Below are 121,880 nucleotides of genomic sequence, written 5' to 3'. Positions count from 1 at the left end.
TTGCTTAAGTTCATTATAGTTTGGGGGTAAAGAAAACCACACTTTTGGCCTCCAGCATAGTAGCCATGAGTGCAAGTTATGTCTGAGGGGCTCAGTCAACTCGCATCAGACAGCACACGGAAACTAGTCTGTGTGCCGCCTGATTTAGGCCTCTTTCACACAGCGCTACAAAATCGCAGCAATATCACAGATGTGTTCCCGCAATTTTGTAGCGTCAGTGATGCATTTTTCTTGTGAGAAGTTGCGTATTTCATCACTGCTGCGCGCGATAAAAGAGCTAGTGCTCGATGAACCAATCACAGCCATTCAATGTTTCATCATCGTCACAGCGCTCAGCCAATCAGAGGCAGTGCTTCCAGGAGGTAGGGATTTTTCAATTCCCGACCAGAAGAGATGATGAAGAACAGTCCCGGGGAATGGTAAGAAGATGTAGCGGATGTGACAGCGCTGAACAGCTAGGGCTTAGTTTAGAGCTTTCACAGTTGGATTTCCTACTGTCAAAGTTGCATCGCATCGCATGAAAATCAAGGTTTTTTTGTGTGATGTGATGCAACAGAGAGGAAGGCCCCATGGGGAAACATGGGCTACAAAACCTCATGAGCTGTGTGCATATTGCGAAACCCACAAGGTTTTTGACTCGCAATGTAGCATGCTACATAACATCGCAAATGTGAAGGAAAGCATGGGCTTCACATACATGCGATTTGTAGCATGGTTGCATTGCGAGGAATTTGCACGATTTTGTCACCCGTGTGAAAGACGCCTTAGATGACATGTTTCTGTTTCGCTGAATGCATTGAGGGCATTTGCTCCGAAATTGAATATTCATGTGTGAGTATCTGGGGTTGGTAATGTCTTTTCATTCCTGGAACTCAGTTAAAGCATGTATTTGAATACCAGGTATTTGAATAGAGATTACCACCCCTAGATGTTGGCACGTGCATGTGCTGAAAAAAAGGACACGTGTCTCTTTACTCGGAATGTATTCAGTGAAACAGAAACCTGCCTTGTAAGGTGTGGTTTTCGCTACCTCATTCAGGAAAAACTCTAATGAAATAAGGCCTCTTTCACACAGGCGATAGCGATATCGCCTCTTGAAAATCACGGCGATTTTGCACCAGCGTTCCTGTGATATTTGTGTGATATAGCTGCATTTTCTTGTGAAAATATTGTGGTCTTTCGCAATTTTCTTGCGCGATTTTGCCGCCATGCTTTTGCGAGACAGAGAATAGGATTGTTTAATGTTAAAGTCGCATTGCATGAAAACTGTGATTTCGAGTGACGCAATGCAACAAAAATGAAGGCTCCATAAGGAAACAAGGGCTACAAAGCATTGCAGCAATATAAAGCATGCCGCAATTTATTTTCTTGTAAGACAGCAGCAGACAAAATAGCTAGTGTGAAGGAACCCATAGGAAAGCATGGGCTTCACATACATGCGTTTTGTAGCACTGTCGCATCGTGAGAAAATCACACGATTTTGTCACCCGTGTGAAAGTGGCCTAAAACAGACACCTTTCTTATAGATCAAGAAGAAAAACAGACACATATACTTGCAGACGGATGTCGGTCTGTAGCCAGAAGGGGTGTTACATGCTTTCACCTACTATGTTTAGTAACAGCAACAGCAAATAGACCTGGTTGGATTTTTCTGGCTTCCATAAGGACCCTTTCACACGGATGGAATTTTCCACGTTCTGCACTGTAAAGGCTCCTGCACACTGGTGAGAGTGATATCAGGATGTGATTGACGCCCCAATATCGCTCTCGCAATCCTTCTTGAAGCCCTGGATGCGATGCGTTTCCGCAGGGAAACAGCCTCCCATTCCTGCAGGGCTGAAGGAATCTCCTGCTGTGGCTGTCAGCCAGGTCCCGGCACTCCTACTTTTGCTCTTCATCTGGCCGGGGATTGAAAATCCACGCCTCCTGAAGCGCTGCCTCTGATTGGCTGAGAGTTGTGACCAATCAGAGGCAGCGTTGAGTTGTCAATCAATGACGGCTGGGCACAGCACTCAGCCAATCAGAGTCAGCACTTCAGGAGACGAGGATTTTCAATCCACAGCCAGAAGAAGAGCAGAAAGAGAGTGGCGGGACCTGCAAGCAGACAGCGCTACTAAGGTGATGTATTCTACTTTTTTATTTTTATTTTTTTACAGTCATTGAATTTTTTGAAAATTTCAGACTTATATTTCAAGCCCCCTTCCCCCCTTCCTGTCGCGGAGGGTCCCTTCCACAGGCTGGCGCTGCTGCTGCCGGCCCCATTGGAAACGATGGGCGAGATCGCAAAAAGAATGTACATGCCGCGATTTTGTTTCAACGCTGCATCGCAAGCGTTAAAACATCGCAAATATGCATGGAGCCATTGGAAGCCATTGGCTTCATAATTTCGCAACCTTGCACCGCTGGGAAATCGTGCGATTCCAGTGTGAAGCCACCCTAAGGGCTCAGTCAGATAAGAGTGGTTTACACGCTGCTACAAATTTTCTAAATTTCCCTAATATTCCCACTTATTGCCAGTATTCCAAAGATCCATCGGAATCAACAAACTGCTCTCCAGTACATTTTTTTAGCTGATCTGTGCCACCGCTTTTTTCCAGCAAGCTTTCGATTTCCACTTAGAAGTACAGAAACTACATTTCCCACAATGCCCCACTGCTAGTTAATGACAGGTGCACATTCACAACTGTACAAACTGTGTAGTCATTACAAAATCTGAAGGCACTGCATATGCCTGACCAGTAAAATAGCGTAACTTACAGGTTATAACCATTGGATACCAACGGAGAAGTAAGCGTGGGCAGGCGGTGCACCAGTAAAGCAACATCTCTAATATTATATTGCAACATTACATATTATCGTCTAATGAAGCTTATAACTTTCACTTTCAATCACCGGAATACTCTTTTACATACCAGGAGTCCACATGATTATATCTAAAAAATGATTTGCTGTATATTAATATCTATTAAGCTGGTATTGCACAAGTGCTAAGAGCGGCCGCTAACACGTTTTCCTGAAAATTGGCAGGCGGCACGTGCAAGCACAGGTGCATCTCGGCAATTAGTGCTTTTTCCTTTTCCCTGAGACTGTATTTTTAACTCTGCTGTGCCGATGCCTTGCTGGTCCGGGACTTTTGATTGTGTTGCAGCATGACTGTTTTCTTTGATAATTCTAGGGATGCCGCCTCCTAGACTGATAAACATGAACAATACTTATATAACAGCAATAAGTGCTTTTTATTAGTGGATAATTGGTAGAGTATTTGACTACTTGAAATGAGGTTATCTGTTAGATCGGTGGGAGGTTCCTGGGTGCTCCTTAGTAATCCTAATGTGATATTATTTTTTTGACAATTATCTCTACGCCTAAGTGATTAGAGCCCATGGGTAAATGAGTATATGTGTATACGGTTGGTGTGGCGAGGTGTGTGTTTTTTCTCTTTTGCTTATTGTTTTTCCTTCTCCTCTCACTCCGTCTACTCCTCTACCATGCAGGGCATGAATAATGAATTTAATTTACCATGGTTCAAAAGGTTACTATAATTTTATGGAATGTGCAGGGTATGGAGGATAAAACTAAAAGATGTGCTGTTTTTCATCTATTCAACAATTTCAACCAGCTATTGTTTGTCTATATTAGAAGCACACTTAACATGAGATATTATACATTTGCTTCACCATTCTGTATGGGCGCATTCTTTTAATTCTGTGTACATGAGTTATATGCGTGGAGTAAATATACTGATTCATAAAAATATTTCTTTGAAATGTGAGTCATCTTTTATAGATTCTATGGGGAGATTTATTTGTCTTAATTGTATTATTGAGTAAAAGCAATATTTTTAGTCGCAATATATACCCCCCCCCCCCCCTCCATATTCCAGTGAATGGATTATGAAGATGCTGTTCCTATGGTAATTGTGAGCAGTTTTTATAATTGTCTGGACCCCTGTTTGGATAGGTTTAATAAAGGCATTATAGTGGCTTCTCATTCTTCAATTACTTTTGCATGATTAATAATGGAATTAGCTTTATGTGATTTGTGGAGGTTGGGAAATCCAGAAGTTTGACAATAGTCTTGTTATTTCAGTATAACATAATATACTTTTTAGAATAGATCTTTAGATAGGTAGATCTCCTGATAAGTACTACATCTATGTTTCCTTAGGATGGTAGAGTGAACTGTATGCAGTTACAATAGATTTTTTCAAATGAACTGGCATTTCGGAGGAAAATATTTAGTTTTTTGAGCCAAATCCAGAAGTGGATCCAGTAGGAAGGAAAAGTAGAAGTCATTCCTTTTATATTTCTCACATCATCTGAGATCACTTCTGGCTTTGGCTAAAAAAAACTGCATGAAAAACTACTTTTTCTCCTAAAAGACCATTTGTAAAACCACCCTAAGCCAGTTTCACACAAGGATATGTGGGTATTAGTGTATCTTGACGCCACCAGGAAGAACTGGTGGAGTCAAGATTGACAGGGGGGGTGATCCTCCCTGTAGTTGATTGGCTGCAGAGCTCAATGGGCTGCAGGTCCTGGCGGCCCACTAAGCTCACGCAGTAGCTGTAGTGATTTGTGACAGGGACGACGGGTTAGGGTGAGGGGTAGGTGTAACAGTTAGCCTCATTATTATAATATACCCCTCACCACACTCCTTACACTTACCCCTCACCCTAATCCTCCATCCCTGCTAAAAAATGCTGAATGCTGCTTTATCTATGGCTCAGCACTGTCAGTCAGTCAGTCCGTCAGTCCGTCCACCCCCCCCCCCCCCCCGCCCTTCCTCCCTCCCTGGCACTGTCTAATCCAGCTGGGAGCTCTGTGAGCGGCGTCCCCGCTGCTGTGCCGTGCTCCCGCTCACCCAGTAGTGTTCAGCTACCACTCCCAGGTCCCACTCCTAAAATAACAGAGGTGAGTTAAACAACAAAGACATTATTCATGGAAAAAGCCAAAAATGCAATACCTGATGATCTACAAAGCAGGCACAGTCGCCATAGGCACGATTGCCATAAGGCAGGCACAATCGCCACTGGCACAATTGCCATAGGGCAGGCGCAACCGCCATAAACCCTAAAGGTATGCAGTCAGCCAGACTATGGTGTGGAGGAGCAACATGTTCAATGCAGACTAATATGCAGTCACCCACTCAACCCAGCCCAGATTGGGGAGGAGCGACTGCATATAATCATAGCCTGCTAATGTGAACGATACCAAAGACGTCAGCCCATGATGGATGGTGACCCACCATACAGGATATCAACTCTCACTGATGTAACAACAGGTTGCCCTGTATCTCGAAAGTGGGCCACACTGTCTGACATCTTGGGCTCCCCCAACAACTCTAGCAAACTACATACAAAAATACTAATGCATACTAATAAATGCGGGTGTTACACATTGATAGCACACGGATGTCATACTGAGCGGTTGAAAAAAAATTTTTTATTAATCCAACCAGGGGCGTAGCTAAAGGCTCATGGGCCTGGGTGCAAAAGTTTATCTTGGGGGGCCCGCCAACTTCTCTTAACCACTTAATGCATAGGTATAACTTGAAGCTTCTGGACCCCAATGCAAAACCTCTAACAGAGCCCCCAACTATAATGCTTTATTCATAGCACTGGGCTCCCTATATGGAGAAGAGAGGTCCTATGAGCCCACGCCAGTGGATCCAACATGGATAAGTCTTTATACACTAGTGAACCTTTGAACTTTGGCTCTGACTTACACTACAGTGCTATTGATTGTTTATATGGATATAGGAATGTCTCAATAAAAGTTGTTATATTTTAGAAGTGCTGGAGCACATATGCTGTAAATTTTTCTTGCATTTTCTCACAGACAATGCCTGTAGCTAATAGTAATTAATTATTTACTGTGTTACAGCTACTGACATCACATAGAGGGCTAAGGAGCAGAATCTGATCAGATTTCCGCTGTGTGCAATATTTGTGGTGGCCGAGTGCAGACCATCGCAGGGATACAGTGGGGAATCAGATGGTTCCTGGAATATCAAAACGCGGCCTGATACAGCTGCGCACAGTGGTGATACAATAATGGTGGCAACGAATGCTGTAATTTTAATGATCACGTGATGCCAATACTTTTTCAGCAAAGTGTTTTGGTAGCGATGTAATAAAGAGTCCAAACCAGATTTGATAAAGTAAACCAAAGGTACACAGTTTACTTAACACTTGATTAACAACAGTTCATACTTTGCAGAACTTCCAATCAGCATTGATTTAAAGAGATTTGCTGTGATCAGAAAACACAAGTCCTAACTCTTGCACAGTTCCACGGTTCAGGAAGATGAGCCTGCTAGTCCAAGTTATCTGAGGGTTGTTCTGAAAGGGTATTTGTAAAGTAATGGAGGGCTTAAGCAGAGTTTGATTGTACTCCCACTGACTCCTAGTTACACGAGGCATGTACACTCACTGTTGAGAAGTATTCTTTCCTGTTCTCACTAAGACTTGTTTCTGACCACTTTCTCTATTCCCCGGTCTCCTTTCCTCACGGTCCTCGGAGGAGTCGCACACCATATACAAGGGAGCAGACTTGAGCTTAGCCTGGATGGTATCGTTGCAGCCTAAGCCCCCTCTGCACTTCCTACTGCTCTGACTACAATTCTCTCTCTTTTCTCCCTCTCTGACCATGCCCCCTAACTGAACCCAGACAGGACACACGTCATACACACAACACAAAGCAGGTTAGGGTGACAGGGATACGGATACACTAAAGTTTAGTAGCACAGGCACACACATAGACGGTCCAAATGAGGTAGCAAAACAAGTGCTGTGGTGGCCCTAACTTTGGGCCACTACAGATATAGAAGATATCATGACAAGAGGCACCTCCCACCGGGTTATAGACATCAGATAATCAGATATGCAGCCTGCAGAGGGCGGAAATAGGGAAAACTGCAGGATACAAGTTATTTAATCACCATCATGTTATTTCCTATCCACACACGCAGCAGCTTATTCCGAAAAGTCAGGTACGCTTTAAGCATTAAAGGAATTGTCCCGCTAATAAAATCATATCTACATTAGTAGAATATGTTGTGCCAATTTTTTTATTTAAATTATTTTTCAAAAATTGTGCACTGAGCTATTAAACTTAACTGCAATGGTGTCCTTATCTTTTCGAAGGAATCCCCATGTGTATCTTTACCTGCCGTATTTTCACTGTCTGGTCATGCAATTCCTCTATTTTAGCAGTAATGACAGATGAGTCCCTGTGCATGTGAAAGTACTTTCAGCATCAATTTCTTCTCTGCTTGTATAAGAAATGCTGTACAAACACAGTAGGGCGTTCCTTAATACTACAGAGCCAGTCTGTTATATGGACATGTTATACGCAAACTAAATAGTAATATAGCTGGCTTACTAAGAGGGGCGCACATTCTAAAGCAATGGAGGGGCATGGGAAGAATGATCAATTTCTACGGAAGCTTTATGGATAACGCAGTCTGTACTAGCAAACCAAAGATCACATGCTCCAATGCTGCTACCCACCTGAAAGACTGCCGTGGAATTGTGATGCTGATGGCTACACAATCAGTTACAAAAAGCAGAGAAATGTGTATTTTTGTATTTTGCATAAATACATATATAATGCAGTCTACTTTAATCTTTATTTCACAAAGACTCATAGTAGAAGGGTAATAAAGATTTAAACTATTTACACATCGAGTGCAGAATACAAGTTTCTTTTGGATTATTTACTGCTTGTCTCTGCACCGCAGAATGTATTACAACTGAAGGAATGGGCCAGCTTCTCTTTCTTTATTGCTTGTAGGCAAACTATCAGGCCTGCATGCATCATAACACTCAACAAGGATCAAGTAACAGAGATTAAATCAGATCATAAAGGAAGAGGGCGAGCCAGATTTATGTACCATGAATAAAACCTGCAGCATTATTATGGAGGATCAAAATGTGATTGTTCTCAGCAATGTAGACCAATTAATCTGGTAGATATGATACCTTTTAATAGCTAATAAGACATGATGTTATAGTGAGCTTTCGAACTTACTTAGGGTTCTTCCTCAGGCTTAATGGAATAGATCCGAAGATGCATACATATATATGTGTGATTAATTTGTGCTTAAAACAATACCAGAATAGGATGAGTAGAGGAATAAATACTTAATTAGTCCACTGATAAGGGATGTGAAGGTTTTATGGTCTCTGAATTGGTGTTAGGGGGTCACCAGGCCAGAGTGTTATCTGTGCTATAGATTTCTCATATTCTCTAAGGCCTTAGTCACATGGGCGTTTTTTCGCGCGATTTGCGGATCGCATGATGGATGCGCATCCGCAAATCGCGTGACCGATGCCCAAAAATCGCCTGAAAATCTGCTCCTAGCCGCGTTTCATTAGAAACGGGCCAGAGCTGTCCAGCGCATTGCATTCAATGGAGCCGGCAATACAGCCGGCTCCATTGAAAGCAATGCGCTGCGGGCGAGTGTGGGATGAATTGTCAGGAAGGGCTTAAATATATAAGCCCTTCCCTGCAATTCATCCAGAAAAGTGTTAAAATAAAAAAAATATATATACTCACCTGCTCCCGGCAGCCGGAGTACAGCGCGGCCGTCCTGCAGTGGGTGTGAAGGGGGTGTGAGTCAGACCTGCCCCCTGATTGGCTCAGTGCTGAGCCAATCAGAGGCAGGTCTCACTCACACCCATTCATGAATTCATGAATGGGTTTGAGTGGGACCTGCCTCTGATTGGCTCAGGCTGAGCCAATTAGGGGCAAGTCTGAGTCACACCCCCTTCACACCCACTGCAGGACGGCCGCGCTGTACTCCGGCTGCCGGGAGCAGGTGAGTATATATATATTTTTTATTTTAACACATTTCTGGATGAATTGCAGGGAAGGGCTTATATATTTAAGCCCTTCCCGACAATTCATCCAGCGCTGTCCGGCAGCCCATTGCTTTCAATGGAGCCGGCTGTATTGCCGGCTCCATTGAATTCAATAGGCAAACATCCTTCTTCTCTGCCACAGCTGTTACAGCTGTGGCAGAGAAGAATGATTTGATTTGTCTTCTATATGTTCTCAATGGGGTTGGCGCTGCTGCCGCCGGCCCCATTGAGCGCATATAGAGAAGAGAACAGGAATCGCAGATCGCAGATAGGTGCGATCTGCGATTTCTGTTCTATAATTTATCGGACGAGCGCATAAAAAGCGCTCATGTGTCCGATACCATTGCAAAGCAATGGTTTTTAAAAATCGCCGGACGCATGCGCATGCGCAAATCGCGCGAAAAACGCCCGTCTAACTAAGGCCTAATGATGCATGAAGCCACTTCCAAATGTTGCTTCCGGTCTTGAGTGTCAAAGATGGTTATAAACTTGTACTCCCAAATTCTTCTATGAAGTTGAGATATGAAGTTCCCTTTTAATATAGTAACTAAACTAATCAAGGATCAGACATGGTTAATATAGCAGCGATTGAATTATGTACCATGTGATTGAAATGTAACATGGCTGTATATACTTGTATATTTGGTGTCAGTAGGGGACACTTGGTTTTATCCTGTAAGCTCTTTGAACTGGACACAGCCATATTAACATAGAATCTAGAGCAAACTTCCCTCTGACTCCATTATAGAGTAATTGATATCATTTAAATAGCGAAAATGAGGGAGTCCTATTTATTCAAACCTAACCAGTTTGGGCTGTTCAATGTTCACAGTATCCAAGTAAAAAAAATATATGTATACTGGTGCCTGTTAGTTGTGAGCTCTGCCATATTGACATAGTTCACCTATAAAGAGTCCAGTCCAAAAAAATCAGGCACCTAAAAAAGTTGTTGTTTTGCTGCAAAACTCGGCATGCAGTTAATTCTCAGGCACAGATGCAAATTATTAGAGTTGTGGTGTGATTAGATGAACAGTCTTACCACCGGTCGCCCTAAAAGTGGTCCACTCTTGGCCTATAAAAAGGCTCCCAGAAGTTACTTGTGTGTAGTGGATCTCTTTTTCAGCTTATATAGAGATTGTTGTCCACTAGACACCTCTACAATGCAATGAAAGATATTTTGCCCAGTTAACAGAGGGTGAGAGGGGGTGCATTATTGGAAAGTAAGAAGCTGGATGGTCATATTGATGAATTGCCCACCACTTAGGCCATTCTAACCATACTGTTACTAGACTGGGATCAGTGGATGCGTAAGAGCACACAAACAAGACAACCGGACTCAGAACACCCTCTAGAGACCACCAGTACAGAGAATCGTCTGATCGTCCAACAAGCACATCCAGAGACAGATGGCACAATTAATACATGCTCCTGTGTCTGTCAGAACCATTCCCAGGCTAAAGGGCACTTGGTCTTAAGGCATCCATTATGTGTACTGTCTTTGACACCCACAGTCACTTCAGTTTGCAGTGGTTTCATGAACAACTAATTTGGACTGCTACAAAGTGCAATTGGATTCTCTTCAGTAACAAATTCAGCTTTAATTTAGGCACAGACGTGTTTGTGCCTGGAAACCTAGGGGTGAGTGCTTCAATCCTGCCTTTACTGTGGAGCAGCACACTGCCCCCACTGCTGGTGTGGTGGTCTAGGGGCCATTGCATATGACAGTTGATCATCCCTAGTATTGGTACGAGGGACAATAACTGCTGAATGATATGGTCAGGACATTCTGCAACCACACATGTCACCTCTTATGGATGCCAACTTGCGATATGCTGCAGGATTCCTTATAGAACCTGTATACCTCCATGCCAGCCCATATCCCATGACCACTCGTATCTCATCTTGTATCCAAGCTAGAGGCGGTACAACAGAATACTAGAGCCTCTATGTCCCCCCATATCACATCTTGTATCCAAGCTAGAGACAGTACAACAGGGTACTAGAGCCTCCATGCCAGCCAGTATCACATCATGTATCCAAGCTAGAGGCGGTACAGCAGAATACTAGAGCCTCCACGCCCGCCCGTATCACATCTTGTATCCAAGCTAGAAGCAGCCCAACAGGGTATTAGAGCCTCCATGCCCACCCGTATCACATCTTGTATCAAAGGTAGAGGCGATACAACAGGGTACTACAGCCTTCATGCCAGCCAGTATCACATATTGTATCTAAGCTAGAGGCGGTACATGCCCACCCGTATCACATCTTGTATCCATGCTAGAGGCCCAACAGAATACTAGAGCCTCCATGTCCCCCCTGTATCAAATCTTGCATCAAAGCTAGAGACAGCCTAACTGGGTAATAGAGCCTCCATGCCCACCCGTATCGCATCTTGTATCCAAGCTAGAGGCAGTACAACAGAATACTAGATCCTCCATGCCCCGCCCCCCTGCATCACATCTTGCATCCAAGCTAGAGGCAATACAACAGGGTACTAGAGCCTCCATGCCAACCTGTATCACATCTTGTATCCAAGTTAGAGGTGGTACAAGAGAATACTAGAGCCTCCATGCCCCCCTGTATCACATCTTGTATCCAAGCTACAGGCGATATAACAGTGTACTACAGCCTCCATGCCTGCCCGTATCACATCTTGCATCCAAGCTACAGGCGGTATAACAGGGTACTAGAGCCTCCATTTCTGTCTCTATCACATCTTGCATACAAGCTAGAGTGACCCAACAGGGTACTAGAGCCTCCATGTCCCCTGATATCACATCTTGTATCCAAGCTAGAGACAGTACAACAGGGTACTAGAGCCTCCATGCCAGCCAGTATCACATCTTGTATCCAAGCTAGAGGCGGTACAGCAGAATACTAGAGCCTCCACGCCCGCCCGTATCACATCTTGTATCCAAACTAGAAGCAGCCCAACAGGGTATTAGAGCCTCCATGCCCACCCGTATCACATCTTGTATCAAAGGTAGAGGCGATACAACAGGGTACTACAGCCTTCATGCCAGCCAGTATCACATATTGTATCTAAGCTAGAGGCGGTACATGCCCACCCGTATCACATCTTGTATCCATGCTAGAGGCCCAACAGAATACTAGAGCCTCCATGTCCCCCCTGTATCAAATCTTGCATCAAAGCTAGAGACAGCCTAACTGGGTAATAGAGCCTCCATGCCCACCCGTATCGCATCTTGTATCCAAGCTAGAGGCAGTACAACAGAATACTAGATCCTCCATGCCCCCCCCCCCTGCATCACATCTTGCATCCAAGCTAGAGGCAATACAACAGGGTACTAGAGCCTCCATGCCAACCTGTATCACATCTTGTATCCAAGTTAGAGGTGGTACAAGAGAATACTAGAGCCTCCATGCCCCCCTGTATCACATCTTGTATCCAAGCTACAGGCGATATAACAGTGTACTACAGCCTCCATGCCTGCCCATATCACATCTTGCATCCAAGCTACAGGCGGTATAACAGGGTACTAGAGCCTCCATTTCTGTCTCTATCACATCTTGCATACAAGCTAGAGTGACCCAACAGGGTACTAGAGCCTCCATGCCCACCCATATCACATCTTGTATCCAAGCTAGAGGCGGTATAACAGGGTACTAGAGCCTCCCCTTAAGGGTTCAGTTTTCTGCTATAAATTCTCCTTTTGCTCTGATATTTTAATCATTTTCTTATATCAGCGTTGCAAAGTTTCATTAGATTTCGACAAGTCTTTCTAGCGGATAGATTTTTTTTTCTATGAATGTACATGCAAAAAGGACAGACTCATCTAATACTCTGCTGTAGTACACATATCGATACTTTGTGAAGATTAACCTACCCTATTGGAGACAGTAGATTCATATACCGTATATACCGGCGTATAAGGCGACGGGGCGTATAAGACGACCCCCCAACTGTCACCTTATACGCCGGTATACAGTGGAGAAAAAAAAAAAATTCATTACTCACCTCCCACGGCGTTCTGTCGCGCTCCGGCAGGATGTCGCTCGCTCCGGCAGGCTGTCGCTCGCTCCTCGTCCCCGGCGCAGCATAGCTTTCTGAATGCGGGGCTTGAAATCCCCGCTTCCAGAAAGCTAATACACACGCCGGCAGCCATGACATCATTGAATGGCTGTGATTGGCTAAAGCACACGTGGCTTCAGCCAATCACACTATTCAATGACATCATTGAATGGGTGTGATTGCTAACACGTGCGCCTTCAGCCAATCACAGCCATTCAATGCTGTCATGGCTGCCGGCGTGTGTATTAGCTTTCTGGAAGCGGGGATTTCAAGCCCCGCATTCAGAAAGCTATGCTGCGCCGGGGACGAGGAGCGAGCGACAGCCTGCCGGAGCGCGACAGAACGCCGTGGGAGGTGAGTAATAATTTTTTTTTTTTTTACACTTTTTTTTTTTTTGTATTACCGGCGCATAAGACGACCCCCGACTGCAGAGCAGATTTTTCGGGGTTCAAAAGTCGTCTTATACGCCGGTATATACGGTAACTCTGCCCTTCAGCTTCCATTAATAAATGTGTCTTTTGTTTTCTGGAATATAACTTGCAGCACTGGGGAAAAGGAAACTCAGGGCTTAGTCACACGGGCGCCGATGCGCCCGTATGACTGAGCCCTTACTGCAGGAAGAAGACGGCCGCACTTCAGGACGGACGACTCCCCGCAGCGCCGAAGAAAGAACACATGACAGGCAATGAAGCCAGTCACATGTTCTTTCTTTCGGCGCTGCAGAGAGACGTCCATCCTGAAGTGCGGCCGTCTTCTTCCTGCAGTAACACGGGCGCCAATGCACCCGTGTGACTAAGCTCTTAGGCTGGGTTCACACTGGGCTGATATCTCTCAGTTTGGCCACAGTGAAAAACCATGAGATTTCCGCCGGGAATCCTCTGCTTCAAAACCCGAGGTACTTAGCCGCGGGTTTTGAAGCGGCCTGGCTGCACACTCTTCTGCTGTGGCCGGTGCTTCCATAGAGGAGAGCGGGGCCACAGCAGAAGAAGAAAAAAAATGAACATGCTGCTGCCGGCAAATCCGCGCCACATCACCAGCTTCTGCCAGCTTTGCCGCGGCGGATTCGCCGTCCCGTGTAGACGAGATTTCTGAGAAATCTCGTCGACATGGCTGGCTAATCCCGGAATTAGTGTCCGCAAGCGGATTTGCCATGGCGAAATTCCGGACGGAATTTCCGTGGCAAATCCGCCCAGTGTGAACCCAGCCTTATCTGTCACTATGCTTCTTTTTGTTTATTAAATATACTGATCCTGTACAAAAGTTCTGCTGTTGAGGAAAAGATAGATCAACTAATCCTATATGCCAGCTTACCAAATGTTGATGTTATAAGTGTGTTATATACATATTATGTGAAAGTCCATTAATTGGAGTTAACTATTTCCATTAAAAAAAGGGGTATACCTTTTATTATATTGACATATCTGGTGTTATTAGAGGGAGAAAGGCTTTGGTTAAGGAAATATATTCTTCATCTCTTCATGTCAAAAGTCTTGTATTTTCCATTATTTTACTCTATTCTCTTACAGGGCTACAAATTATGTCAGATAAGTAGAGCCCACCAGATCTAATAGTATGTCTGGACCATCTCTCGCTATGGTGGAGGGAGAAGTCAGAGGGTCACAGATTCAGCAAAGGCCGCCACTGGCAGTCTGGAGATGCAGGGTTGGGCAAGTGAAATGCTTGTCAGGGTTGCTACCCCATTAATGGATGCTAAAAAATAATTACCAGCTGGGTGGCAAACACCACCCTTCTGAGTTCACCTCATGATAGTAGTGCCCCTACTTAGCTTGAGCATCAACTTTTATGGGAGTTAAGCAGTTTACTTGTATTTTCTTTGTTTAAGAGCAATTTTTAGGGTAATTGCATAAATAGAAGGTATTGAAATCGCATGAGATTTTTACCCCAAGATAAAAATATTTGAGGTCTCTCACTGAAATCCAAACTTTAATGTAATGAGATTTTTCACTTTAGATGATAGGTGAATTTTCATGGCAACTAATTGGGAAGGATTCACCACCAAACCAGATAGGAAGCCAAATGTGAAAATGGTCTACCTAAGATAAGGCAAAGTGGCGAGTGCTCTAGAGAAAAACAATAACATTATCAGTTATATATATTAAATTTCGATTCATGATCATCTATTTTGAAACAATGATTGCTTTTATTTAGGCCGCCTGCAGACGAGTGGGTCGGATCCGGCAGCGAGAATTCTCGCTGCGGGACCCGACCCGAGAGCCTGCAGGGACGAGCGCGTACTCACCCGCGCCTGGCAGCCCCGGCTCTTTCATGTGCCGGCTGCGGCGCAGCCGGCGCATGCGCAGACCGGAGCCGGTGGCCGGGTGAGTGCGTGCCCCGCACAAAAATAGGACATGCCGCGGTTTGTTTGCCGTGCGAGATTTTGCGCGGCCAAACCGCGGCCGTCTGCATAGGAGTGCGTATTGTAATGCACTCCTATGCAAACTTTCAGTGGCGGAAATCCCGCGGGAAATACCGCCGCGGGATTTCCGCCCGTGTGCAGGCGGCCTTAGGCATAACTGTTGCGCAAGAGACTCTATGGTGAGAGAAAAAAGAAGAGGATAAAGCGGGTACCCCTGACGTTTAGATCTTTTAATATGGAATAGGGAGAATGTGTAAGGACTGTGGATATGGAACCACTGTGTCAACCTACCAGGTAGATGAAGATCCGATCCAGCACGGCTGACAGCCAACCCCAGCGTGGGAGGTAAGATACCAGATGAACAGCCCCATATATGGATTGAAACTAGGGAAGGAATCTTGCCCTGAACTAATAACCAGGAGAGGAAGACCCCTGCCTATAAGCGGAGCACTCGTCCTGATAAGGACGACCTCACGATCTTCCTCGAGGCGCTGACTTACCCTGGTGGGCCAGAACACCTATAGAACGAAGATAGAACAACACCGGAGAGTACAGAAACAAAAGAGGAACAAGCTGACAAGGATAAATAAAGAAGCGGACAACAAGAATAACAGACCACAGAGTACATGAACGAAGAACACAAGCAGAATGCGAAGTAGCAAGGTAACTGCCAAAGCAATGGCTGGACATGAAATGAAGGGAACAAACTCTCATCAACACTGCAGCAAAGTCTGAAAGGCCCAGGGCAGCTATATAGGGTGGAGATTGGAAAAGGTGCATCAGCTGAACAGGAGACCTGAAGCTATTAACCCTAGGAGACCTGGAAGAGAGTGAAGATAAGCGCAGGGAACAGATAGAATGAGACGACACCCATGTTTGCCAGACACAGAAGATTGTGTCTGAACTGTGCACCTAACAGAATAATTCCCATAAGAACATAATTTTGGCTTGTGGGACTCAGTATAAAGCTTCTACCTCTGTAAGAACAGCTTCCCAGAATCTTATTTGTTGAAGGACTAGGTTTAAATACTCCCTGCAAACTGAATCCAATGCTTTTGGAATATCTAAACTTAAAAACATTAATTATTGCTGCCATGCAGTGGAATGACTGATAATATTGATGACCAGCTGGATATTATCTGTTCTTTGTCATGAAAGGATTAATCCTGGAGATTTTAAAGCAGGGAGAGAAGTGGCTAGTCTGGTTGTGAGGATTTTAGTAAATATTTTATGGTCAATGCTTAATAGAGTTTACAAGATGGACTAGAATTAAAACTTAACCTTTGTTATAACCTTAAACTAGTCAGTTCTGTAGTGTATAATCCTATAATAGGAGAGGGAGGTATATGGATGAGAAAGTGAAACAAGCTAAAGTTACCCCTATTCTCACCCTACCAAAAACAGACTTCCCTATCAATTTTGGGAAGATTGATCCCAACAGGAGCCTCCTGTATATGTCCTGTAGCACCCTATATTTAGGGAATAAAGTAATATCTCTTATTACCAGTTCAGCATCCAAAAGTATAGCAGTCTGATTTCTGGAAGGACGCTTCAAAGTATCAAGGCAAGAAATGTAATAGTTCGTGGGTTTCCACTAGAGATGAGCGAACGTACTCGTCCGAGCTTGATATTCGTGCGAATATTAGGGTGTTCGGGATGCTCGTTACTCGTAACGAGTACCACGCGGTGTTCCGGTTACTTTCAGTTTCCTCTCTGAGACGTTAGCGCGCTTTTCTGGCCAATTGAAAGACAGGGAAGGCATTACAACTTCCCCCTGTGACGTTCAAGCCCTATACCACCCCCCTGCTGTGAGTGGCTGGGGAGATCTGATGTCACCGGAGTATAAAAATCGGCCACTCCCGCGGCTCGCCTCAGATGCCTTGTGAGTTAGCTGAGGGACAGTGGTATCGTGCTGGAGCTGCTGTAGGGAGAGCGTTAGGAGTTAGTGTAGGCTTCAAGAACCCCAACGGTCCTTCTTAGGGCCACATCTAATAGTGTGCAGTACTGTGTTAGCACTGTATTTTTAATTTTTTTTTTTCAAAATTGGATCTGCAGAGCATTGCGCCCTGCAATAGGGACAGAAGTGGTGGTTAGGCAGGGAGAGTGTTAGCAGTGAGTGTAGGCTTCAAGAACCCCAACGGTCCTTTCTAGGGCCACATCTATCCGTGTGCAGTACTGTCCAGGCTGCTGTTAGCAGTGTTGCATTTTTTTTTTTTTTCTCAAAACCGGCTGTGCAGACCATGGCACCCGGCATTAATACTACAGGGATAGAATTGTGTAGGCAGGGCCAGAAGACATACATTATTCATTGAATAGACGCAGTGTGGCTTGTCCTTTGAAAAACAAGGGAAAAAATTCTATTTCGCCTGCCTCTGACAGTCCTCAGGGCTCTGGGTACGTGTGTGCTGCGTGCAGAACGTTAAAAAAAATCAGACGCAGCCAGCTACGTTTTACTGCAGGCTTGCGCCAATTTTTTTCCTGCATGGGAAATCCCTGATCTGCTGTAGCGAATAACTTTGCATCACTGCAGTTGTCTGACACATTTGCAGGGCCACAACACAGTTATTAAACTTAGTAGTATTCATTGAATACACGCAGTGTGGCTTGTCCTTTGAAAAACAAGGGAAAAAATTCTATTTTGGCTGCAGGCTTGCGCCAATTTCTTTCCTGCATAGGAAATCCCTGATCTGCTGGAGCGAATAACTTTGCATCACTGCAGTTCTCTGACACATTTGCAGGGCCACAACACAGTTATTAAACTTAGTAGTATTCATTGAATACACGCAGTGTGGCTTGTCCTTTGAAAAACAAGGGAAAAAATTCTATTTTGGCTGCAGGCTTGCGCCAATTTCTTTCCTGCATGGGAAATCCCTGATCTGCTGTAGCGAATAACTTTGCATCACTGCAGTTCTCTGACACATTTGCAGGGCCACAACACAGTTATTAAACTTAGTAGTATTCATTGAATACACGCAGTGTGGCTTGTCCTTTGAAAAACAAGGGAAAAAATTCTATTTTGGCTGCAGGCTTGCGCCACTTTCTTTCCTGCCTGGGAAATCAAATCACTGGTAATGCACCATGCTGAGGGGTAGGGGTAGGCCTATAGGACGTGGACGCGGGCGAGGACGCGGAGGCCCAAGTCAGGGTGTGGGCACAGGCCGAGCCAGTGCGGTGGCCAGGGGTAGAGGCAGGGCCAGACCGAATAATCCACCAACTGTTTCCCAAAGCGCCCCCTCGCGCCATGCCACCCTGCACAGGTCAAGGTGCTCTACGGTGTGGCAGTTTTTCACAGAGACGCCTGACGACCGACGAACAGTGGTGTGCAACCTTTGTCGCGCCAAGATCAGCTGGGGAGGCACCACCAACAGCATGCGCAGGCATATGATGGCCAAGCACCCCACAAGGTGGGACGATGCCCGTTCACCGCCTCCGGTTTGCACCACTGCCTCTCCCCCTGTGCCCCAACCTGCCACTGAGATCCAACCCCCCTCTGAGGACACAGGCACTACCGTCTCATGGCCTGCACCCACACCCTCACCTCCGCTGTCCTCGGCCCCATCCAGCAATGTCTCTCAGCGTAGCGTCCAGACATCGCTAGCGCCACAGTTTGAGCGCAAGCGCAAGTACGACGCCACACACCCGCACGCTCAAGCGTTAAACGTGCACATTGCAAAATTGATCAGCCTAGAGATGCTGCCGTATAGGCTTGTGGAAACGGAGGCTTTCAAAAGCATGATGGCGGCGGCTGCCCCGCGCTACTCGGTTCCCAGTCGCCACTACTTTTCCCGATGTGCCGTCCCAGCCCTGCACGACCACGTCTCCCGCAACATTGTACGCGCCCTCACCAACGCGGTTACTGCCAAGGTCCACTTAACAACAGACACGTGGAGAAGCACAGGCGGGCAGGGCCACTATATCTCCCTGACGGCACATTGGGTGAATTTAGTGGAGGCTGGGACAGAGTCACAGCCTGGGACCGCTCACGTCCTACCCACCCCCAGAATTGCGGGCCACAGCTCGGTGGTGGTATCTGCGGCGGTGTATGCTTCCTCCACTAAAGCACCTTCCTCCTCCTCCTCCTCCTCCAACGCAACCTCTGTCTCGCAATCAAGATGTGTCAGCAGCAGCACGTCGCCAGCAGTCGGTGTCACGCGGCGTGGCAGCACAGCGGTGGGCAAGCATCAGCAGGCCGTGCTGAAACTACTCAGCTTAGGAGAGAAGAGGCACACGGCCCACGAACTGCTGCAGGGTCTGACAGAGCAGACCGACCGCTGGCTTGCGCCGCTGAGCCTCCAACCGGGCATGGTCGTGTGTGACAACGGCCGTAAGCTTGTGGCGGCTCTGCAGCTCGGCAGCCTCACGCACGTGCCATGCCTGGCCCATGTCTTTAATTTGGTGGTTCAGCGCTTTCTGAAAAGCTACCCCACTTGTCATACCTGCTCGGAAAGGTGAGCCAGCTCTGCGCACATTTCCGCAAATCCCACACGCACGCTGCCACCCTGCGGACACTGCAACATCGGTTTAATCTGCCAGTGCACCGACTGCTGTGCGACGTGCCCACACAGTGGAACTCTACGCTCCACATGTTGGCCAGACTCTATGAGCAGCGTAGAGCTATAGTGGAATACCAACTCCAACTTGCGCGGCGCAGTGTGAGTCAGCCTCCTCAATTATTTACAGAAGAGTGGCCCTGGTTGGCAGCCATCTGCCAGGTCCTTGGAAAATTTGAGGAGTCTACCCAGGTGGTGAGCGGCGATGCTGCAATCATTAGCGTCACCATTCCTCTGCTATGCATCTTGAGAAGTTCCCTGCAAAGCATAAAGGCAGACGCTTTGCGCTCGGAAACAGAGCCGGGGGAAGACAGTATGTCGCTGGATAGTCAGAGCACCCTCCTGTCTATATCTCAGCGCGTTCAGGAGGAGGAGGAGGAGGAGCATGAGGAGGATGAGGAGGAGGGGGAAGAGACAGCTTGGCCCACTGCTGACGGTACCCATGCTGCTTGCCTGTCATCCTTTCAGCGTGTATGGCCTGAGGAGGAGGAAGAGGAGGAGGAGGAGGATCCTGAAAGTGATCTTCCTAGTGAAGACAGCCATGTGTTGCGTACAGGTACCCTGGCACACATGGCTGACTTCATGTTAGGATGCCTTTCTCGTGACCCTCGCGTTACACGCATTCTGGCCACTACGGATTACTGGGTGTACACACTGCTCGACCCACGGTATAAGGAGAGCCTTTGCACTCTCATTCCCGAAGAGGAAAGGGGTTCGAGAATGATGCTATACCACAGGGCGCTGGTGGACAAACTGATGGTAAACTTCCCATCCGACAGCGCTAGTGGCAGAAGGCGCAGTTCCGAGGGCCAGGTAGCAGGGGAGGCAGGGGAACATTCTCCAAGGCCTTTGCCAGCTTTATGGCTCCCCAGCAAGACTGTGTCACCGCTCCCCAGTCAAGGCTGAGTCTGCGGGAGCACTGTAAAAGGATGGTGAGGGAGTACGTAGCCGATCACACAACCGTCCTCCGTGACGCCTCTGCCACCTACAACTACTGGGTGTCGAAGCTGGACACGTGGCCTGAACTCGCACTGTATGCCCTGGAGGTGCTTGCTTGTCCTGCGGCTAGCGTCTTGTCAGAGAGTGTGTTTAGTGTGGCTGGGGGAATCATCACGGATAAGCGTACCCACCTGTCAACTGACAGTGCCGACAGGCTTACACTCATCAAGATGAACAAAGCCTGGATTTCCCCAGACTTCTCTTCTGCACCAGCGGACAGCAGCGATACCTAAGCAATACGTATTATGCACCCGCGGATGGAAGCTATGTTCTCTCTCACCATCCAAAACGGGGACATTTCTGCTTCATCAATCTGTGTCTAATATTCCTCCTCTTCCTCCTGCTCCTCCTCCTGAAACCTCACGTAATCACGCTGAACGGGCAATTTTTCTTAGGGCCACCAGGCTCACTCATCTAATTTTTCTAAACAATTTTTATATGTGTCAATGCTCTTAAAAGCGTTGAAACTTTAACTTGAACCAATTTTTAGTTAAACTGGGCTGCCTCCAGGCCTAGTTGCCACTTAAGCCACATTAACCAAAGCGATTAATGGGTTTCACCTGCCATCTTGGTTGGGCATGGCCAATTTTTACTGAGGTACATTAGTACTGTTGGTACACCAATGTTTTGGGGCCCTCACCTACAGTGTAATCATAGCAATTTGTATGTTCTTCGCCTGCACTCATGGTACAGAAGTGTGTGTGGGGTTGGCCTACACTTTAGCTACATAAATGTAACTTGGGCCTTGGCTATACTGCAGCTACTGAAATGGAACTAAGACTGCGCTCCCACTATACTGCTGCTTCGGAATTGTTCCTGGGGCCTGTGTAGGCTGCTACAATGATTTAAATGGAACTAAGGCTATGCTCCTCCCATACTGCTGCTTCAGAATTGTTCCTGGGGCCTGTGTAGGCTGCTACTATTACTGAAATGGAACTAAGACTGTGCTCCCCCTATAATGCTGCTAGTGATATGTTAGTGGGGCCTGTCGCTAATGCTACGGCTGAAATGTTACTAATTCTGGGCTCTGCCTATACCGCTGCTAATGGTATGTCTCTGGGGTGTGGAAACAGAGGCTTCCCAAAGACATGATGGCGGCGAGGCCATTTCCCACCAACGCTGTTACTGTTAAGGTGCATATAACCACGGACACATGGAGAGGACACGTAGTGCCTCCAAAACATCCCCCGCCACGGCCCACTTAATCCTGGCCACATTCCGAAAACCAACAAAATAAAACCGTGCTACTGGGTCCGCAGTCACCACCACATTACCACCAACGCGGTTACTGTTAAGGTACATATTACCAGTCTGACTGGGGCATGCAGTGTTGGCCGGAGCCCACCTGCATTAAGCATGACATTACTACCTCAGCTGTGTTGGGCAATGCAATGGGATATTTCTATGTACCGCCGGTGGCTTCTTGGCACCCACCCATGCTGTGGGTCCACAGGGAATTATAAATGCATCTGTTTCCACTTGTAAATAACCCCAGTCTGACTGGGGCATGCAGTGTGGGCCGAAGCCCACCTGCATTAAGCACGACATTACTACCTCAGCTGTGTTGGGCAATGCAATGGGATATATTTATGTACCGCCGGTGGGTTCCAGGGAGCCACCCATGCTGTGGTTGCATAGGGAGTTGTAACTACATGTGTCCACTTCTAAAGAACCCCAGTCTGACTGGGGCATGCAGTGTGGGCCGAAGCCCACCTGCATTAAGCACGACATTACTACCTCAGCTGTGTTGGGCAATGCAATGGGATATATTTATGTACCGCCGGTGGGTTCCAGGGAGCCACCCATGCTGTGGTTGCATAGGGAGTTGTAACTACATGTGTCCACTTCTAAAGAACCCCAGTCTGACTGGGGCATGCAGTGTGGGCCGAAGCCCACCTGCATTAAGCACGACATTACTACCTCAGCTGTGTTGGGCAATGCAATGGGATATTTTTGTGTATCGCCGGTGGGTTCCAGGGAGTCACCCATGCTGTCGGTCGACAGGGACTTCACAATAGGGAGTAGTACCTGCCTGTGTCTATGAATTAAAAAGCCTGGTCTGACTGGGGCATGCAGAGACACCTTGACAGAATGAATAGTGTGTGGCACATAGGTTCCCCATTGCTATGCCCACGTGTGCAGCTCCTGATGGCGGTGGCACAGGATTCTATTTCTCATTGCTTCTGTACAGCATTGTGGGCTATCGCCCGGCCACTTTTAAAGAGGGTCGCTGTGCCAACCCTCTGCAGTGTGTGCCTGCGGTTCCTCCTCATGGCAGACGCACTTCTAAATAGACATGAGGGTGGTGTGGCATGAGGGCAGCTGAAGGCTGCGCAGGGACACTTTGGTGTGCGCTGTGGGGGGGGAGGGGGGTGGTTGGGCAGCATGTAACCCAGGAGAAGTGGCAGTGGAGTGTCATGCAGGCAGTGATTGTGCTTTGTTGGAGGTAGTGTGGTGCTTAGCTAAGGTATGCCATGCTAATGAGGGCTTTTCAGAAGTAAAAGTTTTTGGGAGGGGGGGGCCCCACTCTTGCCGCTATTGTGGCTTAATAGTGGGACCTGTGAACTTGAGATGCAGCCCAACATGTAGCCCCTCGCCTGCCCTATCCGTTGCTGTGTCGTTGCCATCCCTTTCTTGAATTGCCCAGATTTTCACACAAGGAAACCTTAGCGAGCATCGGCGAAATACAAAAATGCTCGGGTCGCCCATTGACTTAAATGGGGTTCGTTACTCGAAACGACCCTTGAGCATCGCGAAAAGTTCGTCCCGAGTAACGAGCACCCGAGCATTTTGGTGCTCGCTCATCTCTAGTTTCCACCATATGACTCCACTACATGTTTTCAGACAGGTTTGTTCAGTTTATTCATAATGCCGTCAATGTGATCCAAAATACAGATACATTGTCCACAGTCACATAAACATACATATACTACTGGCATGTATTACAGTTTGCAAACTAAAACGTTTTGAGAACCTGGTCATCATGATATTCCGATCCCACTTTCACACACAGACATGCTTTACACTGACCGCATCTATAAGTGCCTCCCATTCTCCTGGTTAACCAAGTTCCAACTGGAGTAGGGGGCTTAAAATGACTATGAGTAATGAGGTGTCCGATACTTCTACCCTTCCTTTATGCAATAAAGGGTTTGATCTGTTACGTCCAATAAATCTGTATTGCAATGTGAAGTCATCATGGTTTTCTATGTATATTGTAACAATAATTGTTGCAGCTGTGCACTTATTTGAGGTCCTGAATGTATTTTTACAGATCGTTAGGATGCCTTTCTGTGCCACAGTTTATTTGCCCTTTAAATAAATAAATAGGCTGAACTGGATGGACATTTTTCAACCTTGCATACTAAATAGCTTTTCAATGAGGTTAGATATGATAACTTGTTGCAGAAAGTTATCACGCTGAAGTTAAACTTTACTACATGTATATGTAAACAGTACTTACATTTGAAGCATGTGACTATCTTTTCAACAGTAAGGAAATAGAAAGTATACTTGTATGTTACATAACCTTTTAATATACAATGTTGAAACTTTATTTACATGAGACAGTCTATTCACATTCACACAACTACCACACTCCAGGTTCCAATAGTGAAAAAAACAGACACATGCCATAAGAATAAATCTTGAAAGAAAAGCCATGATGACAGCCATTGGCAATAAGATTTCCTTAAAGGTGCCAAAACATTTTGGCTTTTCTGTTTGCATAGTGTGTGTTTCAGTTGAGGTAACTAGATGTCCTTATTGATTGCAAAAATTGATCTTTTCTGCACTTCTTGCGCATTTTTGTTTTCCGTTATTTTCATTCTAAACTTTCTCATCATATTGAAATGCAAGATTTACGTATTCTTTGGTATCTCCATTGGCCTCCTCGCTATTTGCATAAACTGTCGTTGCGATGGGTGGCCATGTTTTGTCCTCTTCTAAAATCACTCTTAATTTTTTGTAATTGCTTCCAGGTTTTAATTTAAGACATCTCTTCAAAGCTAACCAGAGAGCTCTGTTGTCCAGAATGAATTCCTGAAGAAAACAAGGCAATATAAAACAATAATAATAATTTACTATTTTATAGGAACAGCTTGTTTGAAAAGGTAAGTAAATGACAAAAGTGCAATTATGCCAGAGAACCAATTTTTCTTTGTAACTGGTACTATTAATTGAAAATTAATTGCAATAGCACATTATTAGGACTTTGTATAGCTTTTCTTTTAGCACAGTTGTTTATTACTTGCAGAATCCATACTTAGTAACAACAACATACTGAAGAGTGAAAACTAAGCAGATTTATTGTCTTCAAATCCATTTTCTCTCTTTCACCCTGCCCCCTTTATTCTTGACCATTTTTTTACCCTTGTATACATACATGGAATCATAGTCAAGTATAATTGTTTAAATTCATTATGTTTGCTAAGGTATGAGTTGAGATTTCCCTATAACCTCAGTATTATTTGTATTGTTATCACTAGGGTAACTTTAGGGGATGCGGTTGCACCCGGGCCAGGGAGCCTAAGGGGGCCCATAAGGCCTCTCTTCTCCATATCGGGAGCCCAGTACTATGAATAAAGCTTTATAGTTGGGGGCCCTGCTACAGGTTTTGCATAGGGGCCCAGAAGCTTCAAGTTACGCCTCTGCGTTAAGGGGTTAAGAGAAGTTGGGGGGGCCCAAGATAAACTTTTGCACCCAAGCCTTTAGCTACGCCCCTAGTTGTTATATTTCTGTACTTCATAGGCCAATGCATTCCACAATAATTTTCCAGATGTTAATGTTGATAGATTTTTTATGTTGGCAAACTCATCTAAATTATAGAATATAGAATATACGTTTGTAAACTATTTGTATTGTTACCAATTACCGCAATTGTATGATCATAAATGTAAAAACATCAGATTGATATATCATAAATCTTTAGAATGACACTCACCTCTACTATAAATGACACAACAAGGCATATAATGAGCATCACTAACATGTGGATCCTCCAGCTTCTGGGTGTACAGACAAGCTGCAAAGCAAAATCATACCAACATCAATAGCATACCACCAATAAGAGCTTTGTAAAATTATAAACAATCATCTTATTACAAATGTGCTTACCTCCAAAATAAGATACATGTTCTTGATATCAGCAAATATAAAGAACAAAGTAAGTGCAAACTCTACTATTAATGTTGCCACAAAGATATCTAGAAAAAAAAGAGGACATTTGACTTAGTCACTTTGGGCCAAAACTAAAGTGAATAATCTAATTAGATATATTAACAGAGTCAAATAATAATAAACCAAAAGCTCTACAAGCAACTTGTATTACTGCCTGTATTTTCACTCACAGTTAGTATATAGTGGTTTTCGGAAGGGTTTCCCTTTAGAAAAGACAAAGGCCAAGATCACAAAGTGTACAGCAGTGAGTAGCCACAGTGTTGAGTTCTCAAAACTTTCATAGTTCTTCTTATGTCTTTTTCCGATTAGTTCTTGGGTAAGATTCTGGTTCAAGCTGGAGTTTCCTGGATCGCAGGCGCTGAGAACAATGTGAGTAAAAGTCACTACTTTATCACAGTGATATCCATTACAATAGATTTTCCCTCACTAAGTTTTTGTTATTGCACTAGTCATGCATAATTAAGAAAAAAAGGTTATATGGTACATGGCATAATGGAAAATATGAAAAATATCATATAAAGTATATGATAAAGTTCTGACTGCAATCTTCACATTTTTTTTATCAGCCATAAAAATGTTTCCTTAGTTGAGTTATCTAAAAAGTACAATATATTTTTTTCCCTAAACATAGATACAGTGCCACAAACTTTAGTGCTCATGTGGGCGCACAGCGTGGAAGGTACTGCAAAGTAACTATTTAATTCCTTAGTATGGAACCACATGGTCTTTATTAGAGATGAGCGAACGTACTCGTTTCGAGTAATTACTCGATCGAGCACCGCGATTTTCGAGTACTTTAGTACTCAGGTGAAAAGATTCGGGGGGCGCCAGGGGGCGGGGGTAGGCGCGGCGGCGCGGGGGGTAGCAGCGGGGAACAGGGGGGAGCCCTCTCTCTCTCCCTCTCTCCCCCACTCCTCGCTCCAACCCCCCACTCACTCACGGCGCCTCCCGAATCTTTTCGCCCGAGTACGGAAGTACTCGAAAATCGTGGTACTCGGGTGGAAAAGGGGCGTGGCCGAGTACGCTCGCTCATCTCTAGTCTTTATATAGATGACACTTAATGAAGCATGTTTGACAGTTTGTAGAGTAGTGATTCCCAACTAAGGCATTGTGGCACCATGGTGTGCCATGAGAACTCATAGGGGTACTGCAAGAAAGAGATATATTTTGTTTCTTTTTTTTTTGCAGGGGTGATTTTTAATGAGGTGTGCTACAAGCGGAAAAAGGTTAGGAAACACTGATTTGGAGATATTCTCCGCAAGAATGAATGCCTCTGTACCTATGCAGTATACTATGAAGCATGCCACTAGGTATACACAGATTGAGTTCACTACTATATCTTTATGGCTCTGTACAAAACAGAAGCTAATATAGATAGCCATGTGCATTAGCCCTTACGTAGGAAAGTTGAAAGATTAAAGGGGTTTTGTCATTAGAAAAAAAAAATCAATATTTACCTATTCTTACCCGTCAGTCTTCTTACCACATCTTCTCCCCGCCGATCTCCTCCTGGCTCCTCCAGTCCCCTGGGTCACCTCACCTCCAGCCGGCCGGATCCTCTTCTTCCTGCTATGTTGTGTCCATTCTCGGCATTCCACTTCCTGCAGGTCAGTGTACGCTACGTCACTAGTGACGTAGCGTACGTTGACCTGCAGGAAGGAGGCTTCCGAGAATATGTGTAACATCACAGGAAGAAGAGGATCCAGCCGGCTAGAGGTGAGGTGACCCAGGGGACTGGAGGAGCCAGGAGGAGATCGGCGGGGAGAAGATGTGATAAGAAAACTGACGGGGAAGGAATAAGTAAGTATTGATATTTTGTTTTCTAATGACAAAACCCCTTTAAACAAAGTACTATATTGGCAGACAGTGGGTTAAAGAGCAAAAGTATCATATAATTATATCATAAATGACTAGCAGTTCTTAATATTGTAATAACTATGCAATTCCTGTGTATCTATTTTCAATGAACAACATCCTGAAACAAGATATTAACACATAAAGCCCCAGTACCTAAATACAAACAGCATTGGGAGGAGTTCAAAGACCTCTAATATTGAAGATATCAAACCTACCACAGTATCTATTAGCTCAACATCGAAAAGGTAACTTGTTTGGCAGGACTGAATGTTCTGTATACAGAGGTGGACCCCTCCACAGAGGATGAAAAAGGTATTTAATATCGGTCCAAGAAAATATATTCATCAGGGAAGTAAGAATAGGCAATCAATGTCAAAATAGAGCCATTCCTTGACGCCATTGAACATTTTACATAGATGTTTACACATTTTGTCTTTTGATTAACTTCTTTTTGCACACTCCGATGCTGAACAATCAATGCTGACAGCATCACACTGTTTCAGTAAATGCCCCATTGACAAGTTGAATGAAAACACCCAGTTTTCAATTTATTCACACATTTTCAGGAGGAGTGACAGAGGGACAACTCAATGCAGTGTTCTGAGAAACCATATTGCAACATGGCTATTTCAGGTGAATATGAGTAATTGCTATAAGAAAAATGTCAGGGGAGCTAATCGGTCTTTTTTTAATCAATATAATGATTAATTTAAAAGTAGAGATGAGCGAACGTACTCGGTAAGGGCGATTTCGCAATCGAGCACCGCAATTTTCGAGTACTTCACTACTCGGGTGAAAAGTACTCGGGTGCGCTGTGGGGCCGGGGGTTGCAGAGGGGAGTGGGGGGTAGCAGCGGGGAACAGGGGGGAGCCCTCTCTCTCTCCCTCTCCCCCCCCCCCCCCCACTCCCCACTGCAACCCCCCGCTCACCCACAGCGCACCCGAGTACTTTTTACCCGAGTAGTGAAGTACTCGAAAATCGCGGTGCTAGATTGCAAAATCGCCCTTACCGAGTACGTTCGCTCATCTCTATTTAAAAGCTTCATTTTATTGTAGTTTCCATAGTCAAAAACCTTTCAGTAAGACACATGATCTAAAAGAGAATATTTATTGTATTTCTATCTTATATTTACCTGAAAATATCCGTAGTGCTGTACCACGGCTGCTGCTGGATTATGAGAAATGCATATGTCTGCATAGCTATTGTGAACAGAACATTGTACACCACAGAAAACAGCATAGATGGAGAAATCAGTTGTCCCGGGGGTCTATATGGTGCAAGTTTATGATATGCAGGTGTCGAACTCACTGCAGAAAATGTAATAGATGACATTTAGAAGTTGGAAGTCTATTATAAACTAATCATTAAGAAAACAGAGATGCTAACTACTACTTGTTAGCATACTGTAACATTATTTCCTAGCAGCAAAATGTTTTAATACCTAATAGGTCCAGAAGATCAAGTCAAAGCTGACACAAAAAGACACATGAAATATCTACTACTAATCAGTTATTGCCACTGACATATTTACAGAGAACCTATATCAAACTTGACTTTCAGTGGAATAAAAAAGGGTGCAAATATATTCCCTTGTACTAACTAGAATAAACCAGCAATGATCCACTAAAGTCTAAATGTGGCACATGAAGAGGGAACTGTTGTATCTTGTCTCCACTGGAAGAATGGGTAGAGACATGGGTTTGGAGCAGAGGCATAACTTGAAGCTCCTGGGCCCCAATGCAAAACCAATAACAGGGCCCCCAAATATAATGCTTTATTAATAGTACTGGCTCCCTATATGGAGAAGAGAGGCCTTATGGGCCCTCTAAGGCTCCTTGGCCCAGGTGCAGCCGCATCCCCTGCATCCTCTATAGTTACGCCCCTCGTTGGGAGTCCTCAGCTGCAGGGAATGCCTAGGTGATGGCCAGAGTTGGGGACTGGCTTGTGCACACACACCTCCCCACATGCACCGCCCATTTCCTTTGCCCAGGTAACACATCTGGCAGCTGGACTCCCCGCTCTCAGTGTTCATGTCCCCCCTGACAGTCAAAGGGGAGAATATAGTATTCAGCCGCTGCCGAGAGCCACACACACACAGGGAAGTGGACTCCCCTTTAGCTGCCGCATCCCCCTGTGACATGGCCCTGGCAGCTGACACCTCTTGCCTCTCTTTCCCAGCCAGCGGGGAGAAACTGTGGTGAATGGCGCTACAGCGGGAAGAACAGTGCCATAGGCGGGGGCACCATGAAGGGACAGAGCGTGTCAGGCTGGAGAATTAAAGAGGGAAAGCAAAGTGTCATCAGTAGGGGAGCAGAGCTCTGAGCAGGGCACCACAGCAGGGAGGAGAGTGAAAGCCTTGGTGGCTGCAGGAAGAAGGAGAGCACAGAAGAGGATGGAAAGTGGGGGGGGGGGGGCACTGGAGCGGGGAAAAGAGTCACAGCCTGGCCAGCTGCAGTGGCCGCAGGAACAACCAGAGCGAAGAAAAGATTGCAAGCTATCAGGGCAGTAACAGGGCGTTACCTGTCACTGGTCAGGTCTCCACCCATATTTGTGGTTGAGACGAGATACAACAGTACCCGTGAGAAGCCTATGACTCTATACTGCATCCCTACGCAGTACCATTTTATGGAGATACATTCCCCTAGATACAATGCTTTGAGAGGAGAACATCTGTGTAATATAACATCTGTCATACTTGGTATAAAAATTTATTTGTATGAAGATAAAAGCATAGAGAGGAACAGTAGGCCCTCATAGACATCTATAGGTGAAAAGTTACAGCTCTGTACAACTGTTGGCTTCTATAAAGATGTAATACGGCTGTGTGCATGAGGTCTAAAAGTAATAGTGGTCCCAAGATCTTAAACAGATGACTGTGATTTTGTTCTGTTTTGCGGGTGTGAAAATCATACCCACAAAACAGGACAAAGCAGAACCATTAATTTCAATAGTTTCATTTTCACGAGCAGGATTCTCGCACATTAATACTACGTGTGAGAAAGAATAGGGCAGCACCTATCTTCTGGCTCTTTTTTTTTAATAGCGCAAAATTTGAATGGTAAAAAAAAAGAATTTTACCTGGTTCATGCACTAATACACTCCATAGCGGCGAACGTATTTGCGTATGTGCGAGTCTCAAACCGCCCTAAGAGTGAACTCTTGTTATATTAGGCAGTAATCACATATTAAGTATATGTATTGAAATTCTAAATTTGAAGGGGGATTAAAATTTGTGATTGATAAGTGTAAATATAAAAAACACTTTTACCTATAAAAAAAACCTAAAGAATTGTCTGAAAGTCAACATTTTGTCGCAAAAATGTTGTTTTAATAGACTTGTGCTATTTATTTATTAATATAAAAGCATTGAAATGTTTACTTACTTGTTAAGAAAATTACAAACATGATTGCAAAGTCATGAACAAGAAACTGATTATTCCCAAAAATGTTTCTTTGCTGGAAGACACAAAAACACAACATATTGACTGGATGTTTGGATATTTTTGGATGTTTAATTAGTTATAGCTTTCAGCTCCTTTTATGTCTACTGCATTCCTAATAATATTATAATAAATAAATAATATAATAAATATTTTCTTTATTGCTTTATTTGGTTACCAATAAAATGTTATTCCTTATATTACATACATAGTAATTAATGCAAAATGTTCAATTCAGAGGTTTTTTAATTATAACTAATTACCCAGTAGAGAAGTAAAGTGTTGATGTATTCAATTAATCCAAACATAGACATGTATTTAAACATGCAGAATGATGTGACAAGGGCTGCCCGTCCTTCCCTGGAAAACAAAAATAATAATGTTAGGTTCACACTATGTTTTGTAGGAAAATGTAGAATTCCAGCCCATCTCTTTACAGTAAGGGCTCAGTCACACTGGCACCAGTACATCGGCGCCGATGCGCCCGTGTGACTGAGCCATTACTGCAGAAAGAAGACGGCCGTACCTGAAGACGGCCGTCTCTCTGCAGCGCTGATGAAAGAACACATGATCGGCAATGAAGCCGGTCACATGTTCTTCCTCCAGAGCTGCAGAGAGACGTCCGTTTTCAGGTACGGCCGTCTGCTACCTGCAGTAACACGGGCGCCGATGCGCCTGTGTGACTGAGCCCTAAGAGTATGTTCACACTAGGAGTAAATACTGTTGATTTTAATTTCCACATGGAAAATCCCCAGCATTTACGAGCCATGTGGATGAGATCTTAACAAATTTATTTACATGGTATGGAAAAAAATTCACACGAATCCCACAGTGAAATTAACATACACTGTGGATTTTAAATTTGCACCATGTCAATTGTTTGTTGTGGATTTTTCCCTTTGCAATACCCAAGGCAAAATCCATGGAAAATTTGCACCATATTTCTAGACAAAGTCTACACCAGTAGGTGTGGAATTTGCTGCTGTGGAAAATCCGTAGCAGATCAAACCCCTCTGACCTCACTATAATAGAGCTCGTGAAATAACGCATTTTGTACCCCTTACAGTGAATACTATAAGGAAAAATACACAATATCAGAATTGTGTTTTATAGTCAAACCCCCACACCACCCCCCTCATAAAAAAATTGAAAAAAGTGATCAAAAAGCCATATGTAATCCATAATAGTACCAATAAAAATTTAAACTTAGCCCACATAAAAACAAATCCTCCAATATTCCTATCAAAATTTTAAAGTCATGGATCTCAGAATATGATTACAAAAAAAAAGATTTTTTTTAAATTATGCGGTAAAACTAGACAAAAAACTTTGAAACAGCAAGGGGTTAATCATGTTTCTTATTGAAAAATGTTTTGATTAGAATAGTAAAATAAGAAATAAGATTCTTGCCTACAAATCGGTTTGCTTACTTGAGTAATTCTGGAACACATTGAATATTGGTTATGTGAGAGTTAAAAGGAGCAGCGACTGAGGCCTCTTGTACGGATAATGAAATTCCAGCATTGGCCATTTTCAGAGCCTAAAGTAACAAATTATTGATTATGGTTCACATAAGGGTCCATTGTTAATATTTAAGACCATGTTTACAAAAAAAAAGATGAAGAAATCATTTTTTAGGCCGGGAGCACATGGGTTGATCCCAATTATGGAATCTGCGATCGGAATCTGCACGGATGATCCGCAGCAAAACGCAGGCATTGTAAAGCATGTAAAATCGGTCATACAAGCAGATACAAAATTGCATATTCTGCAAGCGGAGGGAAAATGGCAGCATGCTCTGTTTTGCTGCGGACTCAGTGCGGACGGCCTCCATTGAAAACAATGCGTCATCACTTAGCTACGGCGCGGGAAATACAGTCAAGAAAAAAAAACTGTACTGTGCATTACTGACGGGGAGCCACCGCGGCCATATGCAATACAGAAAATTCAGGTACGCGGGGTCACTGGCCAGGCTGTAATGTCATGACGGTGCTGTGCACTCTCATCAATCAGATGCCCCATCTCACTGCTCCAGCCGTCTCATCTCACAGCCTCACAGTCTCACATGGAACTTGAGAGCTTGTAATATAAAATATGGGACATATTAAAATCAATGACAATACATTGTGGATTACTTGTAAAAAGAAATAATAATACCTAGAAAGTGTAAAAGTATGGGTTATATAAATTGCCACATTTTTGTACTTACCGCACAGTCATTAGCTCCATCTCCACACATCCCCACGTAGTAGCTGGAAAACGCAAAAACACGGAAGATTGTACTTTTTATTTTTACAGTCAAACATACAGAAATAACAAGCAAGGAGGAATTAGCCAAATGCCTTCATTACTAGTGATTAGAGATGAGCGAGCATACTCGCTAAGGCAAAGTACTCGAGCGAGTAGTGCCTTATGCGAGTACCTGACTGCTCGTCTCTAAAGATTCGGGTGCTGGCAGGGAAGAGCGGTGAGTTGCGGCAGTGAGCAGGGAGGAGCGGGGGGAAGAGAGAGAGAGAGAAATCTCCCCCGCCCCCCGCTCCTCCCCGCCAGCACCCGCTAGTGTTTGGCCTAGATTTGGAGAATCCGTGCTTCTCAAATGGACAACTGTATGTGGCCAACTCTCACGTTGTAAAACCTTATGATTTAGGCCGCCTGCAGATGGCCGGGTCAGATCACGCTGCAAGAATTCTCGCAGCGGGACCCGACCCAAGCCCCTGCAGGGACCAGTGCGGCACTCACCTCTCCCGCGGCTCCGGCTCTTTGATGTGCCGGCTGCCCAGGAGTGACATTTCTGTGCGGGCCTCTGCGAGACTGGCACAGAAATAGAACATGCCGCGATTTGTTTTCACTAGCCTGGTCTGCAATAATCTTGCCATACATAGCAATACTTACTCAAGTTTTCGGAATTCATCTATAATTGCTGATTTCTGCCCAGGAGACATTCTTGCAAAAACTGTGCCATTCATTAATAACTGTGGAAAGGACGGCAATTTTGTTACTGGTTTTTAAAATTCACAAAGATACATGTCTGCAATCTCTGAGGTACTTGTTGTATCCCATTACTCTGTAATATGTCAATCTTTATCTTAAGAAGTACTCTCAATATAGATTGTGTATTACTTTAACCTAAAATATAAAAACTTAATTGGAGCAACACATTTACATAATTATGACCTTACCTAATAATTCAGCAATTTTCCTAAATGGCTGTTGTGTTCTGACTGTCAATGGACTGGTTTAGCCAAAACTGTTGCATAGATAGGCATAGGGCCAATTCAATGATCTCAAAAGTACAATAGCTATAATGATTACATATCTTCGGTGCATACCTCCTTGTATAGTAAATGATGCTGTGATCATGTGCAAATAACATTTTTATGATCTCTTATGATTAAAGTAGCTTTCCTGGACATAGAAAAAGGTCCCACAGCCTTAAAATAATGAAAAATTGAATGCTTACCTATCCCGGCAACTCCCCGTCCAGCGCAGCAGCACCGATGCCCCCTGCACTTAACTTGAAAGAAGTGGAGGACGGTCACGTGCTGTTCATTGTGCCACTGAAGCCTTTGAGTGACTGAGTGGTTTTGTGCACAAAGAAGGGCATGTGACTGCCCTCCACTTCTTCTGAGCTTCGTGCGGTAGGCATCAGGGCTGCAGCTCTGGACGGGGGGCTGCCAGGATAGGGGAGTATTGAATTTTTCTTCATTTCAAGGCCATAAACTCTTTTTTTTTAATGTTCCGGAAAATCCCTTTAACCCCTTCCCTCCCCATGATGTAAGGGTGCTTCATGGGAGCCGAGTATTTCTCACAAAATGACGTACCCTTATGTCATAGGGATAGTGTGAGATCATGACAGATCTCGCGCTATCCCGCAGCGGGAGCCAGCTGTCAGTCATAGCCGGCCTCCCGCTGCAGCAGCGGGGGTGCATCAGAGATGCACCACCGCTGTTAGCCCCTTTCCTGCCACGATCCATGTAGATCGCGGCATAGGAAGGGTTCACAGAGGGAGCAATAAAGTGATCAAAAAAGCCGTATATTCCCCAAAATGGCACCAATAAAAACTACAGCTCATCTTGCAAAACATAAGTACTCACAGAGCTCCGTACATAGAAAAATAAAAAAAGTTACAGGACTTTGAATGCAGCAATTTAGAAAAAAAAAAGATTTCCAAAAAAGGGTTTTTGTTGCAGAAAAAATATAAGAATTTTGGTATCGTTGTAATCGTACCAACACGGAGAAAAAATTTATTGTGTAATTTATGCTGCATGATTAACGCTGTAAAAAAAAAATCTATGGCAGAATTGATGCGTTTTCTCTCCCTGTTATCCTAAAAAATAATAAAAGTTTTACTATATATTCTATGTACCCAAAAATGGCACCATCAAAAACTACAGTTCGCCACGCAAAAAACAAGCCCTTATACCGCTGTGTCGAGGGAAAAGTAAAAAAGTAATGGCTTTTGAAAAATGGAGATGAAAATCCGCCAAAAATCGTTGCGTCCTTAACCCAAAATAGGCCGTGTCCTTAAAGGGGTTGTCCCGCGCCGAAACGTTTTTGTTTTTTTTTCAACCCCCCCTCCCCCGTTCGGCGCGAGACAACCCCGATGCAGGGGTTAAAAAAGAACACCGCACAGCGCTTACCTGAATCCCCGCGCTCCGGTGACTTCTTACTTACCTGCTGAAGATGGCCGCCGGGATCTTCTCCCTCGGTGGACCGCAGAGCTTCTGTGCGGTCCATTGCCGATTCCAGCCTCCTGATTGGCTGGAATCGGCACGTGACAGGGCGAAGCTACACGGAGCTACACGGAGCCCCATTGAGAAAAGAAGAAGACCCGGACTGCGCAAGCGCGTCTAATTTGGCGATTAGACGCTGAAAATTAGACGGCTCCATGGAAACGAGTACGCTAGCAACGGAACAGGTAAGTGAAAAACTTCTGATAACTTCTGTATGGCTCATAATTAATGCACAATGTACATTACAAAGTGCATTAATATGGCCATACAGAAGTGTATACCCCCACTTGCTTTCGCGGGACAACCCCTTTAAGGGGTTAAACTATTGAATATGTTAGTAAACATCAGCAGACATTTGTAAAGTGAGCGTGCCAGGCGAGAACCTGTGTACAATAATATTAGTGAGATTTGAGAAGGTCCATAAACACTAGTACATATAAAACCAATCTTTGTTAAACAGTGTATGTACATTTAAAGGCTGCTATTTTATGCAGTTACAACTTACTTTTGGTAACAAATCACTAAAGTATTTCTCCACGTTTTCATAAGTCTTCCCACTCATTGAAAAATGATAATCACCACTTCGGAATTTGCCATCCAAACCGTCTTCAAAATTAATGGATATTTCCTGATAACACATTTAATAATCTTAGTTATAATATAATTACATAAATGACTTTACAAAGCTAAAGGATCAGAGCAAAAAAAGCTGAAATAAAAGAATACTGCATGTCAGACGCAGGATACGTAGACTTTATCTAACACTTTATAAAATATTATAACTGCATTATAGAACCAATACATCTCTAATAGAGATGAGCGAACGCGTTCGTCCGAGCTTGATATTCGTGCGAATATTAGGGTGTTCGGGATGTTCGTTATTCGTAACGAACACCATGCGGTGTTCTGGTTACTTTCACTTCCTTCCCTGAGACGTTTGCGCGCTTTTCTGGCCAATTGAAAGACAGGGAAGGCATTACAACTTCCCCCTGCGTCGTTTAAGCCCTATACCACCCCCCCTGCTGTGAGTGGCTGGCGAGATCAGGTGTCCGCCTAATATAAAAGTCGGCCCTTCCCGCGGCTCGCCTCAGATGCCTGGTGAGTTAGATGAGGGACAGTGCTGTTTGTACCAGAGCTGCTGTAGGGAAAGAATTGGTAGTTAGTGTAGGCTTCAAGACCCCCAAAGGTCCTTATTAGGGCCACTGATAGCTGTGTGTTGGCTGCTGTTAGCAGTGGCAATTTTTTTTTTTCTCAAAATCGCCTCTGCAGAGCGTTGCACCCAGCATTAGGGACAGAAGTGTTGCATAGGCAGGGAGAGTGTTAGGAGTGAGTGTAGCCTTCAAGAACCTCAACGGTCCTTTCTAGGGCCATATTTAACCGTGTGCAGTACTGTGCTGGCTGCTGTTAGCTGTGCTGCATATTTTTTTTCTTCTCAAAATCGCCTCTGCAGAGCATTGCACCCTCCATTGATACTGCAGGGAAAGATTTGTATAGGCAGGGCCACAACACAGTTATTATTCATAGAATATACGCAGTGCTGCCTTTTGGTGGAAAAAAAACTGAAAACAAATCTATTTGTCCAGCCTCTGTCCGTCCTAAGGGCGGTGGACACGTGTGAGCTGCGTGTACAACGTTAAAAAATCAGACGCACCCAGCTACGCTTTACTGCTGGCTTCGCCATTTGCTTTCCTTAATTGGGAAAAAAATACCTGCTCTGCCAGAGTTATAATAACTCTGCTACCCTCACGTTCTGTGACACATTAGCAGGGACACAGCACAGTTATTAAACTTCTCATGTTCATTGAATATACGCAGTGCTGCCTTTTGGTTGAAAAAAACTGAAAACAAATCTATTTGTCCAGCCTCTGTCCGTCCTAAGGGCTGTGGACACGTGTGAGCTGCGTGAACAACGTTAAAAAATCAGACGCACCCAGCTACGCTTTACTGCTGGCTTCGCCATTTGCTTTCCTTAATTGGGAAAAAAATACCTGCTCTGCCAGAGTTATAATAACTCTGCTACCCTCACGTTCTGTGACACATTAGCAGGGACACAGCACAGTTATTAAACTTCTCATGTTCATTGAATATACGCAGTGCTGCCTTTTGGTTGAAAAAAACTGAAAACAAATCTATTTGTCCAGCCTTTGTCCGTCCTAAGGGCTGTGGACACGTGTGAGCTGCGTGTACAACGTTAAAAAATCAAACGCACCCAGCTACGCTTTACTGCTGGCTTCGCCATTTGCTTTCCTTAATTGGGAAAAAAATACCTGCTCTGCCAGAGTTATAATAACTCTGCTACCCTCACGTTCTGTGACACATTAGCAGGGACACAGCACAGTTATTAAACTTAGATTATTCATTCACTAGAGGCAGTGGGGCCTTTCGTTTTCCAAAAAGGGAAAAAATTATATTTGGCCTGCAGTCTTGCGCCAATCTATTTCCTGCCTGTGAAATCAAATCACTGGTAATACAGCATGCTGAGGGGTAGGGGTAGGCCTAGAGGACGTGGACGCGGCCGAGGATGCGGACGCCCAAGTCAGGGTGTGGGCACAGGCCGAGCTCCTGATCCAGGTGTGTCGCAGCCGACTGCTGCGCGATTAGGAGAGAGGCACGTTTCTGGCGTCCCCACATTCATCGCCCAATTAATGGGTCCACGCGGGAGACGGTTATTAGAAAATGAGCAGTGTGAGCAGGTCCTGTCCTGGATGGCAGAAAGTGCTTCGAGCAACCTATCGTCAACACGCAGTTCTGCGCCGTCCACTGCTGCAAATCAGAATCCTCTGTCTGCTGCTCCTCCTTCCTCCCAGCCTCCTCACTCCACTACAATGACACCTGCTCAGGAGCGGGAACACTCCCAGGAACTGTTCTCGGGCCCCTGCTTAGATTGGGCAGCAGCGGTTCCTCTCCCACCAGAGGAGTTTATCGTCACTGATGCCCAACCATTCGAAAGTTCCCGGGGTCCGGGGGATGAGGCTGGGGACTTCCGCCAACTGTCTCAACAACTTTCTGTGGGTGAGGAGGACGATGACGATCAGACACAGTTGTCTTGCAGTGAGGTAGTAGTAAGGGCAGTAAGTCCGAGGGAGCAGCGCACAGAGGATTCGGAGGAAGAGCAGCAGGACGATGAGGTGACTGACCCCACCTGGTGTGCAACGCTTACTCAGGAGGACAGGTCTTCAGAGGGGGAGTCAAGGGCATCAGCAGGGCAGGTTGCAAGAGGCAGTGCGGTGGCCAGGGGTAGAGGCAGGGCCAGACCGAATAATCCACCAAGTGTTTCCCAAAGCGCCCCCTCGCGCCATGCCACCCTGCAGAGGCCGAGGTGCTCTAAGGTCTGGCAGTTTTTCACAGAGACGCCTGACGACCGACGAACAGTGGTGTGCAACCTTTGTTGCGCAAAGCTCAGCCGGGGAGCCAACACCAACAGCCTCACCACCACCACCATGCGCAGACATATGATGGCCAAGCACCCCACAAGGTGGGACGAAGGCCGTTCAGCGCCTCCGGTTTGCACCCCTGCCTCTCCCCCTGTGCCCCAACCTGCCACTGAGATGCAACCCCCCTCTCAGGACACAGGCACTACCGCCTCATGGCCTGCACCCACACCCTCATCTCCGCTGTCCTCGGCCCCATCCAGCAGTGTAGTTCAGCGCACCGTCCAGCCGTCGCTTGCGCAAGTGTTCGAGCGCAAGCGTAAGTACGCCGCCACGCACCCGCACGCTCAAACGTTAACCGTCCGCATAGCAAAATTCATCAGCCTTGAGATGCTGCCGTATAGGGTTGTGGAAACTGAGTCCTTCAAAAGTATCATGGAGGCGGCGGCCCCGCGCTACTCAGTTCCCAGTCGCCACTACTTTTCCCGATGTGCCGTCCCAGCCCTGCACGACCACGTCTCCCGCAACATTGTACGCGCCCTCACCAACGCGGTTACTGCCACGGTCCACTTAACAACGGACACGTGGACAAGCACAGGCGGGCAGGGCCACTACATCTCCCTGACGGCACATTGGGTGAATTTAGTGGAGGCTGGGACAGAGTCAGAGCCTGGGACCGCTCACGTCCTACCAACCCCCAGAATTGCGGGCCCCAGCTCGGTGCTGGTATCTGCGGAGGTGTATGCTTCCTCCACTAAAGCACCCTCCTCCTCCTCCTCCTCCTCTGTCTCGCAATCAAGATGTGTTAGCAGCAGCATGTCGCCAGCAGTCGGTGTCGCGCGGTGTGGCAGCACAGCGGTGGGCAAGCGTCAGCAGGCCGTGCTGAAACTACTCAGCTTAGGCGATAAGAGGCACACGGCCCACGAACTGCTGCAGGGTCTGACACAGCAGACCGACCGCTGGCTTGCGCCGCTGAGCCTCCAACCGGGCATGGTCGTGTGTGACAACGGCCGTAACCTGGTGGCGGCTCTGCAGCTCGGCAGCCTCACGCACGTGCCATGCCTGGCCCACGTCTTTAATTTGGTGGTTCAGCGCTTTCTGAAAAGCTACCCACGCTTGTCAGACCTGCTCGTAAAGGCGCGCCGGCTCTGCGCACATTTCCGCAAGTCCCACACGGACGCTGCCACCCTGCGCACCCAGCAACATCACTTTAAGCTGCCAGTGCACCGACTGCTGTGCGACGTGCCCACACGGTGGAACTCTACGCTCCACATGTTGGCCAGGCTCTATGAACAACGTAGAGCTATAGTCGAATACCAACTCCAACATGGGCGGCGCAGTGGGAGTCAGCCTCCTCAATTCCTTTCAGAAGAGTGGGCCTGGTTGGCAGACATCTGCCATGTCCTTGGTAATTTTGAGGAGTCTACCCAGGTGGTGAGCGGCGATGCTACAATCATTAGCGTCACCATTCCTCTGCTATGCATCTTGAGAAATTCCCTGCAAACCATAAAGGCAGCTGCTTTGCGCTCGGAAACGGGGGCGGGGGAAGACAGTATGCCGCTGGATAGTCAGGGCACCCTCCTGTCTATTTCTCAGCGCGTACAGGAGGAGGAGGAGGAGCATGAGGAGGATGAGGAGGAGGGGGAAGAGACAGCTTGGCCCGCTGCTGACGGTACACCGGCTGATTGCCTGTCATCCTTTCAGCGTGTATGGCCTGAGGAGGAGGAGGAGGAGGATCCTGAAAGTGATCTTCCTAGTGAAGACAGCCATGTGTTGCGTACTGGTACCCTGGCACACATGGCTGACTTCATGTTAGGATGCCTTTCTCGTGACCCTCGCGTTGCACGCATTCTGGCCACAACGGATTACTGGGTGTACACACTGCTCGACCCACGCTATAAGGAGAACCTGCCCACTCTCATTCCCGAAGAGGAAAGGGGTTCGAGAGTGTTGCTATACCACAGGACCCTTGCGGACAAGCTGATGGTAAAATTCCCATCCGACAGCGCTAGTGGCAGAAGGCGCAGTACCGAGGGCAAGGTAGCAGGGGAGGTGCGGAGATCGAGCAGCATGTACATCCCAGGCAGTGCAACAGTCTTTAAGGGCCTGGCCAGCTTTATGGCTCCCCAGCAAGACTGTGTCACCGCTCCCCAGTCAAGGCTGAGTCGGCGGGAGCACTGTAAAAGGATGGTGAGGGAGTACGTAGCCGATCGCACGACCATCCTCGGTGACGCCTCTGCCCCCTACAACTACTGGGTGTCGAAGCTGGACACGTGGCCTGAACTAGCGCTGTATGCCCTGGAGGTGCTTGCTTGTCCTGCAGCTAGCGTCTTGTCGGAGAGGGTGTTTAGTGCGGCTGGGGGAATCATCACAGATAAGCGTAGCCGCTTGTCAACCGACAGTGCCGACAGGCTAACACTCATCAAGATGAACAAAGGCTGGATTTCCCCAGACTTCTGTTCTCCACCAGCGGACAGCAGCGATACGTAAGCAATACGTAGGCTGCACCCGCGGATGGAAGCTACGTTCTCTCTCACCATCCAAAATGGGGACATTTCTGCTTCATCAATCTGTGTCTAATATTCCTCCTCCTCCTCCTGCTCCTCCTCCTGAAACCTCACGTAATCACGCTGAACGGGCAATTTTTCTTAGGGCCACAAGGCTCACTCAAATAATTTTTCTGAACAATTTTTATAAGTTTCAATGCGCTTAAAAGCGTTGGAACTTTAACTTGAACCAATTTTTCGTTACACTGGGCTGCCTCCAGGCCTAGTTACCACTTCAGCCACATTAACCAAAGCGATTCACCTGCCATCTTGGTTGGGCATGGCCAATTTTTACTGAGGTACATTAGTACTGTTGGTACACCAATTTTTTGGGGCCCTCACCTACAGTGTAATCATAGTAATTTCTATGTTCTTCGCCTGCACTCATGGTACAGAAAGGTGTGTGGGGTTGGCCTACACTTTAGCTACATAAATGTAACTTGTGCCTTGGCTATACTAAGGCTACTGAAATGGAACTAAGACTGCGCTCCCACTATACTGCTGCTTCAGAATTGTTACTGGGGCCTGTCTTGAGTGCTACTATTGCTGACATGGAACGAAGACTGCGCTCCTCCTATAATGCTGCTACTGATATGTTAGTGGGGCCTGTCCTAATGCTACGGCTGAAATGTTACGAATTCTGGGCTCTGCCTATACCGCTGCTAATGGTATGTCTCTGGGGTGTGGAAACAGAGGCTTCCCAAAGACATGATGGCGGCGAGGCCATTTCCCACCAACGCGGTTACTGTTAAGGTGCATATAACCACGGACACGTGGAGAGGACACGTAGTGCCTCAAAAACATCCCCCTCCTCCTCCAACAGGGAAAACATTCTTGGCAAATGCCTTTGCATTGGTTCGTCTGGTGGCAGTCCAAGAATTTCACCTTTACCGACACAACAAGAGAGCCCCCCCACCATCCCCCCGCCACGGCCCACTTAATCCTGGCCGCATTCCGAAAACCAACAAAATACAACCGTGCTACTAGGTCCGCAGTCACCACCACATTACCACCAACGCGGTTACTGTTAAGGTGCATATTACCAGTCTGACTGGGGCATGCAGACACCTTGACAGAATGAATAGTGTGTGGCACATAGGTTCCCCATTGCTATGCCCACGTGTGCAGCTCCTGATGGCGGTGGCACAGGATTATATTTCTCATTGCTTCTGTACAGCATTGTGGGCTATCGCCCCGCCCCTTTTAAAGAGGGTCGCTGCCTAGCCGTGCCAACCCTCTGCAGTGTGTGCCTGCGGTTCCTCCTCATGGCAGACGCACTTCTAAATAGACATGAGTGTGGCGTGGCATGAGGGCAGCTGAAGGCTGCGCAGGGACACTTTGGTGTGCGCTGTGGGGGGGAGGGGGGGCGGTTGGGCAGCATGTAACCCAGGAGACGTTGCAGCGGAGTGTCATCCAGGCAGTGATTGTGCTTTGTTGTAGCTAGTGTGGTGCTTAGCAAAGGTATGCCATGCTAATGAGGGCTTTTCAGAAGTAAAAGTTGTTGGGAGGGGGGGGGCCACTCTTGCCGCTATTGTGGCTTAATAGTGGGACCTGTGAACTTGAGATGCAGCCCAACATGTAGCCCCTCGCCTGCCCTATCCGTTGCTGTGTTGTTCCCATCACTTTCATGAATTGCCCAGATTTTAACACATGAAAACCTTAGCGAGCATCGGCGAAATACAAAAATGTTCTGGTCGCCCATTGACTTCAATGGGGTTCGTTGTTCGAAACGAACCCTCGAACATTGCGGGAAGTTCGTTCCGAATAACGAACACCCGAACATTTTGGTGTTCGCTCATCTCTAATCTCTAACTATTTGAAACGATAGGCAGCATCAAAGTGTTTCAACTAAGTCATAATTTTTGAAACATAGCAAAAACATAAATTGACGATACCTGTAATAACTTGTCATCGTTTACACTTTGCGGGTAATTCAGAACTTTCCAGGTAATTGAAGCTGGGGAGCAGTTGTCAGGACCTTGAGCTTCCACCAAAATCACTTTGCTGTCCTCAGGAATCATTCCACAGTTTTTTGCAACTGTAGTTGCTGTTTGTATGTTGTCACCTGTATAAAAATGTTCAACATTTAGGCTGGATTCACACGGGCGTATTTGCATGCGTAATACACAGAAAATAGAACCCATTAATTTCAATGGGTTTATTCACATGTGCAATTCGGTCACACAAAACATATGCAGCGGGCTATACTTTGCAACCAACATTTGTGCAGGAAAAGAGAACATTTTGAGCTCATGAAATTATTGCCCATTTCAATGGCTGAGAGCATCAGTGTGTGCTTTTTTGAATGCGCAACTTTGCACAACTTGCACATGCAAAAATTATAGGAAAATATGCTGATGTGATTGAAAATACACAATTCCCATTCCGAAAAAACGCACCACAAAACGCACGCAAATACACTTATGGTCATGTGAATCTGGTCCTAAGGACATTACAGATTATTGAATACCATTTTAACTTTTTAATCTAAAACTGCAAGCTGAGCCTTTGTGCTCATATGGACCAGCTCCTGTTCACTTCAATACCTGTAATACCAAGCCTAGCCACTGCAGAGGAAATGGAGCTGTGTGGTTCCTGCAGAAATCAGCTCAATACATGAGTACAAAGGCCCAGTTTACAGCTGATGGGCAGGGGCCCCAGACAGCAGACCCTTGCTGATCTACTATTAATGACCTATCCTTAGAATAGAGCATCAATAGTTTACAACTGGGCAACCCCTTTAATATACCTTTCTGTTGAATAGAGCACCATTTTTCTGATATTAAAATCCCCTGTATACACATAAAAATAAATGATAATATTATTGGTGCCTGCAACCACTGCTAAATGGAACTTAGAAGTATACTGCATCCTGCTCAAACAATACAATAATTCAAGAAATTAATTAGGACTAAATATTGGAGGTAACAATGCCATGTTAAAAAGTGGAATTTACTTTAAAGGGGTTGCCCTCTGAAAAATATTGTTTATTGTTAAATCCAGCCTATAAGTATAAACATTTTTGTGTTTATACTTTTTTTTAAGCATTTGGTTTTTTTTATTACATTAAGGCCTCCTTCCCACGAACGGATTTCCGCCGCGTAATTCGCGGCGAAAATCCGCTGCGTTGCACGCAGCTATTAGGTTCTATTGAACCTAATAGCTCCATGCTCACGATGCGTAATTCCACCGCGGAATTACGCACCGCGATTTCTCCCGTCCTCACCCGCAGCATGCTCTATTTTCTGCGGGTGAGGACGGGCTGTACGCACTGACGGCTTCCATTGCAGTCAATGGAAGCCGTCCATTCACGCTATCTCCCGCTGTAACCAGCGGGAGATAGCGTGAAAAAACGCTTTCCCGCCCACCGCCGAGCGTCATATGACGCCAAATGACGCGGTCCGGCCGCATCACGTGACACGGCCGGCCGTGCACGTGACAAGGCTGGTGACGCGAGAGCGGTGGGCGGTGACGAGCGGTGACGCGGCGGTGGTGGGCGGGGAAGCGATTTCACGCTATCTCCCGCAGGTAAGTATAGGGGCTCTGGGGGGCGCCGTGACGGGCTTCACAGCGTAATATTACGCTGCGGAGCCCGTCACGCATATACGAAGTCTGCAAAATTGTACACAAATGTATACAAAATAAATATTTCTACTTATTTACATGAAGACTGCATATGACACAATAGACACAATATAGCTGTAGACAAGTCCTTAGCTACAATTGACTTGTTTCTTATATAATACATTAAATTGTATATTGTTTGCTCTTGTGTAATAAAACAGTTATTAATGAATACTTACTAACATTTTGAAAAAGGCATAAAACCTTTAAACAAAGTATTGCAGTGAAGCAAACGTCTGATTTCTTTGCACAATATACAGTACACCATAATCAAAAACTTATTCAGTACTGCCTATAAGTAGCAATGGTTCCTACATATTACATAGCTATAAACACTTTAGATCACTACTGACTGTGCCAAATCCTGGTAATCAAAAAACTGTTTGCGTCATTTTAAATAGGTGAAGTTTTCTAGGTGAAACGTATTGTATACTAATAGTTATACATTATATTGTGAAAAACAATGTTAGTGGAAATCTAGGCAGGCATGTACACAATAGCATGCTAAGTAGAGATGAGCGAGTATACTCGCTAAGGCACATTACTTGAGCGAGTAGTGCCTGAGCCGAGTATCTCCCCGCTCGTCTCTAAAGTTTCGGGGGTCGACGGGGGCGGGGAGCGGCGGGGGAGAGAGGGGAGGAACGGAGGGGAGATCTCTCTCTCCCTCTCTCCCCCCCACCCCCGCTTCCGCCTGCTCCCTGTCGCAACTCACCTGTCACCCGCGCCGGCCCCCGAATCTTTAGAGACGAGCGGGGAGATACTCGGCTAAGGCACTACTCGCTCGAGTAATGTGCCTTAGCGAGTATACTCGCTCATCTCTAATGCTAAGTCCTTCCCCTATGTTCTTACACAATTCTATGTGGGTTTCATTTAAATGTGCTGTTTCATCATTGTGCATTTCTAATGTATCTTATCAATTTCATTAATCCCCACCTGTAATCATAACAGTCCTGATATTGGCAGTATTCAGTTCTTCCAGTACAGGCTTAGTCTCTGGTTTGAGACGGTTTTCCAGTATCAGCAAACCAAGGAATTCCATGTCACTTTCAATTTGTTCCCTTAAAAGAGATAGAGAAAGTAACAGAATTTCCAGTGTTAGAGTTACATATACGTTGGATTGACAAATGTATTCAATAAAAAGGTAACTTTAAAAACTAAAGGGGTTGTCCAGAGAGGTAAAATCCTTATCCAGACCCGCAGCATTGGAATCACCACTTTTGGACTGATTCCAACACCGGGTCACCTGATGTGGATTCTCTTTGGGCCTGTTACTTAAACATTCCAGCGGCCAACAATCCCCCCATAGATTTGTGCTTGAGAAAGGAGCTAGTTTTTGCTCCGAAACGAGTTGCACATATTCTTATTGCTCGCTTGTATGCTGGGACGTCCCACCAATGTGTATGGAGTAAAGTTTCATAGTAAATCATCTATCCTGAGAGGAAGTGTATTTCTTCCTTAACACACACTTTGGGATCCCAGGGAGGAAAATTACCCCCTACCCTAGTTTAGGGGAATTTCTTACAATCCAAGTAACCAACACACTCCCAGTCTTGACCACCATTTGAGCGCACACACTTGGTTCTAATTTGTGCATGTCACATCATTGCTGGGGCTGACTTTTCTTCTCATTATAATATCTAACCAGCCCTTTCTCAGTCACTGCCATAACAAAACTTGCTCTGGTGAGTTGCAGTCTGAAAACTGTAGTCTTTTCACATCTGCATTTTGGCTTTTGTTTATAGTGAAAACCACAAACTTCTTCTAGATCATGTCATGCTCGACACCAGCAGCACCCAACTGCTCTCACTGACTTTTATAATGGTGTCTGTCGTTTTTAATGGAAAATTTGCGCTGCATAAGAATCTATGATGGATCCTAACAGAGCCCATTATAAGACGCTGTTAGTGTCTGTCGCACAATGAAACAGGCAGAGCATTGTGATTTCCACTATTAGTTTTGCCTTATACTGAATTCTGATATGCATCCTATTAAGATATGCACAGGCACAGTCTTAGAAGGTAATAATCTCATGGTAGCCTGGGGGCCTTCAGAAGGCTCCAGGCTGCCATAACGCCTCATCGGCACCTTGCAATGTCATTGCGAGAGCAGGCATTCGGCACATCATAATCCTTATCGTTATATTTAAATGCCACTGTCAGAATCAACAGAATTACCCTAACATGTATGGAGCAGGCTCCACTCTCAAGTCCACTGCATTCAATGACACCTGACAACCTGACATGTGCCATATATGTACGATGCATGTTAGGTAGGGTTTAAAAATATATTTGCATATATATATATATTCTTAAAATTTAGGTTGCTGAAGAGCAAGTTTCTATTAGTTACTCTGTTCCTTACCTTTCAATGCTTTCTAAATCATCTCGATTTGCATTTTTAAGAATTTTGTATGCCACTCCAATCACACGTAAGCCTTGGAAGGTATAGTTTTCCAGTACAGCTGAAAATTCTTCAGGGACTAGATAATTAAAAAAAACGAATAAATATATAAAAGAATCACTTAACACAAATAAAAATCAGATTCTACATCTCTTTCTAGTAGAGCAATAAAGTCTGATCTGTTATTGAAATGCACCTAATCACAAAAGGAGCAATGTCAATGATAAATGTATGAGGGGTGTTCAAAAAGTATCCAACCTTTAGTCAGAAAAACAAAATGTATTCAGATACAACAATCTTACACTAATCTCCTTCAAAGTAGTCCCCCATGGCAGCCACACTTCTCCCAACGCTCTTTTGAGATGGCACGTGGTTGGTCCGTCGCATTCTGCATGATGTCTTCTCTGGACTTAAAACTGGTTCCTTTCAGGAGCATTTTAAGAAGTCACATGGAGCCATGTGGGGAGAGTAGGAAGCCTGACTCTCCACTGATGTGCTCCCATCTTTGAAGCGGTTGTACCACTCTTCTATCTGTGTGGTGCCCATTGCTTCATCCCCGAAGGTCTTTTGAAGCCAGAGGATCGTTTTTACTTAGGAATCACCAAGCTTTACACAAAAAGTTTAATGCAGTAGAGTTGTTCAAGTTTTTCTGTCCTTTTGTCAGAAAAGAAAATGAGACGGCACTCACACTTCCACACTCATCAGCTGTCTGATGGCGACTGACAGCTCCTGCAGGTAGGAAAAAAATGTAAGCATGCCATTAGGGTCGCCTAAATACGTGCACCAAACCACGGCTTCATTTGTTTACGCACAAAAAATGAAGGTTGGATACTTTTTGAACACACCTCGTGTACTGGTTCTGTAAATGTGCACCTCTAGTTTGAGGTACAAGATTCAGTTCATGGTCTTATTAACTTACCTGTTTCTTGCCTGCAAAAACTGGCCACCATCTCTGGAGCTCCTTTCATGTACACAGTCAGCTCGTCCCCTCCAATAACCTCAGTGATGACAGACATACGTTGCATGGCAGAAGAGAAAGGGTACTGGAACAAAACATTTATACCCCCCACTGTATTCTGTGAGGCAAAAGGGGAAAATCTTTAAAATCTTTTTAACATGTCCAGAATCTTGGCTTTATTCCAGTTGTCCTGTACCCAAAGGGACAGTAGATTATCTAGAAGGTCACTAATTCTGCAACAATATGAGAACTTACAATCCATGCCCCCGGCCCAGGATGGACAACCATGCTCCCTGAGGAATTTTCTTTACAACAATCTTCATCAGTAGTTTTTAACACCTGAAATAAGAAACCAATCAAAGCTCACAAAACTGTATAACCTTTAAAATCTAGGCAACTAAAACATCTAGATGCCATTATATTACCCAGCCTGTTGCTTCAAACATTTTGAGGTCCAAAGGATCACCCTGTAGATTCCCATCAACCATGATGACTGAGTGGCAGCTTGCCATAGCACCAAACAAAGGTCCCCAGGTAAGTTCCTGCAACTGAGTATGTTCAAGCATTTCCTGAAAGCTGAATACAAAATATTAAAGTTTTTAGATACCTAAAACATTATATTGTACTAAGTATACATCAGTGGTTCCCAACCCTATTGCCACAGGGGATTTTCTAAATATGAGTTCAGTCAGGGGGAAATCCCTACTCCATCAAAGAGGCTCAATGTAAAGGAAGATATGTCATTCAATAGATATATCCTTCAGAGGTGGTATGTTTACTGCTTGCCTGTACATGTAGCAAATATCTATGAACAGGCTACATTTGTAGAGTGATTTTGCCAACTATGTTGTAAAGACACTTTCAAACACATCATTTTGACACATTATCAGTGGCTTTCTTTATTTATTTTTTGCTCAAAAGCCTTGCACCCAGATGTTATTTTAAAGTCTTTAGTAAAATTTTGTGACATCTGCATATGCAGGGTTTTGAGTTTTGTCATTTTTGTAGTAGTTTCAGAATCAGTTGCCCTTTCATCCAAATTCAGCATGTTATAGGTATTGTACTTTTACTTTGAAGACAACTGTGTAGCACTTAAAAAATAAATATCTACCCAAAACGTAACAAAATTTTGACCTCTTGACACTAGAGGATGTACATATGCTTCCTATGTGCGCAGCGATAGTGTGGCACTGGCTCGGAAACTCAGGCCGGCTCAATAGGCAACTAGCCTTTGACAGCTGGCATCCTACCATAACAGCCACAATCTAAGTTCATACTGATCACGACTATTAAACCTTTTAATGCCACTGTCAATTCTGACAGCAGCATTTAAATGGCCCAATCAGCAATAATAGGTCCCAAATGTCTCCAGCGATAGGGTGCTGTCTGGGTGTCATGGCAGATGGGGAATCTCTGGAGGCCCTAAAGGTTGCCATGTATTTCTGCCTATTAAAACCTCCCTTTGTTACATTTAGTAAAAAAAAAAAGCATCATAACAAAAAAAAACATTAGATTTTGCCACATCCATCTTTTCTACAAATACACTGTATTATTTATCCAACATTGTTAATGTTGTTAGACAAAAAATACACAATGACCAAATTGCACTTTTTTTCCACTTCATCTACAAGAAAAAGTAAAAAAAACTACCAAAAAATCATATGTACCAGATGGTACCAATAGAAACCACAGGTCATCTGGCAGAAAAATGAGTCCTCACACAGCTATATCAACAGAAAAATAAAAAAGTTATTGTGGTCAGAAGATAGCAGTAAAAACATTTTTTTAAAAGATGTTTTATTTTTTTTAAGAGAAAGGGCTCAGTCAGACGAGCATTTTTTTTGCACACCTATGTGCGCCAAAAAAATGCACTGCACAGATGTGCAAAATGTGCTTGACCGTAGCTCCATGCCCATTGAAAACATATGGAGAAGAACGCGATCCTCTGCCACAGCTGCAGCCGCCCCATTGAAAGCAATGGGATGCAGTGATTTTTTGGGGGAAAGGCTTGAAATATAAGCCCTTCTCTCAAAATTATCCATAGCTGCTGGCTCCCCGGCATTATTCTGACGTACTTTCTCCTGGCCAGGAATTTAAAAATCCCCACCTCCAGAAAGTACTTGGCCTGATTGGCTGAGTGCTCAGCCAATCACAGGCAGGGCTCAGCTATTCATTAAATGACAGCTGAACGATGCCTGTGATTGGTCACAGTGCTCAGCCAATCAAAGGCAACGCTCAGCCATTTAATGAATTTAATCATGTAATTTTTGTTGCAGTGTGTATAGAGTAAAGCCTAGCAAAAAGCAGCGCTGCAAGGATGTGCAAAAAAATGCATGAACAAAGCTCCATGCCCATTGCTTTCAATGTGGCCGCTGCTGCTGCTGGCAGCCCCATTGCAAGCAATGGGCTGCAGGCACCAACTGCAGTGATTTTCGGGGAAGGGCTTGAAATATAGCCCTTCCCTGAAAATCATGCCTAGCTTGTGTAAAAATAAAAAATATATATATACTCACCTTTCCGCTGCTGTCAGGGCTCGGCGTGTGTAGTCGCTTGGTGCCCGGCACTGCTCTGAAGCTCTTTCAGTGGGCGGGGATTTAAAATCCCCACCTGCTGAAAGAGCTTCAGTATAGTGCCAGGCACACAAGCGGCTAGACGCGCCGAGCCCCAACAGCGGCGGAGAGGTGAGTATATATATTTTTTTATTTTTACACAAACTAGGCATGATTTTCAGGAAAGGGCTGAAATTTCAAACCCTTCCCCGAAAATCACTGCAAAAATCATCCCGCAAAAAACTGACCTGCAGACAGCCATGTCAACAGAAAAATAAGAGTTATGATTTTTTGAAAATAAGGAGAAAAAACAAAAAACTGCCCCATCAATAAGGAGTTGAACATCCCCAAAATGCCTGTAAAAACACCATTTTCTAGGGTACTCTGGGGAATCATTTATATTCATGTCCTGACATGTTTAGTCTGAAGCATTCTACGTGACATAGTGTATGAAAGCTAATAACTCAAAAAAGTACCATGTTCCTCCTGACGGTATTACGCCCATTAAGTCCAGTCCATCTTCTGTTAAAGTGCCAGTCTGAATACAGAATAATGAAAACTGTGATATTATATAATTCACAAACATAAATACCTTGTGTACAATAGAATATGAAATGAACACATTTTCAGCATCAATCTACTTTATTTTAAATCGTATTAATCAATGCATACCTTAGTATTTTCATCCCTTAGGGTACATTCACAAAAGTGCGCACCCACATAGTGCACAAACACGCGTCAATGCAGGTCCGTGCCCATTGCCATCAATGGGGCCGCGGCTGCTGCGCAAATAATCCTGCGGGGAATATTTACACGCAGCATGGACCTATGCAGTGCACGCATGTCCTATCTTATGCAGGTGCGCAAATTTGCACGCCTGTAAAACACGGACATGTGAACACACCATAGGAAAACAATGGCTCTAATAGACGCATGGTTTTGTGCGCACGTATGCCCGCACAAATACACGCTCATGTGAACGAGGCCTGAGAGTGACAAGTAGTCACATAATCTGACCACACAATCCATAGTTGCATAAATAAACCACTAAAACTGTTGGCCATATAATGTATGGATACAAAATGAGTAAAAGAAAATTAGAATATATTTACCTTGTCAAAACAGAAGAGATTGAGCTGGCCGCACATGTTGATTCTATCTGGACTAATGCAAAATATAGTCTTTTTCTTCAATCTGCTTTGAGCGTATATAATTCCAACTGTTAGAGCAGCTGGAATAATTGGACAAATTGCAGATGTCAAAAGCACAAGTGATTCCACAATGATTCTCCCAACTGAAATCTGTTATGAAAAAAAATATACGGTACAACATCATAATTCTATATATTAGTAGAAGGGTCTGTATCATCAGGGGTTTGTGGATAACTTGCCTCAAGAGAAACAAAAACTAGATGCCAACAGCTGAGTAGTAGGGATACATTTACGAAAATTTGAAGAAAAAAAAACAAAAAACCGTTGAGCAGTTTTCCATAGCAACCCACAAAGTTGCATTTTCAAAGGGTTAGAAGAGACTTCCAGAGTTATCTAATCCAACCCCTCAGGTTCACTACATCATCCCAGACAGATGTCTGTCCAGCCTCTATTTGAAGACTTCCATTGAAGGAGAACTCACCACCTTCAATGGTAACCTATTCCACTCATTGATCACCCTCACTGTCAGAAAGTTTTCTCTAATATCTAATCTGTGTCACCTCCCTTTCAGTTTCATCCCATTGCTTCTAGTCTTTCCTTGTGCAAATGAGAATAGGGCTGATCCCTCTGCACTGTGAAGGCCCTTCACATATTTGTAGACAGCTATTAAGTCTCCTCTCAGCCTTCTTTTTTGCAAGCTAAACATTCCCAGATCCTTTAACTGTTCCTCATAGGACACAGTTTGCAGACCGCTCACTATCCTGGTAGCTCTTCTCTGAATGCATTATAGTTTGTTCATGACTTTTTAAATCTGCAGTGCCCAGAACTGGACACAGTAGGTCCGACTAAGGAAGAGTAGAGGGGAATAATTACCTAATTTGATCTAGACTCTATGCTTCTCTTTAGAATTGTATTTGCCTTTTTTACTGCTGCATCACACTGTTGACTCATATTCAGTCTGTGATGCATTAGTATTCCCAAGTCTTTTTCACATGTGCTGCGGCTTATTCCAATTCTTTTTATTCTGTTTATGCTTTTTTTATTTTACAAAAAAGGGTTACTATAGGTAACTGCTCTGCCGTTCCTTTGTGCCAGCTTTGGTAAAACCCCAAACGATTATTCTAAAATGAATTAGAATAATCCTGCTTTGCATAGAGCAATGAAAAATAGTATTGTGCTTGAAAAGACCATCACCAGTTACTTGGTGTAACACTTCTATATTTAGGCCTCTTTTACACGGGCTACAAACTTGCAAGATTTTGTAGCGATACGACATAGCTACAAAAAGCATGTATGTGAAGCTCATGGTTTCCAATGGGTTCTTTCAGGCTACAAAATATTACTCATGTGAAAGAACACTATTGGAAACCATTGGCTTCACATACATGTGTTTTGTATCGATGTTGCATCGATACAAAATCTCGCGATTTTGTATACCGTGTGAAAAAAGCTTTAGACTTCATATTAAAAAAGGAAACAGATTTATTTTACACAGTGGTCTCTGTTATTTTTAAATCCTAATCTCATTCTGGTCATGTAAGGTGCTCTCTTGATAAATTTAGGGATTTTTAAGAAAAAGGAATGGCGTAAGGAGACAACATTTAGGGCTCGGTCCCGTGAGTGTTTTTTTCCCGCATCTATAGATGAGGGTAAAAAAAGCCGCAAAACGCATGTATAAAAAATGCGTGACCGAAGCAGCAGACGCAGTTTTTTTACCCGCACTTGTGCAGTCACACGATGGGAAAATTCGCAAATAAAAGTGAATGACAGCTGAGCGCTGCCTCTGATTGGTCACAGCACTCAGCCAATCAGAGGCAGCACTTTCTGGAGGCAGGGTTTTTCAATCCCCAGCCAACAGAAGACAGAAGTAGACTGATGGGGAGGGGGAAAAGAGTTGGACAGCTCTTCTAGGTGAGTAAGATGTTTTTCTCTTTTTTACAGCTAGGGATGATTTTCAAGGAAGGGCTTATATTTCAAGCACCCTTTCCCTCCCCCCCAAAATTCATTGCAACGGGGGTTGCCTGCAACCCATTGCCTTCGATGGGGTGGCAGCAGCGCTGGCCCCATTGAAAGCAATGGGATAGCATCGCGGACCTCTGCTACAACTGGGACAGCTAAAGCAGGGGATTCCTTTATCCCTGCAGGAATGAAGCAGTCCCCTGCCATAGCTGTCACGGCTGTGGCAGAAGATCGTGATCTTCTCTGCACGTTCTCCATGGAGTCAGCACTGCTGCCAGCCCCATTGACAACAAGGTGAAACCCCTGGATGTGACAGCATCCAGGGGTTTCACATCCAAACAATCCCCTACTGCAGCTGTCACAGCAGCAGCAGGGGATAGCGATCCGCTGCCATTGCTTTCAATGGGGCGGCAGTAGCGCTGGCCCCATTGAAAGCGATGTGCGTATTGCGAAACGCTGTACTATTTTTTACATGTTCAAATTTTATTCGCATGTAAATAATGGACATGTGACCGCTTTCATTGAAAAGCATTGGTTCTAATAGATGCAAATTGAAATTACAACTATATATGCATTCAAAATTTGCTCGTCTGACTGAGCCGTTATAGTTGATTACTTTGTTATCAATGGCTAAAAAGCTAGAAGGAATTTGATTGTGAACTTGATGCTTGAATTTTCTAAAATAAACTTAAAAAGCAAGTAGTAATGTCATTAGTTATGCACACTGGGAATTGTAACTATGCAAGGACAGCCAACTTGTTTTGCTCTTATTCAGAGAGAATAACATAACATTTTAAAGGTGAATTCCAATCTCCCAGGTTGTTGGGTGGGCGTGAAGGAATTGCATTTAGGAGCATGTTCACATGGTGGAATTTTCACATAGATTCTGGCACATATTCTACATTTAGCTGTCTCCATCAATCCCAAACACATTGAATGGAGCGGCAGGGCATATGTGTGACCACTCCATTTAAACTCCTTCTCACTACAATCATGCTATGAGGAGAAATGTGGGCTTGGGAGCTCCGTTCCAGTAAACAGTGGTGGTGCCAGTAAAGGAAGACTCAAGGTATCATACATTTATCACCTAGCTTATGGATAGGGTTTTGGTTGTCCTGGGTGATGGAAAACCTAACTAAACTTCTGAATAAATCAAATTGGTGAAATCTGTGATCTTGGTTATTCACCAGTTTCTGAAATAAGTAACCATGTGGGCCTCAACAGTAAATCTATCTTAATTGCCCATGGCAATCAATCAGGGCTCAGCTGTCACTTCTTAACCCCTAAAGTATCAGGGTGTTTTAGTCCTAAAGGACTAGAGACTTATTACGGATTTTACCGATGTTGTGGTTTTACTCCCCTATTTTTCTTATTCAGCTATCAAAATTATATTTGCTGCGTTTTTTTTTCTGTGACATATAGGGTTTTTTTTATGATTGTTTTTCTTTCAATTATAGTTATTTATTTTTTAAATTTACGCTAAAATAAAGTACAGTAATGGGTTCCTCAATTTGATTTGCCCATTTAGATATATAATTTGTATTGTTTTGGATTACAGGGTGCATATGACAACGGTTTTGGTTGGCAACTCGGCATCTTTTTATGTATATATTTTTATTTTATTTTGTAATTTTTTTAACTTATTTTTGTTACTATTTTTTTCACCATCTATGTCCCCCATGATATCATATAAGACTCCTGGGGGTCATTCACATTGCCTTTTTATTTAATTTCACAATTTTCCACTGCATCCATAAGAGCCCCAGTTACAGGGAAAAACATCCCCCTGTAGTGACAGTAGTCACTGGAGAGTTGATCTGGGTCTGCTAGGACTCTGCAGCTCTGCTGTGACAGGGGGCACCCAGTGGTCATGTGATCACCTGGCCGAATAGCAGAAGTAATAATTAGCCTTCTCTCTGCACTACATAGTGCTCATTGAGCGCTACATAGTCCTGTAAAGGAGAAGGCAGAAGCGGTTAAAATACACTTCTGCCTTCTCCTCCATGTCCTCGGCTATGCTTGATTGGAGGAGCAGGAGCTTTTATCCTGTGCCATACTTTTGCTATCTGCCAGGATTAAAACCCAGGACCAAGCACTGTAAATTTACCGTGCTTGGTCCTTGAAATGTTAAACTGCTCGGAACAATGGAAGTTGAACTCTGATTGATCGCTACTGGCAGCAAGGACAGTTTTACCGTAAGGCAGTTTGGATAAATTAGGCTCTGTACATTCAAAATAAATTGTGATTGCTTTGAAAGTTATATCAAATTTTCACTAACAGATGTTTATGAACTGTACCAAAAGGGTTTAATCACTCCACAGTCATATCAGAAAATCACTTAGAGATTTAATTTTGCAGAAACAATGGTAATTAAATGTTCAGTACCTGTCGCTGTGCAAATATGATCACTGCATATACAATGCCAACAACAGCTAGAAATCCCAAAAATATGAAAAACCATTTAACATCTCTGTGCAGTTTAAAGTTTAAGGGTTTTGGATACAATATGGACCGCACCATATCCCCTTTAGTTGTATTGAAGCCTAAGAGAAAATATAAACCAAGATATTAGTAAACTGCTTGACACAGCACACTAAATAGAAATTAATCATGATATCTGCTTTTAATTTTTGTATAGTGAAGCATTTATATATGTTGGATGCAGACGCGTAACTTGAAGCTCCCGGGCCCCAATGCAAAACCTGTAACAGGGCCCCCAACTATAATGCTTTATTCATAGTACTGGGCTCCCTATATGGAGAAGAGAGGCTTTAAGGACCCCCTAAGGCTCCTGGGCCCGGGTGCAACCGCATCCCCTGCATCCTCTATAGTTATGCCCCTGGTTGGATGTATATAGTATGCAAGTGGGAGATGGTACAATACCTCTAGAGTGCCACGTATTAGAAGGCAGCATGTCTGACCTTGTAACATGACTGGGAATTTAAGCCTAAGGCCACTCTCACACATTCCATTGGCAAAGCACCACGATTTTACTGCTGTTTTGGACACAGGTTCCTGCCTCCGACAGTGGGTTTTAATGCACACCATCATTCTGATGGGTGATGAAGTGCGTTAATCGCAGCAAAATAGAGCAGACAGCGTTCAAAAATTGCAGCGCTAGAAAGCCCCGCATATGAGCGCATGTTTGTGAGGCCCCATTGAAACCAATGAGAGTGTTATACCGTGATTACAAAAGAAACACAGAAGAGTCCATTGTTTAGATGCAGAAATGCACAGCGAGGCCTCGGTCAGACGATCGTTTTTTTTTAACGCACAAATAGCCATGCGAAAGATCGTTGCTCGCGTATGGAAAAGTCGCGTGAATGAAGCTAAAGGCGTGATCTAAATTTGCGCATAATTTGCTCGTTCACATATATATATATATTATAATTACACTCACCAGTCCTTAAGACTACAGCTCTGGCTGGACCTTGTGCAGTGGATTCAGTCCGTATGACTTCAGTCCCACAGAATAAGACATGGCGCTTATAATCTTCTCCACTGTACTGCATCCATGGCATTGTATCATCTCCATGTGGTAGCTGTGTTTTTGTCACAGGTATACATTCCCCTGAGAGAACCAAGAAAATATATATCATGTGAGCAGATTGACAGACAGTCTGAATAATGTATGATCAACACAAGGAAATCAACATATGCTTGTTATCAGTCAATGCTTGGGTTCTGGATTCTTAACTTACCTGTTAACATTCCCTCATTGACAATGCAAGTTCCATTGATTAAAATGGCATCACATGACATGAAAAAATTTTTGCCAGATAAAATAATAATATCCCCTGGAACTAAATGCCGAGACTCTGTTTGACTGCAATCTGCAAGAAAATTGTATATTCACATTAGTTTTAATTTTTTAGAAAAAACAAATATATGTCCTCTTATTCAAAGTTCAGGACTTATCTATCAAATAATTGCTCTTCCTTTTAATATTCTTGCATCTGCCTGAATATAATAAAAAATAACAATAAAAGAATAATAATTTAAAGGTGTTTCAAGGATATTGTAAAATATTGATGGTCTATCTTTATGATCAATACCTGGGACCCTACAATGAGTAGAACAAAGGGACTCCACTCTGGCATAAGTCATTAAAGCTAAAACTTAAAAAGTCCCTTAAAAAATGAACGTTATTAAAGTCAGTTGTCTGAATTGCCTATTGTGTTAATTTCATTAAAAACACAAGCTATTGGGCAGTACTCTTTAAAACTAAGTTATAGTATTCATAGAACAGGGAATGTGGAGTCCAGGGGTGTTTTTTTATATTACCACTATCAGGGGCGTTGTCAAAGGCTCATGGTCCTGGGTGCAAAAATTTATCTCAGGGCCCCGAGACTTAAAGGGGTTGTCTCGTGAAATTAAGTGGGGTTCAGCACTTCTGTATGGCCATATTAATGCACTTTGTAATATACATCGTGCATTAATTATGAGCCATACAGAAGTTATTCACTTACCTGCTCCGTTGCTAGCGTCCCCGTCGCCATGGATCCGTCTAAATTCGCTGTCTTCTGGCGTTTTTAGACGCGCTTGCGCAGTCCGGTCTTCTCCCTGGTGAATAGGGCCGCTCGTGGCGGAGAGCTGGTCCTCGTAGCTCCGCCCCGTCACGTGTGCCGATTCCAGCCAATCAGGAGGTTGGAATCAGCAATGGACCGCACAGAGCCCACGGTGCACCATGGGAGAAGACCCGCGGTGCATCGTGGGTGAAGATCCCGGCGGCCATCTTGGTAAAGGAAGAAAGAAGTCGCCGCAGCGCGGGGATTCGGGTAAGTAATAAACTTTTTTTTTTTTTTTTTTAACCCATCCCTTGGGTTTGTCTCGCGCCGAACGGGGGGCCTATTGAATTAAAAAAAAACCCGTTTCGGAGTGAGACAACCCCTTTAACTCCTTGAAGTTAGTGCTTGATCTGTGAACATGACTCTTTTTCTTCAGCCAGACTTAAGAAATGAGTCACACTCACAGACCAAGCACAGACTTTCAGAGGTGAAAGCAAGGGAAAGAAAAGTCACATAAGATTAAGAAGTACACCACCGGACTCCATGCTCCATATCCTATATGCATCATAACTTAGTTTATGGTTATGTTTCTTATTAAATGTTGTACCTAAATGGTACCCAAGGATGATTCTCCTCTCACTGAAAACACTGGAAAGGCCCATTCTGACAGCAGTTCAAAGTCATGAAGAACGGTGTTATTTTAGTTACAATATCCTTCCATCCATACCATTTAGCAGAAACGGGGCATGCTATTTAGCATGCAGCATTCTTTGGAAAGCCCTCACTACCCAAGAGATTGTTATAATTTTGCCACTAATATAATCAGAATTTATAAACACACAGTGGTACCTCGGGATGCAAGTGCCTCAGCTTGCGTGTTTTTTGACTTGCGAGCAGGCTCTCTCTCTAATTTTTGCTCTGATTTACGAGCAAAGACTTGGGGTACGAGCCTGCTTGCACATTAAAAAGCTCGCAAGCTGAGGCTCATGGGGAAACTATACTCACCTGTTGCCGGCGTTTTGTCCTCGCGATGACCTGCGGTGCTGTTGCAGGCTGTCACTGGTGCTGGAGTGGCTGACGCGGCGCTGAGTTAACCAATCAGAGCTTAGCTTGCTGGAGGTGGGGCATTCAAGCCCCGCATTCAGAAAGCAATGCTCTGTGTCAGCATGCAGGAGGGAGCAACAGCCTGCAGCAGCGCCACAGGTCATCGGGGAACACAGGCGGTAGGTGAGTATTGATTTTTTTTTGTCGTTAGTTTGCTCATTGAAATGCATTGGAACGCATTAATGGCGTTTAAATGCATTTCAATGGGGAAAAGTGCTTTGACATACAAGTTTTTTTTTGGCTTAAAGGGGTTGTCTCGAGGAAGCAGTGACATTTTTTTTTGCCCAGTTCCCCTAATTAAGCAAACATTACTAAGCCCCCCTGTAAATGACTTTTCTAGCTGGTTTGTACTTACAGTTCCAGCGTTTCAGCAACTTATAAAAAGTTTCCCCAAGATGGCCGCCGGCTCTTTTCCCGTCCCTTGCTGTAGCCCGACGTGCGCGCTCCCGAGACGCTACCAGCTGTGTCTCCCTGACAACCAGACGCCCCGCAGCTGCCGACCGGACGCCGGGATTGAACGCGGCCGACCAGTCACCCACCGCCAGGCAGCAGGTAACCGGCGCTAGCCCCCGGCTCCCCCGCGCTAGCCCCCGGCTCCCCTGCGCTAGCCCCGGCTTCCCCGCGCTAGCCCCCGGCTTCCCAGCGCTAGCCCCCGGCTCCCCAGCGGTAGGCCCCGGGGCCCAGCGGTAGGCACGGGGCCCAGCGGTAGGCCCCGGGGCCCAGCGGTAGGCTCCGGGGCCCAGCGGTAGGCTCCGGGGCCACAGCGGTAGGCTCCGGGGCCACAGCGGCAGGCTCCGGGGACACAGCGGCAGTCAGTCACGCGTCACCCCCGTCAGTCCGTCACCCATCACTTACCTGGGCGGCTGCGCTGCGCGGCTGGGCTGGGCGGCTCTGCTGGGCTGGGCTTCTCGGCTGGGCGGCTCCAGTTTCTGCACCTTCCTCTAACAGAGGATGGTAGCAGAATGGCCGCTCCAGCGCGCTCCCGAGAAGATACAGCTCGTCTGCGCAAGCGCAGAAGAGCTGTAGCGGCGAGCACACTGAAGCGTCTCGTGCTCAGAGCAGAAGACCGGACTGCGCAAGCGCGTCTAAAAAAGCAAGCCGCCAGCGAATTTAGACGGAACCATGGAGACGAGGACGCTAGCAACGGAGCAGGTAAGTGGAATAACTTCTGTATGGCTCATAATTAATGCACGATGTATATTACAAAGTGCATTAATATGGCCATACAGAAGTGTATAACCCCACTTGATTTCGCAAGACAACCCCTTTAAGAGCTCCGTCTCGAAATGGATTAAACTCTTATGTCAAGGCACCACTGTATATCAAAAGAAAATGACCGAATATTCATACCTCCATCTCTCCGGCAAATGTTCACCTTCATGTTGTTGTGAGCTTTGACCAAATTATTAAGTTTAGTAGATTGCTATTAAATGAACACACAGAAAATACTGGTTATATTCAACCATAAGCACTGAAATAATTTGCGTATATAGAACCAAAATCTTCTTTAGCACTCCCATAATTAACATCAATCCTTATACTTCTTGGTCTCTCAAACACACTGACCAAATGTAATAGAACTCCAATTAACGTATTTGAGTATCGAAGAAACTTTATGCAAGCTAAAGAAGAACATACAAATTCGGATGTTGCTTTTCTTTGGATTTGTAGTCAGGACTGCAGTGCTCAAAGGCAATAGGTCTACTCAGTGTAAGCATGGGAAGAAAATACAGGTTCCCCTTAGTCAGATTTCAATCCAAGACCCTGTGCTGCAAGGCAACAGTACTAATCCCCAAGCCCCCATGTGGCACTGACTGATTACAGAAACACAAGGCAACCACTCAACATGTAAACCTGTGCTCACGCAGCATTTCAGTCTCTATCCCAAAGTTTCCAAACATTTTCGAAGATTCAGACAAAACCTCTGAGGGAAACCATAGGCTTCCATGGGTCAAACTTAGACCAATAAAGTCTTGGTTTGAGCAGGTTTCTCTTTGCGTTTGGCATTCATGCCATGCAAAATCGCATAGAAGGCCATGGTATTTTGTCCTGCTAAACTGGTAACCTTATAGGTGTTTGAGCAGCAGAAGCATTTGGTTTAATTTCAGGGCTCCTTCTGAATCCTATTATAAGGGTATAGATGGAACCCCTGGCTTTAGGTTGAACCAATGTGTGAACAGAGCCTTAGGTCCCATTTAGATGGGATGAGAGTCATCTAAATGACTGCATATATGCTGACATCCCCGCTACGGTCATCAGCGCTCGTGCAAAGCGTTTAAAATGGCAGACTTTACTGCTGGATCGCGGACTTCTCGCTGGCTATTCATTTAGTGCTTCACTTTCTATGTTAGGCACTGAGCAGGGAGCGTTTACACACAACAACAAGCCCGCTATCCAACAATGTTTTTTATACTGACTGAAAGTCAGCGATAACCAATAGTAAACTATTTTTTGCACTTACGCTGGACAATTATCACTCAAATTGGTTAGTTTGAACAAACTTTGAGCGATAATCATCCCGTGTAAATGGCCCTTATGCTAGATGTGCAACTTTTATTGTTTCTCTTTTCCAATTAGTGAATTAACGTAATTGCTTTTTTAATAAGAAATAGTCAGTATACCTGTCTTAGTTCCATGAGAGATAAAGTAATTGTGCAACAGCACAACAGGAGAATGGCAATGGCATAGCCCAAGTACCCTTCAGCCAACCACAGGACTACAGTAAAAAACTGGTACAAATAGAATAGATTCAACACCTGTGTATGACAGAAACAAAATCAGTTATTTATTTTATTGTTTTGTAACTATTAAGCCTTTAAAATTCAATCCTTAAGTACAATTGATGTACAGTATACGTACTTTATTGATTAATAATTTCCAGAGGGGAGCCACTTCAACTTCAATCATGTTATGTCCACATACTAGCCTCCTGCAACAAATAAGGAAAAGTATTGTTTGTAAATAGATACACTTCTACAGATACGAACATACATACAGTCTCTCAGTCCTAGTACTCAACTCATAGCTCCTTTATCTCAATTTGAAAAATTATGCATGTTATCCACTCCACCTACAAAAGAGATCTCTCAGGTATACCATATTTTGCTGGCAGAGAAGACAGGGAAAGACCCATTGGTATTTAAGCAAGGTTGGGAAAAAGAAATAGGTAAAACTTTCAGAGGAACAATGGGCCAAAATCTTTATTTTGACACACAAAACTGCTAGGTCGAGCAAGTTCCAAGAACTCAACTATAAACTTCTAACCCAATGGTACCGAACTCCATCACGACTGCCCAAAATGATTCCCCAGTCCCCAAACATTTGCTGGAGATGCTCCTCAGGTGAAGGCTCCTTCTTACATATATGGTGGTCCTGCCCCTTACTCCTGCCTGTATGGCACACTATAAATAGCCTATACAACGTGGCTTTTCACTCCACCATGACCTTCTCCCCAGAAATGGCTCTCCTTACACTGCTTCCTGGCTCTATGACAATGACCAAAACAAGTCCACTCAGATTCTTTCTCCTAGCCATGCGTCAACTTTCCCCTCAATTATGGAAATCAACATCACCCCCCACACGACTGCTATGGCTAGAAGCATTAGATAATATAATGCATATGGAAGAGCTTGGCGCTGATGACGACAACCAACACACCAGCTTTTACAGCACGAGCAGCGTGGATAGTATTCCGCTCTTCACCCCGCTTGGACGCATGGTTAGCATCTGGTGTTGTAGCCCCATAACCATGAAAACTACTTTATTCTCCACTTAATAAAACATTACTATAAGTAACATAGGGCCTTTTGGCTGTAGGGCATACCACTTCCCCCGCACCCTTCCCTCCTCCTTATCCCTTTCCCATGGACTTAGTTATGGTTTCAGCGTGTCTGGCGAGAGCACAGGCCTAGCTTTCTATTACTGTTTATATAGATTAAAATACAAGAATTAATCAGTTTGACTTAGAGCAAAGGAAATGTATCATTCTGCTGTAAAACATATTTTAAATGTCAAACCATTTCTCATTGTATACTACAGTTCGTTAATAAAATACTTTTGAACCATAAATAGATACACTTCCTAAATATCTGAATGTAACTAACTAATTGTTTTCCAGTGCTTTAGGTTTCTATTAAAAGCAAAAAATACCAAGAAGTTTAAACAAAAAGTTTACTTTTATCCACGTAACTGAAATTAATTTAACATTGCACAATGTATGGTTAGTGAACAAGATGGCATTAACAATCCAGCATATATAAATATAAGAAAAACATAGGGTACTTCATAAGAGCTCTGCCCAGTAATTTCACAATAAGACGAGCCACAGGATCATTATTGGAAATTTTATTGACCAAGACAAAATATTACACAATCAAAGTTCTCATGAAGGAGAACGTACGTGCCCAAAATTTCAAGAATGATTCTGTGACTCACCTTGAAGTTACTAGGCAGTGATATTTTGAAATACTTTAAAAATAGGTGCCAGCAGCACAGTCCTAACTTCTGTCTCCAGCTCAATGCAACGTTAGAACCTGAATCCAAGGTCCAAGTATACAATAATAATAAAATCAAAGTGTGACAGCATCAGTGGTGCAAAGCATGCTTGAGAAAGACTCATTAGAGTCGAAACGTTGCTGTTTATTGTCATCTTGGAAGAATTAAGGACTTTTGTCTGTTTGCACCACTGATGCTGCCGCACTTTGATTTTATTATTTTGAAATACCTTATCTTACATTGCCAATTATGTGTTTTTAGCAAGACATTGAAAATATCCCAGGTACACTTAGAGCAAATTTAGGGTGTTTTTTTACTGCTCGGTTCAGTTAACATTAATTAGTAGTTAATTTACAAATTAGTAGTCTTACAAAATAGTTAAAATCAGTTTGCATTTACATTCATATACATTTGTTGAATCGGCTGTGTGTAAAACGCAATTACATATATTAAAGAACAGTGTTCAGGAAGTAAAATGAATACATAATCACATAATCATATGTATTGATATCAAGCATTCAAGTACTTATTACCTGATGTCTTGTTCTTCTGTTGTCAGACCAGATCCATACTTTGAATGTATGCTATAACAAGAGTGGTCTTCTTCTAAAGTTCTGGAATTACAAAAACAGACATACAAACAGATAGATAGATGCATTTAGTTAGTAAATATAAGATACATTAAACTCTTTCAAAAATAGATATTTACAGAATTAAATAACATACTATTGTGATATAAATATTTATAAAAAATGTCTGCTTGCCTAGATATTCCAAAATTTATTGGCAATTCATGGAAGATTTACTGTATATTACCGTATTCCAAAAATGTAAGGGTTGCAGCTGCAGACATCACAAAAATACACTGATGACTATACACTGAATGATCACTGCAGTTAGGAATTCGTACTCAATAACGGGTTGGTCCACCTTTTTGGGCGATCATGGCTTTTAGATATCAGGGAACGGATTCCACAAGATGCCGTACATTGGTTGAGACTCAACCAATGCTCACTGTAGCAGCTCTGTTAGTTAGTGCACATTTTGCGGATAAATGGGAGCAGATCTCACAGCCCTTTCTAGCATGTCCCAAACATGGTTAATGGGGTCACAGTTGGTGAGTTTGGAGCCAAGGCAGAGTAGAGAATTCATTCTTGTGTTCCTCCAACAACTCCCTAGTGAGCCGAACTTGATAACACAAAGTGTTGTCCTGTTAATAGATGGCACTGTGGTCAAGTAAGACTTCCTGAAGGTATGGTTGCAGCTGGTCAGCTAACAGATCAGTGTACTGTTCAGCACTCAAGGATTGTGGTACAATGACCAATGGTCCTAGGCCATGCCAGGAAAACGGTTCCCAGACTTGATGTGATCACCACTAGCCTGTTGAACCCAAATGGTACACCCATTGATAGGGCTTAATGCTGGTTACACCAGATGTGAACCTAGCTATCCATATGTTTCAACAAGAAATGGCGCTCAACACTCCAGACAACCTTCTACAATTTGTGTAAGGTCCATTGCCATCTTCCCTGGGCCTATACAAGGCATTGTTGATGATGCAGGATCTTCAGGGGCATGCTTGTCAGTCTTCAGCTTTTGAATCCCAGTCATTCTGGAAATCTGTCTAACTTCCCCAATGTTGTACTGCTGGATGAGTTGGTCCACTGTGGTACATCATTGCTGAGATACCAGATGTGCCACCTGTCGCTCACCTCTAGGATCTACAACTTGTGACCTGCCACTGTGTGATCTTTTAAGTCTGTCCCTGGTTCAGCCAGTCTTGGTATATTCTTGCTACTGTGGTTTGAGAACAGCCAACAAATTAGACTGATTCACAAATACTGACACCCCACCTCTGGGCACTAACAATCTGCTAACAATCAGAGGCCTCAGTCACACGGGCGCATCGGCACCCGTACACCGGCGCCGATGCGCCCGTGTGACTGTCAGTGAGAAGACGGTCGTACCTGAAGTCGGCCGTCTCTGCAGCGCTGGAGGAAAGAACATGTGACCGGCTCCATAGCTACTGTATATCTTGGACATATAGTCAAACATACCCAATTTTCTCAAATTTCTTTTTAGAATAATCCCAGACATATCGAATCTTCTGTACCCGTATGAATTTTACCTGTAAACAGCAAAGAGTAAAAATGAAGATAATTAAGAATACGCCAAATCTTAAAGGGGATGCGTCATCAGAAAATGACCTGTTGTATAACTCAAGTTTTTATGTCAAACATATTTTCACGAATTTTTGGTGATTTTTATTTTCATTTTCGGTCACAATCAGTACTTAAAAAATCCCAAAATTCTGCATTTGTCACACTGACCACAGAGCCTAGTAATGGTCTGATATTTCCTGATCTGTAAAAAAAAACTTTATGGCAGTCATCTCATTATCATCACAGGCAGGATTACAATAAAAGTGAACATCTATATCAAGATAGGGCAGGATCCACCATTCACAATACGTGATCAACTGTGACTATCTTCTCCCCCTCATCATGTTGCAAATAAACCATATAGACATTGAGAGCTGCGACAATATTCACATTTTCCAAGTCAATAGGAGGCAAATAGTATAGAAGACCCCACCCCCACCCTCAATAATTTCCCCATATAACTGCATTTCTCTGTCTTTTGTATATGACTTCAAAAGAGCTTTGCAGTGCTGCACATGTGTGCTGTAATATACATCTTTCCTATAAATCATTGAGCTTATTATTAAAGATCTAGTTGGGAATTACTAATTGTCATGGCTTTTGTGGTCATATCCAGTACCACTCATAGTTATACATTGTTTAGTTAGAGGCAGCAGTTTTGGTACTTCTGATTTATAGTCTAGTTAGAATTTCCCTATTCGCACCCCTGTGATAGTTGTTTAATATAATCTCAGAATTTGCAGTACAATGCACTTTATTCATTACACTTGGTTACCCAGGCTAAGAATAATATGCGCTTGCATAAATCTTGCACTGCTATTTTTTGTGCCAAGTCAATGAGGTCAGAGCAACTGGCATGTGTGCAACTTTCTGTTGAATTTTCTACTCATGCCAAGTCTTTAAGTCTCACTGTATTCTCTCACCTCAGTACGACGTATAAAACTATGTGGGCTTATTTTTACTTTATTCTGTAACCAGACAACAATTATGGGAAAGAAAATAGACATGGCCAGGATATAAAAGATGGCTATATAATGATAGATGGATACATATCCCTTAATTATAAGGAAATGCAAAGAATGTTGCAACTTTTTCAAATTTACCCTGCTAGGTTTGTAAAAAAGAGGAGTGCCTTATTCAGAGGGAGCATGACCACCCTGGCTTGATAAATTTAGATGTAATTTACACTAGAAACTGGCATAAATTATACCAGAAACCTATTTCAGCTTGGAGATGGTGTCGATTTTTTTTTTACATGTACGGATAGCCCATGATGCCCCCAATATATGAAGAGGCATGCACCTCTTCATACATTAGGCATATCTTGCACCTGTTTGGAATCATATAGAAACAACATTTGAAACACCGGTCTTAACAAATTCCCACCACCATGTGTAAAGGCTTGCCAAAACTTGAGAAAAGGAACCCAGTTCCTATTGTTTAAAGGAGTTAATTACAAAAGTAGCTGTGCTATATTGTAAAAAAAAAATTAAAGGGTTATCCTGAAATGAGAAAAAAACGGTCTGAATTTCCCTTTATAAACAGCGATGTTCTTGTCTATGAGCTGGGCCTGGTATTGTAGATTAGTCTCATTCACTGGGATAGGACTAATGGCCCTTTTACATGGGCCAACAGTCAGATAATCGACTACACAAGTCCTAACGTCATGGCTAAGGTTGTTAGCGCTCATGCAGAGTGTGTACACTGACAGACCACCGCTAGATCGCTGACTTCTCGCTCAGCGCTTCACCTGCAATATAAAGCACTGAGCGGGAAGCCTTTACACAAAACCACAAGCCTGCGATCCAGCAATGGTTTTAATGCTGTCTGAAAAAATCAGCTATAAGAATCTGTGAACGAAATGTGAGTGGTTTTTGTGCATTTGTACTGCACGATTATCGTTCAAATTTGTTAGCTAGTGCGATAATCGTCCCGTATCAATAGCCTATATTCTGCAAAACAAACAGTCCATAGACGGGAGTATTGTTGATACTGATAGTAGCAGCAAGAACTATTTACTTATTGGGATATAAGACGAGATAGTCAACTAAAAACTGTTATAAATATCTATAGGAACATTGTCTGAAAGTTGGCTGATGGTGAGAACAGTCCAGGACATTTTGTGCAATTTAATAATTGCTACTTATTTATTTGGATACTTGAATGGCTAAAATGTTCATGTGCTGCAGCAAGTGTAGGTAACAGTAATACATACACACTTTATATATAAGCTAAACTGAATCCAGGACATCCATTGATTTGCTGCCTATTATGTTTCAAAAGATGGAATAAAACATTATTTTTTATGCATGGAAGCGGATCCGCTGCCATTCTTGCTTATTTTTGATTGGCTCATAAGGTTCCATGTGACAAATTTTATTCCTACCAACTTTTAAAAGACTTTGCGATCATAGGCATCTAATGCCTATCAATAGAATATGCCATAAGCATATGCTGCATGGGAAAACGATCTCTAATGCTTCAATTAATCCCAAGAACTGGAGTTTCTGGTTTCCTAATCCTGAGAGAAGGTGAGCTGTGTATAAATAGCCTCTAAATAAAAATTATTGGGAGGCGTGCAGACAGCCCAGCATGTTTGCTTGCCAAAATCTGCACTTTTTCATTAACAAATGAGAGGTGCTGGCTCTCTGCTGACAAATTAGCAGGAATCATAGACCCCACTCCCCTGTCATCCTGCAACATCATCCAACTCTGATACTTCCTTACATCCCTACCTAACGCTGCAGGATTTGCACAGTTGAAAACACCCTTTGAATCTCTCTGCAGTGCAGAAGGTCCCTCCCGACACACCCTCTCACGTATCTACAAAATTCTAATGTCCCAATCCGATGCTCCAGACCCCAACTATATTCAGAGTTGGGAAAGAGACTTGTCACGGTTCCTCACGATAGAACAGAAAGATAGAATATACAATCTCACTTACACATCTTCCTTCTGTAGTAGGTTTCAGGAAACAGGACTTAAGATCCTCTCTCTGTGGTACAGGGTGCCCTCCTGCTTACATAAAAATAATATCCTACTATGCTGCAGATGTGGGTTGGAGCAGGGAACCTTACTCTGTATATTCTGAGATTTCCCAGTGTTGGTCTGTTTCTGGTCTGGCCAGGGACGTAGCTAAAGGCTCATGGGCCTGGCTGCAAAAGTTTTTCTTGGGGACCACCAACTTCTCTTAACTCCTTAACACAAAGGTGTAACTAGAAGCTCCTGGGCCCCAATGCAAAACCTGTAACAGGGCCCCCACCTATAATGCTTTATTCATAGTACTGGGCTCCCTATATGGTGTATTATATCAAAATTTACCAAATGTGCCCTTCTCAATTCACTTGCATTCTTTCTTCTGCATCTCAGTGATATCCTAATGTCTATTTACAAGCACTCTGTAGTGCGCCATCTGGTTCATGCAGCAAGAATCTGCATTCCAAAATTATTGAGACAACCCTACCCACTCTCTATTTCATTATGGTTCAACACAATACAGAAGATTATGGAGGTGGAGGACCTCATTCATTTTATTAAGGAAGCACAGGCAAAATTCTCCTTAACATGGCATTATTGGATTGAGTTTCAGAATTCCCCAGAATTTAGAGCAATGCTCAACCACTAACTCCTTCACAATTCAATTTATTTTACCCTCCAACTCAAAAGAGAAAAAAATTCCCTTTTTTATCCTCCTCCATCTTTACCTTTCTCCCCCTACTTCTTCATTCTTTCCCCCATTAAGTAAAAACCTTTTGCTTTCCATGTTCAGTCTATCAATAAATCGTAATAGAAGTTCATCTAAATAAGAAGATTTACAACAGCATTTTGCCACACTAGTCTTCTGTTTGTTCAGAACACTCACCCTGGACCCAATTAATTTGCATTGTTATGTTGAATCGACGAAGTTGTTACAAAAAAGTACCTATTCTCAGCAACTTATTGTAGTACTATTTGAAAATGAGAAAAATAAGTTTTAAAAAGTGCTAAAATATAATATTTTCTGCACAGGAAAAAAAAGGCATACCTTGACATCTGGCCTTCTTATTGCTCTATTTACAATGGAGTCATTATCAGATATGACAGAGCATTTGGATTCACATAAAAGGGCATCTTTATATTGGTCCAAGATAATCCAGCGCACTTTCTTTCTAGTGTATTTTTTCCTTTCATCCTAAAAAAATAACAGGATTGGTATAACAGGAGATTATGAGAAAGTAGAATCTGAATATTGTCCACTATATTAAATAACAAAATAATAAACATGTGCACTATATATCAAAAAGTAAGCACCCAGAAAGAGTTGTCAGAATTGAATGAGACTTTCTATGATTGCAATATTAGAGCAAAATGATCATATATTGCAGAAAACAAAACACATGAAGGGAGGCTCTAGTACCCTGTTGGTCCGCCTCCAGTTTGAATGCAAGATGTGATACGGACAAGCATGGAGGCATATAGGTTCTGTATGGTATCCTGCGGCATATTAGTCCACATTTGCTATAACTGATCCTCTAGATCATGCAAACTCGTAGGCTGTCGAAGTTGGCATCCATGATGGTCCCATACAAGCTCTATTGGTGATACATCTGGTGACTCAATAGGCCACGGAAGTGTGGCATTATTATCGAGGCATTCCTGTGACCCCCTTGTGTGCGGACAAGCATTATCCTGCTGGAAACAAAGCGTCTTTTGGAAGCCGCCATGAGAGGTAACTCATGTGGCTGCAGGAGGTCCTGAACATGTCACTAAGCTGTCATTGTCCCTTGTACCACTACTAGGGGTGACCGACTGTCATATTAAAAAGGACCCCTAGATTATCACACCAGCAGTGGGGGCAGTGTGCCGCTTTACACCAAAAGCAGAATTGAAGGTCTGCAGACATGAACATGGCCGTTGTCAGTGCCCAAACTAAACCTGGATTCATCACTGAAGACAACCCAGTTCCACTCAACAGCTGACCAGTTTAGTTGTTCATGGTGGTGGGCTATTCATTGAAACAACCATCCAGCTTTTCGCCTTCTAAAAATGTACCCTCTCTCAATTGTGTTAACAGATCTAAATCTCTTTGATTGCATCATAGAGGTGTCTAGTGGTCAACAAGCTCCCCATAAGCGGATAAAGAGGTCCACTACACACAAGTAGCCTCTGAGAGCCTTTTCATAGGCCAAGGATGGAACAGTAAAGCAGACAGACAAACTACGCTTTGATGTGGGGAATTTTACAGTTCTCTGTTAAACGCTTCTGACATTGTTCAAAGTCGCCAGTCCAGCAACTGCAAATTAATTGCAGACCTTATGCAGCTAGCAGTGAGGTGAGGAGAATTCAATTCTGCTAAACCAAACAAGGCCAGTTGACAAATATACAAGATATAATCTGTGGCCTTCAGTTCTCACATATTGTGCCAATGTGGCTTATTTAGTTGGCAGTGTTTTTTTGTAAATATAAAACAAAGAGAAATCCAAACAGGGAAACATCATAAACACACAGTGCATGTCAGTGGCCTCATCACAAGTCCAGCCACTAAGGATAATTTGCAGGCTTTACACAGCTAGCAGTGGTTTTGTGCAAACTACCAAATTAGCTGAAAAGTTACATTAAAACATGCCCAACCAAAAACAATGACTAAAGGCCCATTTACATGGAGCGATGTTTAAGTGACAGTTTTGAGCAATCGTCTTTGCATAACTCTAAGTAGCTAATTAGATACTTAAGAGTCATGCAGGCTGAGCGGGATACCTCCGCTATAGCTCGAGAACAATGCAGCTGTTTTGAATATGCAAACAGCTGCATTGTTCTCAGAGCTTTAAGCTGGTGTCCTGCTGAGAACTGCCAACGGAATGCCAGCTGAAAGAATGCTATCAGCACCGCCTGCTGAGATATCAATGGGCAGTGTTGATAAGGCTCATTGCTCATTTCTAGCTTGCTAGAAATGATCAATGAATAAACAGTGCACGACCAATGCACAATTGCCGGATGTTAAGCCGCAACGATTATCACTTAAAAAACGGCTTATGAGCGAATTTTGAGCGATAATCATTGTGTCTAAATGGCCTTTAAGTAATCTAGTATAAAAAAGCCTACAGGATTTTTCTTGCACCACACTTCGCCCCCTTTGCATAAGGTTTGCTGGATGATTTTGGTGTCATTCAATTTGTTACATTCTCACCACCGCTGTATAATCATAAAATTTGACTTTGATACATTGAGTGACCTGTCAGGCCAGGTCAAAGTTCCTATGTTAAGGGTGCGTGGCCTGGATGGCGGCAGGAGAAGATGCTAGAGAATAAGCTCCATCGAGAGAGAGAACTATAAAGCCACAGGAAAGTGCTAAAGTGAAAAAGAAGTAGACTTAAAGGGATTAGGGATTAGGGAGAAGAAAAGAAGATGCCAAGGAAGAGGACCATGAATGAATGCAAACCAGCCAAAAATGCCAGGAATGGCGGGCCCAAAGGATTCCCCAATGATGTGAGTAGGGTAAGAGGGCTTCCTCAATTTCCCCGCCTCTTGTGCAGTGATCCAGTACCAAAACCTCATTGTTCTCCCAGTCTCAGGCATACAGCAGTCATTCTGTACCAGTCAGTCATGAGCATCCCCCTCTACTTCACCCCATGCAAAATCCCCCGCATCCTAGAAAGCAGTCCACATTGATCAGTCTGAGGTGCAGATTGAGTCCAAACAACTGGATGGAGAAGACCAATACATTGAATTCACTGATGCCCAACCATATCTTTCCTCTGAAAAGGAAGATGAGGGTGGATGGAAGTAAAAACGGAGGACGACAAAGAGGAAGAGAAGGTGGAAGAGGATGAAGTGCTTGATCCATCTAGAGGCAGAGAGGGTTAACATAGCAACTCACACCCCTGTGCTACGATTGACCCTCTACACCACTGTACACTATTTTCACCAATTTTGGGAGGTGCACAGTGTTCCCCAGATGTGTCCATTGGGAGCCTTCTGGAGGCCAAATTAGTGAAACTGATTTTTATTCTCATTTACTTTAATCAAACTTGGGATTGGACATTCCAATTCACATTGATTTTGGTGAAATTGGCCCAATCCTGACATGAATCAATTATTCCACTAATTGCTCGTCACTACTTAAGGCCCATTTACACGGGCTGATGATCGCTCAAACGACAGTTTGAATGACAGCTTTGAGCGATCACTTTGCATAAACGTTTAAGTAGTTACTCAGCTACTTAAGAGCAATTAGGTGTGTAAATGAAGCCTTAGCTGGAAGCAGTTAATAGCCCAAGGGCAATTATCTGCATTCAGATCCTTTGTTCTCCAATGGGAAACAATGCTATCAGCACTCCCTGTGCAGAACTGCTGATAAGGCTGAATGACAATTTTTAGGTTGGACTGAATTTAATGATCAGCTAGCAGTGCACGAAAAGTTCACGATGGGCGCACATTGAGATGCAATGATTATCGCTAAAATAATCACCTTTTAGCAATTTTTTAGCGACCATCGCTCTGTGTAAGTGGGCCTTTACAACTACTACAGTGTTAAAGTATCTTTAGGTTACACAACCCTCATACATTTACCTTGTCATTGGCCATTAATCAGTCACATTTTCAACTGACCATTGAAATTAGATGTTGATGACTACAGTGGCTGTATTATGCCTTCATTTACAGAAGGAAGCGTGCAGAAACAGCTGCATTAGATGTAACAGACCAAGCAGAACTGCAAGAGTCCTATACATTTTAATAAAAAAATTGTGTAAAACATAGTGTCAATGAATTACTATAGGGATCAGATCTCATATATGTTTGAATTCATTCAGGGCTGCCTTTGACGGTTGTTTAAAGGGAAAGGTAAATGAGACTGAATAAAGATGGCAAGCTACTTCTTATAGGTATCTAAAATATTTTGAACTGTATGTTAAATATGAAATAGCAGGTACTTACAGTTGATCTTAGTAAAATCACATTGGCTTTTTCCAAAGACGAAGGGACACAGTTTGCCCAGACACTCCATTCAGGCTTCCAATAAAAGAGGAGAAGAAGAACGCCACCTGATAGACAGTAGCCAATCACACACAAGATAATCCAAAGTGCACTTAGTCTATAGCCAAAGATTTCCTATTGACAGAATATAGAAAGATTTCATTCAATGACATAAATCATACTGTCCAAAACCCATTAGTGAATAGCTACAACATATGTTTTAACCAATTGAAATGCTCCTTTTAATACTTCAAAAGCATGATTTATTAACATATATAGTGATAGTCCTAGGAAAAACTGTCTAACATTGACTGTTTATATGTATATTCAATAATCTAATGCAAATAATGGAATTTGGCTGCTAGCTGTATAAATCAATAACACAGTCTTAGAGCTCATGCACACTAATCTACATGGGAGTTTGCAGAGCGAGTGGTATTCAGTGCTGGCAGAAACAATACATCAGATAATTGTAACTGCTTGCTAAGAAGGAGTGTGCAGAGTTTGGCTGCTATGGAGACTTGACCACTATGAAGGAAAGGAGAGATTAACTGTACAGAAGAGTGGTGTGATTTGGAAGGGTCATGGCACTACTGGTATTTGAGAACACATGCATGTGGATCCAAGCTAATGCTTCATCTGACATGTGACTATATGTATTGCACACTAATCAGCCATATACATTATCATAATCCTTTAACAATTGATGAAAGAGTCAAACAAGGTTATCCTCAAACATGTTACATAAATATTGGACATACTCCCCGTTGCTAAGCTCTTTTTCTAGGTATTGTCCTAACGCAATCAACCTCTGATTAAATGACATTAAAGCTATAGGTGTGAACAACACTGCTAGAAAATAAGAGAATGGCTGCTTTATTCTTTTGTGACCTTAATCAACCTAAATTATAATAAGCCAATACATATTTAGGAACAGTTAAGTAACAGGCCCTACTAAATCAGAAGCATAGAAGTCCACGAAGCTGAGGTCTGCAGTGCTTTATGCAGGCTTCTTCTAATAAAGTTCTGATCTACCTGTCCCTGTCATATTGACATGAACGGACCATTCTGGTCACTTAAAACATTTTTACGTGAAAAAAAAAAAAACCCTCGGTGGCTCTGTAAGGTAAAGTATACTATTTTGACTCTTTAATAACTCTACATAATCCTGTCTGGCAAATCAAAATATGTGTTGTGAGTGGTAGCACAAACAGCAGCAATCCCTGTTAATCCCTGTTAGTATAACTGTAAGGGGTTGTCTAGGGATAAAAAATAATAATGGTTTTCTAGGGGCGTAGCTGGGCAGAAGGTGGGGCATGTGACCCGGGTGCAGTGAGGAATGAGGGTGCCAGCACAGCCTAAATTCAAAGGAGGCAATCAGTTGATTAGTGCTGGAAAGGGCTGAAGGATCTTTGATGTGATGATCATGTGACCCTTTCAGAATGGGAAGACTACTTAGCCCATACTTCAGTGTGTTCAGCAATGGGTTTGACTGCTGACAAAGGGGAAACAGCAAGGAAGATAAGTACAAAACGTACGTCCCCAGACTTAGCTTATAGGGCTCAAACTAGCTGATAGATTCCCTTTAAGACCATAGCAACACCCCTGGGTAGTAGTGCTACACCAATGGGTCACTTAAGACCATGCTTGCAAAGTTATATCACACTAAGGCTGCATTCCCACGAACGTATATCGCCTCGGTTTGCACGCCAAGCCGATATACGTCACCCTCATGTGCAGGGGGGAGAGGATGGAAGAGCCAGGAGCAGGAACTGAGCTCCTGCCCCCTCTCTGCCTCCTCTCCACCCCTCTGCACTATTTGCAATGAAAGGAGGTGGGACGGGGCTAAGTTCTGAGAATTTGCCCCGCCCCCGTCCCACCTCTCCCCATTGCAAATAGTGCAGAGGGGTGGAGAGGAGGCAAAGAGGGGGTGGGAGCTCAGTTCCTGCTCCTGGCTCTTCCATCCCCCCCCCCCCTGAAGATGAGGATGACGTATATCGGCTCGGCGTGAAAACCGAGCCGATATACATTCGTGGGAATGCAGCCTTAACTCAGTGTTTTAGCTTATTTTTTTTAAATACTGAATGGGGGAGGGTGCCAAAACAAATCTTGCATAGGGTGCTAGCTAACTTAAGGCTGGCCCTATCCGTGAGCCTTATGGGGTTTTACTTAAAGTTGGCTAGATCTGGACTCCACAATGTAGGAAAAAATGTAACGAAAATAAATTTGTTACATTAATGCATTATTTGGGAGGGAAGGGGAGTCATCAAACTATGCCTTTGCCTCAGGTGCAGGAAAACCTAGCTACATCCTTGCTGTTTTCTTACAAAACTATTGCCACACCTGACCACAAGTTGTAGGTTTGATGGCAGCTCTACCAAGTTCACTTCAAAGCAACTGAACTGATACAAACCACTGATAAGTATGCCACTGTTTCTGAAAAAAAAAACAGTTGTGTTTTTATTTTTTTGTTTATAGAGCTCTATGATGGTTTCTTTTTTGCAGGATGAACATAGATGCTATTAGAATCTTTTATAGGTGGGTATGACTTTTTCATGTTTTTTATTCAATTTTTGGGGAAAACAGTGGTGACAAAATAAAGCTATGCTTGCATTGCATTTTTTTTACATTCACCATGCAGGCTTAGTGATGCGATATTTTAATATTTCAGTTGTACCAATTATATTTTTTTATTGTTTACATTTCTCACACTAAAAATGGGCAAAGGTTTTTTTAATTAAAAAAAAAATTTAACTTTTAAAAATGTTTCAAATTAAATTAAATCTTCTGATTGCTTCTACAATACACTGCAATACTTTCATATTGCAGTATATTGCTCCTTGAATGGAGTCAATGATAGTATATGGACTTTCATTGATCCATGCACATGAGCGTGCAGACACTGCATGTAGACATACATGAGAAATAGATCACAGCATAATGTATTTTTTGGGGCGTACCACGTAGTATGAGCCCTATACTTTTGTATCGACAGCGTATGCAAACACCGTCCATACGCAATACAGGAAGTTGTATATTGTTGCTAAGTACATTACTTATTATTCAAGTTATGCAACCTGGCAATTATGCAAAAAACAGAAGCAAGTATACATCTGACATATAACAAAGGTTAATTATGCTCCCTAAAGTCCTAACTTAAAGGGTTATTTCCATTTTGGGGACCCCAGTGCTGCAAATCTGAAACTAAATCACTCACCAATGACACATCTGTTTCAAAAATACCCAGTTTTCTTGTAAGGGCTCCTTTCCACTGGCGAGGTAATCGCACGTTTTCAGTGCGATGTAAGAGTGCGAGCTCTCGCAGCAAAGTCCCACACATGTTGTTCTATGACAATCTTTCCACTAGCGATGTTTAGGGGCAAGCTGCGATGCTAGGATTAAAAATTGTAGATTCTCGCATCGCAACGCAGAAGCTTGCGATTTTGCAGCGTTGCGATTTTAACATTGCGATTTTGTTGCAGCGATATCGCTATCGCCAGTGGAAAGGAGCCCTAAGGGCTATTTCAGATGACCGTATATCGGGTCGGTTTTCACGCCGAGCCGATATACGGTGTCCTTGTCTGCAGGGGGGAGGAGGATGGAAGAGCCAGGAGCGGGAACTGAGCTCACGCCCCTTCCCCGCCCCTCGTAACTATTTGCAATGGGAGGGGTGGGACGGGGGCGGAGCTAAGTGCTGGTGTGAAAACCGAGACGATATACGTTCGTCTGAAATAGCCCTAAAACTGTAGTCTTCTTTACTGCTCATTACTGCCTGTTGCTAGAAGAACTCACCAGCTGCGCACTACTCAGTAGCCCTTCTATGTAAAGAAACATCAGAGCACTGTGGTAGCTGGTGGTCCGGTCAGGAGATATTATGCATGTGCTGCAGATATCCTGGCCACCCAGTAGATCATTGCATATGGAGTTAGAAGTGCTGGCCATCTCCTCTCCATAGTGGAGGTAGTCTATTTCCTTAGCACTGAGCAATAAACACCAGCGTAGAAAACTAGAGTTTTCAAGAAAACGTGGCATTTTTGAAAAAGGCATATTATTGGCAAATGCTTTAGTTTCGGATTTGCAGCATAATGCAAGGGGATTCCCAAGATGGGAATACCTGTTTAAGTCCAAAATAGATCCTGTGACATATTTTATGCTACATATATTAACCCTTTTAGTGGCAGGTAATAATAAACCTGCTACTGAAGGGGTTAAATGGAGACCCTGACAGGATATGAGCCAAGCAAAACATGCATAAAAACTCTACTAACATGTTTGCTGCTGTATGAATGGAGCAGCAATCAGGCATGACAATTGCCACTTCATTCATCTCCATGGGTCTGCTAGAGATAGTTGAGTACTGTACTTGGCTTATCTTCAACAGTCCCATAGAGAAAATGGAGTTACTGTATCCCTGCATGGTCACTGCTCCATTACCATGAGAGGACACATTGGTGGCCACATGATTAGTGGGGATCACAGCAATCAGAACCCACTGATCAGATGCTTAGCCCCTTATGTTGTCGATATGGGCTAAATTTATATCTTTTGATAACCCTTTTAACTTTTACCCCTCTGTGATATACATGTACTGTAGGACACAGAGGTGCAGGAGGGGTATAAACCGAGCTCAGGTGCAGAGCTCACTGTATATCCAGCAGGTGCTGACTGCTTCTGACAGCTGACACGCCCCCGCAAACAGCCAACAGATCTGAGTTAGGTCTGATCGCGGCTATTTGGCATGTAAACCTGTCAGCCCGACTTACCATCACCATGTTGCAATTGCTGGATGCTGTTGGTTGCCATTGTAGCTCTGTGCCTAGTGGAGGTCTACAGGGCTGCAATATATCTAACCATATCAAGCCCTGCTTATGGCAGAGCTTAATATTTGAAGGGGAAAGATGCAATATACTGTGAGGCCTTAGTCAGACGGGCGTTCTTTCGCGCGATTTGCGCATGTGTCTGGCGATTTTTTAAAACCATTGCTTTGCAATGGTATCGGACACATGAGCGCTTTTTATGCGTTCGTCCGATAAATTATAGAACAGAAATTGCAGATCGTACCTATCTGCGATCTGCGATTCCTGTTCTCTTCTCTATATGCGCTCAATGGGGCCGGCGACAGCAGCGCTGACCCCATTGAGAACATATAGAAGACAAATCATTCTTCTCTGCCACAGCTGTAACAGCTGTGGCAGAGAAGAACGATGTTTGCCCATTGAATTCAATGGAGCCGGCAATACAGCCGGCTCCATTGAAAGCAATGGGCTGCCGGCGATCGCGGGATGAATTGTCGGGAAGGGCTTAAATATATAAGCCCTTCCCTGCAATTCATCCAGAAATGTGTAAAACTAAAAAAATATATATATATACTCACCTTGTCCCGGCAGACGGAGATCAGCGCGGCCGGCCTGCAGTGGGTGTGAGTGGGTGTGAGGGGCAGCTCTCACTCACACCCACTCACACCCACTGCAGGCCGGCCGCGCTGAACTCCGTCTACCGGGACAAGATGAGTATATATATATATTTATTTTTTTACACATTTCTGGATGAATTGCAGGGAAGGGCTCATATATTTAAGCCCTTCCCGACAATTCATCCCGCGATCGCCCACAGCGCATTGCTTTCAGTGGAGCTGGCTGTATTGCCGACTCCATTGAATTCAATGCGCTGGACAGCTGTGGCCTGTTTCTATTGAAACGCGGCTAGGAGCAGTTTTTTCGGGCGATTTTTCGGCCCCGGTCACGCGATTTGCAGGTGCGCATCCGTCATGCGATCCGCAAATCGCGGCAAAAAATGCCCATGTGACTAAGGCCTGAGACTGAATTGGTTCAAGTCCCCTAAGTAAAATTAAAATGTTCAAAAAATTTAAAATATTAAAAATGTTAAAAAAAAACCGTTTCCCGTTTTTCCCACAAAATGATCAAAATAATAAAAAAATCAACATAATTGTCATTGCTGCATACAAAAAAGCCCAAAGTAAGTATTGCATTATTTACCTCTGAAAAATTGCTCATTTGCATTCCTTCCCATTATACCTCACCTAATTTTTAAAACATTAAAAATACAACTTGTACCTCCAAAAAACAAGCACTCATACGGTTATGTCGAAAAAAAATATTAAAATTATAGCTCTTATAGCGAGCGTACTCGCTAAAGCAAACTACTCAAGCGAGTAGTGCCTTATGCGAGTACCTGCCCGCTTGTCTCAAAAAGATTTAGGTGCCGGTGGGGAAGAGTGGTGAGTTGCGAGAGTGAGCAGGGGGGAGGGGGGGGAGAGAGTGAGAGAGAGATCCCCCCCTCCCCCGTTCCTCCCTGCTCTCCCCCGCCGCTCCCCGCACCCCGTCGGCACCTGAATTTTTGGAGATGAGCGGGCAGGTACTCGCATAAGGCACTACTCGCTCGAGTAGTTTGCCTTAGCGGTTACGCTTGCTCATCTCTACCCCTTATTCATAGAAGAATATGATAAACTGATTTATCTGATCACTGTGGTTGTTTTGTCAGGTATTACATTTAGTTTTAAGATCAGAAAATATTCAGTGCGACAAATTTGTAAGACCTGCATACAAAAGTTTTACAGATCCTATGTAAGTTTCACTAACTAGCCATTGCATCTATGCAACCAGCTTCTTGGCATATCTGCTAGCCATGATCCACTAATCCCAATCTAAATTAACATGCCAGAATGCTAAAACTCCATTGGAAATCATGTGAAACACAAACACAGATCATCAGACTGTATTCAAAAGTAGAGCTAGTAAGTGCCAGGAAGAGTAAAATCAAGGAAAAGTTTGTATGTGACACAGCAGTATATTAATGCTTTGTGTTTTGGGGGTGAGTAAAGAATATGTACCTTTACAGAGTAATGATTGTATATTTGCATGCACTCTTTATATAGTATGTATGCCTCATAGACAAATATGTAAAGGTATTGCTGCAATAGTTGATCCAGCAGATATAATTACTGATCATTTAGAGCTATCTGTAAGCTGCTTCTGAAAGTGACAGCTGTGCAAAGTGATACTACCCTTGAAGTGTTGATTCCATTCCAAGCACAAAGAGCTTATTAATTGTCTTATTTAAAGTCACTTATTGCCTTTAACATGATAGAGAATACATCTACAGAGGATTTAACATATATGGTAATAAATGACTTCTGCAGCTGAGAATACAGAAAGAATAATGATTGATTACAAACCTGTTACTGTAAAGTATACAAATTGCAACAAAGATAGTTATTGTATGTCTAATCTGCCCTTCCAAGGTATTCATAAACAATAAGACCTTATATAATAGGTTTAGGCTATGTGTGAGATAAAATATATTATAGGAAATACATAACTCACCATTTCATTCTCCTCTCCTTCATTAATCATTGCCTGATGGTTTGGGGGTACTTTAGACTTCATGTTTTAGGTTTACACCTGCTTCATATGCTTTGCACAGCAAAGAGTATTCATAGGTAGTGAGGAGGACAACTATTTATACCGATCTGTCTCTAATTTAGCATAAACATCCTCCTCAGTATTTCAGCACACCTCTTCATTATCTTTATAGGAGTAATTACTGATCTGTCACAGTGCAGCGCAAATACTTCCGTGATATAGGTGTTTATTTTATAGTTAATGCCAAATCTGTAGCGATAAAAGCCACACATTAGAAATGCAAATGCTTCTTATGCTCTTATATAATTTGAGGAAAGTATTTCTTTATACTGCATAACTCTACTCTAAAATATAACAAGACTCATCTCCTGCAGGCAAGGGACCCATTTCCACCTTAACCCCTTCAAGACCAAAGCTATTTCATTGTTATTTGTTCATGTCTGCTTGGCAAGAGCCATAACTTTTCTTATTTCTCCATTGACATAGCTGTATGAGGGCTCATTTTTTGCAAGACAAGTTGTATTTTTTAATGGTATCATGTAATGTACAATACGAGGGGGTGCCCAAAAGAAACAGGAGTCTTCTAATGGTGGGCTGGACATTACTAGTACAGGCTTCTGTTGCTAGATGAATGCCTGCGGAACCCCTCTGAGGTGGTGCGCCAGCTGACATTGTTGGGGAAGGTTGCATTCAGCTCCAGTGATTTGTTTTTTAACAAGTTGGTCAGTTTTTTGTCTATTTTGTGATGGCTGATTCATACGAACAACATGCAACTGTGACATTGTGTGTCCTTCACAACTGCTCAAAGTATGGAGCAATATAATGGGGAGGGTGAGGTAAGGGTGTCATGCCGTTGTTTGTCAAAAATTGCTTAATACTCAGCGCTGTGCAGGCAAATAGGAGACTGGTTCTTCCATCATGACAACGCACCTGCCCACCCAGAACTGACTGCTAAACATTTTTTTATTAAAAACGTCATGACAACCTTGCCTCATTCTTCATATTTACCCAAGCTCACTCCATGTGCATGAATCAGCCATCACAAAATAGGCAAAAAACTAAACAATTTGTTGAAAGAAGAATCACCGGAGCTTAAAGCAACCTTCCCCAACAGCGTTGGATGGCATACCGCCTCAGAAGGGTTCTGCAGATATTCACCTAGAAACACAAGCCTGTACTAATAACACCCTGCCCACCAGAAGAAGATGCCTGTTTCTTTTGGGTACTCCCTTGTATAATGTACTGAAAAACTTGAAAAATTTTTCAAGTAGGGTGAAATAAAAAAAAAGTAATTGCAGTTGCCCCATTTTTTTGGGAGTTTCGTTTTTAAGATGTTCATGGTACAGTAAAAATACCATGATTATGATGATACCAAATTTATGTATTTTTATGTTTTAATACTTTTCAAAGTAAAGAAGCTTTCTTTAGAAAAAAAATGCATGACAGAATCCTTGTACTACGCTACTGCTCAACACGACAGACCTATGACCACTGACCCTGCTGATATTGTGGAAGAGGTATGAACCGCGTGAACACTAACAATTAATGTAAAATGCTCTGATACAATGCATCCTGAGTAGACCTGACACATTGCAGTCTGTGCAAAGATATATGGAGATACCAACTCAACTATCATAAGTAACTCCCATGACGAGACGCGCATTCCCTTTAGCAACAGGAGACACATCTTCTTAACGCCTGAGGGTTGCTGGGCAGTAGCTCTGTGAACCTACGGCACCGGAGTATAGAAAAATATCTGTGGAAGCCCAAGGCATACAACATACCCCTGCCTTCTCGACAGTCTCTCACCCAGATCTCCTCGGGAAACAAAAACAACTCAACCATGACGTAAACCAAAGGCAGAAAAGACAAATCAGCTTCAAATCACCTACAAGATCTCTCGCAGCAAGCCCAGGACCAATATCTTTCGCAAAATTCCATGCAAGACAACGACTCTATATCTCCTCAATCATCTCCAAGCCACAGTCCTACTCATGCAACAACCTTCGAGACTCCACCAGCAACTTCAGTGGCACAAGAAACTTTTGATGCCAATGTTTGATAAAAGGCTGGAGATGTCCCATACTTCCATCAGCTCTGCATTGTCCCTCATCACTACAAATGCTCAAAAAAAACAAAAACGCAGATTTGGAAAATAAAGTGAATTTCTACAAGATAAAAGTCTCCACTTTGGAAAAACAGTCACCAGATGTCAAGAAAGCGAACATGTGCTGAAAGAAAAACCGAGATGGCAGGAATAACCTGCGCTTTGTGGGCATTCCAGAAGAAATTCTCAGAGATTACCGTCGCCAACCTGTCTTGAAGATCAGAGACTTTAGGGTCTCAATATTCCAGGACTTTTCTGCAGCCATTTCCCAAAAACGCAAAACCTTCACCTTGATTTTTCGCCACTAGCACGAAAAGGCCATGAAGTTCCAGCTATTGTTCCCAGCTAAAGTAAAAGTACAGGATAATGGCCGACAATTAATCTTCGATGATCCTCACTCAGCACACCAACATTTCCGTCTCCAGGAGGATGACTGACCGCAATAAACCACCATGCAGATCTTATATTTTGATATAATGCTCATACCTCTAGACTGCAATGTAAACTTTCTTTTCCCCCTCCATCACCGTTTAAGTGATGAGGCCTAGGCCTCATATTAGTTTAAAGGTTAACGTATAAATACGATTCTTCATGTTTTTGTTGAATATATGTTGGCACTAATATCTCTCTCTCCTGCTGCTCCGTAGATCTGGACCGTTGGCGTGCGGGTTCCTTGTCACGCCCCAATCAACCTACCGTCGCTTGCTGGGACAGCGGGGGGGTAAGATGCACCACAACTGCACACTATAACAACCCAAATCACTTATCATGATGACAAATGCAGGAGAGATAACAGGGCAAGAATACTGAACTCCCGCTGACATTAAGATGGTGTCATGGAATGTGGCGGGTCTTAACACACCAATCAAACTTGAGAAGGTTTTGACCCACTTGAAACACCTTCAGCCTGATATTATCTACCTGCAGGAGACACACTGGAGACCCAACACAGGGGCTCCCTTGAGGGCCCCCTGGTTGGACTCCTGCTATACCGCGACCCACACCTCAAATTCCCGGGGAGTGGCCACTCTCTTCCATAGAGGCCTACCATATTCCATTGAAGAAGAACTGATAGACAGGAAGGGTAGATAACTGTTACTAAGAGTTTGTATACATAATGAACATTATACCCTCATTAATATATACGCCCCAAAACAATCCAATACAGATTTTTTTGCAAAGCTAGCCTCTTTGTTGCTCCAAAGGCAAGAGCCTAACCCTATTATAGTGGGAGACTTTAACACCATGATTCACCCAATTCTAGACAGATCTTTGCAAAATAATACACAGGCAGGCCTCCTGAGATCTCCTACATCTCATGGACACACTATCACTCTGCGACCCCTGGTGAACGGCTAACACTACCTCAAGGGAATACAGATGCCACTCTTCAGCACATTGTACTTTCTCAAAAATAGACTTTTTCCTCCTGTCACTTTCCTTATTTGAGAAATTTTCAGTTGCCTTCATACTTCCTATTGTAATCTTGGACCTTGCTCCAATTCTATTATCCTTCTGTGGTAAAGCACTGCAAAGGAAAACAAAAATCTGGTCTTTCCCCTCATATCTGTATGCCTTCAAAGATTTCAGGAATTACTTAAAAACACACTGGGCCAATTATCTGGATTAAAATATTGGTCACATAGATGACACCCCTCTGCAGAAAAAGCATTCGATAAGGTGTCTTGATTCTACAAAGGCGATGCTTTGGCCCGAGCTTCTGCAACTTTATTCACCATATCCAAGCTAACATAGCTACTACCCTTACAGTGAATGGACATAATACACAACCCATAGATATATTTAGGGGGACCAGACAGGGATGCCGTCTTTCACCCTTTCTTTTTAACCTCATGCTAGATCCCCTACTATACCATTTTCAATCACCAACTCGGCAACAAACAGCCCACCCATACCACACCAACATCACAGTGGTAGCTTTGGCGGATGACGCTGGTACTCCATTGCTTTATTTCGAGGCTAATAACTTTTTTATTTTTTAACAATTGTGCTGTTTGATGGCTTCTTTTTTGAAAAGCAAGTTTTAGTTTTGATAGTACCTTTTCAAGTTGCATATATTTTTTGATCACTATTTATATTTTTTTGAGAGGCCCACTTAGACGGGACGAATGTCAGGCAAACGATGTTCGACACTTGTCCCTGCATACTCTCGCTCCTGTGCAGTAGCACAGGAGCTAGTATCGCTGGCTCGCTCACAAAGTGGCCAGCAGGGGGCGGGGACACTGTAGGAGATTTCTCTCCTGGCTCTCCCCCGCCCCTCTCCATTGACATAACATAGCGGCCGTTCCCTACTGAACGGCTGATATTTGCGATGATCGTTCAGTGTAAATAGCAGCTATACAGTACTGAACAGCCGCTATGTTAAATCAATAGAGAGGGTCGGGGGAGAGCGAGGAGTGAAATCTCCTGCAGTTGCCCCACTGTGAAACAATGATACCCGCTCATGTGCAAAAGCACGTGAGCGGGTACTTGCAGGGATGAGTGTCGGGTATCGTTTGCCCGACATTCGTCCCGTCTAAATGGGCTTTTACATTTTTAAAATAAGAAACCGTGTATGTCAAAACATTTTAGACTTATATTACATACAAAATTGTCATAGACAAGATTGTAATAGCACTGGAGATAGATTAAATAGAGCCATGATAGTAATAAACATTTTCGACTTGATTAACGGACAATAGTTTGGACTAATCCAGAGTTTCCTAAACTCAGTCCTCAGGATCTCACAACAGATCATGGTTTGAGGATATCCTATAGAGAAGACACCTGTGGCAATGTGCAAGACATTGTCAATAATTATATCACCTGTACAGTACTATGGAAATCCTGAAAACATGACCTCTTCGGGGGTCATGAGGACTGGGAGTTTAGGAAGTACTGGACTAGAAGAATTATAAACAAATGTCCACTTGTAGTTTTCTTTTTATATGGTGTTTACCATGCAGAATAAATAGTGTGACATTGCATGGTTTGGACTCGTCAAAACTGGGAAAATTGTGAAAAAATTGAAATATGTCAGACATGTGCAAACATACTTTACAAATTTTTGATACGATGTATATTTCCATCTGTTTATTTTATTCTGGAAGCATATTTGAAAAACTTTAGTTTTTTTAACCACTTAGAAGTTGTACAAATTTAACATCAATTATTAAAATATGGCATATGAGATTAGTGGCGCTCCAATGTGGGGTGGAGAGAATGACAATGTGCTGAAATAAGATAGGATGGGACTCACCCCAGACGTAATCGGACCCTGCAAGGAAGGTCACGGTTCGTCCAATGGTCCTAGATGGCAGGTTATATCAAATGTTGGTCCAAAATACTGGTCAGGAGGACATCCCAGGAAGGGAGAGCATCACAAGGTGACTCTAGGTAGAGAATACCAGAGAAGGCAGAAAGCAATGGGATACAATAAAAAAGCCCTGATGCTCCAGTAGATTGGTGTGAGAAGAAAAACAGAAGAAGACGTACTTCATAGGGGTGTCAGTGGAATTGACACCCCTAAAATCCTGGTAGGCGTGTAGTAATGCATGTGGATTCATATTCATAGGGTTCCAAAGAGGCAATGTTTATTATAAGATATACAACGCGTTTCAGGTATGCAATAGCCTTTATCAAGCATACATAAAACAGCAATGAATAGTCATATTTATATGTAACGGTAAAGAGAAGTACCTTGTGGTGTGGAGTCTGATAGGACTTGTCAGGACGGTCAGGGAGAGCGAGGCCACCCCTTCCGGGTAACGTGTTCAGTTACGTGGAATAAGTCAGAAAGGGGGAAACAGGGAGATGAGGGAGGAGTCTAAATGTAGGGTCGCGTTCAGGCGTGATGACATGGAGGCAGTGTGTGCGTTCCACAGAAGTATAAGGGATTATATAAGAACATCAAATCACATGGGGCGCACAAAGAGCGGCGTTCATGTGCAGGGTCAAGACGGGGAGGCATAGGGCTATAGGTGCGTTCCACAAGCTGAATGGCAGGGGGACGCTGTATTGTATGTTAAAGCGTCATGACTCATGACATAAGAGCGTGGGGGCATGATGACATAGGTAGCGTCATATGGCTAGTCACGTGAGACGCATCAGGAAGTGTGTCTGACATGTTCGCATAGAAACGTACTGACGTAGGGTGCAGCGTTTCCATATTAGGGTGATGACGTAGGTAGCGTCACATGACTAGTCACGTGAGATGCATCGGGAAGTGTGTTTAACATGTTGGCATAGAAACTTAATGACATGGGGTGCGGCGTTTCTATATAGTGATGTGGTGACGCTAGATGGTCAGGTGCTGCTGAGACAAGCCGCTGAGGTGTACGTTCCAACATAGGAGTTCCTTATATGTTAATGAAGACCTGCGATGTATCAATACATAGTGGTGGGAAAAACCACTAGAATGTATGTTACAACATTAGCGGTGAGATAGAGAAGGCATCATTAAACATTAGTTAATGGAGGAGCTCTGATGTATCAAAGGTACCTTGTCATTTGTAAATATATCAAGTTACATATAGAGTATATTACAAATTTGATAAAAAATAATTGTATATATAAAACCTAAAAGACAAAAGGTTATATTCATACACATATTATTCACATAAAAGGTGATTCATTTAAAATGATTATGACTATACATATATTTAATAAAAAATAGTGTTATAAATAGAGATGAGCGAACGTACTCGTTTCGAGTAATTACGCGATCGAGTACCGCTATTTTCGAGTACTTCAGTACTCGGGTGAAAAGATTTGGGGGGCGCCGGGGAGCGGGGGGAGGTGTGGCGGCGCGGGGTTAGCAGCGGGTACAGACAGGGGGGAGCCCTCTCTCTCTCCCTCTCCCCCCCACTCCCCGCTGCAACCCCCCACTCACATATGGCGCCCCCCGAATCTTTTCGCCCGAGTACGGAAGTACTCGAAAATCGCGGTACTTGGGCGAAAAAGGGGCGTGGCCGAGTACGCTCGCTCATCTCTAGTTATAAACAGTTATTAAAAATGGTGATATATACAATCATCATAAAATCAACGTTCAGTAAATACTACATATATATATTATATTTAATAAAAATACACAAAGTCTAATGTAATATAGTATAGTATACATTATAAGATCTTGCTGAAGGGGTCCTATCGGGATATATGCCACTGTTCTATAATGGATTTTATGGCAGTTAAATTTTTTGGCAATTAAATTTTTTCAAGGACCTCGTTTAAACCGTAAGGATATAGAGTGTTAAAATAATAAATATAAAACATTTCCTTTGCTCTGAGTTTAGAGAATTCACCCTTGGGGATCTGTTCAATAGAAGTAACTTTCATTAAGGAAGGGTCAGAGTTATGGTGTAGAAAAAAATGTTTGGAGAGACTATGCTTTAAAAAGTTTTTAATTATATTGTATCTGTGCTGGTTGATTCGTGTTCGCAAAGAATTTATTGTGTGACCAATGTATCTTATCTGGCATGGGCATTCAATTAAGTAAATCAAGTGTTCAGAAGCACAATTCAGGTATTGTTTGATTTCAAAAAGGTATGTCAGATAGTGCTGTATCAACATTTTTCCTCCTATGACAAATATTATTGCTATATTTGCCACCAGATGATCCGCATCTATAGGCTCCTATAGTAATGAAGAAGGATATAGAATTATTTTTGCTTTTATTCTTTAAGGGGCGTGATGGAGCCAAAATATTACCTAATGTTTTATTCCTTCTGAAGATTAAATTCGGGTTTGTTGTTAATTTGTCCATGATAAAAGGGTCGCCTTTCAAGGTGTTCCAATGTCTTTTGAGAATGTCCCTTAGTTCTTTCTGTTTTTAATTATATCTTGTTATAAAACAAAGATCAAAGGCAGAATCTGTCGGTCTCTTATCTAGCTTATTCTCAGTGCTTTGAAAAATCGGTCGCTCTTCTTGTTTGGCCCTATTGAGTGAATTATCCAGAAGGGTTTTTCGGTATTTTTTCTCTGTAAATCTCTTATATAAGATTTTGGATTGTTCGTCAAACATTTCTATGGTGGAGCAGTTTCTACGTATTCTCTTGAATTGACTAAATGGAGCATTAGTCTTCCATTTCTTTGCGTGACAGCTTCTCAAATCAAGGAAGCTGTTCGCATCAACCTGTTTAAAGTGTGTTTTTGTACATAGAATGCCTTCCTTAACCCCTAAGTGACCAAGCCTGTTTGCGCCTTAATGACCAGGCCAACTTTTGCAAATCTGACATGTGTCACTTGAACATGGAAAAACACCAGAAAGGTTTTGCATATCCAAGCGATTCTGACATTGTTTTATCGCCACATGTTGTACTTCATTTAGGCAGAAAAATTAGACCGATAGAATTTGTGTTTATTTATTAAAAGCACCAAAATTGGGAAAATTTTGAAAAAATCGTCATTGTTTCACATTTCCAACTGCAATATCTTAAATATGTGCAAACATAATATAGGAATTTTTGCTAAGATTTATATTTCCACCTGTTTACTTTATTTTGGGCGCGCAATGGAAAAACTTTCGGTTTTTTTTAACCATTTAGGAGACGTACAAATTTAACATTACTTTTTAGCATTTTGAGGAACACTTTGTTTTCCTACACCAAGCCAAGATTGGAAAGGCTCATGAGTGTCAGAATAATAGATGCCCCCACAAATGACCCCATTTTAAAAACTACACCCCTTAGTGTATTCACTGAGGGGTGTCATGAGTATTTTGACCCCACAGTTTTTTTTCAGGAATTAATTCAATTTAGAGGAGAAAAAGTAAAATTTCATATTTTTTCAAATCTATCATTTTAAAGACATATTTTTTTCCTATAGTTTGAATGAAAATGAGGATTTACACCCCAAAATGGATACCCCTGTTTCTCCCGTGTTCAAAAATATACCCATTGTGGCCCTAATGTTATATCTGAGTCCACAACGGAGCTCAAAATGAAAGGAGTAGTCAGTGTCTTTCCAAACAGAAATTTTGCTTGAAGTCCTTTTAGACCCCATAGCACACATGTAGAGTTCTTGAGCGCCCAAAACCATGGAAAACCCCCACAAATGACCCCATTTTGAAAACTAGACCCCTTAAGGAATTTATCTAGTGGTGTACTGCATATTTTGACCCCACAGTATTTGAATGAATTCAAGCCAATCAGAAGGAAAACATTGTGATTTTCGTTTTTTTGGCAATTCTGTCATTTTAAAAACAGCTTTTTTTGTACAGCACACACATGAATGAAGACTTGCACCTCAAATGGATACCCCTGTTTGTCCCGTATTCAGAGACATACCCATTGTGGCCCTAATCTTATATCTGGATGCACAACAGGGCCCAAAATGAAAGGAGTAGTCAGTGGCTTTCAGAACATAGATTTAGCTTGAAGTCCTTTTAGGACCCATTGCCCACATGTAGAGTTCTTGAGCGCCCAAAACCATATAGAACCCCCACAATTGACCCCATTTTGAAAACTAGACTCGTTAACGAATTTATCTAGGGGTGTACTGTGTATTTTGACCCCACAGTTTTTGAATAAATTCAAGCAAAGCAAAAGGAAAAAATTAGGATTTTCGTTTTTTTGGCAATTCCGTCATTTTAAAAACAGCTTTTTTTGTACAGCACACATATGAAGGAAGACTTTCACCCCAAAAAGGATACCCCTATTTGTGCTGTTTTCAGAAATATACCCATTGTGGCCCTAATCTTATGTCCGCATGCACAAGGGGCCCAAAATGAAAGGAGTAGTCGGTGGCTTTCAGAACATAGATTTTGCTTGAAGTCCTTTTAGGCCCCATTGCCCACTTGTAGAGTTCTTGAGCGCCCAAAACCATAGAGAACCCCCACAAATTACCCCATTTTGAAAACTAGACCCCTTAACGAATTTATCTAGTGGTGTACTGTGTATTTTAACCCTACAATTTTTGAATAGATCTAAGCGAAGCAGTAAGAAAAAATTACGATTTTCATTTTTTGGGCTATTGCGTCAATTTAAAAAAAGTTTTTTTTGTACAGCACACATATAAATGAAGACTTTCACCCCAAAATGGATACCCCTGTTTGTCCCGAGTTCAGAAACATACCCATTGTGGCCCTAATCTACTTACAGGACCCATGACTAGGCCTATAATGGAAGGAGCACCCGTTGGATTGCCAGCTACAACTGAATAAATTCCAGGCCCCATCGCCCACTTATAGAGCCATTGAGCGGCCAAAACTATAAAGAACCCCCTCAAATCACCCCATTTTGAAAACTAGACCCCTTAACGGATTTATCTAGGGGTGTACTGCGTATTGTGACCCCACAGTATTTGAATGAATCTAAGCAAAGCAGAAGGAAAATGTTACAATTTTCAATTTTTTTGGCAATTTTTAAAATTTAAAAACAGTTTTTTTGTACAGTGTACATAGGAATGAAGACGTTCACCCCAAAATGGATACCGCTGTTTGTCCCGTATTCAGAAACATACCCACTGTGGCCCTTATTTACTTACAGGACCCATGGCAAGGCCTATAAAAGAGGGAACACCCGTTGGATTTCAGGGCACAACTGAATAAATCCCAGGCCCCATTGCTTATTTGTACGGAATAAAAATTGACTCCCTAAAAATCCCCCCCCCCCTCCGCGCCCTTTTTGGCGTTCGCAAATCTCAGATAAAAGTAATAATGTGAACTGTGTAGTATTTCCGAAGACAGGGGTAATTACGGAGGCTGGTTGGAATGGGCCCATGGGGCAATAAAACCGTGTATCCCCCCTCCTCTCATGCTTTTTGGGGGTATTTCGTGACCTTAGTGGCAGGGACGGGGTGTGAAAAGTGGCGTTCCGTGAGTCTCCGTAAGCTTGATGAGGTGCGGTGGTCTCACACAGAAGGCGCTCAACAAGCTGCTCCTGGAACTGCATGAAGATGAGCGTTCCCGGGGCTTCTTGTAAAATACGTATTACAGGTAGCGGTCTGAATAACGTCGGGCTCACACAGCCGTAGGCGGAATCCGCTTGCGGAGGCCCGCACTGGACCCCAGCTGTGAGCCGGCCGTGACCCTGCATACGGCTGCGTAATGTACTGCGCATAACTGCGTACTTACACGGGCGGTCATGCACAGTACACCTTTTTTTTGTTTGTATTTCCCGCACCGTCACTTAGCGATGACGCGGGTACCCGCAGCCCGTATACAACGTAGTTGCGTATGGGCAGCGGGTATATCCACGACCATGGAGCACAATGGGCTCTACGTTGCGGATATCCACGGTAAAAGAGAACCTGCTGCGTTCTGTTTTCTGCGAGTGGATTACGCAATTCCGACCCGCTAATGTGAGCGGAATTGTGTAATCCAATGTGATTGATCTGCGTATTAGCGCGGATCTGACCCATGCGGAATCCGTAATTCTTATCCAGTCATGTGACACCAACCTATGTTAGAGCGCTACTTTTTTATTACGTGACCAGGGACCGCTCAACGAGGCCAACCGTCACTGCTCCAGGCTCTCGGTGACCGTTGGTCGCCAAGAGCAAGGAGGTTTTAAGTTTCCTGGGCTCCCCGACTTCTGTGCATGTGTCCGGTATTTTGCCAGCGGTCACATATGCAGAATCCGGGAAAGTTCACGGATGAGGATCGCGTTGGGGTGCAAATACGGAGGCCTCCAGTAAAAAGTTTCATCTCCTCTCACCGATCGCATCAGTGAGGGGAGATAAAACTTCAATTTTTTTTTTAAAACTTTTACGTGATCGCCATTATCCATTGTATAACGGCGAACACGTGATCAGGAACCGCTGACTGCGGCCCCCCGTGAAATCTCCAGGCTCTTGGCTCAGTTTTGTAGCCAGGAGCAGGGAGAATTTCAATTATCCTGGCAATCCACAGCTTTTGCGCATGCGTCCAGCATTTTGGCGACGGGCGTGTGCACAGAAGCTGGGGTAAGGTCCGCGGTTAAATCTGGGGGCCTTATGTACGTACTTTCATCCTTCCTTACGGATATGATCCGTGAGGGGAGATGAAACGTACGCTTTTTAAACTTTTTAAAAACTTTTTAAAACTTTTTTTTTTAAACTTTTTTACACTTTTTTTTTACTTTACATGATCGCTGTCATCCATTGGATGGACCCAAGGACCCAAGGTAAGTATTTTCACCTCCCCTCATGGATCCGATCCATGAGGGGAGGTGAAACTAGCACTTTTTTAAAACTTTTACGCGATCGCTCACCGCAGTCCCCAGTAACACCTCCTGGCTCCCGGCTACCTTCAGGAGCCGGGAGCCAGGAGATTTTGAATTTGCCGGGGGCTCCCGGGCTTCTGCGCGTGCGTGTGATGTCATCGTCTGGCGCACATGCGCAGAAGAGCGGCGGCGGGTCCGAGAGGACCAGATCTCCGGGGGACACCGCCGACAAGCCAGGTGAGAATTTTCAGCTGCCTTGATGGATCCGATCCATCAGGGCAGCTGAAACTTTAACTTTTTGGGCACTTTTATTTACTTTTTTGTGATTGGTGCTATCCATTGGATAGTGCTGATCGCAATGCCAGGGGGGGGGGTCCCCACAGCCCGGGATGACAGCTCCATGCTGTCGGCTACCTGAGGGCACCAACAGCATGGAGCTGTCACGTCCACAGCCCGAGGGGCTTTATTCTCTGCAGGAGGCGTGTTTTTACGCCCTCAGAGAATGAAGCCCACTTCGGGAGGACGTAAAAACACTATTATGGGCTAGTCGTTAAGGGGTTAATGTATATATCAAGGTCCAGAAATGTAATTTCTGTTGTGCTAAAGGTACCTGTAGACTCCAAACCCCAATTCAATAGATGGATATATTGTTTAGCTTTTTCGATAGAGCCGTCCCAGACAAGGATAATGTCGTCTATGAACCGTTTGTAGAAGATGATATGGGGATCATTAATTTGTTTTTCAAAAGCACCCATATAAAGGTTAGCATAGCAGGGTGCACATTTCGTTCCCATGGCGGTACCTCTTACTTGTAAGTAAAAGTGATTATTAAATTTGAAGTAGTTGTTATGGAGGAAGAATTCTAAACTGTCAAGTAAAAATTGTTTTTGTCTTATTAAAATTTGGAGGAACATTTTGCTTTCCTGCACAAAGCCAAGAATGCAAAGTCTCATAGGTGTCAGAATGATAAATGACCACCAATTACCCGATTAAAAAAAAAACTCCTTATGCCACTCTCATACAGGCCCTTTTTTTCTGCCTTTAATGCTGCGTTTTCAGTGCAATGCTAAACGCGGTTGACCGCTTAGTGACCAAGCCTGTTTGCTCCTTAAAATTTTGGAAATCTGACATGTCACTTTAACATGGGATAACACTGTAAAGGTTTTGCATTGTTTTTTCACCACATATTGTGCTTCATTTAGGCAGTAACACTACACCAATAGAATGTGTGTATATTTATTCAAAGCGTCAAAATTGGGAAAATTTTGAAAAAAAAACGTAATTTTTTTCACATTTTCAACTGCAATATTTCAAATATGTGCAAACCTAATATAGAAATTTTTTATTAAGATATATATTTCCACCTGTTTACTTTATTCTAGATGCACATTAGAAAAACTTTCCATTTTTTTTAACCATGTAGGAGACGTACCAATTTAACATTATTAACATTTTGAGGAAAATTTTGTTTTCCTACACCAAGCCAAGATTGCAAAGGCTCTTCTGTTTGGATGCACAATGGGCCCAAACCGAACAGAGCTTCAAACTTTAACTGTCTTTTAACTTTTACGTGATCACCATTATCCATTGTATAACGGCGATTACATGACTGGAAACTGCTCACTGCGGCTCTTGGTCACTGCTCCTCGCTCACGGCAACCTTTAGTAACCAGGAGCAAGGAGATTTAAAGTTTCCCAGGGCCTCCCCAGTTTCTACACTTGCGTCCGCCAATGCCCATGCTCTGTACTTGCATCCACCATTTTCGACAGGCACATGCACAGAAGCCAGGGAAAGGTCCAAGGATAAAGATCCCACCGGGGGACAAATCTGGGGCGTTAGGTAAGTAATTTTGACCTCCCCTCACAGAAACTAACTTTTATACATTTTTTTTTTACTTTTACAGGATCGCTGTTATCTATACCGCGGCCCCTGTGAAATCTCTTTGCTCTTGGCTACATTTGATGCGCAGAAGATCATCCTGAGACATCGCGGAGGACAGAGGTGAGTAGTTTCATGTCCCTTCACCAATCGGATCTGTAAGGGGAGATGAAACTTTCCCGTCATCCATTGGATAATGGCGATTGCGTGACTAGGGGCCACACACTGTAGCCCCCCGTGACTGCTCCTAGCTCTCTGCTACGTGTGGTAGCCAATAGCTTGAAGCTGTCAGATTCCCAGATCCCAAGGCTTTAGTCTACAGGGCCAGCATGTTTTTACAGCCCTGTAGAATAAAGCATAGACACCCATGACTTGAAAACACGTATGGGTGGTCACTGTGGGGTTAAATTAGCACATGAGAGAGTAGTTCAAAGACTCTCTTAACATACATATGCATTTATCTATACTAGGCTGACCCGATAATCGATAGCGAATATAAAATGTTTTCCTGTAGTGGTCACGGCTCCATTCAGCTTGAAAGTGCAGGGCCTTACAATACTGGCAAATGTTGTCCATTGATCCCAGAGTTTGATCTTCAGTATGGCATGATGTTGACCTACTGGAGACACGCATTCGCTTGCGATTATCTGCTCTAAGTTGTCGAGCTGAGGATTCGGCTGGAACGGCATGGTCTTCCATGTTTTGGGGACATGGCAACAGTCAAACCGGTAAGCACTTTTCTTTACATCAACTTGATATAAACGTCGCTCAGCAATGCTTGACTCTCCTAGCGGCGCTGTTGGCTATTGCACAACATCGCCGCTAGACTTAACATAGGACCTTTGACCTGGCCTGACAGGTCACTTAATGTATCCATCTCAAATGTTATGATTTTACGGTTGGTGGCGAGGATGTCACAAATCTAATGACACCAAAATCATCCACCAAAGGTCACGAAAGGAGTCAAAGTGTGGTGCAAGAAAAGGCCTGTAGGCTTTTCTATATTAGATGTTATGATGCAATCTAAGCATCATAAAACAGAGAAACTATAGAACCAAACATTTCCAAGCCGCCCAGGATTATGACTCAAACATATATGCTCTACTGAGAAAGAAAAAAAGAGGCCTCTCCCCATATGATTATTTAAGTATTCAATTTTTATTTCCCTACAGAGCCTCTAAGCTCCTCCATAAATTACCTAGACATATGCTGGAATATTAACATTAATTCTTGAATTTCCTGTGTGTTCAGATATCTTACAATAAAAGGTTTCCATTTGGAAAAATAATCTTGTCTGAGTGTCTTTCTTTAAATGTTTATGGAAAAACGTTTAATATATATTTTTTATTTTTACAGGTTTTTTTTACATTTTTACTTAGTCCCCAATTTTTACATTTTTATTTAGTCCCCTTAGGAAACTTGAACTTGCAATCACTTTATCATTTGCACTATATACACTCAAGATTGCAGTACACAGTGATTTTCAATTCTTCCTATTAAGGAAAAAGTTTAATAAGTGTTCATAAATGGCATCCTAAAGCCTTTACTAGGCTGCCATGCTAGCCCATTAGCACTCTACTATTGTGTCCCAAGGGGTCTGATGGGTCATCAGAGGGGACCCCTGCTGACTGACTATTTAGGCGCATGGTCAACTTAGACTGCAGCATCTAAATAGTTGCCTGCCGCAATCAGAGATAGCCCCAAATACATTAGTTGCCAGTGGCTGACAGTCGACGGGTATGGAATGAATTTGGCTCTCGAGCCTGTTTCATACATCATGACATATTTACAAGATACAGTTGGAATAGGCCATCAATATCTGATTGGTGGGGTCTACTGCGGAGAATCCTCACTAATTAGCTGATCAAAGGGGCCAAAGTGATTGCAGGAGCACTGTAGCCTCTTCAAAGTATACATCTGAGCACCAACCGTGCAACACTGCTAGCTGCCATCAACCAGCACCTGCAGTCACACCGATTCTGCCACCACATGGCTAAATGTCTGACCATTGTCTATGTGTATAGCATCCCTCACTCTCCACCTCACCATACCATGCACATCTCCAGCCCCTTTACCTTCTGTATCACCCCATTATTTGTAGTATGTAAGCTCGTTGGAGCAGGACCCTCACCCCTATTGTTTCCATCAACTGATTACTATGTAACCGTGGTTTTTGTATTTTTGTAGTTTTGTCTGTCTGTATCCCCCTGTTTTTGTAAGCGCTGCGGAATATGTTCGGTGCTATGTAAATTAAGATTATTATTAATACCAACCTGTTTCTAATCAGAACTGGTTCATGCTCAGATCTGCAGTACTTACAGGAGTGCCTCGGTCCCTTCAATCAGTTCCTTGTAGGAATCTCAAGCAGTGAACCCAATCCAATCAGATACTGATGGCGTATCCTGAGAATTGGCTCAGTTTTTAAAAAAATCACTGCCAGGGTCCATACTAACTGATGTACTGATACAAAATACAATAGCAGCTATAACACTACGTCCTTCAGCATACAGACATTGTTGTAAGCCTGCATGGTGTACCACAAATATCAGTTTGTCTAGTACCCTTTGTAAGCCTTATCTATGTACAAGTACAATTCTAAGCAGCCGCTCCCCTCAATATATTGCATGTATGTGAATGGCTGTTTATCAATATTTTGCACCAGTACAATGCTGCTCCGTATTACAATCTGCCTGGTTGTATGCTAAGGGATGTGCCCATACCTGCCCTTGTATTTTGTATCAGTATATCAGTAAGTATGGCCGCTGGCGGCGTTTCTTTTTAAATTGATATGCTCTTTCTTTGTGATTTGCTTGTAATGTTACTGTAGGCACCCGTTAGAAGATGAGGACCCTTGACGTTGGGTTGTGGGCGTCCATATTTTGGACAAAATATTAACTATGACCTCGTATTTATCGTTATTTTTGTTGCAAGCTATATGGCTTTAAGTGCTGGGGAGGCCTGGGGTTCCAATACCAGTGTGGTTCACTTTTAGGGTATGTTTACATAAAGAGGAAATGCTGCCAATGTCTGCAGCAGAAATTCCACAGCATTTCTGCATCCAAATCTGTTGGTGCGGATTTTGACTGGAAATCAGCTGTGTACCTGCAGCTGATTTTACAAGATACAATGCTCACCTCCATACTCTTCGGCTGTCAGCGCTTCCTTCACCCGGTGGCAGCGGTCTGTGCTAAGCGCAGTGCTGCTAGTCAGGTGATGGGGAAGTGACCAGCGGTACTACACTCACTAGAGACCACCGGGTACTGGGTGAAGGAGTGCATCGACAGCCAAAGACTTCAGAGGTAAGTGTTGTACCTTCTGAAATCAGCTGCGGATATGCAGTGGATTTCCAGTGAAAATCCGCACCAATGGTGAGGATTTTGACTCTGTTTTGGATGCAGAAATGTTGTTGAATTTTCACTGCAGACATTCCGCAGCATTTCTGCCCTATGTATACATACCCTTAAGGTGCAGGGCAAACCACTGCACCTGAAAACTGGGCTGAAAACGCTTCGCATCACTTCAGGCATGTAGCGATCAGCAAGTGTTTCCCATTGCCAAAATGGTGAAAACCATGACAGAAGCCAATGGACCCTATTATAAGTCAATGGAGACCTTCGGGTGCAAGTTTTATCTTTCGGGTGCAAGTTTTATCTGTCTTTATGACAGTGGCTTCTGTGTTATAGACAGAGGCTTCAACATTGGTGTGAGCATAGCCTTATACATGGAAATCCCAGTTTCTTATGAATACACACCAGAATAAAAAAATATTCTACTGTGTATTATTTTAAATAAAGAACTGGTCATACAAGTTACACATCTGCAAAAGAAATAATTAAAAATAAAATACAGACTGCTCCCACATATGAGATATGTCAGTGTGATAAAATTAACTGCGTCATTGCCTTTGGTCAATGTGAAATGCAAGCATAATTCAATTATGACATGAGAATGCTAAGCATTGATTTAATTCATACAAGATGGCCACACCTCCGGTTATTAATAGCAAACAAAATTGCATCATAATGGGTTGACACTTCTTGTTCTGTAAAGATCACATTTCAGTAATCATCTCATTACCATCACAGGCAGGATTACAATGGAAGGCAACGCTTTTATATGTAGATGAAACAGGATCCATGGGACAGAGCTCACTGGCCCTCGCCTTCGCCTCTTCCACCGGCACATGTTACAGATCACATCTAAATCACTTTCCCATAGAATTCAACATCTCCAGATTACAGGTTCCCATGATCTATGTGGCTGCTGTAAAGCATATCTCTGAATGCTTATGCCAGACGACCATCACAAGTGTTCTGCTGCCTGAGGCAAAGTGTAAAATGGTGTTTCCTTCCCCCCTCAAAAAAGCAAAACATTCATTTTATAGACACTGAAAACACTAATACACAAGATGCCCAATACATATTTGAACCATTGATACTTGTCAGAAGTGGCAGTCATGGCCCCAATAGTAAGTGACCCGCATAATGGCCTAAATAGTGGTAGTGATCCTCTTAGTGGCCCAAGTAGTAAAAGTGATCCTGTTAGTCGTCCCAGAAATAATAGTAACCCTGTTAGTGACTCCAGTAGTTATAGTGTCCTCCTTAGTGGTCCCGATATTAATACTGACTCCTGCTGGCGGCCCAAGTAGTAATAGTCATCTCATTTGTGACCATCTTAGTGGTTCCAGTATATAAGGTGACCAGACGTCCCAATTGAGGTAGGTCAGTCCCGCTTTGGGACCCTGTGTCCCGTTTTCTGCCGGGACCCCAGCAGGACAGACATTTGTCCCACTTTTGTCCCGCTTTCGGGACATCGGGTCACCATTATAGTGATTACCAGATGGGGTGCTGCAGCTCCCCAGCCGGTAATCACTCTGCAGTGCTGCGGGCCGGATGCACACACTGACGGCAGTATGTGCATCCAGGATCTTTGTCCTTTCACCTTTCCTTGTTGGTTCCACAAAGAGGAGAGGAGGGGGAGGAGGTGCTGCTGCAGGCTGAGAGGAGCAGTGGTGCTGTGAAGACCAGGAAGAAGTAAGTATATTGGTTTTAGTGGGAGCGCTAATACTATGGGGCTACTGTGGGGGATCACTAATATTGCTAAAACTACTGTAGTGGGTCACTATTATTGCTAGGGCTACAGTGGGGGGTTACTATTATTGCTGGAGCTGGTATAGGGGAGCAATACTACTATTGGGGCTACTGTGGGGATTACTATTATTGCTGGGGCTACTATGGGGGTCACTATTATTGCTGGGGAGGGTATAGGGGAGTGCTACCATTACTGGGGTACTGTGGGGGGTCAGAATTATTGCACGTGGCAGTGTACCTCAAGCTGACTTAGGAGATGTTTACACTTGTCAGAAATGCTGCAGAATGTCCACAGCGGAAAATTCTGCATCTAAAAAAACTGTCAAAATCTGTACCATTGGTGTAGATTTTGACTGGAAATAAGCTGCGTACCCGCAGCTGATTTTATGCTGTGCTGCGCTCTCCCTCACTTCCTCCGAAGGCTTCCCGCTGTCAGCGCTCCCTGGCTTCTAGTTCTCTGCAGCCTTGTCAGATGTGACGCCACTGGTCAGGTGAGGCCACTACAGGCCCCCTGGAACCAGAAGCCAAATTGCATGTAAATACAGCCACACATCTGCGCAACACTGTGCCACTCCCAAAAATTGGTAAAATAGTGGTGTAGCATCACTCGTAGCTCAGGGCTGTTTCTGAAAACAAAAGGCAGCCCACATAGGGTCTGCTAGATCAAAAATGTAGCCAAGGAAGACAGCAGGTCTGCTACTTGTTTTAAAAGCAATATCATAAGTTTTGCAGGTGACAAATTCTACCAGGTGAACATAACACTAAAGCACGGGCCTTCTCCGCCTCCAAGGAAAAACGGTAAAGCTAACAAAAATTATGCCAAGGAAAACAGCTCGGCTGAAAACGCAGCCAAGGATGCTGAAAAAAAAAAAAGCAATACTCACCTAGCCGCTGCAGTCTGGGTCGCGGCCGCTGGTCTCTGCCGCTGATCCGAGCTTCCTCTGCACTGACAAGTCTATTGCCGTAGGCCAGGTTTGAGAACCCCGCCTCCAGCAATAGAGTGCTGTGATTGGTTGTCGGCGTTAGCTCGATGCCCAATCACAGCCCTTCATTGACTGTCTCAGCCAATCAGAGCTTGCCGGCGCTGATTTACGGAGACAGTCAATGAAGGGCTGTGATTGGACATCGAGCGCGCCGATAACCAATCACAGCGCTCTATTGCTGGAGGCGGGGTTCTCAAACCTGGCCTACAGCAATAGACTTGGGAGTGTTGGAGAAGCCCGTATCAGCGGCAGAGACCAGCGACCGCGACTCGGACTGCAGCGGCTAGGTGAGTATTACTTTCTTTTTTTTCTCTACCTAGCTGGGACTGATTTTCGGGGTAGGGCTTCTATTACAAACCCTCACCCCGAAAATCGGTGAGCAGTTAACGCTGCCAAAAATGTGGCACCAAGTGTTGCCGTGTTTTCAGCAGTGCTAAAACCGCTGCCCATTCATTTTAAGGGGCGACGCAGGGCTGAAAACGCCCCAAAATAGAACTTGCATTGCTGTCAAAGCGCAGCGTTAGAAGGCGCTACGTTTTCAGCCCTGTGTGAGCAGCCCCATTGAAATGAATGGGAGTGTTGTACAGCGTTTAGCGCTGGGCTGAAAAGGCAGCGCTAAACGCTGTATAAAACGCCCTGTGTGAGGGAGGCCTTAAAAGCTATGTCAAATTGATTGCAAAGGACAAATTCTACCAGGCGAACAGAAGATCCAAGCACGGACCTTCTCCAAGGCAAAGCTGAAGAGCTACAACAGTTTCTTATGCTTTACAATAGTCTTTTTTTTAGGGGGGGGTGGATGAGGGGGTGGTTGAGGAGGAGAAAACAAGGTGGAAGCAGGCAAAGGACAACAGCATCATCACTAACTGCAACAGCACCTGGAGGACAGAGTGCACTCCTCATTGAAACATTAGAGCTATAACTCTGTATTTCCATATTGACATATTTTGCATTTGGGGGGGGGGGGGGGAGTAGGAGGAGAAAACATGGCTGGAGTAGGAGGAGGAGAGCAGCAGCACCTTGAGGGCACAGCGTAGTCTTTGATATAAATCTGTACTTAGTAATATGTGATTAAAACTTGCTAGTGTGCCAACTAATTAGTGGAATCTGCCATGAAAGTCAGGTTTATCTTCATAAATGTCAGGCAATCCACATTGTCTGTGTATAGACGGATTGTCTGCCAGTTATCACACCCCCAGCTGTGCTGAACACTGGCAGCGGGGCAGGCAGGCACATGTGAAGCATGTTAGGGAAGCTTATGCAGCTTAGATACCCAGAAGTTAAAGGACCCAACACTTTATCTATTCACTCGGAAGCTGATATACTCTTGGACCATCATGGATAAGTGCTGCCCATGTCTATCAGTCTAATCCCATGCTCTTACCAGTATAACCTCTATTAGACTCCCCCTACCACCGCTGCTAGTGCTGCTGTAGCAGCTTCCTACTCATATACCATGAGCCACAGAGCTGTGATGCATTGCAGATGCATCCCCGCTGCCATGGGGAAATGTTCTGCTCAAGCTGGTTAACAGTCTTTCCTGTAACTGCTGCATTTTGTGGACCTTCTCCGCTGCCGGAATGATATTTGTCATTCTGCCTTTGCAGCGGTGGACACTCAATAATAAGCCTCTCTGCTAAATACACTGTCAGCATTCAGACATGTATCCCCAAGCAAGTACTAAGAAGGTTCGCCAAACCTCAAAATGCATTTATATGCTGGTTTTAATGAATAAACAAAAATGTAATTATATTATACCTGGAGGTCACGCCACATACCCAAGATGTTTTTTATTTTCTTCTTGTCTACCAAATAATGATCTGATGTTTTGATGTAGGCTGCGCAATGGTCCTTCTGCAAGCACTGAAGCATTAAAGTACTCATATGCCTTAAAGTTCCTAAGGGTTATGGCCCACACTCCCCAGGATTGGTCAGCCTAAAGGCCCATTTACACAGGACGAATGTCGGGCAAACGATGCCTGACACTTGTCACTGTGTGTCCTCACTCACGTGCTATTGCACGGGAGCTAGAAGCGCTGTCTCGCTCACAGAGCGGCCAACAGGGGGGAGGGGATGATGAGCTGATTGCTGATCGCTCAGTTTAAATAGCAGCCATTCAGTATTGAATGGACGCTATGTTATGTCAATGGAGAGGGGTAGAGGAACGCGTGGAGAGAAATCTCCTCTAGTTCCCCGCTGTGAGCCAGCGATACTAGCTTCCGTGCAGCAGCACGGGAGCTAGTATGTGCAGGGACAAGTGTTGAGCACTGTTTGCCCGACACCCGTCCCATCTAAATGGGCCTTTAAAGTGTCCTTCAGCTGGTCCTGCCATCCACAAAGAATGTCTGGGGTTAGTAATGCATGGAAAGAACTTTAGATAGCCCCCTCCCCTGCCTTTGGACCTATATTATCCTCCTCCTTCTGTTCCTCCTCTATACTTTTCCCACGGCTTGAAAAACGTGTTGGAAAGGACACTTTCTTTCCCACCCAAAGCCACCCTCCATGTGGTGTTGCATGATGGTGGACAGGCCAGACAGTTGTGAGATTGATGTACCTTCCTCCTCCTCCTATGACAACAACAAATCATTGCCCTAAGGTCCTGTAGTGTCTGTTCCAATAGGGAGACAACAGATATGGTCATACTGATCCTTGCATTTTGGTTACTTCCTCAAAGCAGGATAAAACAGAAACATCTGCAGCCACTGTACAGGCGTCAAGTGACTGACATCAATACAGCATCTGCTAGCAGGATAAACCACCTCTAATCCGTGATACCTGCTGGCTTAGCCTCTGAAACATATGTAATGAGGAATTCTACTATGTAGGCACGTTACTGACGAGGCAGTTGGTTGGTAGCCCGAACTATTGCTGCACCTCCACCAGGTGAGAGGCGGCTGAGTGTGAATGCCAAAAGTGTGAGCACAGTTTCCTGGCATTTTCCAGTACTGGATGTAAAGCTGGGTAATTGTTTAGGAAGAGCTGCTCTACCAGGTTCATCACATGAGCCAGGCAAGGTATGAGTGTGAGATTTCTCAGGTGAAAGATTGCTAGCAGGTTGGCCACACTGTCACACATGACCTTGCCTGGCTTTAGATTGTTCAACCACATGTCAGCCTGCGCCTGCAGAGCCATTAACAGCTATACAGTCCTTTGGCTGTGCTCCCCTAGGCAGATGGGTTTCAGCATAGCATGGTGGCATTTCCCTTGTGTAGCACTTTATGGAGGCCAGGTATTAAAAGGTGTAAGACAGAGGTTCTGTGGGTTGTGGAAGGCGTCCGTGTCCATGAGCCCAAAGGGCAGCATTTCTATTGCTAGCAGCTGTGCAATGCTTGCATTCAGGCTCTGTGCTTGGGTGTTGTTGGGTTGCTACTTTTTTTCACACCCATTTAATAATAATAATCTTTTTTTGTATAGTGCCAACATATTCCACAGCGCTTACATAGACGGGGAATACAGAAAGACAAAAGTACAAAAATTACAGAACCATGGTTACATAGTAATCAATTGATGGAAACAATAGGGGTGAGGGTCCTGCTCCAAACGAGCTTACATACTACAAATAATGGGGAGATACAGAAGGTAAAGGGCTGGAGATGTGCACGTTATGGCGAGATGGAGAGTGAGGGATGCTATACACATAGACAATGGTCAGACATTTAGCCATGTGACAGCAGGATCAGTATGACTGCAGGAGCGGTTTATAACGGCTAGCAGTTATTGCAGTCAGTAGGTCAGGGAGCATGTTATCAGGCGGCGTATAGAGGAATTTGTTTAGAGAATGCGGTATGCCTTCCTGAAGAGGTGCATTTTTAGAGCACGCCTGAAGTTTTTCGAGTCCTGGATTGCCCGGGTATCCTTTGGTAGTGCGTTCCAGAGGACTGGTGCTGCTCTGGAGATGTCTTGGAGGTGGGAGTGAAAAGTTCGAATTAGAGGGGTGCGCAGTCTAGTTTCATTAGCCGAGTGGAGAGCCCGGGCTGGGTGATGGATTGAGATGAGGGAGGCAATAAAGGGGGGCACTGCGCTGTGGAGGGCTTTATGGATGAAGGTAGTAAGTTTAAATTGAATTCTGTATCTCAGCAATGGTGGGCTGGCTGCTTACCTGGGACACGCTGGAATATAGAGTTAATGTCAAAGTCAGTCAAGGTGGTGGTGATGGTGGCAGCTCAACGTCTACTGCCTATTTCCCACTCCTGGCTCTAAAGCCTGCAGCCTGGTCATCAATACTAGATGAAAACCCTGAAGTGGGTGACAAAACTGCCTCTCTGTGCTCAGACAGGGAGGGAAATGGAAGAAGAAGCAACAACAGCAGCGGAAGAGGGAGCAGGATAATGCTGAATCTTTGCCCTCTAGCCTAGGTGGGTTCTCCAAGGCAGGGGGTGGTGGGATTTCATGTTGTTGTTTACATACATTGTGTTGAGGTTGCTGTGGGCCTGATGTTACTGCTGCTGCAACTGGTAGTAGCTAATGGTGGCAGTATGGCCCTTTTGTTATTCTGCAAGATCCTACTCTTTGTCTTGGCAGGGTGCTGCCCTGCAACGTCCACCTCTTCTTCCTACCCCTGTGAGCTGCTATTAAGTCTTTGCCTGCCTCTCCATGTTTGGTCGTGTACCTCATCCTCTTCATATACATTGTCCTTCTCCTCCTGAGTGGACTTCATACAAGAGTGAGCACTGGAAGCTGGCACCTCAGTTTCTGCATCCCTCTGAGTACATTTCGTCTGTAGAGGCTTGATCGTCCACAGTGACCCATCCTCATTTTCCTCTTCAGAGGAAAAACATTTTGGGGCATCAGCGCATGCAAAGACTTGGCCTCTGGTTGTTTGAATTGCCCCATTGACATCCATGACACTAAATGATCAAACAGCTCCTCACACTTATCTTTGTGAACTGTTTCAGAGTATGTGGAGGATTTGGCAAAGGGTGAAGTAGAGGGGAAACGCTCATGGCCAAGTGATGCACACTCACTGCTCTGTGCCTACGAATGAGAATAAGTGGAGGTGGTGGTAGTTGAGTTATGCTGTGCCATCTACTCTATGACCTTATCTGCATGCTGAGGATGTAATGTAGGGGCAAAACCACTTCTAAGGAATGGCAGTGGACTTGCCTCACCTCTTGCAGAATGTAGAGCTGTTGCTTTAGTGGGAACCACTTGAAGTCCCGACTTGGCCCATCCTTTACAACCACCACTACCATGACTAATGACATGTCCGCTACCCCTTGCTTTCTTTGTGTTTTCATTTTTTGTAATTTAGTAACGTTATTTTTGTTTATTTCTGTGCTTATTTCTTAGCTTAGTTTTACTTAACTTTTCAGTTAACTTTTTGTTTGTAGAGAACCTCTGGCAGCTGCATAACATGCAAAAAATTTGTATTGGACAGACTTGTGACCATGAAAATGTCCGAGGCTGCAAACACACAGTATGTGTTTTAGCTGTTTCCCAGTTGTTGTTTTTTTAATTCACAAGAACCCATCAGCAGCTTCCTTACAATGTACTGTACTAAAGGAATAACCCCTTTAAGGAATGGTGATTGGCTGCTATGTGCAACAAACACAGTTTTAATAAAGAGGGCCTATTGTATAATCTATAGTAAATTAATATGATTTGCAATTCAGCATTGTGAATAATTTTGAAGTGTAGTAAATCCAGAATGCCTCTGACAAAAAGGAAACTGATCAGAAACTCACACTAAGGAAGTACAGAGCAGGGAATTGTGGTAAATGTAGTTTCACTGCATGTCAATAGGGATGCAGCGGCCATCTTGGAAAATAGCAATATAGGAAACGTTAGTGTTTGAGGACGAGATAAGAAAGTAATAGCTGCTCCATTTATACCCATAACCAGTTGTGCATAAACATGGTGCAAACACCCTTGAAATCTGGATTTTTTTTAAAAAATTCTCTTCATAACTGGAATACGCTTTTAAGAATGAGCAGGAAACAACCAGGACATCAAGGGCTGCAGAGATCCCAGAACAGCATCAGACCTGAATTCAAAAAGAGAAAGACAGAGCCAGTCTATCAAGGACGGCAAGGCAGGTATATAAACTGGTCCAATGCATGGGCAGAGCTAAAGGCTCAGGGGCCGTATACAAAAAGTTATCTTGCGCTCCCCCAACTTCTCTTAACCCCTTTATGCAGAGGCATAACTTATAGGTCCTGGGCCCCAATGCAAAACCTGTAACAGGTCCCCCAACTCTATTGCTTTATTCATACTACTAGGCTTACTATATGGAGAAGAGAGGCCTTATGGGCCCCCTAAGGCTCCTGGACTTAGGTACAACAGCATCCCCTGCATCCCCTATAGTTACGCCAGTGGGTCCAAGATAAAATGCATGAATTTCCTATACAGGTAAATGAGCAAATAATTGCTTTTTGTCTATAACACTCTATTGTTCACATCTCTTAATAAAAACAAAGCAACATTTGTGAAATTTATTTTCCCGTTCTTATTTCCTGTTTCACACTTTCCCGTTTCTTTTTCCAGTACTCTAAGGGCTCTCTCACACAAGCGTATGCTACTGCACATCATGTGTGCAGTTTTTGCATGCGTAATCTGCAGTACCAATCTCAAATTGACTTTAAATTGTGCCTCACATACACACAGTGCCAGCAAAATGTGTGTGCAAAAAAAAACCCACAGCATGCACTGTCTTGGTGCGTATTACACACATACATGCCAAGATAGTGTATGGGGATTGTTGGCATGCAGCAAGTAAGCTGCATTGCGTACTTGCTGTGCGTTCTCGCTCTGCGGGAAAATATGCCCTTGACTTGAATTATAGTTTACACATCAGAATCATGAAACACAATGATCTGAAAGCAAACACAGAAAGTGAGTAAACACATCACACATTCACATTGTGCAACAAAGATTATATTGTCAAGACATGGGGCGTATTGATAAACAGCTGCACCCTTTAGAATGATAGTCTATCTCCTTACCACCTCAGACATTAACTACTTATTCTCACCCTTAGTTTTTATATCCTCTTAGTGTAAATGGGCCTTTAAGGTATGCCGCCCAGAGTTGACTAATACACTACATTTTTTGTAACGCAGATTTGTATGTGGAAAATACTCAGCTGTGATATCAAAAAATCTCATCCACATGTTGGCGTTTTTGCAGCGTAAATGAACCTGTGGTGTGGATTTTAAATGTGGATGAATAATGCATTGAATGTGCAGAAAAATCCACATCAAACCCACATGTAAGACATGCGGATTTTGCTGCTGCGGAGAATATATCCTGTGTGCATGTATTCTGATATAATACTGTATGTAGTGTCATGTTTGTATGACTCTGGGAAGTTACAGAATTAGATTAGGTACATTACATAGGAATGCCAATACTTTTGCACTTAGCATTGAATAGTAGAGTTGTGACCTCTTTACTTTTCCTATTTAGGACCTAAAGAATGGTTGTGCCAAATTGCATGTTTGCACGACACCAAGAAGTTAGAGAATTAGATTATGTACATAGGGGTGCCAATACTTTTGCACTTAGCAATGAATTTTCAAGTTGTGACCCCTTTACATTTTCTATTTAGGACCTAAAGAATGCTCCTGCCAAATTTCATGTTTGTGCGACATCGGGAAGTTAGAGAATTAGTGGCAAGTCAGTCAATCAGTCAGTGAGTCAGTCAGTGAGGGCTTTCACCTTTATATATACATAGATTATGAGTAGTTTTAACTTGTTACTTTATAAAGTTTGAAAACCATGTGATGAAGCCATCACATTTCCTCCTTCGAGCGCACGTATTGCGTTCCAATAGCGTCAACGCTTCCTCATGTATTGATATAACGTGGGGATGTTATTGAGAGCCGCCAGCGACGCAATGACATGGTCACAATTCTCTTTGAAATGCATACTTTGCGTTCCAATTACTCTACTTCCTTACATGTTAATATAATACGGGGACCTTGTTAAGAGATGCTAGAGACATAATTACGCCATTGCATTTCCCTTTGGAACGCACGCAAGTACCGCTAGGTCTCTTCTAGGCAACATTGGGACAGCGATTACCTGTATACGTGTAGTGGACTGTAGACTTGTCACGTGTGATTCCACCGCCATACCAGTATGATCCTCGGCGGAGAAATGAAGGAAGTCCACACACACACAATTGACTTCAGTACCTTAGTCCCTGGGAATAGACAGCGGCTGGAAAAACTTTACTTGTAACTCGACAGTATACAGATTATTACACACCAGTGCAGGCAGGACAGCAGACTTGAAGTCAGGGAAGAGACACGAGATGACACCGATCCTACAGTCCACGTTATCTATAAGGTACCGCTCCTGGAAGGGGAACACTCCGGACGAGGATGGGGGTAGGATCACTTCACAGACACTCACTTGATTCAGTACTTGGATCACTGCACGGCGGACTCTTCTCTCCACTCAGCTCTCACTCACAGATGAAGGTTCTTGGGATAGAGACATCAGGATACCTTTCCTCAGCCCCCATTCTCTTCACCACGTGAGGGTTAAAGGTACCCCCATGTGGCCGGCACGCTTACTCCACTCACTACCATTAAAGATCTCGCAACACACCCCAATCACTCACATTTATATGATGCAGATATCGCATGACTAGACAAATATTTGTCAGGGTTGGGGGTCTAGGCAGGGGGAAGTCCCTAATCCTACCGGCAATCCTTGTCCCTTCCTACTTGCCCCCCTAGGCTAAGCCCTAGGGTGACAACTGGGCAACAGTCCCTAGCCTCACTAGGGATGCGGGGCAGGGGTCAGACTCGCTAACAAATACAAGGGACAAAGAAACACAAAAGGCAGGTCAGACAATCAGGGTCAGCAACTGGAGAGAACGCGGTACAAGAGGTCAGGCAAGACGAAGTCAGGTAGAAAGCAAGCAGGTCAAGACAGAACATCAATCCAAGGGTACGCGGGTTTAACTGGAGACCAAACATACACTGGCAATTCCCTAGAGAAACTGAGCAGCTTAAATGCTGTCAGAACTCCTGCCCTAGCAGCTGATTGGGACAGAGAGTCTGGCAGCAGCAGGACCCAATCAAGGATGCTGCAGAGGCAGAGCACGCTGGTCAGGGTGTCATGGCAACAGGGATGCAACGCGGGATAGCACCTGCCCTGTCTGCAGCAGCCGGTTACTCAGGTGCCACCCCCTGCACACAGGAGTGCGCGCCCAGAGTCCGGGGCTAGGACCCCGGCGGCCAGGGGAGGTCACAAGAACCGGGACGCCCCTGCCCCGCACCCCAGCTGCCCAGGTGACAGGACCAGCAGTGCGGGCGTGGAGCCCCAGAGAGCCGCCAGTCCTGACAATAGTAATACTTTTGCAGACATGTCCCAGCCACTTTTAGATATTAACCTCTCACATGCTGCAGCTGTGCAATACACATAACAGCAGACAAGACACTTTGCACAGTGCACATCCACATAGAAGACATGACATGTATGGTAATTATGGAGGGGCCAGAAATATAGACCTCGAGCCACTACAGTTATAAGTGCATCCTCTATATATATTTACACTGATGTGACTATATGTTTTTATGCTTGAAAAAGGCCTATCTAAGGGCGCCCACCCACTGGCGTTTTTTTTTTCCCTGCGAAATTCGCAGCATTTTTTTCTGCAGGGGTCTATGGGACTTGTAATGTTAAAATTGCGATCGCGCAAAATCGCAATTTACCACGAATCGCGGAGATGAGTTGTGGTTGGAACAAATCTTCGTGCAATCTGGGCCAGATAAAGGAGAAAAATGAAAACAGACACCAGCAAGCAGGGATAACATAATCTGTGATCCCTGGAGCTAACTGCGCTATAATTTCTATCACTGCGTAGAAACTACATCAGAATATTATTTTGTGCCTGCCTTATTTAGAGCTATACTGGAACTGATCTGCTGTATCTAAGCCTGCCATGTGACATATGTTGTCGCCAACATTGTTTTTCTACAAGTATCAGTATACACCCTTTTTATGCCTTATCTATGTGCACGTATAATACAAAGCAGCCCACCTTCGATATGTTGAAGGTATGTGAGTACCTGTTCATCAATATTTTGCACCTGTGCATGCTCCTCCATATGGCATTTTGTCTATTCTGCATGCTGCTGGAAAGTAATGTTTTTACCTGCCCTTGTATCACTGTATGGGTATTTCAGTAAGCATAGCTAACTGCTGTGATTTTCTTCACCATTTCCTATGATAAATAGAAGCTTCAGAAGCCAAACAGTGCATGAATGTACATACAGCAAAAATGTTTTTCAGCTGCAAATTTACTAAAAGGGTTGACCCATTAAAAGAAATGGGGAATAATCAGCTGATTAGTTGGGGTCCAACCTTTGGCACCCATGAGATAGGGGCCACGACGTAGAGCACACGTGCTGCAGCTCCAGTCATTTTAATGGGACTACCGAAAATATCTAAGCGCTTGAATTCAGCTGTCCCTGGCAACCCCACTGAAATAAAAGGAGCAGTGCGCCCACATGACTATCACTCCATTCATTTGGGGACCTTTAAGTCCGTTATTTTCAGGATTCAATAGGGTCCTAGAAGTAGTTGGAACGCTATTGATCGTTAGTTATCCCTTATATATTTAAAAAAATCCATCTCACCTACCAATTCCAAGCATCCAAATGTAGAACTTGTACTTACTTAGAAAAAGCATGCAAGTTAAGTAAATTGTAGAAAAAGCAAGCTCAATCCAGACTTAGAAAGTTAAAAAAGCTTTATTCTTCTTAATTATTTTTTACAATTTACATAGTTATCCCTTATCCGGTGTATAGCCTCTAGAAGGTATCTATAGCCTTTAAGTATGACCATGAAGAAGGAAATTTCCACTTTGGTGGAGTAACTGACTCAGATCCAGCTCACAATGTTCTGCTGGCTTGGAACATAGGACATTCATATCTTCTTAATTATGATATATGCTATTTTCAAAAAGTAACCAAGTTCTTACGTTCATGGTCCACCTGCCTAATAAAACCATATGCCAATTCAACCCAGTCATTACTAAACCATTTAAGCCAAGTTACTACTAAGCCAGTTGTTAGTACCAAGAAGTTGACATAAGATATAACAGTTGTAAACTTGGCAAGAATTCACATGCAATGTTTGACCTTATCATGATCAAAAACAGTATTTAAACAGAGTGTAGAAATTACTGTAGATGTACAGCATGTGAAGTCATTTACATTGTAAATAAAAAAAATAAAATAAGTTTTGTTATATGTTAAGTGCCAACTTATTCCGCAGCGCTTTCAGGTAATTTTTTTAAATTTATTATACCCCACCAAGCTGGGTACTCATTTTACCAACCTCGAAAGGATGGAAGGCTGAGTCAACCTTGAGCTGGCTTCCTGAACCACACGGGGATTGAACTCACAACCTTCAGGTCATGAGCGAGAATTTAGGACTGCATTTCTGCTGCCTTATCACTTTGTGTCACACTTAGTACTATACGGCCAGTCTCACACGACTGGATTTGAATTGCAGATTCCGCACTTACCATCCACGCGGGCAATCTGCGGTAATAAGCAGGCATTAAAATGCATATATTTCCAATTTTTAATTCACACATTTGCAGATACGATTGTGGATTCCGCGAGTGGAAGAAAAATCTCAGCATACTCTATTTTACCGCGGAATCCATACTCAATTAACATTACATATGGGTTGCTGCAGGTACAAGGGTCATCACTAGGCAACGGTGCGGGAAATACAAACGAAGAAAAATAAACCCATATTGTGTATGACCACCTGCATGCCTCCACGGTTATCTGCAATACAGATGCAGTACACAGTCACCGTTGAGGCTCACAACCGGCATTCACTGAGGGCTTCCCGCATGCTAAATCCGACCTATTAGTTTGAGCCCGGTCTTAGTCATATGCAATTCACTGCAACAGGAGGTTCCAAAATGTATTCATATATGAGACACTGAAAGAACCTAGAATCTAAAATATAACTTTTATTAATAATAATAGCTAAAATAAAACTACCAAAGGGGACCCACTAATAGTAGCAAACAAACACAAGACATACAAACACATACAAACATTTGGTATAGTGTTAATGCCAGATAGTGTTTATAATAGACCCGGAGACCCCAGGTAGGGCCCCAGTGTCAAAGTTTATACACTAGGTGCAGATGTATAATAGATCAATTAATATATATTGATCCAGACATCCTAGTAAACAACCAACCTACACTGTTTTAGGAGGTCTATACATCTGTTATGTCAGAGTCGAGGTAGATAACACACTTTATTTAGTGCGGGGATGTAGATATAAGGAATAATCCCCCAAATCACTGTTATGGCACACCAAACAGTGAACAGGGAAAAAGTCCAGGATAGCCTGTTAATAAATTATAGAGACCACCAATAGTGTAGGTGGTATTTTTCGGCTAATTAATATGCAACAAATATATCAGCTTCATTCCCTTTTATTCGACTCAGATCTAGAGCAGCAAAATGACGCTGCATAAATTATAATATTGATACATTTATTGCTTCGATAAGTGCTGAAGTATCAATATTAATCAAAGAGTGAAGCTATACTTTACTTAGCACAAGTTCCCTCATTTGTCACCCCATATGATAGTAATAGTGGGAGGATATAATTAAAGGGTAGCTTCTTTCAAATTAGGCAGGCTAGAGCTGGTGGACTATTTGACCCGCAGCAGAAATGATAGCTGTGTAATAAAGAGATGGATAATTCAAGCTATCAGATTGGTATTGCTGATAACCACCTAACTAAATGGCTATCTAACTGATTGTCAACGCGTTTCCGCAACATAGCAGAAATTGCTGCTTCATCAGGACAGGAAGCAAAACTGAGTTTGAGGAATTCGTGGATAACCTCAATAACAACAACCTGGGCCTGTTCCTGACCTCAGAAATACAGACTACGTCCATTAACTTCTTGGGTTTACAGATATACAAAACATCAACTGGCCTCCTAGCAAGCACCCTTTATAGAAAACCCACAGCAACCAATAATTTACTACATTACGGGAGTCACCATCCTTGGTCCTTAAAAAATGGTATCCCCAAAGGACGATTCCTAAGAGCCAAACGGAATTGTTCAAATTTGGAGGACTTTAGTACAAAAGCTGACGATATGACATGGAGGTTTTTAAACAGAGAGTATCCGACTGAAGTTATAAACTCTGCACGGCAGCATGCCTCAAATCGATCGAGGACTTCTTAGGGCCAAACCAATGACCGAACAAATAAACCCTATTCGGATCATTGGAATATATGATGACGAATCAGGCAGAATTAAAGGGGTTGTCTCGCGCCGAAACGTTTTTTTTTTTTTCAATAGGCCCCCCGTTCGGTGTGAGACAAACCCAAAGGATGGGTTAAAAAAATATATATATATTACTTACCCGAATCCCCGCTCTGCGACGACTTCTTTCTTCCTTCTCCAAGATGGCCGCCGGGATCTTCACCCACGATGCACGGCAGGTCTTCACCCATGGTGCACCGTGGGCTCTGTGCGGTCCATTGCCGATTCCAGCCTCCTGATTGGCTGGAATCGGCACACGTGACGGGGCGGAGCTACGATGACGACGCGGGACCAGCTCTCCGGCACGAGCGGCCCCATTCACAAGGCAGAAGACCGGACTGCGCAAGCGCGTCTAAAAACGCCAGAGGACAGCGAATTTAGACGGATCCATGGCGACGGGGACGCTAGCAACGGAGCAGGTAAGTGAATAACTTCTGTATGGCTCATATTTAATGCACAATGTACATTACAAAGTGCATTAATATGGCCATACAGAAATGTATGACCCCACTTGCTGCCGCGGGACAACCCCTTTAAGAGCATTATCTCTAAATACTGGGGCATACTCAGAGAGAACCCGGATTTGGTGGACTGCATACGGGAATGACTCTCAATTACATACAGAAAGGGCAGGAGCCTACGGGATCGCCTGGTACGTAGTCACTATACACAGCCACGAGACCCACGTACATGGCTTAATAGCAAAGCCCCTAAGGGTTCCTTTCCCTGTCATGGTTGTAAGGCTTGCCAATATATTGAAAGAACTGGTATCTTTAAAAGTTCAACTACTGGAAAGGTCTACACTATTAGGGATTACATCAACTGTAGGTCTAATAACGTTGTCTATGTTGCTACCTGCCCTTGTCCCAGGGATTATGTGGGAAAAACTGCTCAACAACTACGAAGACGGGTATTAGCCCATGTGGGCAACATTAGTCGCAAGGAACCTACAAGTCTGGCAACTCATGTACGAGAAGTACATGAAGGTAATCTAGCATCGGTTACCTTTAGGGGCATCGAAATTATAAAATCATCAGGACAGAGAGGCAACATTGACCACAAACTCTTACAAAAAGAGGCGTCATGGATTTATCGCCTTAAATATTCAAGCTCCGCTTCCAGGAAGAACTGCTCTGTCGGCTTAAACAAACACGCGGCAGCCTGCAGCAACGACAAAGTACGAGGACCGGAATGCCGACGGTAGGTGAGTATTATTAGACACCCCCGAAAAATAAGACACTGTGCCTCTTTTGAGGCAAAAATTAATATAAGGCAGTGTCCTATTTGGGGGAAAACACGGTAATACTAGGCACACCACTACTGTGGCATATAGTGGATAAGAGGACATGCTACTCATCCCCTGTAGTTGGAAAAGCGACAAACAAATCCAAATTCAATTATATTAAAAAATAAGGGAAATAACAGTGTTCATTTGATAGCACTACTCTAATAGTCACAAATTTTTAGAATAAAGTCCAATTATGAGGATATGTATATAATTCAATCTTTTAGGCTGCTCTCACACAGGCTGTTTTTTATAGTGTTTAGCACAGCATTTCAAATTCCTCACTAAACTCTGTAAAACATCTCAAATTCATTTCAGTGGGGCTTCTCAGACGAGCGCTAAAGCACAGCATTTCAAATGGCGCATTTTTTGACTGCTGTCTGTTCTATTTTCAGGCGTTTCAGCATTTTTAAATGCGATGCGTTGCCCATTGAAATAAATGGGGAGCATTCTCAACGCTGTCAAAAGTGCGGTAGCTTGCTGTGTATAGTGTTTTACTACGTTTCTGAACGCAGCATTCTATGTCACTGGGAGGGAAAATGAAAGTCGTGACATTATCGGCTTGCTTTGTCTGCATTGAAACTGCGCTAAAAGAGCACAAGAGCACTGTGAAATGCCAAGCAGTCCCAAGTGAGTCCCCACACCTCCATACTATTGCTCCAACAGGAGCATGTTTATAGTGTCCTACTTTTCATGGGAACGAGAGAGGGAAGGAGTAAATCAGCGCTCGCAATCATGCCCAGACTGCTCGGCATCACTCATTGCTGGCGTAACAGTCTCCGCCCCCTCACTTATCACATGATGCATGTGGGTGTCTTCTATTTAAATATTTTCCAAGTGATAGACCTGAGTGCAGGAGTTTTTTCTTATACATTTTGTTGTTTTTCGCTAGTCAACAGCGGCACTCGGGGCAATAATTCTCCATTGTCATTCCAAGAAGAAATGGAGGGCTAATAAACAAAATATTATACAGGAAGAAAGGCAGCACAAAACAGCCAACACACAATATTCTAACGACAAACTATAGTCAATACAGAAAGCGCTGGAGTACCTAACTCTGGGGTACTACAATCTCAACAGAGCTTTTTGTCCACAAAAATGTTTTGACTGGTACAAGCCATGCACTCCACCTATCAGTAGGAATAGTGATGAGCAAACCAAACAAGTAGAACCTGGATTTGGATTGAACTTTGCTAAAATTCCACAGCCTTTAAGGATGACCAGGAAAAGGGAAATTTCCACTAAGTTGGAGTAATTAAATCATTCAGCTCACAATGTGCTGCTGCCTGGGAGCATAAGACATTCAGATCTTCATAATTATAGTATATGCTATTGCCAAAACGTAACCAAGTTCATGGTACACCTTCCCGATTAAACCATACGCCAATGCAACCCAATTATTAATAACCCATCAAAGCAAACAATTAGAATCACGTAGGTCCCAAGACATAAATTTAGTTACCAAGAACAGCTTGATCCTGACCTCAGCTTTTGGCAAAGTTCCATCCGAAACAGGGTTCTACTGGTACAGTTCACTCAACACTGGTTTAACACTTTCTAAGAGCCATAAAAGCCCTGTATAACACTTTCAGAGTAATAAACAGGGCTTTATGCTTCTTAGACAGCGTTATGCACTAATTTTAGGTGTTTTGGTGAACTTTTTGAACCATCCGAACTGAACTTTTCAACGGTTTGCTCACTAACTAGGAAATGGCAATGGCAACTTTTTGCTAGAGGATAAAGTACAGGAAAAGAATACCCTATGAAGTCTGCAAAAGGACTAAAAGATAAGGCATATTTTACACCACAGTAACAAGCCTACACACAATGCACAAACTGCATAGCAATGATTTAAAGGGAATCTGACAGTATTCCTGAGAAACGGCCTCAAGTTCACGAACATTCTTGGGTTTGTGTAAAGTAACGATCTTCTCACATCCCACCAAAGATTTTCTATGAGTAAGGCGATTGTGAAACTCCAGAAACTCAGTGTGCCCCTAGCCCCTGAGAGGAGTGGTTCTGCTCTGGTGAGCTTTTCTGAGAACCACTGGGTGTGATCCATCCAGGAAAAAAGTTATTAAGCTTAACCCAGAGAAGGCTGCAGGTACTGGACTTCCACCTGCCATGGAGTCCCCAACCTTCTCCCTCCAGCCTGGTTTGGTGGGAGGGAGGAAAGAACCCCAGGAGGGGAGAAGATCTTATCAGGGTGGCTGCAATGTCACCCTGACTTCCCTGGAGGTGTCTAAGGCTGGGTTCACACTGGGCGGATTCCGGGCAGAGATCTCGTGGTTTGGCCGCAGCAAAAAAACGCAAGATTTCCGCCGTGAATCCGCTGCTCCAAAACCCGCGGCACTTAGCCAGCGAATCCGTGTGGACGAGATTTCTGAGAAATCTCATCCACATCGCTGGATAATCCCGAGATTAGCGGTCGCAAGCGGAATTTCCGTGGCAAATCTGCCCAGTGTGAACCCAGCCTAAGATGACACACAGCCAGATGAAGAAAATTGAGGAACGTGCTGCTAAATCGTATACACAGGCAGGTTAGGCTGAATGCAAGGAGGGAGAGTCTGTGACAGATCGAACATCCTGCATTTCTACTAATATGAGGGACTATGAGGCTGGAAGGCAGCTCAATAAATATAGGAAAGTGCTTCATACTGCCCGCTATGCAGCGGATCAAGCCAAATCCCATAGTAAGAAAGTAGTCATCAGCCAGCGGATTAAAGCCTGTGATGAGGCAATTCAGAGTTATGAGAAGGAAAGAGAGCGGATTTTGGAAACAAGTAGACCTTTTTAAGTAAAAGCTTTTAAACAATAAAAGGTTTTCCAAAGGGGCATCTTGGATCAGTGGTAGCATCAGAGAAAGCTGCTAGGTGCTCAAGCAGCAGCTCAGAAGAGTCTGGAACTGTTCAGGATAGGTAGGCCATGTGCTCTGCTGAGCAGCGACCCTTGCTGCATGGAGGGACTACTTGTCCCAGCATTCCGGCTGAGCAAGTCAGCCTATCCCCTAGATCTAGTTAATCAGACTCTGAGGATGCTGATGATGACAGCTGCTCTGTAGTGGGTAAGCTTCAAGGGACTGGGGAAGAAAGGGTTAATGCAGCCCAAAACTCCATACCTGCTTGTGCCGGTAGTGGGAAAGGAAGAAGAGAAGGTGTCAGTCAGAGACAAGAGCAGAAAATAGGTTTGTGGCCAATCTGGAGGAGCTTGCACTGTTTGTCACCTCCCAGTGGGAGGGGATGGTGATCCACTACCAGATCCCACCTCTGGCGGCTTGGCTGTCCTTTGTGTGTCCCTGAAACACCTGTCAGGTGTGGAGAGGATGCAGTGGGTGGTGACCAAGTCTACCAATCCACCCACCCATCCTGATGGTCCCGTAATTGGTACAAAAGAGGTCAGATGAACTACAATTTTCCCCAGAGTGGCTAAAGTGGGCAGAACTTTGTTCACCCAGGGGGCCTTGAGCTCTTTTGGGGAACTATGAGCTGGTGAAGGAAGACCCCGGCAGGCAAGGTTTCACTGCAGAAGTGGTAATCCACCTGGCTGGAGTCAAGAGAGTGACCATTTTGACTATTTAAGAGCCACATCATGACTTGGCACAATGAGGTAGTGGACGTGCTCAAAAAGAACCAAGATGAACATGGCATCTGGTCCAGAGCCTAGACGTTTATGGTTAAACTAAAACATTCAGGGAACTTGGTGGCCCACATACCATATGCAACCCTCCTTGGTGAGCATCGTGTTTTGGCCTTCTACCAGGGACAACTGAACATTTGTCACCAGTGTGACCCTACACATTTGAGTGCTGTCTGTAATGTCATCAAGTGAACTCAATGTGGCAAAGTAGGTCATCTTGCGGCATCTTTTGTGAAGATCAGGTGTCACCTGTGTGGTGATCTTGGTTAACCATTAAGCCGCTGTCCACGCTTTTTCACCAATGCGGCCATGGCCCCAGAGGAGGACAGCCATAAGGTTGTCTCTGAGGGAAAGGGACGAGCAGAGGCAGTGGAGCCCCTGAGCCAAGGAAGAGCAAGCATGTTGGCGCTGCCAAGCTGAGGCATCTATAGAAGCGCCGAAGGAGCAGGGAGCTGGCGGAGGCTCATTTGACAGTTGGGTCAATGTTAGCCCCAGTTCCGAATGCAAATTATGTGGCCGAGGTTTCAGGAGATGGCAAATTGGGTGAGTACGTCAGGAGAATTCAGAGGGAGGAAGCTGCCACCTCTTCAGATTCCCCCCACTATGAAATTGTGGGTGAGAATGGCAGGGAGTGGCGAGAGAAAAAGCGTAAGCAGGGCGCTGGAAAAAAAATAAAAGCAAGGGATAAAAGATCTTCCCCTACACTGTGCCAGATGCAGCAAGGCAAACCAAACATTCCTCTTGTTGGGCTCTCCAACAGGTTGCAAGTTTTCTCCTCTTCTTCGAAGAAGGTGGAGAGTGAGGTTCCTGGGGCAAAGGTGAAGCCTACAGGGGGCACTGAATCTTCCTCTTGTGAGGGTTCGGGGACCTCCAAGGGGAGGGCTGGCCTCGAGCCCTTGCCATGGACCTTTCAGTGTCCAAAACACATGGCAAGGTGTCATCCTCAGACCCTGAGGAGATGGGTAGGGAGAATAAGAAAGCTATCTATCTCAATCACCAATTATGGCAGCACCCGCTCTGTTGACACTGGCATGAATCAATGTTGCCAGCATTAAGTCAGATATGACTACATTTGAGGCCTTTAATTATCTCGGTCATGTTGAAGCCAACATTTTGTTTTTGCAGGAGACCAGGCTGCTGAATTTGGCAGCCATACATAAGGCAAAAAGTGAGTGGAGGTCCAGACCATACTACTGGTCTCTTGTGGCTGAGCCATGTGGTGGAGTTGTGGTTCTTTTTATCCCAGCGGTTGAATGCTGATGGGTTATTGAGTTAGAGATTGGGAGGTGCCTGAT

The 121,880-nt window shown here is 43.8% G+C and overlaps 1 protein-coding gene across 2 annotated transcripts; it reads right to left on the bottom strand.

Moving 5' to 3' along the window:
• Nucleotides 1-24,338: 24,338 nt before the first annotated feature.
• On the bottom strand, nucleotides 24,339-82,312 carry LOC136626915 (probable cation-transporting ATPase 13A5). Of its 2 annotated transcripts, XM_066601877.1 has the most exons (30): nucleotides 82,156-82,312; nucleotides 74,774-74,947; nucleotides 70,884-71,030; nucleotides 66,755-66,825; nucleotides 65,231-65,311; nucleotides 63,063-63,132; nucleotides 62,825-62,959; nucleotides 61,554-61,626; nucleotides 58,293-58,424; nucleotides 57,992-58,162; nucleotides 56,977-57,134; nucleotides 52,594-52,782; nucleotides 51,958-52,019; nucleotides 49,358-49,508; nucleotides 49,188-49,271; nucleotides 48,894-49,050; nucleotides 47,936-48,053; nucleotides 46,508-46,632; nucleotides 43,846-44,015; nucleotides 36,539-36,661; nucleotides 34,193-34,272; nucleotides 33,510-33,552; nucleotides 32,731-32,840; nucleotides 31,564-31,660; nucleotides 31,244-31,316; nucleotides 28,993-29,167; nucleotides 26,174-26,361; nucleotides 25,941-26,029; nucleotides 25,768-25,848; nucleotides 24,339-24,866 (listed from the first exon to the last, which is right to left on the bottom strand). In XM_066601877.1, exons 1-30 carry the CDS (start codon nucleotides 82,216-82,218, stop codon nucleotides 24,654-24,656), a joined length of 3,603 nt encoding a protein of 1,200 aa, XP_066457974.1. In that variant the 5' UTR covers nucleotides 82,219-82,312; the 3' UTR covers nucleotides 24,339-24,653. The 2 variants fall into 2 exon arrangements, with proteins under 2 accessions (XP_066457974.1, XP_066457981.1); XM_066601884.1 differs by lacking the exons at nucleotides 24,339-24,866; nucleotides 25,768-25,848; nucleotides 25,941-26,029; nucleotides 26,174-26,361; nucleotides 28,993-29,167 and adding an exon at nucleotides 30,929-31,005.
• Nucleotides 82,313-121,880: the final 39,568 nt, after the last annotated feature.

This window comes from Eleutherodactylus coqui, chromosome 1 (genome assembly GCF_035609145.1).
Source record: "Eleutherodactylus coqui strain aEleCoq1 chromosome 1, aEleCoq1.hap1, whole genome shotgun sequence".
In the NCBI taxonomy this organism is placed as follows: Eukaryota; Metazoa; Chordata; class Amphibia; order Anura; family Eleutherodactylidae; genus Eleutherodactylus; species Eleutherodactylus coqui.
This window is presented reverse-complemented; position numbering and strand designations above follow the sequence as displayed.

Coding starts and splice junctions, on each gene's coding strand:
- LOC136626915 (XM_066601877.1), bottom strand. CDS start 82,218: ATGAAGTCTAAAGTACCCCCAAACCATCAGGCAATGATTAATGAAGGA. Junction 49,509..51,957: donor ATACCGTCAGGAGGAACATG/GTACTTTTTTGA, acceptor TTTTGTATTCAG/CTTTCAGGAAATGCTTGAAC. Junction 24,867..25,767: donor TTGTGTCATTTATAGTAGAG/GTGAGTGTCATT, acceptor TGTTTTCTTCAG/GAATTCATTCTGGACAACAG.